This window comes from Struthio camelus, chromosome 11, assembly GCF_040807025.1.
Source record: "Struthio camelus isolate bStrCam1 chromosome 11, bStrCam1.hap1, whole genome shotgun sequence".
NCBI lineage: Eukaryota > Metazoa > Chordata > Aves > Struthioniformes > Struthionidae > Struthio > Struthio camelus.
The window spans coordinates 4,851,845-4,986,208 of record NC_090952.1 but is presented as its reverse complement, the minus strand read 5'-3'; the positions used below and the strand labels follow the sequence as shown (position 1 = coordinate 4,986,208).

At 55.3% G+C, this 134,364-nt stretch overlaps 7 protein-coding genes across 7 annotated transcripts; all 7 read left to right on the top strand.

Moving 5' to 3' along the window:
- Positions 1 to 27,835: 27,835 nt before the first annotated feature.
- LOC138068795 (ATPase family AAA domain-containing protein 2-like) lies at positions 27,836 to 40,470 on the top strand (the record flags this gene model as incomplete). Its single annotated transcript, XM_068957507.1, has 14 exons — positions 27,836 to 27,861; positions 32,886 to 33,000; positions 33,233 to 33,348; positions 34,017 to 34,191; positions 34,489 to 34,577; positions 34,935 to 35,094; positions 36,175 to 36,265; positions 36,489 to 36,766; positions 37,194 to 37,228; positions 38,214 to 38,409; positions 38,904 to 39,089; positions 39,563 to 39,698; positions 39,847 to 40,040; positions 40,450 to 40,470. Coding segments are annotated over 14 exons (1,818 nt in total), but the record flags the coding sequence as incomplete, so codon positions are not given.
- A 4,519-nt stretch (positions 40,471 to 44,989) lies between these two features.
- Positions 44,990 to 53,459, top strand: LOC138068794 (ATPase family AAA domain-containing protein 2-like). Its single transcript, XM_068957506.1, has 14 exons — positions 44,990 to 45,241; positions 45,880 to 45,988; positions 46,221 to 46,336; positions 47,005 to 47,179; positions 47,477 to 47,565; positions 47,923 to 48,082; positions 49,164 to 49,254; positions 49,478 to 49,755; positions 50,183 to 50,217; positions 51,203 to 51,398; positions 51,893 to 52,078; positions 52,552 to 52,687; positions 52,836 to 53,029; positions 53,439 to 53,459. Exons 1-14 carry the CDS (start codon positions 45,045 to 45,047, stop codon positions 53,457 to 53,459), a joined length of 1,983 nt encoding a protein of 660 aa, XP_068813607.1. The 5' UTR covers positions 44,990 to 45,044.
- Positions 53,460 to 57,979: 4,520 nt separating this feature from the next.
- On the top strand, positions 57,980 to 66,454 carry LOC138068793 (ATPase family AAA domain-containing protein 2-like). The gene is made up of 14 exons (XM_068957504.1): positions 57,980 to 58,231; positions 58,877 to 58,985; positions 59,218 to 59,333; positions 60,002 to 60,176; positions 60,474 to 60,562; positions 60,920 to 61,079; positions 62,159 to 62,249; positions 62,473 to 62,750; positions 63,178 to 63,212; positions 64,198 to 64,393; positions 64,888 to 65,073; positions 65,547 to 65,682; positions 65,831 to 66,024; positions 66,434 to 66,454. The coding sequence occupies exons 1-14, from the start codon at positions 58,035 to 58,037 to the stop codon at positions 66,452 to 66,454; spliced, it is 1,983 nt and encodes a 660-aa protein (XP_068813605.1). The 5' UTR covers positions 57,980 to 58,034.
- Positions 66,455 to 70,973: 4,519 nt separating this feature from the next.
- Positions 70,974 to 79,447, top strand: LOC138068792 (ATPase family AAA domain-containing protein 2-like). The gene is made up of 14 exons (XM_068957503.1): positions 70,974 to 71,225; positions 71,869 to 71,977; positions 72,210 to 72,325; positions 72,994 to 73,168; positions 73,466 to 73,554; positions 73,912 to 74,071; positions 75,152 to 75,242; positions 75,466 to 75,743; positions 76,171 to 76,205; positions 77,191 to 77,386; positions 77,881 to 78,066; positions 78,540 to 78,675; positions 78,824 to 79,017; positions 79,427 to 79,447. Exons 1-14 carry the CDS (start codon positions 71,029 to 71,031, stop codon positions 79,445 to 79,447), a joined length of 1,983 nt encoding a protein of 660 aa, XP_068813604.1. The 5' UTR covers positions 70,974 to 71,028.
- A 4,519-nt stretch (positions 79,448 to 83,966) lies between these two features.
- Positions 83,967 to 92,425, top strand: LOC138068791 (ATPase family AAA domain-containing protein 2-like). Its single transcript, XM_068957502.1, has 14 exons — positions 83,967 to 84,218; positions 84,860 to 84,968; positions 85,187 to 85,302; positions 85,971 to 86,145; positions 86,443 to 86,531; positions 86,889 to 87,048; positions 88,130 to 88,220; positions 88,444 to 88,721; positions 89,149 to 89,183; positions 90,169 to 90,364; positions 90,859 to 91,044; positions 91,518 to 91,653; positions 91,802 to 91,995; positions 92,405 to 92,425. Exons 1-14 carry the CDS (start codon positions 84,022 to 84,024, stop codon positions 92,423 to 92,425), a joined length of 1,983 nt encoding a protein of 660 aa, XP_068813603.1. The 5' UTR covers positions 83,967 to 84,021.
- A 4,519-nt stretch (positions 92,426 to 96,944) lies between these two features.
- Positions 96,945 to 105,420, top strand: LOC138068790 (ATPase family AAA domain-containing protein 2-like). Its single transcript, XM_068957501.1, has 14 exons — positions 96,945 to 97,196; positions 97,842 to 97,950; positions 98,183 to 98,298; positions 98,967 to 99,141; positions 99,439 to 99,527; positions 99,885 to 100,044; positions 101,125 to 101,215; positions 101,439 to 101,716; positions 102,144 to 102,178; positions 103,164 to 103,359; positions 103,854 to 104,039; positions 104,513 to 104,648; positions 104,797 to 104,990; positions 105,400 to 105,420. The coding sequence occupies exons 1-14, from the start codon at positions 97,000 to 97,002 to the stop codon at positions 105,418 to 105,420; spliced, it is 1,983 nt and encodes a 660-aa protein (XP_068813602.1). The 5' UTR covers positions 96,945 to 96,999.
- Positions 105,421 to 109,939: 4,519 nt separating this feature from the next.
- LOC138068789 (ATPase family AAA domain-containing protein 2-like) lies at positions 109,940 to 118,416 on the top strand. The gene is made up of 14 exons (XM_068957500.1): positions 109,940 to 110,191; positions 110,838 to 110,946; positions 111,179 to 111,294; positions 111,963 to 112,137; positions 112,435 to 112,523; positions 112,881 to 113,040; positions 114,121 to 114,211; positions 114,435 to 114,712; positions 115,140 to 115,174; positions 116,160 to 116,355; positions 116,850 to 117,035; positions 117,509 to 117,644; positions 117,793 to 117,986; positions 118,396 to 118,416. Exons 1-14 carry the CDS (start codon positions 109,995 to 109,997, stop codon positions 118,414 to 118,416), a joined length of 1,983 nt encoding a protein of 660 aa, XP_068813601.1. The 5' UTR covers positions 109,940 to 109,994.
- Positions 118,417 to 134,364: the final 15,948 nt, after the last annotated feature.

Below are 134,364 nucleotides of genomic sequence, written 5' to 3'. Positions count from 1 at the left end.
ACGCAGTGGTTTCCGCCCCGACAGAGTGGTTTTCAGCTCAGCGGAGTTGTTTCAGCCCCGACGCAGCAGTTTTGGGCTTTACAGAGTAGTTTCGGCCCCGACGGAGTGGTTTCAGCACTGGTGGAGCGGTTTTGGCCCCGATGGAGTTGTTTTAGGTGCGGCAGAATGGTTTTAGGCCTGACGGAGTGGTTTTAGGCTTGGCACAGTGGTTTTGGCCCTTGATGGAGTGGTTTTCAGCCTGACGGAGTGGTTTTGGGCTTGGCGGAGTGGTTTCAGACTTGGCGGAGCGGTTTCAGCCCCAGCGCAGTGGTTTTAGGGCTGACGGAGTGGTTTTGGGCTCGAAAGAGAGGTTTTGGCCCCAACGCGCTGGTTTTGGGCTTAGGCGGAGTGGTTTCGGCCCCAACGCAGTGGTTTTGTCCCTGGTGGAGTGGTTTTAGGCTTGGCAGAATGGTTTTAGGCCCCGATGGTGTGGTTTCGGGCTCGAAAGAGTGCTTTCCGCTCCGACGGAGTGGTTTTGGGCCTCACGTAGTGGTTTTAGTCTTGGCAGAGTGGTTTTGGCCCTGGCAGAGTGGTTTCAGCCCCAACGCAGTGGTTTGGGGCTTGGCGGAGTGGTTTCAGCCCCAAAGCAGTGGTTTTGACCCTGACGGATTGGTTTCAGCCCTGATGCAGTGTTTTCAGGCTCGGCGGAGTGGTTTTAGGCCCGACAGACTGGTTTCAGCCCCAACGCAGAGGTTTCAGCCCCAGCGGAGTGGTTTCATCCCCGACGGAGTGGTTTTATGCTTGGCAGAGTGGTTTCGGCCCCGACAGAGTGGTTTTCGGCCTCTTGTAGTGGTTTTGGACTTGGCGGAGTGGTTTCAGCCCCGACGGAGTGGTTTCAGCCCCAACGCAGTGGTTGTGCCCTAACGGAGCGGTTTCCGCCCCGGCGCAGTGGTTTTGGGCTTGGTGGACTGGTTTCAGCTCCGACGGACTGGTTTCAGCCCCAGCGGCGTGGTTTCGGCCCCAACGGAGTGGTTTTAGGCTTGGCGGAGTGGTTTCAGCCCCAGCGGAGTGGTTTCAGCCCCGACGGAGTGGTTTCAGGCTCGGCGAAGTGGTTTCAGGCTCGGCGGAGTGGTTTCAGGCTCGGCGGAGTGTTTTCGGCCCCGGCGGAGTTGTTTTAAGGCCGGCAGAGTGGTTTCGGCCCCGACGGAGTGGTTTCAGCCCCAACGCAGTGGTTGTGCCCTAACGGAGCGGTTTCCGCCCCGGCGCATTGGTTTTGGGCTTGGTGGACTGGTTTCAGCTCCGACGGACTGGTTTCAGCCCCAGCGGCGTGGTTTCGGCCCCAACGGAGTGGTTTTAGGCTTGGCGGAGTGGTTTCAGCCCCAGCGGAGTGGTTTCAGCCCCGACGGAGTGGTTTCAGGCTCGGCGAAGTGGTTTCAGGTTTGGCGGAGTGGTTTCAGGCTCGGCGGAGTGGTTTCAGGCTCGGCGGAGTGTTTTCGGCCCCGGCGGATTGGTTTCGGCCCCGACGGAGTTGTTTTAAGGCCGGCGGAGTGGTTTCGGCCCCGACGCAGTGGTTTCAGCCCTGACAGAGTTTTTTTTGGACTGGCGCAGTGGTTTTCGGCTTGGCGGAGTGGTTTCAGGCCCAATGGAGTAGTTTTGGCCCTGACGGAATGGTTTTAGACCCAGCGGAGTGGTTTCAGCCCCGACGGAGTGGTTTCAGCCCCGGCGGAGTGGTTTCAGGCTCGGCAGAGTGGTTTTCAGGCTTGGCAGAGTGGTTTCAGGCCCGGCGGAGTGGTTTCAGCCCCGGTGGAGTGGTTTGAAGGTCGGCGGAGTGGTTTTAAGGTCGGCGGAGTGGTTTTAAGGTCGGCAGAGTGGTTTTAAGGTCGGCGGAGTGGTTTCGGCCCCAACGGAGTGTTTTTAACGTCGGCGGAGTAGTTTCAGTGCTGGTGGAGTGGTTTCCGCCCAGACAGAGTGGTTTCAGGCTTGGCGGAGTGGTTTTAGGCTCGGCGGAGTGGTTTTAGGCCCGACGGAGTGGTTTTAACGTCGGCGGATTGGTTTCCGCCCCAACGGAGTGGTTTTAAGGTCAGCGGAGTGGTTTCAGCGCTGGTGGAGTGGTTTCCGCCCCGACGGAGTGGTTTCAGCCCTGACAGAGTTTTTTTTGGACTGGCGCAGTGGTTTTCGGCTTGGCGGAGTGGTTTCAGGCCCAATGGAGTGGTTTTGGCCCTGACGGAGTGGTTTCAGCCCCTGCGGAGTGGTTTCCGCCCCAGCGGAGTGGTTTCAGCCCCGGCGGAGTGGTTTCAGCCCGGGCAGAGTGGTTTCAGGCTCGGCAGAGTGGTTTTCAGGCTTGGCAGAGTGGTTTCAGGCCCAGCGGAGTGGTTTCAGCCCCAACAGAGTGGTTTTCAGCTCAGCGGAGTGGTTTTAAGGTCGGCGGAGTGGTTTCGGCCCCGACGCAGCAGTTTTGGGCTTTACAGAGTAGTTTCGGCCCCGATGGAGTGGTTTCAGCACTGGTGGAGCGGTTTTGGCCCCGATGGAGTTGTTTTAGGCTCGGCGGAGTGGTTTCAGGTTTGACGGAGTGGTTTCAGGTTTGGCGGAGTGGTTTCAGGTTCGGCGGAGTGGTTTCAGCGCTGGTGGAGTGGTTTCCGCCCCGACGGAGCGGTTTCCGCCCTGACAGAGTTTTTTTGGACTGACGCAGTGGTTTTGGGCTTGGCGGAGTGGTTTCAGCCCCGGCGGAGTGGTTTTGTCCCTGACGGAGTGGTTTTAGGCTCAGCGGAGTGGTTTCGGCCCCAACGGAGTGGTTTCGACCCCGATGGAGTGGTTTCAGGATCGACGGAGTGGTTTTAAGGACGGTGGAGTGGTTTCCGCCCCGACGGAGTGGTTTTAAGGTCGGCGGAGTGGTTTTAAGGTCGGCGGAGTGGTTTTGGCCCTGACGGAGTGTTTTTAAGGTCGGCGGAGTGGTTTCAGGCTCGGCGGAGTGGTTTCACCCTTGGTGGAGTGGTTTCGGTCCCGACAGAGTGGTTTCAGCCCCGGCGGAGTGGTTTCAGTCTCGGTGGAGTGGTTTCAGCCCCGACAGAGTGGTTTCAGCCCCGACAGAGTGGTTTCAGCCCCGACGCAGTGGTTTTAGGCTTGCCAGAGTGGTTTCAGCCCCGACGCAGTGGTTTTAGGCTCGGCGGAGTGGTTTCAGCCCCAGCACAGTGGTTTTAGGCTCGGCGGAGTGGTTTCAGCCCCGACGGAGTGGTTTTAGGCTTGCCGCAGTGGTCTTAATGTCGGTGGAGTGGTTTCAGCCCCGACGCAGTGGTTTTAGGCTCGGCGGAGTGGTTTCAGCCCCGACGGAGTGGTTTTCGGCCTGACACAGTGCTTTTAAGCCTGACGGAGCAATTTCTGCCCCAGACAGAGTGGTTTCAGCCCCGACGCAGTGGTTTTAGGCTCGGCGGAGTGATTTTGGCCCTGACGGAGTTGTTTTAGGCTCGGCGGAGTGGTTTCAGCCCCGATGGAGTGGTTTCAGGCTCGGCGGAGTGGTTTCAGGCTCGGCGGAGTGATTTCAGCCCCAACGCAGTGGTTTTCGGCTCGGCGGAGTGGTTTCAGCCCCGACGGGGTGGTTTTAGGCTTGGTGCAGTGGTTTTAATGTCAGCGGAGTGGTTTTGGCCCTGGCGGAGTGGTTTCCGCCCCGACGCAGTGGTTTCCGCCCCGACAGAGTGGTTTTCAGCTCAGCGGAGTTGTTTCAGCCCCGACGCAGCAGTTTTGGGCTTTACAGAGTAGTTTCGGCCCCGACGGAGTGGTTTCAGCACTGGTGGAGCAGTTTTGGCCCCGATGGAGTTGTTTTAGGCGCGGCAGAATGGTTTTAGGCCTGACGGAGTGGTTTTAGGCTTGGCACAGTGGTTTTGGCCCTTGATGGAGTGGTTTTCAGCCTGACGGAGTGGTTTTGGGCTTGGCGGAGTGGTTTCAGACTTGGCGGAGCGGTTTCAGCCCCAGCGCAGTGGTTTTAGGGCTGACGGAGTGGTTTTGGGCTCGAAAGAGAGGTTTCGGCCCCAACGCGCTGGTTTTGGGCTTAGGCGGAGTGGTTTCGGCCCCAACGCAGTGGTTTTGTCCCTGGTGGAGTGGTTTTAGGCTTGGCAGAATGGTTTTAGGCCCCGATGGTGTGGTTTCGGGCTCGAAAGAGTGCTTTCCGCTCCGACGGAGTGGTTTTGGGCCTCACGTAGTGGTTTTAGTCTTGGCAGAGTGGTTTTGGCCCTGGCGGGGTGGTTTCAGCCCCAACGCAGTGGTTTGGGGCTTGGCGGAGTGGTTTCAGCCCCAAAGCAGTGGTTTTGACCCTGACGGATTGGTTTCAGCCCTGATGCAGTGTTTTCAGGCTCGGCGGAGTGGTTTTAGGCCCAACAGACTGGTTTCAGCCCCAACGCAGAGGTTTCAGCCCCAGCGGAGTGGTTTCATCCCCGACGGAGTGGTTTTATGCTTGGCAGAGTGGTTTCGGCCCCGACAGAGTGGTTTTCGGCCTCTTGTAGTGGTTTTGGACTTGGCGGAGTGGTTTCAGCCCCAACGGAGTGGTTTCAGCCCCAACGCAGTGGTTGTGCCCTAACGGAGCGGTTTCCGCCCCGGCGCAGTGGTTTTGGGCTTGGTGGACTGGTTTCAGCTCCGACGGACTGGTTTCAGCCCCAGCGGCGTGGTTTCGGCCCGAACGGAGTGGTTTCAGGCTCGGCGAAGTGGTTTCAGGTTTGGCGGAGTGGTTTCAGGCTCGGCGGAGTGGTTTCAGGCTCGGCGGAGTGTTTTCGGCCCCGGCGGATTGGTTTCGGCCCCGACGGAGTTGTTTTAAGGCCGGCGGAGTGGTTTCGGCCCCGACAGAGTGGTTTTGGCGCTGGCGGAGTGGTTTCAGACCCAGCGGAGTGGTTTCAGCCCCGGTGGAGTGGTTTCGGCCCCAGCGGAGTGGTTTCAGTCCCAGCGGAGTGGTTTCAGCCCCGGTGGAGTGGTTTCGGCCCCAGCGGAGTGGTTTCAGTCCCGATGCAGTGGTTTTAGGGCTGACGGAGTGGTTTCAGCCCCAACGCAGTGGTTTTATGCTTGGCGGAGTGGTTTCGTCCCTGACGGAGTGGTTTTATGCTTGGCAGAGTGGTTTTGGCCCCGACGGAGTGGTTTTCGGCCTCATGTAGTGGTTTTGGCCCTGGCGGAGTGGTTTCCGCCCCGACGGAGTGGTTTTCAGCTCAGCGGAGTTGTTTCAGCCCCAACGCAGCAGTTTTGGGCTTTACAGAGTAGTTTCGGCCCCGACGGAGTGGTTTCAGCACTGGTGGAGCGGTTTTGGCCCCGATGGAGTTGTTTTAGGCGCGGCAGAATGGTTTTAGGCCTGACGGAGTGGTTTTAGGCTTGGCACAGTGGTTTTGGCCCTTGATGGAGTGGTTTTCAGCCTGACGGAGTGGTTTTGGGCTTGGCGGAGTGGTTTCAGACTTGGCGGAGCGGTTTCAGCCCCAGCGCAGTGGTTTTAGGGCTGACGGAGTGGTTTTGGGCTCGAAAGAGAGGTTTCGGCCCCAACGCGCTGGTTTTGGGCTTAGGCGGAGTGGTTTCAGCCCCAGCGGAGTGGTTTCCGCCCCGACGGAGTGGTTTCAGGCTCGGCAGAGTGATTTCGGCCCCGACGCAGTGGTTTTAGGCTCGGCAGAGTGATTTTGGCCCCGACGGGGTGGTTTCAGGCTCGGCAGAGTGGTTTGGGCCCCGACGCAGTGGTTTTAGGCTTGCCAGAGTGGTTTCAGCCCCGACGCAGTGGTTTCAGCCCCGACGCAGTGGTTTCAGCCCCGACGCAGTGGTTTTCGGCTCGGCGGAGTGGTTTCAGCCCCGACGCAGTGGTTTTAGGCTTGCCGCAGTGGTCTTAATGTCGGCGGAGTGGTTTCAGCCCCGATGCAGTGGTTTTAGGCTCGGCGGAGTGGTTTCAGCCCCGACGCAGTGGTTTTCGGCCTGACACAGTGCTTTTAAGCCTGACGGAGCAATTTCTGCCCCAGACAGAGTGGTTTCAGCCCCGACGCAGTGGTTTTAGGCTCGGCGGAGTGATTTTGGCCCTGACGGAGTTGTTTTAGGCTCGGCGGAGTGGTTTCAGCCCCGATGGAGTGGTTTCAGGCTCGGCGGAGTGGTTTCAGTCCCAACGCAGTGGTTTTCGGCTCGGCGGAGTGGTTTCAGCCCCGACGGGGTGGTTTTAGGCTTGGTGCAGTGGTTTTAATGTCAGCGGAGTGGTTTTGGCCCTGGCGGAGTGGTTTCCGCCCCGACGCAGTGGTTTCCGCCCCGACAGAGTGGTTTTCAGCTCAGCGGAGTTGTTTCGGCCCCGACGCAGCAGTTTTGGGCTTTACAGAGTAGTTTCGGCCCCGACGGAGTGGTTTCAGCACTGGTGGAGCGGTTTTGGCCCCGATGGAGTTGTTTTAGGCGCGGCAGAATGGTTTTAGGCCTGACGGAGTGGTTTTAGGCTTGGCACAGTGGTTTTGGCCCTTGATGGAGTGGTTTTCAGCCTGACGGAGTGGTTTTGGGCTTGGCGGAGTGGTTTCAGACTTGGCGGAGCGGTTTCAGCCCCAGCGCAGTGGTTTTAGGGCTGACGGAGTGGTTTTGGGCTCGAAAGAGAGGTTTCGGCCCCAACGCGCTGGTTTTGGGCTTAGGCGGAGTGGTTTCGGCCCCAACGCAGTGGTTTTGTCCCTGGTGGAGTGGTTTTAGGCTTGGCAGAATGGTTTTAGGCCCCGATGGTGTGGTTTCGGGCTCGAAAGAGTGCTTTCCGCTCCGACGGAGTGGTTTTGGGCCTCACGTAGTGGTTTTAGTCTTGGCAGAGTGGTTTTGGCCCTGGCGGAGTGGTTTCAGCCCCAACGCAGTGGTTTGGGGCTTGGCGGAGTGGTTTCAGCCCCAAAGCGGTGGTTTTGACCCTGACGGATTGGTTTCAGCCCTGATGCAGTGTTTTCAGGCTCGGCGGAGTGGTTTTAGGCCCGACAGACTGGTTTCAGCCCCAACGCAGAGGTTTCAGCCCCAGCGGAGTGGTTTCATCCCCGACGGAGTGGTTTTATGCTTGGCAGAGTGGTTTCGGCCCCGACAGAGTGGTTTTCGGCCTCTTGTAGTGGTTTTGGACTTGGCGGAGTGGTTTCAGCCCCGACGGAGTGGTTTTGTCCCTGACGGAGTGGTTTTAGGCTCAGCGGAGTGGTTTCGGCCCCAACGGAGTGGTTTCGACCCCGATGGAGTGGTTTCAGGATCGACGGAGTGGTTTTAAGGACGGTGGAGTGGTTTCCGCCCCGACGGAGTGGTTTTAAGGTCGGCGGAGTGGTTTTAAGGTCGGCGGAGTGGTTTTGGCCCTGACGGAGTGTTTTTAAGGTCGGCGGAGTGGTTTCAGGCTCGGCGGAGTGGTTTCACCCTTGGTGGAGTGGTTTCGGTCCCGACAGAGTGGTTTCAGCCCCGGCGGAGTGGTTTCAGTCTCGGTGGAGTGGTTTCAGCCCCGACAGAGTGGTTTCAGCCCCGACAGAGTGGTTTCAGCCCCGACGCAGTGGTTTTAGGCTTGCCAGAGTGGTTTCAGCCCCGACGCAGTGGTTTTAGGCTCGGCGGAGTGGTTTCAGCCCCAGCACAGTGGTTTTAGGCTCGGCGGAGTGGTTTCAGCCCCGACGGAGTGGTTTTAGGCTTGCCGCAGTGGTCTTAATGTCGGTGGAGTGGTTTCAGCCCCGACGCAGTGGTTTTAGGCTCGGCGGAGTGGTTTCAGCCCCGACGGAGTGGTTTTCGGCCTGACACAGTGCTTTTAAGCCTGACGGAGCAATTTCTGCCCCAGACAGAGTGGTTTCAGCCCCGACGCAGTGGTTTTAGGCTCGGCGGAGTGATTTTGGCCCTGACGGAGTTGTTTTCGGCTCGGCGGAGTGGTTTCAGCCCCGATGGAGTGGTTTCAGGCTCGGCGGAGTGGTTTCAGGCTCGGCGGAGTGATTTCAGCCCCAACGCAGTGGTTTTCGGCTCGGCGGAGTGGTTTCAGCCCCGACGGGGTGGTTTTAGGCTTGGTGCAGTGGTTTTAATGTCAGCGGAGTGGTTTTGGCCCTGGCGGAGTGGTTTCCGCCCCGACGCAGTGGTTTCCGCCCCGACAGAGTGGTTTTCAGCTCAGCGGAGTTGTTTCAGCCCCGACGCAGCAGTTTTGGGCTTTACAGAGTAGTTTCGGCCCCGACGGAGTGGTTTCAGCACTGGTGGAGCAGTTTTGGCCCCGATGGAGTTGTTTTAGGCGCGGCAGAATGGTTTTAGGCCTGACGGAGTGGTTTTAGGCTTGGCACAGTGGTTTTGGCCCTTGATGGAGTGGTTTTCAGCCTGACGGAGTGGTTTTGGGCTTGGCGGAGTGGTTTCAGACTTGGCGGAGCGGTTTCAGCCCCAGCGCAGTGGTTTTAGGGCTGACGGAGTGGTTTTGGGCTCGAAAGAGAGGTTTCGGCCCCAACGCGCTGGTTTTGGGCTTAGGCGGAGTGGTTTCGGCCCCAACGCAGTGGTTTTGTCCCTGGTGGAGTGGTTTTAGGCTTGGCAGAATGGTTTTAGGCCCCGATGGTGTGGTTTCGGGCTCGAAAGAGTGCTTTCCGCTCCGACGGAGTGGTTTTGGGCCTCACGTAGTGGTTTTAGTCTTGGCAGAGTGGTTTTGGCCCTGGCGGGGTGGTTTCAGCCCCAACGCAGTGGTTTGGGGCTTGGCGGAGTGGTTTCAGCCCCAAAGCAGTGGTTTTGACCCTGACGGATTGGTTTCAGCCCTGATGCAGTGTTTTCAGGCTCGGCGGAGTGGTTTTAGGCCCAACAGACTGGTTTCAGCCCCAACGCAGAGGTTTCAGCCCCAGCGGAGTGGTTTCATCCCCGACGGAGTGGTTTTATGCTTGGCAGAGTGGTTTCGGCCCCGACAGAGTGGTTTTCGGCCTCTTGTAGTGGTTTTGGACTTGGCGGAGTGGTTTCAGCCCCAACGGAGTGGTTTCAGCCCCAACGCAGTGGTTGTGCCCTAACGGAGCGGTTTCCGCCCCGGCGCAGTGGTTTTGGGCTTGGTGGACTGGTTTCAGCTCCGACGGACTGGTTTCAGCCCCAGCGGCGTGGTTTCGGCCCGAACGGAGTGGTTTCAGGCTCGGCGAAGTGGTTTCAGGTTTGGCGGAGTGGTTTCAGGCTCGGCGGAGTGGTTTCAGGCTCGGCGGAGTGTTTTCGGCCCCGGCGGATTGGTTTCGGCCCCGACGGAGTTGTTTTAAGGCCGGCGGAGTGGTTTCGGCCCCGACAGAGTGGTTTTGGCGCTGGCGGAGTGGTTTCAGACCCAGCGGAGTGGTTTCAGCCCCGGTGGAGTGGTTTCGGCCCCAGCGGAGTGGTTTCAGTCCCAGCGGAGTGGTTTCAGCCCCGGTGGAGTGGTTTCGGCCCCAGCGGAGTGGTTTCAGTCCCGATGCAGTGGTTTTAGGGCTGACGGAGTGGTTTCAGCCCCAACGCAGTGGTTTTATGCTTGGCGGAGTGGTTTCGTCCCTGACGGAGTGGTTTTATGCTTGGCAGAGTGGTTTTGGCCCCGACGGAGTGGTTTTCGGCCTCATGTAGTGGTTTTGGCCCTGGCGGAGTGGTTTCCGCCCCGACGGAGTGGTTTTCAGCTCAGCGGAGTTGTTTCAGCCCCAACGCAGCAGTTTTGGGCTTTACAGAGTAGTTTCGGCCCCGACGGAGTGGTTTCAGCACTGGTGGAGCGGTTTTGGCCCCGATGGAGTTGTTTTAGGCGCGGCAGAATGGTTTTAGGCCTGACGGAGTGGTTTTAGGCTTGGCACAGTGGTTTTGGCCCTTGATGGAGTGGTTTTCAGCCTGACGGAGTGGTTTTGGGCTTGGCGGAGTGGTTTCAGACTTGGCGGAGCGGTTTCAGCCCCAGCGCAGTGGTTTTAGGGCTGACGGAGTGGTTTTGGGCTCGAAAGAGAGGTTTCGGCCCCAACGCGCTGGTTTTGGGCTTAGGCGGAGTGGTTTCAGCCCCAGCGGAGTGGTTTCCGCCCCGACGGAGTGGTTTCAGGCTCGGCAGAGTGATTTCGGCCCCGACGCAGTGGTTTTAGGCTCGGCAGAGTGATTTTGGCCCCGACGGGGTGGTTTCAGGCTCGGCAGAGTGGTTTGGGCCCCGACGCAGTGGTTTTAGGCTTGCCAGAGTGGTTTCAGCCCCGACGCAGTGGTTTCAGCCCCGACGCAGTGGTTTCAGCCCCGACGCAGTGGTTTTCGGCTCGGCGGAGTGGTTTCAGCCCCGACGCAGTGGTTTTAGGCTTGCCGCAGTGGTCTTAATGTCGGCGGAGTGGTTTCAGCCCCGACGCAGTGGTTTTAGGCTCGGCGGAGTGGTTTCAGCCCCGACGCAGTGGTTTTCGGCCTGACACAGTGCTTTTAAGCCTGACGGAGCAATTTCTGCCCCAGACAGAGTGGTTTCAGCCCCGACGCAGTGGTTTTAGGCTCGGCGGAGTGATTTTGGCCCTGACGGAGTTGTTTTAGGCTCGGCGGAGTGGTTTCAGCCCCGATGGAGTGGTTTCAGGCTCGGCGGAGTGGTTTCAGTCCCAACGCAGTGGTTTTCGGCTCGGCGGAGTGGTTTCAGCCCCGACGGGGTGGTTTTAGGCTTGGTGCAGTGGTTTTAATGTCAGCGGAGTGGTTTTGGCCCTGGCGGAGTGGTTTCCGCCCCGACGCAGTGGTTTCCGCCCCGACAGAGTGGTTTTCAGCTCAGCGGAGTTGTTTCGGCCCCGACGCAGCAGTTTTGGGCTTTACAGAGTAGTTTCGGCCCCGACGGAGTGGTTTCAGCACTGGTGGAGCGGTTTTGGCCCCGATGGAGTTGTTTTAGGCGCGGCAGAATGGTTTTAGGCCTGACGGAGTGGTTTTAGGCTTGGCACAGTGGTTTTGGCCCTTGATGGAGTGGTTTTCAGCCTGACGGAGTGGTTTTGGGCTTGGCGGAGTGGTTTCAGACTTGGCGGAGCGGTTTCAGCCCCAGCGCAGTGGTTTTAGGGCTGACGGAGTGGTTTTGGGCTCGAAAGAGAGGTTTCGGCCCCAACGCGCTGGTTTTGGGCTTAGGCGGAGTGGTTTCGGCCCCAACGCAGTGGTTTTGTCCCTGGTGGAGTGGTTTTAGGCTTGGCAGAATGGTTTTAGGCCCCGATGGTGTGGTTTCGGGCTCGAAAGAGTGCTTTCCGCTCCGACGGAGTGGTTTTGGGCCTCACGTCGTGGTTTTAGTCTTGGCAGAGTGGTTTTGGCCCTGGCGGAGTGGTTTCAGCCCCAACGCAGTGGTTTGGGGCTTGGCGGAGTGGTTTCAGCCCCAAAGCAGTGGTTTTGACCCTGACGGATTGGTTTCAGCCCTGATGCAGTGTTTTCAGGCTCGGCGGAGTGGTTTTAGGCCCGACAGACTGGTTTCAGCCCCAACGCAGAGGTTTCAGCCCCAGCGGAGTGGTTTCATCCCCGACGGAGTGGTTTTATGCTTGGCAGAGTGGTTTCGGCCCCGACAGAGTGGTTTTCGGCCTCTTGTAGTGGTTTTGGACTTGGCGGAGTGGTTTCAGCCCCGACGGAGTGGTTTCAGCCCCAACGCAGTGGTTGTGCCCTAACGGAGCGGTTTCCGCCCCGGCGCAGTGGTTTTGGGCTTGGTGGACTGGTTTCAGCTCCGACGGACTGGTTTCAGCCCCAGCGGCGTGGTTTCGGCCCCAACGGAGTGGTTTTAGGCTTGGCGGAGTGGTTTCAGCCCCAGCGGAGTGGTTTCAGCCCCGACGGAGTGGTTTCAGGCTCGGCGAAGTGGTTTCAGGTTTGGCGGAGTGGTTTCAGGCTCGGCGGAGTGGTTTCAGGCTTGGCGGAGTGGTTTCGGCCCCGGCGGATTGGTTTCGGCCCCGACGGAGTTGTTTTAAGGCCGGCGGAGTGGTTTCGGCCCCGACAGAGTGGTTTTAAGGTCAGCGGAGTGGTTTCAGTGCTGGCGGAGTGGTTTCCGCCCCGACGGAGTGGTTTCAGCCCTGACAGAGTTTTTTTTGGACTGGCGCAGTGGTTTTCGGCTTGGCGGAGTGGTTTCAGGCCCAATGGAGTGGTTTTGGCCCTGACGGAGTGGTTTCCGCCCCTGCGGAGTGGTTTCAGCCCCGGCGGAGTGGTTTCAGCCCCGGTGGAGTGGTTTCAGCCCGGGCAGAGTGGTTTCAGGCTCGGCAGAGTGGTTTTCAGGCTCGGCAGAGTGGTTTCAGGCCCGGCGGAGTGGTTTCAGCCCCAACAGAGTGGTTTTCAGCTCAGCGGAGTGGTTTTAAGGTCGGCGGAGTGGTTTCGGCCCCGACGCAGCAGTTTTGGGCTTTACAGAGTAGTTTCGGCCCCGATGGAGTGGTTTCAGCACTGGTGGAGCGGTTTTGGCCCCGATGGAGTTGTTTTAGGCTCGGCGGAGTGGTTTCAGGTTTGACGGAGTTGTTTCAGGTTTGGCGGAGTGGTTTCAGGTTCGGCGGAGTGGTTTCAGCGCTGGTGGAGTGGTTTCCGCCCCGACGGAGCGGTTTCCGCCCTGACAGAGTTTTTTTGGACTGACGCAGTGGTTTTGGGCTTGGCGGAGTGGTTTCAGCCCCGGCGGAGTGGTTTCGGCCCCAACGGAGTGGTTTCGACCCCGATGGAGTGGTTTCAGGATCGACGGAGTGGTTTTAAGGACGGTGGAGTGGTTTCCGCCCCGACGGAGTGGTTTTAAGGTCGGCGGAGTGGTTTTGGCCCTGACGGAGTGTTTTTAAGGTCGGCGGAGTGGTTTCAGGCTCGGCGGAGTGGTTTCACCCTTGGTGGAGTGGTTTCGGTCCCGACAGAGTGGTTTCAGCCCCGGCGGAGTGGTTTCAGTCTCGGTGGAGTGGTTTCAGCCCCGACAGAGTGGTTTCAGCCCCGACGCAGTGTTTTTAGGCTCGGCAGAGTGGTTTCGGCCCCGACGGAGTGGTTTTAGGCTTGGCGGAGTGGTTTCAGCCCCAGCGGAGTGGTTTCCGCCCCGACGGAGTGGTTTCAGGCTCGGCAGAGTGATTTCGGCCCCGACGCAGTGGTTTTAGGCTCGGCAGAGTGATTTTGGCCCCGACGGGGTGGTTTCAGGCTCGGCAGAGTGGTTTGGGCCCCGACGCAGTGGTTTTAGGCTTGCCAGAGTGGTTTCAGCCCCGACGCAGTGGTTTTAGGCTCGGCGGAGTGGTTTCAGCCCCGACGCAGTGGTTTTAGGCTCGGCGGAGTGGTTTCAGCCCCAGCACAGTGGTTTTAGGCTCGGCGGAGTGGTTTCAGCCCCAACGCAGTGGTTTTAGGCTTGCCGCAGTGGTCTTAATGTCGGCGGAGTGGTTTCAGCCCCGACGCAGTGGTTTTAGGCTCGGCGGAGTGGTTTCAGCCCCGACGCAGTGGTTTTCGGCCTGACACAGTGCTTTTAAGCCTGACGGAGCAATTTCTGCCCCAGCACAGTGGTTTCAGCCCCGACGCAGTGGTTTTAGGCTCGGCGGAGTGATTTCAGCCCCGACGGAGTTGTTTTAGGCTCGGCGGAGTGGTTTCAGCCCCGATGGAGTGGTTTCAGGCTCGGCGGAGTGGTTTCAGTCCCAACGCAGTGGTTTTCGGCTCGGCGGAGTGGTTTCAGCCCCGACGGGGTGGTTTTAGGCTTGGTGCAGTGGTTTTAATGTCAGCGGAGTGGTTTTGGCCCTGGCGGAGTGGTTTCCGCCCCGACGCAGTGGTTTCCGCCCCGACAGAGTGGTTTTCAGCTCAGCGGAGTAGTTTCGGCCCCAACGGAGTGGTTTCAGCACTGGTGGAGCGGTTTTGGCCCCGATGGAGTTGTTTTAGGCGCGGCAGAATGGTTTTAGGCCTGACGGAGTGGTTTTAGGCTTGGCACAGTGGTTTTGGCCCTTGATGGAGTGGTTTTCAGCCTGACGGAGTGGTTTTGGGCTTGGCGGAGTGGTTTCAGACTTGGCGGAGCGGTTTCAGCCCCAGCGCAGTGGTTTTAGGGCTGACGGAGTGGTTTTGGGCTCGAAAGAGAGGTTTCGGCCCCAACGCGCTGGTTTTGGGCTTAGGCGGAGTGGTTTCGGCCCCAACGCAGTGGTTTTGTCCCCGGTGGAGTGGTTTTAGGCTTGGCAGAATGGTTTTAGGCCCCGATGGTGTGGTTTCGGGCTCGAAAGAGTGCTTTCCGCTCCGACGGAGTGGTTTTGGGCCTCACGTAGTGGTTTTAGTCTTGGCAGAGTGGTTTTGGCCCTGGCGGGGTGGTTTCAGCCCCAACGCAGTGGTTTGGGGCTTGGCGGAGTGGTTTCAGCCCCAAAGCAGTGGTTTTGACCCTGACGGATTGGTTTCAGCCCTGATGCAGTGTTTTCAGGCTCGGCGGAGTGGTTTTAGGCCCGACAGACTGGTTTCAGCCCCAACGCAGAGGTTTCAGCCCCAGCGGAGTGGTTTCATCCCCGACGGAGTGGTTTTATGCTTGGCAGAGTGGTTTCGGCCCCGACAGAGTGGTTTTCGGCCTCTTGTAGTGGTTTTGGACTTGGCGGAGTGGTTTCAGCCCCGACGGAGTGGTTTCAGCCCCAACGCAGTGGTTGTGCCCTAACGGAGCGGTTTCCGCCCCGGCGCAGTGGTTTTGGGCTTGGTGGACTGGTTTCAGCTCCGACGGACTGGTTTCAGCCCCAGCGGCGTGGTTTCGGCCCCAACGGAGTGGTTTTAGGCTTGGCGGAGTGGTTTCAGCCCCAGCGGAGTGGTTTCAGCCCCGACGGAGTGGTTTCAGGCTCGGCGAAGTGGTTTCAGGTTTGGCGGAGTGGTTTCAGGCTCGGCGGAGTGGTTTCAGGCTCCGCGGAGTGTTTTCGGCCCCGGCGGATTGGTTTCGGCCCCGACGGAGTTGTTTTAAGGCCGGCGGAGTGGTTTCGGCCCCGACAGAGTGGTTTTGGCGCTGGCGGAGTGGTTTCAGACCCAGCGGAGTGGTTTCAGCCCCGACAGAGTGGTTTCGGCCCCAGCGGAGTGGTTTCAGTCCCAGCGGAGTGGTTTCAGTCCCGATGCAGTGGTTTTAGGGCTGACGGAGTGGTTTCAGCCCCAACGCAGTGGTTTTATGCTTGGCGGAGTGGTTTCGTCCCTGACGGAGTGGTTTTATGCTTGGCAGAGTGGTTTTGGCCCCGACGGAGTGGTTTTCGGCCTCATGTAGTGGTTTTGGCCCTGGCGGAGTGTTTTCCGCCCCGACGGAGTGGTTTCAGCCCCGACAGAGTGGTTTTCCGCTCAGCGGAGTTGTTTCAGCCCCAACGCAGCAGTTTTGGGCTTTACAGAGTAGTTTCGGCCCCGACGGAGTGGTTTCAGCACTGGTGGAGCGGTTTTGGCCCCGATGGAGTTGTTTTAGGCGCGGCAGAATGGTTTTAGGCCTGACGGAGTGGTTTTAGGCTTGGCACAGTGGTTTTGGCCCTTGATGGAGTGGTTTTCAGCCTGACGGAGTGGTTTTGGGCTTGGCGGAGTGGTTTCAGACTTGGCAGAGCGGTTTCAGCCCCAGCGCAGTGGTTTTAGGGCTGACGGAGTGGTTTTGGGCTCAAAAGAGAGGTTTCGGCCCCAACGCGCTGGTTTTGGGCTTAGGCGGAGTGGTTTCGGCCCCAACGCAGTGGTTTTGTCCCTGGTGGAGTGGTTTTAGGCTTGGCAGAATGGTTTTAGGCCCCGATGGTGTGGTTTCGGGCTCGAAAGAGTGCTTTCCGCTCCGACGGAGTGGTTTTGGGCCTCACGTAGTGGTTTTAGTCTTGGCAGAGTGGTTTTGGCCCTGGCGGAGTGGTTTCAGCCCCAACGCAGTGGTTTGGGGCTTGGCGGAGTGGTTTCAGCCCCAAAGCAGTGGTTTTGACCCTGACGGATTGGTTTCAGCCCTGATGCAGTGTTTTCAGGCTCGGCGGAGTGGTTTTAGGCCCGACAGACTGGTTTCAGCCCCAAAGCAGTGGTTTTGACCCTGACGGATTGGTTTCAGCCCTGATGCAGTGTTTTCAGGCTCGGCGGAGTGGTTTCAGCCCCGACGCAGTGGTTTTAGGCTTGCCAGAGTGGTTTCAGCCCCGACGGAGTGGTTTCAGCCCCGACGGAGTGGTTTCGGCCCCGACGCAGTGGTTTTGGGCTTGGCGGAGTGGTTTCAGCACCGGCGGAGTTGTTTAGGGCTTGGCGGAGTGGTTTCCGGCCCGACGGAGTGGTTTTGGCCCTGACGGAGTGGTTTTAGGCTCAGCGGAGTGGTTTCAGCCCCGACGGACTGGTTTCAGCCCCGGTGGAGTGGTTTCAGCCCCGGGCGGAGTGGTTTCAGGGTCGGCAGAGTGGTTTTCAGGCTCGGCGGAGTGGTTTCAGCCCCAGCGGAGTGGTTTTAGGCCCGACGGAGTGGTTTTAAGTTCGGCGCAGTGGTTTCAAGGTCGGCAGGGTGGTTTTAAGGTCAGCGGAGCGGTTTCAGCCCCGATGGAGTGGTTTCCGCCCCGACGGAGTGGTTTTAGCTCTGACAGAGTTTTTTTTGGACTGACACAGTGGTTTTGGGCTTGCCGGAGCTGTTCCAGCCCTAGCGGAGTGGTTTTGGGCTTGGCAGAGTGGTTTCAGGAAATCCGGTGCCATGCTTAAGTCTGTTCCCTGACGTTTCACTCCTCCTTTATTTAGCGATACGAGAAAGTAGGATGAGAGTTGTGTTGGACTGCCTTCTTGTGTGTGTGTGAACACATTGAGAGCCTGCTCAGAAGATCTCGTGCTACTGTAAATGTCTACTGTCTGGCTTTTTTCTTCAGCAGCTGCTGAATGCTGTGGGCGAGGCAACCAAGGACTGCAGCATACGCCACCTCGAGAAACTCCATCTGCTGCTCAGCCAGTGTATTTACCACCACCGGCAGGACAATGACAAAACTCAGTTAATCGAGGTAATTTGCTAAGTAGAGCCAAGCAGCAATTGTATGCATCTACAGATCCTTTTATTTTCTCTAAAGAACTCAGCTACCGAGGGTTTGCGTTTGTCTTCCAGCTTATAGCAAGCTTGTCTTTGTTTGGTTGGTGACTATTATTATTTTTTATCTTCTTTTTTTTTGTTTTAGGAAATGAAGGAAGCAATTGAAAACTTCTCCCGTGCTCAGTAACGTGAAACTCAGAAAAGGGGCGTCTAGAATATATGAATAAAGCTCATGTCAATCCTTTGAAGGTGTCTTCCTGGCTGTTTTGCTATTGTTGCTCCTTCAGAAGCCTCGCAGTGCTGTTCAGAGGCCCCTCTTGCACCCCTCCATCCCATTCCCCCTCTTTCTTCCTCCTTGATCCCCTGCCCCACACATTGCTTACTCCGTTCTGCACGGGTCCACGACCCCCCGTGAACAACCCCAAATCCTCAGGACTCCTCATCACTTACAAAGCCCAGGTTATCCCTCTCCCAGACTATGCCTGTAGTGGCCTCAGGGCCAGGTAAGTAGAGACTGGAGGCTTTTGGCCTTTGCCCTTGTCTGTTCTCCCTCGCCTGTCAGGTTCAGGTCTCTGTGGAGTTTTCTTCTCACTTGCCCCTTGGTCCTCGATCAGGTAACCTTAATGAAGCAGAGGCTCTCGCCAGCCACAAACCCTCCCAACGTCTCCCCAGCACTCTCCTGCTCGCCCCCTCCCCATGTTCCCCCAGCAACAAGGCTCAGCACCTTCTCCACAAAGGCACCTCAACGCACACGCGCGCACTGCACACACGCCCCAGTGCTCTCCTGAGAAAAAAAAAAAAAAAAGCCCCTCGAGTGGTTATGTGTGGAAAAGACGAGGCATTGGCCAGGTGATGCTTCCAGGTAGCACCAGCGTGCGGAGGGCACAAGTAGGAAGGGGGTGCTGCCGAGCGTGCCCTTTGCAAGTGAACAAGCTCTTTCCTGAGCAGCTCTTGCTCCTTTCATTGAAGAGGCCAATTTCTGCTCTGCCAAGCAGAGAGAGGTTGACATCTCGGACACTTTGCCATGGCCTTCCCCCAGGCTTCGGACACCTCTGTACCACATACACGCAAGCGAGCGCTTCTTTGTCCCACTCCCGTTGCACTTGGGTGAGCAGAGGCACACGGACAGGAAGGTGACAGAAGGCTTGCCTACACATGGACCTGTCTTTGGTGGATGTTCTCCTCCCGAGCTGCGTGAATATGCTCTCCTGCAGAGACACGGGCATGCTTACACAACTCTCCGGCTCCGGAAGAGGCACCGGCGCCCTGAGCGGGCTGCCTTCCTGGGCTGTTGAAGCCAGGGGCTCTCGGCAGCCTTTCTGTCCCTGTTGGCTTTCTTGGGCTGCGCAGTCGTGTGCCTTGCAACCGCCTCGGTTGCCCCCTTGGCATCCTCCAGGCTCCTTTGGGCACCCTCAGATCCCTTCTCCAGGCACGCTCACGTGCTCTCTGCCCCTCTGCCTGTGCTCAGATCCCCTCTCTTCCCCTCATGCATGCTCAAGTCTCCTCTGGTCCTCTCCCTGCAGCCTCCCAGTCCTTCCATTTCCCTCTGCGAAGCACCTCCTCCACGGGGAACCCAAGCAGTGTGAGGGCGCTGCGAGTATTGTAGGCTGTGTGCGAGCATCACATTTTTCTTCTGCAAAATGAGTGACTTTGGACTGAAAATGGGGATTTCGGCTCATGAGGATCACATTTTTCAACCCTCCCCCCTCCCCCAAATTAGCACCCACCCCAAGCCCACTATTCCCAGTGGATGTCCCTAATGCAGAGGCTTTTTAGTGCCGAGGGAAAGAAATGACCATTGCCAAAAAGGGTTTGGGTTCTGCTTTGTTTTTCTTTTATTTTTCCCAGGCTTTGACACTGTTGGGACACATTCCTGGTGCATTTGTCTGAACGCAGTTCTCAGGGTGAGAGAGCAAACCCCTCTGCTGCTTCACTAGGCTCGGCCAGCTCCATGCTCGTGGCCTAGGGAAGCAACAGCTAGGGCTCGGCCCTTCCTGCCCACAAGATCACTGAGGGCAGTCACAGTCTTCCTCTGTGTTCATTCGGTTGCTCCCTTAGGCCTGCCTTCCTCAGCAGAGCCTCTCCTTGCCAGCAGGTGTAGCCCAGCATCCCCGAGGTGGGGACATGGCAGGGCTGGAAGGCCTGAGGGGAGCCCCAGCCTGGGGAAGCCCTCCTGTGGCTGCGCCTGCCCCCTGGCGGCCTCGGGGAGTGGGCAGGGAGGTGGGGGCATCTCCCTAAAGTGCCCCAGGCAGCCCTCCTTCTGCCTTTGGGTGCAGCTGGGCAGCCTCCACGTGTCGTTCTGGGAGGCTGGGCAGCCTCCGTGTGTCTTTCTGAGAGACCAGGCAGCTGCGTGTTGGTCTAGCAGGCCGGGGAGCCTCCGAGCGTTGTTCGAGGAGACTGGGGAGTCTCCGTGTGCCTTCAGGTGCAGCCGGGTTACCTCCAAGTGTTGTTCTAGGAGGCTGAGGAGCCTCCGGGTGCCTTTGGGTGAGGCTGAGGAGCCTCCACCTACCTTTCAGTATGGCCGGTAGGCTCCGAGTGTCGTTGTAGGAGAGTGAGGAGCCTCCGTGTACCTTTCGGTACAGCCAGGGAGCCGCGGCATGCCGTTGGGTGCGGCCAGGCAGCCTCCGAGTGTCGTTCTAGGAAGCCGGGGAGCCTCTGCGTTCCTTTTGGTACGGCCGGCAGCCTCCGCGTGCCATTCCAGGGAGAGCGGGCAGCCTCCGCCTGCGTTTGGCTATGGGTGGGGAGCCTTGGTGTGCTTTTCGGTACAGCTGGGGAGCCTGGGAGTGTCGTTCTGGGAGAGTGAGCAGCCTCCAAGTGGGGTGGTAGGAGAGTGGGCAGCCTCCAAGTGTCATTCTAATCAACTGGGCAGCCTCCACGTGCCTTTGTGAGGGTCCGGGCAGCCTCCGCGTGCCTTTGGGTGCGGCCGGGCAGCCTCCGAGTGTCGTTGTAGGAGAGCGGGCCGCCTCGGAGTGTCTTTCTAGGCGAGTGAGCAGCCGCCGAGCATCATTCTAATTATCCGGGCAGCCACCGAGCGTCATTCTAGGAAGCTGGGCAGCCTCCGTGTACCTTTCGGTATGGCCTGGGAGCCTCAGCATGCCTTTGGGTGCTGCCGGGCAGCCTTGGAGTGTCATTCTAGGAGGCCTGGGAGCCTCGGAGTATCGTCACGGAGGCTGTCTGGCCTCCTGCATGCGTTTGGGTACGGTGAGCAGCCTTAGCATGCTTTTCGGTGCAGCTGGGGAGCCTTGGAGTGTTGTTGTAGGAGAGTGGTCAGCCTCCGCATGCCTTAGGGTGCAGTTGGGCAGCCTCCGCACACCTTTCGGTACTGCTGGACAGGCTCCGCGTGCCTTTGTGAGGGTCCGGGCAGGCTCTGCATGCATTTGGGTGCAGCCAGGCAGCCTCGGCGTGTCATTGTAGGAAGCTGGGGAGCCTCCGTGTGTCGTTGTAGGACAGCGGGCAGCGTCTGTGTTGCTTTGGGTATGGGTGGGGAGCCTCGGCGTGCTTTTCGGTGCAGCCGGGGAGCCTTCGAGCGTGGTTGTAGGAGAGCGGGCAGTCTCCAAGTCCCATTGTAAGAGGCTGGGCAGCCCAGCCTTAGGAGATTGTGTAGTGTCCAAGTGTTGTTCTAGGAGGCCGGAGAGCCTCTGAGTGTTATTCTAGGAGCCTGGGCAGCGTTCGAGTTTCATTCCAGGAGGCTGGGGAGCCTTCACGTGCCTTTCAGTGTGGCCGGGGAACTTCAAAGTGTCATTTTAGGATAGCGGGGAGTCTCCAAATGTCATTGTAGGAGACTGGGCTGCCTCCAAGTGTCATTCTACGAAGTGGGAGAGCCTCTGCGTGCCTTTTGATGCGGCCAGGGAGCCACCGAGTGTCGTTCTACAAGATTGGCGAGCGTCACAATGTCGTTCTGGTAAGTTGAGTATCCTCCACATGCCTTCGAGTGCGGCCGTGGAGCCTCCGCGTGCCTTTGGGTGCGTCCTGGACCCCTTCGTATCAGGCTCTGCATGCTCGGACGGCCTTGTGGCAGGCTCTGCAGGTTTGGACGGGTTTGGATGGGCTCTGCGGTCTCATTCGGACTCTTTTGGAGGTGGCCGAGGCCCTCCGTGTGCCCTCTGGGGCGTCGCACACTCCTGGAGGTGGTTTTTGGCCCCATCCCAGCCCCCTTGGTCTGTCTGTTGTGGTGCCTCTGAGTCATTTGGTGTGCCTTTTGGGGCACCTGCGACCCCTCGGGGTGCCTTTGGGGGTGCCCAGACCCCATGTTGTGCTTTTGTGTCATCCGTGACCCTTCGGTGTGCGTTTGTGCCCGCCGCGGGGCTCTTCAGGTGCCCCGTGGTGCTGCCCAGACCCGTCGCTGCCCCTCTGGGGACTCCCCAGAGCCCTCGTGGTGCCCACTGGTGCTCCCCAGGGCATTCAGTGTGCCTCTGGGTGCTGCGCTGGCCTCTTGGGGGCCTTTGGGGGTGCCCTGGACTTATCCGTGTGCTCTTCCAGGCCAGCCAGAGCCCTCGGTGTGCTTTTTGGTGGCTGCTGGGTGCCTTGGTGTGAGTTGGTGGCTCCCTGGAGGCTTTTGCGATGCCTTTAGTGTTGCCTGTGGCCCTTGGGTCAGGGTTGGGGTGCTCGGTGGAGGCCTCGTGGCCCCTTGGGGGGTGTCCTGGGCCCTCGGGGGTGTCTTTTGGTGATGGCCAGGGCTTGTGAGGTGCGTGTGGTTGCTCGCAGAGGCCTGGTTGTGCCTTGTGGTGCCTCTGCAGCCCCTGGTTGTGGCTCTCCTGGTGGCCCAGGGAGCTCGATGGGCGTGTTGGTGCGTCGCGGGTGCCTGCCCGTGCCTTTTGGTGTGCCCAGGGCCCTCGGGGTGCGTGGGGGGGGGCCCGAAGCGCCCTCGGGGTGCGTGTGGGGGTGCCATGGAGCCGTCTGGTGGGCCTTTTGGGGTGCTTAGAGGTGCTGAGGGTGCCTTTTGGTGTGCGCTGGGCCCCTTGGTGTGGCTTTTGGGGCAGCCCAGGGCTGCGGATGTGGCTTTTGGGGCACCACAGAGCCATGTAGTGTGGTTTTTGGTAGGTCCCAGGCGGGTCGTTGTGGCTTTCGGGGTGCCGTAGAGGCCTTGTTGTGCTTCTGGGGGTGCCCTGGACGCCTTTTGTCTGCCTTGCGGTGTGTCCATGGCTGCTCGGGGTGCGTTTCAGGGTGCCTCAAAGCCTGGGTGTGCCTTTTGGGGTGCCAGCCCCTGCTGAGGGTGCCTTTGGGTGCTGCCCTGTGCCCTTGGTGTGCATTGTTGTGCTCCGCAGAGCTCCGGTTGTGGCTTTTGGGGTGCCCCTGGCCCCGCGTTGGGCCTTTCGGAGAGGTCTGGCGCCCTCAGCAGTTTTCTCCTGCTGCCCCGGGCTCCTCGGTGGGCGTTTCGGTGCAGCCTGAGCCCCGAGTGGGGCTGTGGGTGCTCCGCGGCGCCCCCATTGCGCGTTTGGGGCTGCCCTGGAGCCCGCGGTGTCACTTTTGGCAGTGTTTGCCATGTCTTTCAGGGCTTTCCTGGCCTCTCGCTGTGCTGCTCAGGCCGCGCGGACCCCCCGGTGTTTCTTTCAGAGTGCCTCAGCCCCTCGGTGTGCCGTCCAGGGTGCCCAAGGCCCCTTGGTGTGCTTTTTGGGGTCACCCAGACCCCTTGGTGTGCCTTTCAGTGCCTGTCGGTCCCCTTGCTGTGCCATTTGGTGCACCCCAGAGCTCAAGATGCGGCTTTCAGGGCACCACAGACCAATTTCATGTCCTTTTAGGTATGTCCTGGGCCTGTTGGTATGTATTTTGGGGTCCCCTGGGCCCCCTCAGAGTGCCTTTCCTTGCACCCCAGAGTGATTGGGGTGCCTTTCAGGGTGCCCCTGGACCCTCAGTGTAGCTTTTGGGGCACCCTGCACCCCTGGGGGTGCCTCTGGGACACCCCAGAGCCCTTAGTGTGCTTTTCAGGGTGCTCTAGCCACCTCAGGGTGCTTTTCCTAGAGCCCTCTGTAGCTCTTTGAGAGAGAGCTTGCCTTTTGAAGCATCTGAGATGTTTCTGCTCGCCTGTGGGGATGTGCTGGAGCCCTCGGCTTTGCTTTTTGGATCCCCAGAGCCTTGGGGCTTGTTTGTTTGGGTTTTTTTTCCCCTTCCAGAGCACCTCGGAGCCCTCCCTCCATTTGGTACCTCAGCCTGCCGCTCACTTCTCCATGCGCCCCAGGCTCCTCAGTTTGCCTTTTGGAGCTCCCTTGAGGCTTGGATTGTCTTGTGGGGCACCCCAGAGCCCCCCTCCCCCCGCACTGCACCCTGCTGGCTTCACCCCAGCCAGGCGGGGAGGGGCTCGTGCAGCACCTGCAGGCAGGCAGGACGCAGAGGAGTTAGTTTGGCAGCGATCCCCTTGCCCTGCCCAGCACCAGGAGGAGGAAGAGGAGGGAGCCGCAGTCCTGTGCCCGCGGAGCCCTCTCCGGCCGGACAGCACCCGGCAGCTCAGCTGTCAGCAGCCGGGCAGAGGACGGGGCCACCAAGGGCTCTTGTCTTTTCCTTGCAGCCCGTCCGGCCCTGTGGAAGCGCCAGCGGAGTCAGCGAGACGGCCGGGCCCTGCCCCTGGCCCCCAGGGACCCGATCCCGGAGCCCAAGGGGGAGAGCAGCCTCCTCTCCAGGGAGAGCAGCGTTGCCAGCCCTGCCAGGCCCCCAGGCGATGGAGAAAGCAGCCACGGCCGCTGTGGGTCCATCTAGGTCCCCGGGGCCCCGACCTTTCCGCGGCTGGACGTGGGCGTTCCTCATGACAGCAAAGGTTTGGTCGTCAACTCGGCTGGGGGCACGTGGCCGAGCAGCGAGGGCGCCCAGGCACAGCGAGGCCGCGGCGCTTTTTTGCCCCGAGCAGCTCCCTCGAGTGGGAGCGGCTCCGGTGGGGCCAGGCCTGCCCCTGCCCCCCGGAGGAAGCCGGTCGGGTCGAGGCCCCCGACACCCACCCTTGCCCTTAAAGGCAGGCTTGGGAGACTTTCAGAGTCTTCAAGTCTCAGGGTGCCCTTCAAGTAGCTTGGAGTTCCTTAATTTCTTCCCAAGTCCCTCAGTGTAACTGGAAGACCAACCTCAGGGACTCAGGTGGTTCTCCAAGTTACACTGAGGGACTTGGGAAGAAATTAAGGGACTCCAAGTTCCCTGAAGAGCCCCCAGAGACTTGAAGAGCCTTAAAGCCTCTCAACCTTGCCTTTAAGGGCAGCAGGGGCAGGCCTCAGCCCAGACCCCCACACTCCCCAGCCCCAGGGCTTTGGTGGGGGCACAAAAAAGCCCTGCCCAGTGGCTGCCCCCACACAAAGCCCTGAGGCCAAGGGGCCAGCAACCAGCACCTAGGAAAACAAAACAGAGCTCTTCAGAAAGAGCAGGACCAGGCACTTTCCCCTCTCTCAACACTCGGGCCCGACCCCGCGTCCCCCCCGGGGAGCGGGCGCTGCGGCTCTGCCTTCTGGACTTCAGTGCATCCACAGAGCACGGCTCCTGCTGAAAACAGAGCAGAAACGCACAAAACTAGTGGCCCCAAATATGAAAAAAACAATAATAATAATGAAATAAATAAACCAAAGCCGTAGCTTGTCTGGCACCTACCAGGCCTCAAAGGTCTCGGAAGGAGCCCGAGCGCTGCTGCTCTCTGCGCGCTGCCAGTGATGGGCAAAAAGCCTCTTCCTCCCATACGCAGCTCAGGCCCGTTTCTCCTCCTCCTTCGTGTGCAAGGCGACAACGCTGAACACCAAGAGGCCTACCTTCAGGGAGAAGGCGCCGGCACAGTACAGAAATGCCAAGGGGCTACAACGTTCCTACTGCGTGGGCTGCAGGGGACGCCCAGACACCTAGAAAAGGAGAGACCCTCTCTCGAGTCTGGCACTGCACCACAACACAGCAACAGCATCTCTTGCACACAACTCACGCTCCCTCTCCTCTTTAGTACCCGTGGCTTCCCTAAAAAGGCAAATCACTGCTTTCCTCCTTAGCTAAAAGCTCGCAGACATGTCCCACCTCGTTTTCCAGCGCCACGTTCTCTACTCTGCAAGAAACAGTTGCACAATTCAACTCTCCGCAACACCAAGACTCTCCGGGCTGCCTTTCACAGCAACTGCCCAACAGCTCCCCAAAAAGGGGCAGCCACAAGCACAGGTTGTCGGGAAGCCCAGGTCGGGAGCTTGCTAAACAACTCCAAAAAGCAAAGCCAAAGAGAAGCAAGTCCAAAGTCCTCCAGTCCCTCGTACGCTCCAGTACATTGCAACCCAGCCAGAGCTGTCCCAGAGAGCCCCTTCCCCTGGCACGAGACATTCCCACTGGCCTTACCTGCGGAGAGGAGCACCGGAGAGCGAAACCCAGTCGGTCATGACCTACTGGGAACTGAAACACCCCCAGCCCTCTGGCAGCGGGAGCTGCACGCCCCAGTTGCCCCCTCAGACAGACAAAGCGGCCACGTTGAACTGACCCAGACAACAGAAAACACAACCGAGAAAAACAATCGCAGAAACACAACTGAGCTCTCAGTGAGCACATCAGCTCTCAGCGGCCACAAAAGAAGCAGACAGAGATCTTGCAGAGACAGGACACAGCTCCCACTACACTTCTCAGCTCCCTAGGCAGCTGAAACCCCAAAGTATCCTCTCCAGTAAAACACATCTTCTAGTAGTGAGCTTCAAAGATGGTTTTCCCCCTGGCCAAATGATATGCTTTGATTTTAATTGCTGTACGAACCCCTAGAGCGCTTTGCAAGCCCGTACTAGCCCATAAGAAGACAAACAGGAAAACCATGACCCAAGATCCATCTCCGAAACGCACAGCTAACTGCAAGGCACTTCTCCCTACCAAAACCAGAAGGTGCTTCCCAAAATCCACTCCCTCCCTTCAAACACGGCCTGCACCCACAACACTCACACACAGACTTTGCCCTGCCTCGGCTCCCATATAGCCCAGGGCTGGTGCTCTGTGACAGCTACCCTTTCCTCAGCATGGTATGAGGACACTGCCACCACCCTCAGGGACAGCACGGACGGTCTCCGCAGCGATCCTGCCACCCACATCTCCACGCGCAGACCAGAAAGTCACCCCTTGCTCCCCTGCTGCAGCCTGCAGCTCAGAAACAAGCCCGAGCACCCACTGCCACCACCGCAGCCACACACCTAATCCCTTCGCTCACGGCTACAAGAACCAGCCTCGCAGCAAAGGCCTGCGAGCAAGTGCAGGTCAGCTTCACTGTACCCACTGCATCACTGCATCGTGCACAGGAGCCACCAGCCCCACGCACACAGATCCACAACCCGGGACGGCAGCAACAAAACCCTCGGAAAGCCCTTTCCAAACAGACCACCCAGCTCCAACCCTGCTCCTACTTCCCCCACCCCTTTCCCTGCCGCCCTTCAGCTCCCTTCCCCAGGCGGCGGGCGAGCAGGCGGCGGACGCAAACACTCCCCCGTCCAGCGGCGACGCAGCTGGGCGCCGGGCGACACCGAAGCCCTGCTCGGCCCCGGCCCCGGCCCCAGCCGACCGGCCGCCGCAAACCCTCCCCGGCCCGCCCGGCACCGACCCCCGCCGCCTCCCAGCACCAGCACCAGCCCTGCCCCGAGCTGGCCGCGCCTCGCAGCCACCAGCACCTTCGCGCAGCCTCCCGCCGGCGGCCCCGGCGCAGGCGCCGCCGCCCTTCGGCCCCCGAAAAGCCCCTTCGCCGCCCCCCGCCCCCTTCCCCTGCCGCTACCGCCCTCAGGCCCGGCCCGGCCCCCCCGCCGCCCCCGAGCCCTGCCCGCCCGGCTGCGCCACGACCCACTGCGTGTCCCGCAGCCTGCCGCTCTCCAACTGCGCCGCGCCACGGGGCAGGACGGGGCAGGGAGCCCTCCCCTTCCGCTCCGCCATCTTTGCCGCCGCCGCCAGGCGCCACCACACAGCCAGCCACCCCGCCACCGACCACACCCTCCCCCCCGGCCAGAGGCGGGAGCGGGGCGCCAATCAGCGGCGGGCGGCGCGCAGGCGCCCTCCAATGGCCGAGAGGCAGCTGGCCCGGCCGGCCAATCCCCGCGGCGGCCCGGGCGGAGGGCGGGAGGGAGCGGAGAGAGGCCGGAGATGGCGTCCGGCGGCCGTGGGCGCCGCCGAGCGAGCGAGCGGGCGGGCGGGCGGCGGGGCTGGGGCTGCCGGCGCCAGGGACGCGGTCCCCACTGTCCCCCCTCAGTGTCCCCCTCGCTGTCCTCCCGTCCTCCCGCCTGTCGCCGCCCGGTCGGCTGTCGCTGGCGGCAGAGGGCAGCGGGGAGGACAGGCGCCGTGCGCGGGCAGGGCAGGGGCTGCGGGCAGGGCAGGCAGGAAGCGGCGGTGGCTCGCGCGGGCCTGGAGCGGCTGGTGCCGGAGGCCAAGTGCTGGGAGCAGGTTGGGCTCTGCGCAGGATCCCGCCAACTGAGGCGGGAGGGTGCGTTGCGGAGGAGCGCTGCCCCCGAGGCGCTGCGGTGTCCCGCGAGGCCCGAGGGGGTGGGCTGCGCGAGGCAGGGTGTTGGCGAGGGCGGCGAGGCTGGAGGAGGCGCGGGTCGGGGGGCTGCTGTCCACGGAAAGGCCCGGCCGTGTGAGAGGGTCCCTAGGAAAGCTGCGCGTGGCCTTGTGCTTGGTTTTGGCAGGCGGTGTGGTGAAGCGGAGCGCTTGGAGGGGGAAAGGTGGCCTGTGGAGCCTGTGGAGAGCGGGTGCCGGAGAGGCGGAGGCGGCGCTGGAGGTGCTGGTGCTGGCAGGGCCGTTGAGGGCAGAGGTGGCTTGAGGTGAGGTGGGACGAAGAGGAAGAGGCTGTGGCTGGGTGTGGGACGTGTTGGGCTGTAGAGCTGCATTGCCATGTTGCCTGCTGAATGGAGAGTGGAGAATGGCCATCCTGGTGCAGGACTTGGGGGGCTGGTGCAGCCTGGTGCCAGGCCTGGTGGGCTAGGGTGGCCTGGTGTGGGGGCTGGGGGGCTGGTGCAGCCTGGTACGGCCTACTGCTAGGCCTGGTGGGCTTGGGAGAAAACGCGGCAGGGGCCGAAACGCACTCCACAGGGGCCGAAACCCACTCCGCTGGGGCTGAAGAGCACTCCACCAAGCCTAAAACCACTACGTGAGGCCCAAAAGCACTGTGTTGGGGCCAAAACCACTCTGCCAAGCCGAAAACAAGTCCGCCGGGGCCGAAACCGCTCCGTCGGGGTGGAAACCGCTCCGCCGAGGCCGAAACCACTGCGTCGGGGCCGAAAGCACTCTGCCGAGCCTAAAACCACTCCATCGGGGCTGAAACCACTCCACCAGTGCTGAAACCACTCTGTCAGGGCCAAACCCACTCCGTCGGCGCTGAAACCACTATGCCAAGACCAAAACCACTCGGCTGAGCTGAAAACCACTCCATCAAGACTAAAATGACTACGTCGGGGCTGAAAGCATTCCACCAGGGCAGAAACCACTCCATAAGGGGTTGAAACCACACCACCGAGCCTGAAACCACTGTGTCAGGCCTAAAACCACTCCGCTGAGACTAAAACAACTCTGCCAGTGCTCAAACCACTCCGCCGGGGCTGAAACTGCTCTGCCAGGGCCTAAAACCACTGCGTCGGGGCTGAAACCATTCCGCCAGGGCCAAAACCACTGTGTCGGGGCTGAAACCACTCCGCCAGCGCCAAAACCACTCGGCTGACATTAAAACCACTCCGCCAGCGCCAAAACCACTCGGCTGACCTTAAAACCACTCTGCCAAGCCTGAAAAACCACTCCGTCGGGGCCGAAAGTACTGTGCCGAGCCTAAAAACACTCCGCCGAGCGTAAAAACACTTTGTCGGGGCTGAAACCACTCTGCCGAGCCTAAAACAACTCCCTCAGGGCCAAAACCACTCCACCAAGCCGAAAAGCACTCCGTCAGGGCTAAAACTGACCGGCCAGGGCGAAAACCACTGCGTCAGGCCTAAAACCACTCCGCCGAGCCTAAAGCCACTGCGTCGGGGCGGAAACCACTGTGCCAGGACCAAAACCACTCCGTCGGGGCAGAAACCACTCCGTCAGGCTGAAAAGCACTGTGTCAGGCCGAAAACCACTCCACCAGGGCCAAAACCAATCAGTCGGGGCTGAAAGCGTTCCACCAGGGCCAAAACCACTCCGCCGACATTAAAACCACTGCGCCAAGCCTAAAACCACTGCGTCGGGGCTGAAACCACTCCGCCGAGCCGAAAACCACTGCGTCAGGCCTAAAACCACTCCGCCGAGCCTAAAACCACTGCGTCGGGGCCGAAACCACTCCACCACTGCTGAAACAACTCCGTCAGGGCAGAAACTGCTCCGCCAGGGCCAAAACCGCTGCGTCGGGGCTGAAACCACTCTGCTGGGGACAAAACGACTCCGTCAGGGCCAAAACCACTCCATCAAGCCTAAAACCACTGCGTCAGGGCTGAAACCACTGCGTCGGGGCTGAAACCACTCCGCCAAGCCTGAAACCACTGCGTCGGGGCTGAAACCACTCCGCCGAGCCTAAAACTACTCCGTCGGGGCCAAAACCACTCCGCTAACCCTGAAACCACCCCGTCGGGGCCGAAACCACTCCGCCGAGCGTAAAACCACTGCGTCGGGGCTGAAAGCACTCCATCAAGCCTAAAACCACTGCGTCGGTGCTGAAACCACTGTGTCAGGGCTGAAACCACTGCATCAGGACTAAAACCACTCCGTCAGGGCCAAAACCACTCCACCAGTGCTGAAACCACTCCGCCGAGCCTGAAACCACTGCGTCGGGGCTGCAACCACTCCGCCGAGCCTCAAACCACTCCGTCAGGGCCAAAACCACTCCGGCAAGCCTAAAACCACTCCATCGGGACTGAAACCACTCCGCCAGGGCCAAAACCACTCACCTGACGTTGAAACCACTCCATCAAGCCTGAAACCACTGTGTCGGGGCTGAAAGCACTCCGCCGAGCCTAAAACCACTCCGTCGGGGCTGAAACCACTGTGCCAGGACCAAAACCGCTGCGTCGGGGCTGAAACCACTCCGCCAGGGCCAAAACCCCTCGGCTGACGTTGAAACCACTCCATCAAGCCTAAAACCACTGTGTCGGGGCTGAAACCACTCCACCAGCGCCAAAACCACTCGGCTGACATTAAAACCACTCCGCCAGCGCCAAAACCACTCGGCTGACCTTAAAACCACTCTGCCAAGCCTGAAAACCGCTCCGTCGGGGCCGAAACCACACCGTCGGGGCCGAAAGTACTGTGCCGAGCCTAAAAACACTCCGCCGAGCGTAAAAACACTTTGTCGGGGCTGAAACCACTCTGCCGAGCCTAAAACAACTCCCTCAGGGCCAAAACCACTCCACCAAGCCGAAAAGCACTCCGTCAGGGCTAAAACTGACCGGCCAGGGCGAAAACCACTGCGTCAGGCCTAAAACCACTCCGCCGAGCCTAAAGCCACTGCGTCGGTGCTGAAACCACTGTGCCAGGACCAAAACCACTCCGTCGGGGCAGAAACCACTCCGTCAGGCTGAAAAGCACTGTGTCAGGCCGAAAACCACTCCACCAGGGCCAAAACCAATCAGTCGGGGCTGAAAGCGTTCCACCAGGGCCAAAACCACTCCGCCGACATTAAAAACACTGCGCCAAGCCTAAAACCACTCCATCGGGGCTGAAAAGCACTCCGCCGAGCCTAAAACCACTGCGTCGGGGCTGAAACCACTCCGCCGAGCCTGAATCCACCCTGTCGGGGCTGAAATCACTCCGCCGAGCCTAAAACCACTGCGTCGGGGCTGAAACCACTCCGCCGAGCCTGAATCCACCCCGTCGGGGCTGAAATCACTCCGCCGAGCCTAAAACCACTGCTTCGGGGCCAAAACCACTCCACCACTGCTGAAATAACTCCGTCAGGGCAGAAACTGCTCCGCCAGGGCCAAAACCGCTGCGTCGGGGCAGAAACCACTCCGTCAGGCTGAAAAGCACTGTCAGGCCGAAAACCACTCCACCAGGGCCAAAACCAATCAGTCGGGGCTGAAAGCGTTCCACCAGGGCCAAAACCACTCCGCCGACATTAAAACCACTGCGCCAAGCCTAAAACCACTGCGTCGGGGCTGAAACCACTCCGCCGAGCATAAAACCACTGCGTCGGAGCCAAAACCACTCCACCAGTGCTGAAACCACTCCGTCAGGGCAGAAACTGCTCCGCCAGGGCCAAAACCGCTGCGTCGGGGCTGAAACCACTCTGCTGGGGACAAAACAACTCCGTCAGGGCCAAAACCACTCCATCAAGCCTAAAACCACTGCGTCAGGGCTGAAACCACTGCGTCGGGGCTGAAACCACTCCGCCAAGCCTGAAACCACTGCGTCGGGGCTGAAACCACTCTGCCAAAGCTAAAACCACTCCGTCAGGACCAAAACCACTCCGCTGAGGCTAAAACCACTCCGTCAGGGCTGAAACCACTGCGCCGAGCCTAAAACCACTCCGCTGAGCCTAAAGCCAATGCGTCGGGGCGGAAAGCACTGTGCCAAGACCAAAACCACTCCGTCGGGGCTGAAACCACTCCGTCAGGCTGAAAAGCACTGCGTCACGCTGAAAACCACTGCACCAGGGCCAAAACCACTCCGCCGACATTAAAACCACTGCGCCAAGCCTAAAACCACTCCATCGGGGTTGAAATCACTCTGCCAAGCCTAAAACCACTCCGTCGGGGCCGAAACCACTCCGTCGGGGCTGAAACCACTCCGTCGGGGGAAATCCACTCCATCAAGCCTAAAACCAGTGCGTCAGGGCTGAAACGACTCCGCGAGGGCCAAAACCACTCGGCTGAACTTAAAACCACTCCGTCGGGGCTGAAACCACTCCACCGAGCCTAAAACAACTCCGTCGGGGCTGAAACAACTCCGGCAAGCCTAAAACCACTCCGCTGGGGCTAAAACCACTCCGTCAGGGCCAAAACTACTCCGCAGAGCCTAAAACCACTGTGCTGGGGCTGAAACCACTCCGCCGAGCCTAAAACCACTGCGTCGGGGCTGAAACTACTCCGCCGAGCCTAAAACCACTGCATCGGGGCTGAAACCGCTCCGCCAAGCCTAAAACCACTGTGTCGGGGCTAAAACCACTGCATCAGGCCTAAAACCACTCCGTCAGGGCCAAAACCACTCCACCAGTGCTGAAACCACTCCGGCAAGCCAAAAACCACTCCATCGGGTTTGAAACCACTCCGCCAGGGCTAAAACCACTCGGCTGACGTTGAAACCACTCCATCAAGCCTAAAACCACTCCGTCGGAGCTGAAACCACTCCGCCGAGCCTGAAACCATTCCGTCGGGGCTGAAACCACTCCGCCGACATTAAGACCACTGCGCCGAGCCTAAAACCACTCCATCGGGGCTGAAACCACTCCGCCGAGCCTAAAACCACTGCGTCGGGGTTGAAACCACTCCGCCGAGCCTAAAACCACTGCGTCGGGGCCGAAAAAACTCCGCCGAGCCTGAAATCACTGCGTCGGGACTGAAACCACTGCGCCGAGCCTGAAACCACCCTGTCGGGGCCGAAATCACTCTGCCGAGCCTAAAACAACTCCGTCAGGGCGAAAATCACTCTGCCAAGCCTGAAACCGCTGCATCGGGGCTGAAACCACTCTGCCGGGGACAAAAAAACTCCGTCAGGGCCAAAACCACTCCATCAATCCTAAAAACAGTGCGTCAGGGCTGAAACCAGTGCGTCTGGGCTGCAACCACTGCGCCGAGCCTGAAACCTCTCCGTCAGGCCTAAAACCACTCTGCCGAGCCTAAAAAAACTCCGACGGGGCCAAAATCACTCGGCTGACCTTAAAACCACCCCGTCAGGGCTGAAACCACTCCGCCGACATTAAGACCACTGCGCCAAGCCTAAAACCACTGCGTCGGGGCTGAAACCACTCCTCCGAGCCTGAAACAACTCCACCAGTGCTGAAACCACTCCACCGAGCCTAAAACCACTGCGTCGGGGCCAAAACCACTCCACCAAGCCTAAAACCACTGTGTCGGGGCTGAAACCACTCCGCTGAGCCTGAAACCACTCCGTCGGGGCTGAAACCACTCCGAACCAAATTCTTCTTGCCTCTGAGAAATGAATATAGCTTCACAACATCCACGTTTATGCCAGTGTATAAGTGCTTCCACACTCTCTTGCAACAGGAAAAGCGCAGCTATCCCTCTACCTGCAGGTTCATTTAGAAAGCCCCTTGCCCTTTCTCCTTCTTGCACAACAGGGGTCTTCCCCTACACTCTGGGAAGGATGAACGCGAGGGAAAGCACGCGGAGGGAAGGAAAACGGGAACCAGCCTGCCGCAAGTGGACCCAGTGCAAACCGAGAGTTCGGTGAGGAGTGGGAACTCACTGAGGCGGTGGGGACCTTTCCAGTGTTCATGAGAACCTTCCTGACTGTGGCTGTCAACAGCTCCCGTGCTTCACGGTTTACTCTCGGGGAACTGCCAGGTCATCCTGAACCTTCCCTTTGGGCTGGCATAGGATACATTGGGAGGAAGGCTTTTTTGGCTAGGCTGCAGCTTTCTCTGACCTCTGACACGTCTCCTCTTGAATGTTTCCCTAGGTATGCTTTGATGGTGTCGGTGGTCTCGCTGACCACATTGCCGCTTTAAAGGAGATGGTGCTGTTTCCCTTGCTTTACCCCGAGTTCTTTGAGCGGTTCCAAATCCGACCCCCCAGGTAACACACGCTGCCTTAGAACTACAACATGCTAATTGCGCTCTTCTCCGGAGAACATGAAGCGCAGGTGCCAGCACACCTGTGTGCTTCCACATTTCTGCCCGGGCACAGTTTGCCCAGTGGCAGTAAACAGGAATTCCTTACAAATGGCTTACGCCCAGGCTAGACCTACTTTCACACCACAAGCAATGCTTTGTTGCAGTCAAAGGCTTGCTGTCCAGGGCTGTCAAAGCTGAAGACGCTGCAGAAGGCTCCTGGTTTAAGAAGGTGGCTTTGGGAGTGCTTCTGCTGGTTGGCTTCTGAGTGTTTTGGAAAAGTCCCCTTGACTAGTTTATAAGCGGGAAGGCACGAGGTCCGGCAAGTCACCTCTAAGCTGTTGTTTGACAGACCTGCTGACTTCCCGCCTCCCTCTCTTTGTAAGGCTCAGTCAAAGAGCTTCCGACTTTTTCCACCAGAAAGACAGGCTTTGTTTGCTCTCAAATCTTGCCTCTTGGGAACACTGGCACCTGTCTGGACTTTCCTCCCACTGGAGCTCTTCCTGCGCTCTAATACTGCAAGTGTTCTGGTCAGGCGGGAAGGCTGCTTTGCTTTCAGGACGGCGGTTGCCACAGGCACTTTCCCATGTCTTTTTATTGTAGCTACGGACATCTCTTTTTGTCATGTTGCAGAGGCTGTCTGTTCTGTGGGCCACCAGGCACTGGAAAGACACTGGTGGCTCGAGCGCTCGCAAATGAATGTAGGCAGGGAGACAAGAGAATAGCCTTCTTTGTGAGAAAAGGTGCCGACTGCCTCAGTCAATGGGTCGGAGAATCCGAGCGGCAGCTCCGCTCCTTATTTGAGCAGGTAAGGAGGAAATAGGTTGGGCCAGAGTTGTACCTGTACTTGTCCGCGGTGGACGTCTGTCAGCAGAACTCGGCCTCCTGCCTAGTTTGGCCGTGTCTCCTGTTGACATGGGAACATCAGTGTTCCCTTCTCCCGTGCCGTCCGGCTTGGCCTGAAGGGCTGGAAACCTTGCAGATGGGTTGGGGCCAGCACAGGCTCCGTGCCTTTGCAGCCACAAGGATCATCCTGCGTGTTCTTGCTGAGTAGGGCTGTGTTTTACATACACTCAGTAGCCCTGCATCTGTGCTTCCCTTCCAGGCCTATGAGAAGCGGCCTTCGATTATTTTCTTCGATGAGATCGACGGTCTGGCTCCTGTGCGCTCCAGTCACCAAGATCAGATTCACAGGTACCACCTTTTCCTTGCATTGCCACGTAATCGGCTTCGTTTCCTTTCCCGAGGGAAAAAGACCCAGCTGGTCCCCTGGAGATGACACACGCACTTCTTCTGAACTCCTCTAGTACCATGACACAGAGGTTCACAGGATTTTAAAGACAAGAGTTGAAATCGAGTCCCTAAGCTTGGTTTCTGGACAAGGCCTCTCTTGCCTTACCTCGGTGTTTGGGGCCTACCATGAGTCCTTTCCCTAATCAACAGCTCTTCCAGAAAAGCTTATCCTTTTTGAGTGACGTGACTTTGGAGAAAGTCGGGCGGCATGTAACAGCAGCTACTAAACCAGGCAATCCAACAACATTTCCTTGCCAGTTCAATTGTCACCACGCTGCTGGCACTCATGGATGGCTTAGACAGCAGAGGCGAGGTCGTGGTCATCGGCGCCACCAACAGGCCAGACTCCCTGGATCCTGCTTTGCGAAGGCCTGGCCGCTTTGACAGGGAGTTCCTTTTCACCTTGCCAAACAGACAGGTAAGGCTCTTCCAGCAACCTTCCTGCTACGGTGCCAAGGCCTCTCTTTACAAGAACACCCTGTTGCCACACACTGTCTCCGAGAGGGAGGAAGCAAAGAGGTGCCCTACGTGCTGGAGACCTCCCTGTTCCCCGAGCAGAACTGGGAGGGAGGCTGCAAACAGGAGTTTCACGGAGCCTGGAGCACACGGGCTTTCTTCCTCGCCCAAGCGGTTGCGCTTGGCTTCGTTCCTTAGTCCACCCAGGCCCTTGCCTCCTGAAGTTGCCTCCTCGCTCTCACTCCTCCACTTGGGAGAAGCTTAGGTGAAAGCTTGTGCTTGAGTGTGGCCGCGCTGGGAATCCTGGGAGCCGCCCAGGAGCATTTAGGGAGCTGCCATTGTAACTGGTCTGAGCAGGCAGCTGGATGGAGACGGGAAGGACACTGCCCAGATGCAACACTGGGGAAGCTTTCTAGTGGCAAGGCTTGGGACGCTTGCAGTTCTTTGGCAACATCCAAGCAGGGACCACAGAGCTACAGAGCAACCAGAAGTAACTGTTTCCTTTAGAAAATAGAAACTCCAGGAGAAAGTGGAGCCCCGGCTTTGGTGCTTTCTTTCCTTTTCTTTTTTTTTTTTTTTTCCCCCCCCTCTTGGCTATCCCAGATTCTTTTTTCTTGAGTTAGCGTGTGGGGAGCGGAGAGGAAGGAGAAACACATTATTGGATCGAAGGCTCGTAACAATGCACAACACAGTAAGAAAACAGGAAAGAAACAGGAAAACAGGAAAGAAACAGGAAACACTTCCCTGAATCTCTGGCAAAGGTCGGAGATGAGCATAGGCACAGCTTGACGTTTGCTCGTTCAGGGGTAGAGGTTTGAGTCAGAATTATTGTTTCTCCTACTGTAGTTACTCCTCCTACCTACTGGGGAAGTACTGAGCTTCGAGAAGCAGGCAGTGTGTTACTAGAATGCACACATTTCTTAACTTTAGCAGAGGAAGACAAGCAAGTACGGGAATGTGACAGTGGGGCTTTTGCGGATGTTTCTTTTGTTTCTGAGAAAAAGGTTGCAGACAAGCCCAAATGTAACCATCTGGCTTGTAGGCTCGCAAAGAGATTTTCAGGATCCACACGAGAGGCTGGAGCCCAAAGCCATCGGACACGCTGCTTGAAGAGCTGGCTGAAACATGTGTCGGTAAGATGAAAAAGCGCTCCGAGTTCCTGCCTCTGACTGGGTCCTGACAGCGTCTGAGCTTGTGCCAGGCAGTAGCCAAGCTCCCGAGCCTTCCCTTCCCTTGTCTCTCACCACACGGGAGGCTGTGCCTCCCAGAACGGAGCGTCCCTTGGCAAAGCCTGTCCTTGGCTCCTCTGAGCTGCCTGAGACTGACGGACCTTTTGCTTCTGCTCTGCTGAATTAGGATACTGTGGGGCCGACATTCAAGCCCTCTGCGCTGAAGCTGCCCTCTGCGCTCTCCATCGCCACTATCCCCACATCTACACCAGCAGTCAGAAGCTGCAGATCAACGTGGCTTCCATTGAGATCACTGCAACCGATTTTGTGCTGGCTATGCAGAAGACTGCACCAGCTTCACAGAGGGCCGTGGCTTCCCCCGGGCAACCACTCCCACCCGCCTCCAAGCCACTGCTTCAGAACACGCTAGAGAGGCTCCTAAAAGGCGTGCAGAGGGTATTTCCCCACGCAGCCCTTGCACTCCAGAAGCACCAACAGCCAGGTAGGGCCGTTACGTTCACTGCCGTCAGCCTCTCCCAAAGCAAACCCTGCTAGTTTGCGCCAACAACAGAAAGAAACCCTTGCGGCAGGCGGAGGGTAAATGGAATGAACGGTAGAGAGGGCAGAGCTGGGAACTCCTCCCGGTTCACAGCAAGGGAACTATGCGTTCTCCACTGAAGCAGCCAGCTTCTGGAGGTTGTCAGCATCATCTTTCCTGGGGTTTGGCACTGATTTAAGGCTTGAAAGAGGAGGCAATATGAGGGAGTGTTAGGCCGTGCTCTTCCCTTCCTTTCCACACTGGGAGTGTGGGCTCCCGCTGCAGAAAGAAGTGGCCTTGCTGGCTGCTTTAGGTGTCCAGGAACTGCGGAAGGGCTTCCTGCTTGTCCTCTAGCTGTACTGTAAGGAGAAGAGGAGTTTTTGCCACCAGTAAAACATAGCTTAGGCAAAGGCAGACAGTTTGGGGGAAATGGCATTATTCCGTGTATGCCCAGGCAGTGAAGACATACAAGGCAGTGGGTTTCAGCCCTCAGTTAGAAGCTGGCTTAGTGCAAGGGAGGGCTGCAGACCTTCAGGAGAGTTAACAAGCCTCTCTTACCTTCTCACGGTACCAATCCTTCTGTAGAAAACGCCTGCATGGAGAGTGAGGAGGCATCACCTTCTGGACAGCAAAAGGAAACCTTCCTCCACTTTAACAGGTTGTTAAACTGCCCGCGACCTTTTGAGTGAAATGCTTCTGATTGATTGCTGGGGCTTTCCCAAGTGTCTTGGCGGTTGCAGGTGGGAGGGGTGGTAGATGAGGGAGGAAAGAAGACCTTGCCCAGGGTGTCTGGTATCCAAAACTGCAAGAAGCAAGCACAGAGATAGAACTAGGTGCTACAGTTGTAAGAAAGCAAGGAGCTGCAGCCGATCAAGCTGAAGGGGGCAGCCTCCTTTTCCTCCCCCAAAGACATCCACAGACATTAGGGCATGCTGCCCTAATTTCATGCACGCTATTCCTCAAGGAGAGTTGCACTTGCAACCTAGGAGACAGCACCCAAGGACAGATGAAACAATTGGAACGCAAGAATCAAGCAAGTAGCCCCCATTTCTATGGGCTTACAGGAATGTTGTTATTGAGCCTAGCCACTTTTGCCCTTCCTCACATACAGCTAAGGGCTCTCAAAGCCCGCGTCATTTGCTTTCCCAGAAGGCTTGTTCTGCCCCTTCGTGACCACCACCTCCGTTACCAGCTGACCACTTTCACCTAAGCTTGACCAGTGCGGAGAACTCAAGGCTCCTCAACTCAGGACATCCTGAGCGTGAGAGCTTCAGCGGGGAAGACAGGCAGACTGGTGTGTGCTGGACAAAGACAGACACCTTCACCAGCTGTGTCTTGACTCATCGCTTTCTTTCCAAACTGCTTGTCTTGCAGCTCTTCTCCTAGCAATGCTTGTGGCCAGCCAGCATGTCACCGGCCCAGGTTCCTAATAGCTGGAGAGCCCGGCTACGGGCAAACTTCTCACTTGGCGCCTGCACTCTTACACGCGCTGGAGAGGTTTGCCGTTCACGTGCTGGACCTGCCGGCTCTCTTTGCTAGCAGCACGCCACCTGAAGAAAGATGCACACAGGTACCGCTTCTCTCTGCAGTCTCACAGCATTAATAGACTTCACGGGCTTAGCGGAGGTGGCCTGGCTTTCCTGTGCTTTCTGTGGTGTTTATGTTGTGCTGAAGGAACCCTTTTCTTGTACACTGAACAGCAGAGAAGCAGCATGTTGTGCAGGAGCATCTTTTCCATTGCAAGTGCCGCACAGTAAGGCTGTTGCTAGCAGCTCAGGGAGCTCCAAGATGCTCTTGAGAAACCTCTCTTCCTGGCAAGAGCTGCTGCTGCTGGCAGCGGGCTCCGCAGAGCTGTTTCCCTTGCCTCTTCAGGCTCTCTAGCTCCCAGGAGGCGCCTCTGCATCTGCCTGACTGCTGGTCATGCCCTTTCGCCAGCCTCCTTCTTTAGCAGACTGAACGGCAACCCCGGTTTGGGGCCAAAGAAAAGGGTTTCTTTTCTCTCAGCATACCACAGGTATGCTGCTACTCGCTTCAGTGGTCTTCCCCAAACTTCCTTCTTACTAGTTGGTCCGAGAAGCCCAGAGGACAGCACCCAGCATCATTTATATGCCACACATCCATGCCTGGTGGGAGGCTGCTGGAGTCACCTTGAGAGCTACGCTCACCACACTGCTAGAGCGCATTCCACCTTACGCTCCAGTGCTGTTGCTCGCTACTTCGGATGTTTGCCATGCAGATCTCCCGGAAGAGGTATTTCTGCCACCGCTTTGCCCGCTTTTCTCAGTCTCATGATAATTTATCACTCCCTGAAGTACCTCAATCCTGTGCCCTCCTAAGCACTTGGACATTGCTATTTCTAGGGCACCCTGCTGGCATCTCCTCCCTCGGGAGTTGCCACAAGGCTTCCAAGTGAAGGGCGGCAAGGCAAGGCAATCCACTGCAGGCCACCTAGGAGCTGGTGCGTGCCCTCCCTGGCCTCACTGGAACCTCGGCTCGCTGCCCTGAGCTTTCATCCTGGAGGTCTTCCTTACAGAAGACGCCCTCCAGTGCCGGGCTGACCCACTACAATCTTGCCGTGAAGGCCAAGAAGCAAACTTGTTCTAGTCTCCCCCTTATTCAAAGCATTCCTCGGCTTCCCTGAAAACAGTTTTCACCTGCTTGGAGTAGAGCACGAATCTGCGGGGGGCCTTAGGGCTGCACTGTCTTTTCTCCTCCCGCCTCAGGTGCAAGCTTTGTTTTCGGAGCTTTATGGAGAAGTCTTCAATGTCCAGCCACCCAGCAAGGAGGAAGGGAGAAAGCTTTTTGAGGACTTGCTTCTCCACCAAGCTGCTCCACCTGCTGCACCACAAAGGAGAGCAGGTGGGAACTGTCCTACACATAGAGCTTTGCCATCGGTAGCTTAGCAGCTCTTTGGCATGTGTTTGGGTATTTGATTTCCTGGCATGACTTTGTACTCTGCTTGTGTCGGACTGCCATCGCTTGGCTAACCTGTTCTGGTTGACTGAAGGTTGCCACGCACTGGAAGTCCTGCCTGTGGCATCCCCACCTGAGCCTCGACTGCTGGCGGAGGAGGAAGAGCGGCAGCTGGAGGAGCAAGAGGAGCACACATTGCCAGCGGTGCCTGCAGATGCCAGTACGCCCCTGCCTGGTGGCAAGTTCCCTCCTGTTTTCCTTTTTGTCTTGTTTTGCCTTGTGCACCAAGTAAGAGGACGATGCTCGATTTGGAAGACAGAACTGCTTAGGTAACGCTTTGGCTTGCTGCTTCTGCTATCTCTGTGCAGCTGTATGCAGACGAAAGCGAAGGCGGCCCACATCGCCCTCGGAGAGCCAGGCAGAGAAGAGGAGGAGATGGTCACCCGCTGCTGAGAAGGAAACTCACATCTGGCTCAGGGTAGGTTGCAGCTCGCTCATCTACCTTTCCTTCCCGCTCTGCTGCCGAGCCTGGAGCTCTCCAATATGCCAGCGGAGCTGCAGGCAGGGCCAACATGCAGCTAACACAACTGGAGCCTTGCTCTTTCTCTCAAGTAGGTCCAAGGAGCTCATTTCCTCCATGGAAATCCGGTGCCATGCTTAAGTCTGTTCCCTGACGTTTCACTCCTCCTTTATTTAGCGATACGAGAAAGTAGGATGAGAGTTGTGTTGGACTGCCTTCTTGTGTGTGTGTGAACACATCGAGAGCCTGCTCAGAAGATCTCGTGCTACTGTAAATGTCTACTGTCTGGCTTTTTTCTTCAGCAGCTGCTGAATGCTGTGGGCGAGGCAACCAAGGACTGCAGCATACGCCACCTCGAGAAACTCCATCTGCTGCTCAGCCAGTGTATTTACCACCACCGGCAGGACAATGACAAAACTCAGTTAATCGAGGTAATTTGCTAAGTAGAGCCAAGCAGCAATTGTATGCATCTACAGATCCTTTTATTTTCTCTAAAGAACTCAGCTACCGAGGGTTTGCGTTTGTCTTCCAGCTTATAGCTAGCTTGTCTTTGTTTGGTTGGTGACTATTATTATTTTTTATCTTCTTTTTTTTTGTTTTAGGAAATGAAGGAAGCAATTGAAAACTTCTCCCGTGCTCAGTAACGTGAAACTCAGAAAAGGGGCGTCTAGAATATATGAATAAAGCTCATGTCAATCCTTTGAAGGTGTCTTCCTGGCTGTTTTGCTATTGTTGCTCCTTCAGAAGCCTCGCAGTGCTGTTCAGAGGCCCCTCTTGCACCCCTCCATCCCATTCCCCCTCTTTCTTCCTCCTTGATCCCCTGCCCCACACATTGCTTACTCCGTTCTGCACGGGTCCCCCCGTGAACAACTCCAAATCCTCAGGACTCCTCATCACTTGCAAAGCCCAGGTTATCCCTCTCCCAGACTATGCCTGTAGTGGCCTCAGGGCCAGGTAAGTAGAGACTGGAGGCTTTTGGCCTTTGCCCTTGTCTGTTCTCCCTCGCCTGTCAGGTTCAGGTCTCTGTGGAGTTTTCTTCTCACTTGCCCCTTGGTCCTCGATCAGGTAACCTTAATGAAGCAGAGGCTCTCGCCAGCCACAAACCCTCCCAACGTCTCCCCAGCACTCTCCTGCTCGCCCCCTCCCCATGTTCCCCCAGCAACAAGGCTCAGCACCTTCTCCACAAAGGCACCTCAACGCACACGCGCGCACTGCACACACGCCCCAGTGCTCTCCTGAGGAAAAAAAAAAAAAAAGCCCCTCGAGTGGTTATGTGTGGAAAAGACGAGGCATTGGCCAGGTGATGCTTCCAGGTAGCACCAGCGTGCGGAGGGCACAAGTAGGAAGGGGGTGCTGCCGAGCGTGCCCTTTGCAAGTGAACAAGCTCTTTCCTGAGCAGCTCTTGCTCCTTTCATTGAAGAGGCCAATTTCTGCTCTGCCAAGCAGAGAGAGGTTGACATCTCGGACACTTTGCCATGGCCTTCCCCCAGGCTTCGGACACCTCTGTACCACATACACGCAAGCGAGCGCTTCTTTGTCCCACTCCCGTTGCACTTGGGTGAGCAGAGGCACACGGACAGGAAGGTGACAGAAGGCTTGCCTACACATGGACCTGTCTTTGGTGGATGTTCTCCTCCCGAGCTGCGTGAATATGCTCTCCTGCAGAGACACGGGCATGCTTACACAACTCTCCGGCTCCGGAAGAGGCACCGGCGCCCTGAGCGGGCTGCCTTCCTGGGCTGTTGAAGCCAGGGGCTCTCGGCAGCCTTTCTGTCCCTGTTGGCTTTCTTGGGCTGCGCAGTCGTGTGCCTTGCAACCGCCTCGGTTGCCCCCTTGGCATCCTCCAGGCTCCTTTGGGCACCCTCAGATCCCTTCTCCAGGCACGCTCACGTGCTCTCTGCCCCTCTGCCTGTGCTCAGATCCCCTCTCTTCCCCTCATGCATGCTCAAGTCTCCTCTGGTCCTCTCCCTGCAGCCTCCCAGTCCTTCCATTTCCCTCTGCGAAGCACCTCCTCCACGGGGAACCCAAGCAGTGTGAGGGCGCTGCGAGTATTGTAGGCTGTGTGCGAGCATCACATTTTTCTTCTGCAAAATGAGTGACTTTGGACTGAAAATGGGGATTTCGGCTCATGAGGATCACATTTTTCAACCCTCCCCCCTCCCCCAAATTAGCACCCACCCCAAGCCCACTATTCCCAGTGGATGTCCCTAATGCAGAGGCTTTTTAGTGCCGAGGGAAAGAAATGACCATTGCCAAAAAGGGTTTGGGTTCTGCTTTGTTTTTCTTTTATTTTTCCCAGGCTTTGACACTGTTGGGACACATTCCTGGTGCATTTGTCTGAACGCAGTTCTCAGGGTGAGAGAGCAAACCCCTCTGCTGCTTCACTAGGCTCGGCCAGCTCCATGCTCGTGGCCTAGGGAAGCAACAGCTAGGGCTCGGCCCTTCCTGCCCACAAGATCACTGAGGGCAGTCACAGTCTTCCTCTGTGTTCATTCGGTTGCTCCCTTAGGCCTGCCTTCCTCAGCAGAGCCTCTCCTTGCCAGCAGGTGTAGCCCAGCATCCCCGAGGTGGGGACATGGCAGGGCTGGAAGGCCTGAGGGGAGCCCCAGCCTGGGGAAGCCCTCCTGTGGCTGCGCCTGCCCCCTGGCGGCCTCGGGGAGTGGGCAGGGAGGTGGGGGCATCTCCCCTAAAGTGCCCCAGGCAGCTCCCCTTCCCCTTGCAGGGCCCATCTTGGCAGGGCCTGGCCGGTCAATGCGTCCCTGCAGCCCCTCTGTGACATGGGCTGGGGCAGGACGCAGTGAGCGCATCACAGCAACAGCTTCCCCCTGCCCACATCGCCCCGGGAGCCTGAGCTGAGCCCACGCGCTTGGCGGTGCTCTCGCTACTGCTCTGCTCTGCTCTGCTCTGCTCTGGAGGAGCTGCTGGGCCGGGAGCAGGAGGAGGCGAGAGGAGGTGGTGGGACAGCGCGAGACGCTGTTTGGTGAGGTTCCCAGCAGGACGTTGGAGAGCAGCGGCTTCTCCTGGCCGCAAGACCTATTTGGACTAACTCGGGAGGCTGCGAATTCCCTCTGGGCCCCTAGGGAAGTCCTCTGGCCTGCTGGAAATTGCCCGCTGTGGGAGCCCCTCCATTATAGGGCGCTGTCGGGGCTGCACAACTTCCACGCTTAGAATCTTGGCTCCCCAGCAACACGTCCACCCCCGTGTCACTCGTGCCTCCTCAGCTGTGGTGAGAGGACCTTTGGCCCTTGCTCCAATAACTGCCTCCTCCTTTGCTGCTGCCAACACAGGTTTCTCCTGTGACGAGTGTTCATGTAGCTGTGGGTTTCGGAGTTACGCTTGTGCTCCTTGGTATGGTGGAGCCAACCTGGTTGGCAGGAGTGTTTTGTGCAGTCATGGCTACTCCAGTCTTTGAGGACTGAGAGGGTGCGTGAGAGGAGGAATCATAAAGGTGCTTCATGTCTGCAGAAGCTGCAGGCAGCTCCTGCGTAACTCCCTGCTGCTGGCTGAGGTTTTGCATTATCATTCCAACTAGACCTTCCGACTACTGGCTCTCGTGTCTACGGGCTCAGCAATTTCTCTAGTGTCTTGTGAACCAAACACTTGCTTCACTTTCAGCAGATTTCCCTTGTCCTCTTCAGCAGTTTTCATTGCCTGAGAAACTGCCTCAGGAGTAAAGAGCTTCTCTTGCATGCTTCCAAAAGTTGACATGTGCTTCATATGCTGCTTGAGCTCAGGTTCGGAGGAAGCATGGACCTCAGGCAGACTGAAGGAGTCCTTGCAGAAGAAGTCAAAACGTCTTTACCTTCCTCTTTCTCAGTAAGTTCTGTCTTCCACCCAGCACTCTGATGCCCTTGCACTTTTCACGCAGCTGAACAAACGCCTTCCAAAGTGCACTGCGCTCCACAAGAGCCTCTGTCTTTGCTCCCTGTAGGCGTGCTATAGCCTGAGAGAAAGGAAATCATCTGTCATATGCTATCAAGCTCCACTGGAAAGTACGTTAGAGGCAGCCTTTCTCGGAAGGGCTAATTCCCCACGCCTAAGCGGGGACATGAAAATGTCCGTGCGCACAGCGCAGTCCCAAAGTAGAGCTAGCTTCTGTCATTGTAGGGCCATCAAAGGCAGGTGAACGCCACACAGGGGAAGATGGCCGCGACTCTCCCAAGGACTATTACCTTCGACCCCGGAACGCCGTCGTCCAGTACCAAGAGCCATCGGAATGTGGGTTACAGGCACCGTTGGCCTGAAGGGCTGGTTGCTTCTGATTAAGGGTGGGGGAGTAGAACTTCTGGAATGAGAAGGTACATAGGCAGAGACAAACCAGAAACGATGCCTGGGCACTGTAATTACAGGGTCCTCAGAAGACGAGCAGACAGAGGATGATGGCGAAGGTACTCCCCGGGCACCTCACCTCAGGCAAACTGCTGAGGACACTCCCGCTCCCCGGGAAGGTAGGCTAGATGCAGAGCCTCTCTGAAGGGCTCGTTGCTTGTGTGTAAGTGGGATACAGGGTGGGCAATGCAAATGCATACACACACAGACCAATCAGAAGCTCTGTCTAGGCTCTGTGATTACAGGGGCAACGCGGGAAGGTGAAGGCCGGCAAGGGGAAGATGGCAAAGGTCCCTGGAAGCAGTATAACCTTCGAGCCAGGAAGACTGTTGCCTACTACCAGGAGGCATTGGAAGGTAGGTTCCACGCACAGTTTCTCGGGAGAGCTGATTTCTTGTGCAGAGTGGGCTCCACGTGGCTAAAGGAAAACAACTGTCATTGACATGCCCTGCCTTCATTCTGCAGGTCAGGCTCTCCCTTTGTCATTGAGATGCCTGTATCCTGTGCATGTTGCGTTTCTTGGCCGGCGTGCAGGCTCATTGCTGCTTTTTGTTTCTTCAGGCCCATCTTCTGAAGTCAGACAAAGAGCTGCGTCTCGCCGTGCCCGGTCACGAAGCCCGTGCTGCAGAAGAACGAGCAGGTCGGTGTATGGCTAGTGATAGTTCTCAGGGAGCCGTAGCGGTGCCTCTCCCATCACTGAGTAACACTTGTAAAGCTTTCCCGAGGGACGGTCACGAGGGGAAAATCACAGCATTGTAGCTGTGACAGTCGGAGGGTCTAGAGGAAGCAAGGCTTTTCCTCTGGGAGAGAAGATAGCTTTCATTAGCCAAGAGCTTGTAAAAAGGCAGGATTTGGGGGGGGGGGGAAAGGAGCCAGTGATGAAGGATGAGGGTGGAGGTCCTGGCTGAGACTGGGTAACTGAAGCCAGAAGCCCCTGCCACAAATCGTCAGTAGACAATTTCATGGTGAAGTAGAACAATGATTTTCTTAACCCAGGTAGGCAATTTAGTGAGACCTAGAGGGAGAGTGTCTTGCTACGCTTGAGTAAAATGTCAGTCTCTTCTGTCCCATGATTGAAAATAGGTCAGTTTAAATTGGACAGGTGGCTCGAACCAAATTCTTCTTGCCTCTGAGAAATGAATATAGCTTCACAACATCCACGTTTATGCCAGTGTATAAGTGCTTCCACACTCTCTTGCAACAGGAAAAGCGCAGCTATCCCTCTACCTGCAGGTTCATTTAGAAAGCCCCTTGCCCTTTCTCCTTCTTGCACAACAGGGGTCTTCCCCTACACTCTGGGAAGGATGAACGCGAGGGAAAGCACGCGGAGGGAAGGAAAACGGGAACCAGCCTGCCGCAAGTGGACCCAGTGCAAACCGAGAGTTCGGTGAGGAGTGGGAACTCACTGAGGCGGTGGGGACCTTTCCAGTGTTCATGAGAACCTTCCTGACTGTGGCTGTCAACAGCTCCCGTGCTTCACGGTTTACTCTCGGGGAACTGCCAGGTCATCCTGAACCTTCCCTTTGGGCTGGCATAGGATACATTGGGAGGAAGGCTTTTTTGGCTAGGCTGCAGCTTTCTCTGACCTCTGACACGTCTCCTCTTGAATGTTTCCCTAGGTATGCTTTGATGGTGTCGGTGGTCTCGCTGACCACATTGCCGCTTTAAAGGAGATGGTGCTGTTTCCCTTGCTTTACCCCGAGTTCTTTGAGCGGTTCCAAATCCGACCCCCCAGGTAACACACGCTGCCTTAGAACTACAACATGCTAATTGCGCTCTTCTCCGGAGAACATGAAGCGCAGGTGCCAGCACACCTGTGTGCTTCCACATTTCTGCCCGGGCACAGTTTGCCCAGTGGCAGTAAACAGGAATTCCTTACAAATGGCTTACGCCCAGGCTAGACCTACTTTCACACCACAAGCAATGCTTTGTTGCAGTCAAAGGCTTGCTGTCCAGGGCTGTCAAAGCTGAAGACGCTGCAGAAGGCTCCTGGTTTAAGAAGGTGGCTTTGGGAGTGCTTCTGCTGGTTGGCTTCTGAGTGTTTTGGAAAAGTCCCCTTGACTAGTTTATAAGCGGGAAGGCACGAGGTCCGGCAAGTCACCTCTAAGCTGTTGTTTGACAGACCTGCTGACTTCCCGCCTCCCTCTCTTTGTAAGGCTCAGTCAAAGAGCTTCCGACTTTTTCCACCAGAAAGACAGGCTTTGTTTGCTCTCAAATCTTGCCTCTTGGGAACACTGGCACCTGTCTGGACTTTCCTCCCACTGGAGCTCTTCCTGCGCTCTAATACTGCAAGTGTTCTGGTCAGGCGGGAAGGCTGCTTTGCTTTCAGGACGGCGGTTGCCACAGGCACTTTCCCATGTCTTTTTATTGTAGCTACGGACATCTCTTTTTGTCATGTTGCAGAGGCTGTCTGTTCTGTGGGCCACCAGGCACTGGAAAGACACTGGTGGCTCGAGCGCTCGCAAATGAATGTAGGCAGGGAGACAAGAGAATAGCCTTCTTTGTGAGAAAAGGTGCCGACTGCCTCAGTCAATGGGTCGGAGAATCCGAGCGGCAGCTCCGCTCCTTATTTGAGCAGGTAAGGAGGAAATAGGTTGGGCCAGAGTTGTACCTGTACTTGTCCGCGGTGGACGTCTGTCAGCAGAACTCGGCCTCCTGCCTAGTTTGGCCGTGTCTCCTGTTGACATGGGAACATCAGTGTTCCCTTCTCCCGTGCCGTCCGGCTTGGCCTGAAGGGCTGGAAACCTTGCAGATGGGTTGGGGCCAGCACAGGCTCCGTGCCTTTGCAGCCACAAGGATCATCCTGCGTGTTCTTGCTGAGTAGGGCTGTGTTTTACATACACTCAGTAGCCCTGCATCTGTGCTTCCCTTCCAGGCCTATGAGAAGCGGCCTTCGATTATTTTCTTCGATGAGATCGACGGTCTGGCTCCTGTGCGCTCCAGTCACCAAGATCAGATTCACAGGTACCACCTTTTCCTTGCATTGCCACGTAATCGGCTTCGTTTCCTTTCCCGAGGGAAAAAGACCCAGCTGGTCCCCTGGAGATGACACACGCACTTCTTCTGAACTCCTCTAGTACCATGACACAGAGGTTCACAGGATTTTAAAGACAAGAGTTGAAATCGAGTCCCTAAGCTTGGTTTCTGGACAAGGCCTCTCTTGCCTTACCTCGGTGTTTGGGGCCTACCATGAGTCCTTTCCCTAATCAACAGCTCTTCCAGAAAAGCTTATCCTTTTTGAGTGACGTGACTTTGGAGAAAGTCGGGCGGCATGTAACAGCAGCTACTAAACCAGGCAATCCAACAACATTTCCTTGCCAGTTCAATTGTCACCACGCTGCTGGCACTCATGGATGGCTTAGACAGCAGAGGCGAGGTCGTGGTCATCGGCGCCACCAACAGGCCAGACTCCCTGGATCCTGCTTTGCGAAGGCCTGGCCGCTTTGACAGGGAGTTCCTTTTCACCTTGCCAAACAGACAGGTAAGGCTCTTCCAGCAACCTTCCTGCTACGGTGCCAAGGCCTCTCTTTACAAGAACACCCTGTTGCCACACACTGTCTCCGAGAGGGAGGAAGCAAAGAGGTGCCCTACGTGCTGGAGACCTCCCTGTTCCCCGAGCAGAACTGGGAGGGAGGCTGCAAACAGGAGTTTCACGGAGCCTGGAGCACACGGGCTTTCTTCCTCGCCCAAGCGGTTGCGCTTGGCTTCGTTCCTTAGTCCACCCAGGCCCTTGCCTCCTGAAGTTGCCTCCTCGCTCTCACTCCTCCACTTGGGAGAAGCTTAGGTGAAAGCTTGTGCTTGAGTGTGGCCGCGCTGGGAATCCTGGGAGCCGCCCAGGAGCATTTAGGGAGCTGCCATTGTAACTGGTCTGAGCAGGCAGCTGGATGGAGACGGGAAGGACACTGCCCAGATGCAACACTGGGGAAGCTTTCTAGTGGCAAGGCTTGGGACGCTTGCAGTTCTTTGGCAACATCCAAGCAGGGACCACAGAGCTACAGAGCAACCAGAAGTAACTGTTTCCTTTAGAAAATAGAAACTCCAGGAGAAAGTGGAGCCCCGGCTTTGGTGCTTTCTTTCCTTTTCTTTTTTTTTTTTTTTTCCCCCCCCCTCTTGGCTATCCCAGATTCTTTTTTCTTGAGTTAGCGTGTGGGGAGCGGAGAGGAAGGAGAAACACATTATTGGATCGAAGGCTCGTAACAATGCACAACACAGTAAGAAAACAGGAAAGAAACAGGAAAACAGGAAAGAAACAGGAAACACTTCCCTGAATCTCTGGCAAAGGTCGGAGATGAGCATAGGCACAGCTTGACGTTTGCTCGTTCAGGGGTAGAGGTTTGAGTCAGAATTATTGTTTCTCCTACTGTAGTTACTCCTCCTACCTACTGGGGAAGTACTGAGCTTCGAGAAGCAGGCAGTGTGTTACTAGAATGCACACATTTCTTAACTTTAGCAGAGGAAGACAAGCAAGTACGGGAATGTGACAGTGGGGCTTTTGCGGATGTTTCTTTTGTTTCTGAGAAAAAGGTTGCAGACAAGCCCAAATGTAACCATCTGGCTTGTAGGCTCGCAAAGAGATTTTCAGGATCCACACGAGAGGCTGGAGCCCAAAGCCATCGGACACGCTGCTTGAAGAGCTGGCTGAAACATGTGTCGGTAAGATGAAAAAGCGCTCCGAGTTCCTGCCTCTGACTGGGTCCTGACAGCGTCTGAGCTTGTGCCAGGCAGTAGCCAAGCTCCCGAGCCTTCCCTTCCCTTGTCTCTCACCACACGGGAGGCTGTGCCTCCCAGAACGGAGCGTCCCTTGGCAAAGCCTGTCCTTGGCTCCTCTGAGCTGCCTGAGACTGACGGACCTTTTGCTTCTGCTCTGCTGAATTAGGATACTGTGGGGCCGACATTCAAGCCCTCTGCGCTGAAGCTGCCCTCTGCGCTCTCCATCGCCACTATCCCCACATCTACACCAGCAGTCAGAAGCTGCAGATCAACGTGGCTTCCATTGAGATCACTGCAACCGATTTTGTGCTGGCTATGCAGAAGACTGCACCAGCTTCACAGAGGGCCGTGGCTTCCCCCGGGCAACCACTCCCACCCGCCTCCAAGCCACTGCTTCAGAACACGCTAGAGAGGCTCCTAAAAGGCGTGCAGAGGGTATTTCCCCACGCAGCCCTTGCACTCCAGAAGCACCAACAGCCAGGTAGGGCCGTTACGTTCACTGCCGTCAGCCTCTCCCAAAGCAAACCCTGCTAGTTTGCGCCAACAACAGAAAGAAACCCTTGCGGCAGGCGGAGGGTAAATGGAATGAACGGTAGAGAGGGCAGAGCTGGGAACTCCTCCCGGTTCACAGCAAGGGAACTATGCGTTCTCCACTGAAGCAGCCAGCTTCTGGAGGTTGTCAGCATCATCTTTCCTGGGGTTTGGCACTGATTTAAGGCTTGAAAGAGGAGGCAATATGAGGGAGTGTTAGGCCGTGCCCTTCCCTTCCTTTCCACACTGGGAGTGTGGGCTCCCGCTGCAGAAAGAAGTGGCCTTGCTGGCTGCTTTAGGTGTCCAGGAACTGCGGAAGGGCTTCCTGCTTGTCCTCTAGCTGTACTGTAAGGAGAAGAGGAGTTTTTGCCACCAGTAAAACATAGCTTAGGCAAAGGCAGACAGTTTGGGGGAAATGGCATTATTCCGTGTATGCCCAGGCAGTGAAGACATACAAGGCAGTGGGTTTCAGCCCTCAGTTAGAAGCTGGCTTAGTGCAAGGGAGGGCTGCAGACCTTCAGGAGAGTTAACAAGCCTCTCTTACCTTCTCACGGTACCAATCCTTCTGTAGAAAACGCCTGCATGGAGAGTGAGGAGGCATCACCTTCTGGACAGCAAAAGGAAACCTTCCTCCACTTTAACAGGTTGTTAAACTGCCCACGACCTTTTGAGTGAAATGCTTCTGATTGATTGCTGGGGCTTTCCCAAGTGTCTTGGCGGTTGCAGGTGGGAGGGGTGGTAGATGAGGGAGGAAAGAAGACCTTGCCCAGGGTGTCTGGTATCCAAAACTGCAAGAAGCAAGCACAGAGATAGAACTAGGTGCTACAGTTGTAAGAAAGCAAGGAGCTGCAGCCGATCAAGCTGAAGGGGGCAGCCTCCTTTTCCTCCCCCAAAGACATCCACAGACATTAGGGCATGCTGCCCTAATTTCATGCACGCTATTCCTCAAGGAGAGTTGCACTTGCAACCTAGGAGACAGCACCCAAGGACAGATGAAACAATTGGAACGCAAGAATCAAGCAAGTAGCCCCCATTTCTATGGGCTTACAGGAATGTTGTTATTGAGCCTAGCCACTTTTGCCCTTCCTCACATACAGCTAAGGGCTCTCAAAGCCCGCGTCATTTGCTTTCCCAGAAGGCTTGTTCTGCCCCTTCGTGACCACCACCTCCGTTACCAGCTGACCACTTTCACCTAAGCTTGACCAGTGCGGAGAACTCAAGGCTCCTCAACTCAGGACATCCTGAGCGTGAGAGCTTCAGCGGGGAAGACAGGCAGACTGGTGTGTGCTGGACAAAGACAGACACCTTCACCAGCTGTGTCTTGACTCATCGCTTTCTTTCCAAACTGCTTGTCTTGCAGCTCTTCTCCTAGCAATGCTTGTGGCCAGCCAGCATGTCACCGGCCCAGGTTCCTAATAGCTGGAGAGCCCGGCTACGGGCAAACTTCTCACTTGGCGCCTGCACTCTTACACGCGCTGGAGAGGTTTGCCGTTCACGTGCTGGACCTGCCGGCTCTCTTTGCTAGCAGCACGCCACCTGAAGAAAGATGCACACAGGTACCGCTTCTCTCTGCAGTCTCACAGCATTAATAGACTTCACGGGCTTAGCGGAGGCGGCCTGGCTTTCCTGTGCTTTCTGTGGTGTTTATGTTGTGCTGAAGGAACCCTTTTCTTGTACACTGAACAGCAGAGAAGCAGCATGTTGTGCAGGAGCATCTTTTCCATTGCAAGTGCCGCACAGTAAGGCTGTTGCTAGCAGCTCAGGGAGCTCCAAGATGCTCTTGAGAAACCTCTCTTCCTGGCAAGAGCTGCTGCTGCTGGCAGCGGGCTCCGCAGAGCTGTTTCCCTTGCCTCTTCAGGCTCTCTAGCTCCCAGGAGGCGCCTCTGCATCTGCCTGACTGCTGGTCATGCCCTTTCGCCAGCCTCCTTCTTTAGCAGACTGAACGGCAACCCCGGTTTGGGGCCAAAGAAAAGGGTTTCTTTTCTCTCAGCATACCACAGGTATGCTGCTACTCGCTTCAGTGGTCTTCCCCAAACTTCCTTCTTACTAGTTGGTCCGAGAAGCCCAGAGGACAGCACCCAGCATCATTTATATGCCACACATCCATGCCTGGTGGGAGGCTGCTGGAGTCACCTTGAGAGCTACGCTCACCACACTGCTAGAGCGCATTCCACCTTACGCTCCAGTGCTGTTGCTCGCTACTTCGGATGTTTGCCATGCAGATCTCCCGGAAGAGGTATTTCTGCCACCGCTTTGCCCGCTTTTCTCAGTCTCATGATAATTTATCACTCCCTGAAGTACCTCAATCCTGTGCCCTCCTAAGCACTTGGACATTGCTATTTCTAGGGCACCCTGCTGGCATCTCCTCCCTCGGGAGTTGCCACAAGGCTTCCAAGTGAAGGGCGGCAAGGCAAGGCAATCCACTGCAGGCCACCTAGGAGCTGGTGCGTGCCCTCCCTGGCCTCACTGGAACCTCGGCTCGCTGCCCTGAGCTTTCATCCTGGAGGTCTTCCTTACAGAAGACGCCCTCCAGTGCCGGGCTGACCCACTACAATCTTGCCGTGAAGGCCAAGAAGCAAACTTGTTCTAGTCTCCCCCTTATTCAAAGCATTCCTCGGCTTCCCTGAAAACAGTTTTCACCTGCTTGGAGTAGAGCACGAATCTGCGGGGGGCCTTAGGGCTGCACTGTCTTTTCTCCTCCCGCCTCAGGTGCAAGCTTTGTTTTCGGAGCTTTATGGAGAAGTCTTCAATGTCCAGCCACCCAGCAAGGAGGAAGGGAGAAAGCTTTTTGAGGACTTGCTTCTCCACCAAGCTGCTCCACCTGCTGCACCACAAAGGAGAGCAGGTGGGAACTGTCCTACACATAGAGCTTTGCCATCGGTAGCTTAGCAGCTCTTTGGCATGTGTTTGGGTATTTGATTTCCTGGCATGACTTTGTACTCTGCTTGTGTCGGACTGCCATCGCTTGGCTAACCTGTTCTGGTTGACTGAAGGTTGCCACGCACTGGAAGTCCTGCCTGTGGCATCCCCACCTGAGCCTCGACTGCTGGCGGAGGAGGAAGAGCGGCAGCTGGAGGAGCAAGAGGAGCACACATTGCCAGCGGTGCCTGCAGATGCCAGTACGCCCCTGCCTGGTGGCAAGTTCCCTCCTGTTTTCCTTTTTGTCTTGTTTTGCCTTGTGCACCAAGTAAGAGGACGATGCTCGATTTGGAAGACAGAACTGCTTAGGTAACGCTTTGGCTTGCTGCTTCTGCTATCTCTGTGCAGCTGTATGCAGACGAAAGCGAAGGCGGCCCACATCGCCCTCGGAGAGCCAGGCAGAGAAGAGGAGGAGATGGTCACCCGCTGCTGAGAAGGAAACTCACATCTGGCTCAGGGTAGGTTGCAGCTCGCTCATCTACCTTTCCTTCCCGCTCTGCTGCCGAGCCTGGAGCTCTCCAATATGCCAGCGGAGCTGCAGGCAGGGCCAACATGCAGCTAACACAACTGGAGCCTTGCTCTTTCTCTCAAGTAGGTCCAAGGAGCTCATTTCCTCCATGGAAATCCGGTGCCATGCTTAAGTCTGTTCCCTGACGTTTCACTCCTCCTTTATTTAGCGATACGAGAAAGTAGGATGAGAGTTGTGTTGGACTGCCTTCTTGTGTGTGTGTGAACACATCGAGAGCCTGCTCAGAAGATCTCGTGCTACTGTAAATGTCTACTGTCTGGCTTTTTTCTTCAGCAGCTGCTGAATGCTGTGGGCGAGGCAACCAAGGACTGCAGCATACGCCACCTCGAGAAACTCCATCTGCTGCTCAGCCAGTGTATTTACCACCACCGGCAGGACAATGACAAAACTCAGTTAATCGAGGTAATTTGCTAAGTAGAGCCAAGCAGCAATTGTATGCATCTACAGATCCTTTTATTTTCTCTAAAGAACTCAGCTACCGAGGGTTTGCGTTTGTCTTCCAGCTTATAGCTAGCTTGTCTTTGTTTGGTTGGTGACTATTATTATTTTTTATCTTCTTTTTTTTTGTTTTAGGAAATGAAGGAAGCAATTGAAAACTTCTCCCGTGCTCAGTAACGTGAAACTCAGAAAAGGGGCGTCTAGAATATATGAATAAAGCTCATGTCAATCCTTTGAAGGTGTCTTCCTGGCTGTTTTGCTATTGTTGCTCCTTCAGAAGCCTCGCAGTGCTGTTCAGAGGCCCCTCTTGCACCCCTCCATCCCATTCCCCCTCTTTCTTCCTCCTTGATCCCCTGCCCCACACATTGCTTACTCCGTTCTGCACGGGTCCCCCCGTGAACAACCCCAAATCCTCAGGACTCCTCATCACTTGCAAAGCCCAGGTTATCCCTCTCCCAGACTATGCCTGTAGTGGCCTCAGGGCCAGGTAAGTAGAGACTGGAGGCTTTTGGCCTTTGCCCTTGTCTGTTCTCCCTCGCCTGTCAGGTTCAGGTCTCTGTGGAGTTTTCTTCTCACTTGCCCCTTGGTCCTCGATCAGGTAACCTTAATGAAGCAGAGGCTCTCGCCAGCCACAAACCCTCCCAACGTCTCCCCAGCACTCTCCTGCTCGCCCCCTCCCCATGTTCCCCCAGCAACAAGGCTCAGCACCTTCTCCACAAAGGCACCTCAACGCACACGCGCGCACTGCACACACGCCCCAGTGCTCTCCTGAGGAAAAAAAAAAAAAAAAGCCCCTCGAGTGGTTATGTGTGGAAAAGACGAGGCATTGGCCAGGTGATGCTTCCAGGTAGCACCAGCGTGCGGAGGGCACAAGTAGGAAGGGGGTGCTGCCGAGCGTGCCCTTTGCAAGTGAACAAGCTCTTTCCTGAGCAGCTCTTGCTCCTTTCATTGAAGAGGCCAATTTCTGCTCTGCCAAGCAGAGAGAGGTTGACATCTCGGACACTTTGCCATGGCCTTCCCCCAGGCTTCGGACACCTCTGTACCACATACACGCAAGCGAGCGCTTCTTTGTCCCACTCCCGTTGCACTTGGGTGAGCAGAGGCACACGGACAGGAAGGTGACAGAAGGCTTGCCTACACATGGACCTGTCTTTGGTGGATGTTCTCCTCCCGAGCTGCGTGAATATGCTCTCCTGCAGAGACACGGGCATGCTTACACAACTCTCCGGCTCCGGAAGAGGCACCGGCGCCCTGAGCGGGCTGCCTTCCTGGGCTGTTGAAGCCAGGGGCTCTCGGCAGCCTTTCTGTCCCTGTTGGCTTTCTTGGGCTGCGCAGTCGTGTGCCTTGCAACCGCCTCGGTTGCCCCCTTGGCATCCTCCAGGCTCCTTTGGGCACCCTCAGATCCCTTCTCCGGGCACGCTCACGTGCTCTCTGCCCCTCTGCCTGTGCTCAGATCCCCTCTCTTCCCCTCATGCATGCTCAAGTCTCCTCTGGTCCTCTCCCTGCAGCCTCCCAGTCCTTCCATTTCCCTCTGCGAAGCACCTCCTCCACGGGGAACCCAAGCAGTGTGAGGGCGCTGCGAGTATTGTAGGCTGTGTGCGAGCATCACATTTTTCTTCTGCAAAATGAGTGACTTTGGACTGAAAATGGGGATTTCGGCTCATGAGGATCACATTTTTCAACCCTCCCCCCTCCCCCAAATTAGCACCCACCCCAAGCCCACTATTCCCAGTGGATGTCCCTAATGCAGAGGCTTTTTAGTGCCGAGGGAAAGAAATGACCATTGCCAAAAAGGGTTTGGGTTCTGCTTTGTTTTTCTTTTATTTTTCCCAGGCTTTGACACTGTTGGGACACATTCCTGGTGCATTTGTCTGAACGCAGTTCTCAGGGTGAGAGAGCAAACCCCTCTGCTGCTTCACTAGGCTCGGCCAGCTCCATGCTCGTGGCCTAGGGAAGCAACAGCTAGGGCTCGGCCCTTCCTGCCCACAAGATCACTGAGGGCAGTCACAGTCTTCCTCTGTGTTCATTCGGTTGCTCCCTTAGGCCTGCCTTCCTCAGCAGAGCCTCTCCTTGCCAGCAGGTGTAGCCCAGCATCCCCGAGGTGGGGACATGGCAGGGCTGGAAGGCCTGAGGGGAGCCCCAGCCTGGGGAAGCCCTCCTGTGGCTGCGCCTGCCCCCTGGCGGCCTCGGGGAGTGGGCAGGGAGGTGGGGGCATCTCCCCTAAAGTGCCCCAGGCAGCTCCCCTTCCCCTTGCAGGGCCCATCTTGGCAGGGCCTGGCCGGTCAATGCGTCCCTGCAGCCCCTCTGTGACATGGGCTGGGGCAGGACGCAGTGAGCGCATCACAGCAACAGCTTCCCCCTGCCCACATCGCCCCGGGAGCCTGAGCTGAGCCCACGCGCTTGGCGGTGCTCTCGCTACTGCTCTGCTCTGCTCTGCTCTGCTCTGGAGGAGCTGCTGGGCCGGGAGCAGGAGGAGGCGAGAGGAGGTGGTGGGACAGCGCGAGACGCTGTTTGGTGAGGTTCCCAGCAGGACGTTGGAGAGCAGCGGCTTCTCCTGGCCGCAAGACCTATTTGGACTAACTCGGGAGGCTGCGAATTCCCTCTGGGCCCCTAGGGAAGTCCTCTGGCCTGCTGGAAATTGCCCGCTGTGGGAGCCCCTCCATTATAGGGCGCTGTCGGGGCTGCACAACTTCCACGCTTAGAATCTTGGCTCCCCAGCAACACGTCCACCCCCGTGTCACTCGTGCCTCCTCAGCTGTGGTGAGAGGACCTTTGGCCCTTGCTCCAATAACTGCCTCCTCCTTTGCTGCTGCCAACACAGGTTTCTCCTGTGACGAGTGTTCATGTAGCTGTGGGTTTCGGAGTTACGCTTGTGCTCCTTGGTATGGTGGAGCCAACCTGGTTGGCAGGAGTGTTTTGTGCAGTCATGGCTACTCCAGTCTTTGAGGACTGAGAGGGTGCGTGAGAGGAGGAATCATAAAGGTGCTTCATGTCTGCAGAAGCTGCAGGCAGCTCCTGCGTAACTCCCTGCTGCTGGCTGAGGTTTTGCATTATCATTCCAACTAGACCTTCCGACTACTGGCTCTCGTGTCTACGGGCTCAGCAATTTCTCTAGTGTCTTGTGAACCAAACACTTGCTTCACTTTCAGCAGATTTCCCTTGTCCTCTTCAGCAGTTTTCATTGCCTGAGAAACTGCCTCAGGAGTAAAGAGCTTCTCTTGCATGCTTCCAAAAGTTGACATGTGCTTCATATGCTGCTTGAGCTCAGGTTCGGAGGAAGCATGGACCTCAGGCAGACTGAAGGAGTCCTTGCAGAAGAAGTCAAAACGTCTTTACCTTCCTCTTTCTCAGTAAGTTCTGTCTTCCACCCAGCACTCTGATGCCCTTGCACTTTTCACGCAGCTGAACAAACGCCTTCCAAAGTGCACTGCGCTCCACAAGAGCCTCTGTCTTTGCTCCCTGTAGGCGTGCTATAGCCTGAGAGAAAGGAAATCATCTGTCATATGCTATCAAGCTCCACTGGAAAGTACGTTAGAGGCAGCCTTTCTCGGAAGGGCTAATTCCCCACGCCTAAGCGGGGACATGAAAATGTCCGTGCGCACAGCGCAGTCCCAAAGTAGAGCTAGCTTCTGTCATTGTAGGGCCATCAAAGGCAGGTGAACGCCACACAGGGGAAGATGGCCGCGACTCTCCCAAGGACTATTACCTTCGACCCCGGAACGCCGTCGTCCAGTACCAAGAGCCATCGGAATGTGGGTTACAGGCACCGTTGGCCTGAAGGGCTGGTTGCTTCTGATTAAGGGTGGGGGAGTAGAACTTCTGGAATGAGAAGGTACATAGGCAGAGACAAACCAGAAATGATGCCTGGGCACTGTAATTACAGGGTCCTCAGAAGACGAGCAGACAGAGGATGATGGCGAAGGTACTCCCCGGGCACCTCACCTCAGGCAAACTGCTGAGGACACTCCCGCTCCCCGGGAAGGTAGGCTAGATGCAGAGCCTCTCTGAAGGGCTCGTTGCTTGTGTGTAAGTGGGATACAGGGTGGGCAATGCAAATGCATACACACACAGACCAATCAGAAGCTCTGTCTAGGCTCTGTGATTACAGGGGCAACGCGGGAAGGTGAAGGCCGGCAAGGGGAAGATGGCAAAGGTCCCTGGAAGCAGTATAACCTTCGAGCCAGGAAGACTGTTGCCTACTACCAGGAGGCATTGGAAGGTAGGTTCCACGCACAGTTTCTCGGGAGAGCTGATTTCTTGTGCAGAGTGGGCTCCACGTGGCTAAAGGAAAACAACTGTCATTGACATGCCCTGCCTTCATTCTGCAGGTCAGGCTCTCCCTTTGTCATTGAGATGCCTGTATCCTGTGCATGTTGCGTTTCTTGGCCGGCGTGCAGGCTCATTGCTGCTTTTTGTTTCTTCAGGCCCATCTTCTGAAGTCAGACAAAGAGCTGCGTCTCGCCGTGCCCGGTCACGAAGCCCGTGCTGCAGAAGAACGAGCAGGTCGGTGTATGGCTAGTGATAGTTCTCAGGGAGCCGTAGCGGTGCCTCTCCCATCACTGAGTAACACTTGTAAAGCTTTCCCGAGGGACGGTCACGAGGGGAAAATCACAGCATTGTAGCTGTGACAGTCGGAGGGTCTAGAGGAAGCAAGGCTTTTCCTCTGGGAGAGAAGATAGCTTTCATTAGCCAAGAGCTTGTAAAAAGGCAGGATTTGGGGGGGGGGGGGGGGGGGGAAGGAGCCAGTGATGAAGGATGAGGGTGGAGGTCCTGGCTGAGACTGGGTAACTGAAGCCAGAAGCCCCTGCCACAAATCGTCAGTAGACAATTTCATGGTGAAGTAGAACAATGATTTTCTTAACCCAGGTAGGCAATTTAGTGAGACCTAGAGGGAGAGTGTCTTGCTACGCTTGAGTAAAATGTCAGTCTCTTCTGTCCCATGATTGAAAATAGGTCAGTTTAAATTGGACAGGTGGCTCGAACCAAATTCTTCTTGCCTCTGAGAAATGAATATAGCTTCACAACATCCACGTTTATGCCAGTGTATAAGTGCTTCCACACTCTCTTGCAACAGGAAAAGCGCAGCTATCCCTCTACCTGCAGGTTCATTTAGAAAGCCCCTTGCCCTTTCTCCTTCTTGCACAACAGGGGTCTTCCCCTACACTCTGGGAAGGATGAACGCGAGGGAAAGCACGCGGAGGGAAGGAAAACGGGAACCAGCCTGCCGCAAGTGGACCCAGTGCAAACCGAGAGTTCGGTGAGGAGTGGGAACTCACTGAGGCGGTGGGGACCTTTCCAGTGTTCATGAGAACCTTCCTGACTGTGGCTGTCAACAGCTCCCGTGCTTCACGGTTTACTCTCGGGGAACTGCCAGGTCATCCTGAACCTTCCCTTTGGGCTGGCATAGGATACATTGGGAGGAAGGCTTTTTTGGCTAGGCTGCAGCTTTCTCTGACCTCTGACACGTCTCCTCTTGAATGTTTCCCTAGGTATGCTTTGATGGTGTCGGTGGTCTCGCTGACCACATTGCCGCTTTAAAGGAGATGGTGCTGTTTCCCTTGCTTTACCCCGAGTTCTTTGAGCGATTCCAAATCCGACCCCCCAGGTAACACACGCTGCCTTAGAACTACAACATGCTAATTGCGCTCTTCTCCGGAGAACATGAAGCGCAGGTGCCAGCACACCTGTGTGCTTCCACATTTCTGCCCGGGCACAGTTTGCCCAGTGGCAGTAAACAGGAATTCCTTACAAATGGCTTACGCCCAGGCTAGACCTACTTTCACACCACAAGCAATGCTTTGTTGCAGTCAAAGGCTTGCTGTCCAGGGCTGTCAAAGCTGAAGACGCTGCAGAAGGCTCCTGGTTTAAGAAGGTGGCTTTGGGAGTGCTTCTGCTGGTTGGCTTCTGAGTGTTTTGGAAAAGTCCCCTTGACTAGTTTATAAGCGGGAAGGCACGAGGTCCGGCAAGTCACCTCTAAGCTGTTGTTTGACAGACCTGCTGACTTCCCGCCTCCCTCTCTTTGTAAGGCTCAGTCAAAGAGCTTCCGACTTTTTCCACCAGAAAGACAGGCTTTGTTTGCTCTCAAATCTTGCCTCTTGGGAACACTGGCACCTGTCTGGACTTTCCTCCCACTGGAGCTCTTCCTGCGCTCTAATACTGCAAGTGTTCTGGTCAGGCGGGAAGGCTGCTTTGCTTTCAGGACGGCGGTTGCCACAGGCACTTTCCCATGTCTTTTTATTGTAGCTACGGACATCTCTTTTTGTCATGTTGCAGAGGCTGTCTGTTCTGTGGGCCACCAGGCACTGGAAAGACACTGGTGGCTCGAGCGCTCGCAAATGAATGTAGGCAGGGAGACAAGAGAATAGCCTTCTTTGTGAGAAAAGGTGCCGACTGCCTCAGTCAATGGGTCGGAGAATCCGAGCGGCAGCTCCGCTCCTTATTTGAGCAGGTAAGGAGGAAATAGGTTGGGCCAGAGTTGTACCTGTACTTGTCCGCGGTGGACGTCTGTCAGCAGAACTCGGCCTCCTGCCTAGTTTGGCCGTGTCTCCTGTTGACATGGGAACATCAGTGTTCCCTTCTCCCGTGCCGTCCGGCTTGGCCTGAAGGGCTGGAAACCTTGCAGATGGGTTGGGGCCAGCACAGGCTCCGTGCCTTTGCAGCCACAAGGATCATCCTGCGTGTTCTTGCTGAGTAGGGCTGTGTTTTACATACACTCAGTAGCCCTGCATCTGTGCTTCCCTTCCAGGCCTATGAGAAGCGGCCTTCGATTATTTTCTTCGATGAGATCGACGGTCTGGCTCCTGTGCGCTCCAGTCACCAAGATCAGATTCACAGGTACCACCTTTTCCTTGCATTGCCACGTAATCGGCTTCGTTTCCTTTCCCGAGGGAAAAAGACCCAGCTGGTCCCCTGGAGATGACACACGCACTTCTTCTGAACTCCTCTAGTACCATGACACAGAGGTTCACAGGATTTTAAAGACAAGAGTTGAAATCGAGTCCCTAAGCTTGGTTTCTGGACAAGGCCTCTCTTGCCTTACCTCGGTGTTTGGGGCCTACCATGAGTCCTTTCCCTAATCAACAGCTCTTCCAGAAAAGCTTATCCTTTTTGAGTGACGTGACTTTGGAGAAAGTCGGGCGGCATGTAACAGCAGCTACTAAACCAGGCAATCCAACAACATTTCCTTGCCAGTTCAATTGTCACCACGCTGCTGGCACTCATGGATGGCTTAGACAGCAGAGGCGAGGTCGTGGTCATCGGCGCCACCAACAGGCCAGACTCCCTGGATCCTGCTTTGCGAAGGCCTGGCCGCTTTGACAGGGAGTTCCTTTTCACCTTGCCAAACAGACAGGTAAGGCTCTTCCAGCAACCTTCCTGCTACGGTGCCAAGGCCTCTCTTTACAAGAACACCCTGTTGCCACACACTGTCTCCGAGAGGGAGGAAGCAAAGAGGTGCCCTACGTGCTGGAGACCTCCCTGTTCCCCGAGCAGAACTGGGAGGGAGGCTGCAAACAGGAGTTTCACGGAGCCTGGAGCACACGGGCTTTCTTCCTCGCCCAAGCGGTTGCGCTTGGCTTCGTTCCTTAGTCCACCCAGGCCCTTGCCTCCTGAAGTTGCCTCCTCGCTCTCACTCCTCCACTTGGGAGAAGCTTAGGTGAAAGCTTGTGCTTGAGTGTGGCCGCGCTGGGAATCCTGGGAGCCGCCCAGGAGCATTTAGGGAGCTGCCATTGTAACTGGTCTGAGCAGGCAGCTGGATGGAGACGGGAAGGACACTGCCCAGATGCAACACTGGGGAAGCTTTCTAGTGGCAAGGCTTGGGACGCTTGCAGTTCTTTGGCAACATCCAAGCAGGGACCACAGAGCTACAGAGCAACCAGAAGTAACTGTTTCCTTTAGAAAATAGAAACTCCAGGAGAAAGTGGAGCCCCGGCTTTGGTGCTTTCTTTCCTTTTCTTTTTTTTTTTTTTTCCCCCCCCTCTTGGCTATCCCAGATTCTTTTTTCTTGAGTTAGCGTGTGGGGAGCGGAGAGGAAGGAGAAACACATTATTGGATCGAAGGCTCGTAACAATGCACAACACAGTAAGAAAACAGGAAAGAAACAGGAAAACAGGAAAGAAACAGGAAACACTTCCCTGAATCTCTGGCAAAGGTCGGAGATGAGCATAGGCACAGCTTGACGTTTGCTCGTTCAGGGGTAGAGGTTTGAGTCAGAATTATTGTTTCTCCTACTGTAGTTACTCCTCCTACCTACTGGGGAAGTACTGAGCTTCGAGAAGCAGGCAGTGTGTTACTAGAATGCACACATTTCTTAACTTTAGCAGAGGAAGACAAGCAAGTACGGGAATGTGACAGTGGGGCTTTTGCGGATGTTTCTTTTGTTTCTGAGAAAAAGGTTGCAGACAAGCCCAAATGTAACCATCTGGCTTGTAGGCTCGCAAAGAGATTTTCAGGATCCACACGAGAGGCTGGAGCCCAAAGCCATCGGACACGCTGCTTGAAGAGCTGGCTGAAACATGTGTCGGTAAGATGAAAAAGCGCTCCGAGTTCCTGCCTCTGACTGGGTCCTGACAGCGTCTGAGCTTGTGCCAGGCAGTAGCCAAGCTCCCGAGCCTTCCCTTCCCTTGTCTCTCACCACACGGGAGGCTGTGCCTCCCAGAACGGAGCGTCCCTTGGCAAAGCCTGTCCTTGGCTCCTCTGAGCTGCCTGAGACTGACGGACCTTTTGCTTCTGCTCTGCTGAATTAGGATACTGTGGGGCCGACATTCAAGCCCTCTGCGCTGAAGCTGCCCTCTGCGCTCTCCATCGCCACTATCCCCACATCTACACCAGCAGTCAGAAGCTGCAGATCAACGTGGCTTCCATTGAGATCACTGCAACCGATTTTGTGCTGGCTATGCAGAAGACTGCACCAGCTTCACAGAGGGCCGTGGCTTCCCCCGGGCAACCACTCCCACCCGCCTCCAAGCCACTGCTTCAGAACACGCTAGAGAGGCTCCTAAAAGGCGTGCAGAGGGTATTTCCCCACGCAGCCCTTGCACTCCAGAAGCACCAACAGCCAGGTAGGGCCGTTACGTTCACTGCCGTCAGCCTCTCCCAAAGCAAACCCTGCTAGTTTGCGCCAACAACAGAAAGAAACCCTTGCGGCAGGCGGAGGGTAAATGGAATGAACGGTAGAGAGGGCAGAGCTGGGAACTCCTCCCGGTTCACAGCAAGGGAACTATGCGTTCTCCACTGAAGCAGCCAGCTTCTGGAGGTTGTCAGCATCATCTTTCCTGGGGTTTGGCACTGATTTAAGGCTTGAAAGAGGAGGCAATATGAGGGAGTGTTAGGCCGTGCCCTTCCCTTCCTTTCCACACTGGGAGTGTGGGCTCCCGCTGCAGAAAGAAGTGGCCTTGCTGGCTGCTTTAGGTGTCCAGGAACTGCGGAAGGGCTTCCTGCTTGTCCTCTAGCTGTACTGTAAGGAGAAGAGGAGTTTTTGCCACCAGTAAAACATAGCTTAGGCAAAGGCAGACAGTTTGGGGGAAATGGCATTATTCCGTGTATGCCCAGGCAGTGAAGACATACAAGGCAGTGGGTTTCAGCCCTCAGTTAGAAGCTGGCTTAGTGCAAGGGAGGGCTGCAGACCTTCAGGAGAGTTAACAAGCCTCTCTTACCTTCTCACGGTACCAATCCTTCTGTAGAAAACGCCTGCATGGAGAGTGAGGAGGCATCACCTTCTGGACAGCAAAAGGAAACCTTCCTCCACTTTAACAGGTTGTTAAACTGCCCGCGACCTTTTGAGTGAAATGCTTCTGATTGATTGCTGGGGCTTTCCCAAGTGTCTTGGCGGTTGCAGGTGGGAGGGGTGGTAGATGAGGGAGGAAAGAAGACCTTGCCCAGGGTGTCTGGTATCCAAAACTGCAAGAAGCAAGCACAGAGATAGAACTAGGTGCTACAGTTGTAAGAAAGCAAGGAGCTGCAGCCGATCAAGCTGAAGGGGGCAGCCTCCTTTTCCTCCCCCAAAGACATCCACAGACATTAGGGCATGCTGCCCTAATTTCATGCACGCTATTCCTCAAGGAGAGTTGCACTTGCAACCTAGGAGACAGCACCCAAGGACAGATGAAACAATTGGAACGCAAGAATCAAGCAAGTAGCCCCCATTTCTATGGGCTTACAGGAATGTTGTTATTGAGCCTAGCCACTTTTGCCCTTCCTCACATACAGCTAAGGGCTCTCAAAGCCCGTGTCATTTGCTTTCCCAGAAGGCTTGTTCTGCCCCTTCGTGACCACCACCTCCGTTACCAGCTGACCACTTTCACCTAAGCTTGACCAGTGCGGAGAACTCAAGGCTCCTCAACTCAGGACATCCTGAGCGTGAGAGCTTCAGCGGGGAAGACAGGCAGACTGGTGTGTGCTGGACAAAGACAGACACCTTCACCAGCTGTGTCTTGACTCATCGCTTTCTTTCCAAACTGCTTGTCTTGCAGCTCTTCTCCTAGCAATGCTTGTGGCCAGCCAGCATGTCACCGGCCCAGGTTCCTAATAGCTGGAGAGCCCGGCTACGGGCAAACTTCTCACTTGGCGCCTGCACTCTTACACGCGCTGGAGAGGTTTGCCGTTCACGTGCTGGACCTGCCGGCTCTCTTTGCTAGCAGCACGCCACCTGAAGAAAGATGCACACAGGTACCGCTTCTCTCTGCAGTCTCACAGCATTAATAGACTTCACGGGCTTAGCGGAGGCGGCCTGGCTTTCCTGTGCTTTCTGTGGTGTTTATGTTGTGCTGAAGGAACCCTTTTCTTGTACACTGAACAGCAGAGAAGCAGCATGTTGTGCAGGAGCATCTTTTCCATTGCAAGTGCCGCACAGTAAGGCTGTTGCTAGCAGCTCAGGGAGCTCCAAGATGCTCTTGAGAAACCTCTCTTCCTGGCAAGAGCTGCTGCTGCTGGCAGCGGGCTCCGCAGAGCTGTTTCCCTTGCCTCTTCAGGCTCTCTAGCTCCCAGGAGGCGCCTCTGCATCTGCCTGACTGCTGGTCATGCCCTTTCGCCAGCCTCCTTCTTTAGCAGACTGAACGGCAACCCCGGTTTGGGGCCAAAGAAAAGGGTTTCTTTTCTCTCAGCATACCACAGGTATGCTGCTACTCGCTTCAGTGGTCTTCCCCAAACTTCCTTCTTACTAGTTGGTCCGAGAAGCCCAGAGGACAGCACCCAGCATCATTTATATGCCACACATCCATGCCTGGTGGGAGGCTGCTGGAGTCACCTTGAGAGCTACGCTCACCACACTGCTAGAGCGCATTCCACCTTACGCTCCAGTGCTGTTGCTCGCTACTTCGGATGTTTGCCATGCAGATCTCCCGGAAGAGGTATTTCTGCCACCGCTTTGCCCGCTTTTCTCAGTCTCATGATAATTTATCACTCCCTGAAGTACCTCAATCCTGTGCCCTCCTAAGCACTTGGACATTGCTATTTCTAGGGCACCCTGCTGGCATCTCCTCCCTCGGGAGTTGCCACAAGGCTTCCAAGTGAAGGGCGGCAAGGCAAGGCAATCCACTGCAGGCCACCTAGGAGCTGGTGCGTGCCCTCCCTGGCCTCACTGGAACCTCGGCTCGCTGCCCTGAGCTTTCATCCTGGAGGTCTTCCTTACAGAAGACGCCCTCCAGTGCCGGGCTGACCCACTACAATCTTGCCGTGAAGGCCAAGAAGCAAACTTGTTCTAGTCTCCCCCTTATTCAAAGCATTCCTCGGCTTCCCTGAAAACAGTTTTCACCTGCTTGGAGTAGAGCACGAATCTGCGGGGGGCCTTAGGGCTGCACTGTCTTTTCTCCTCCCGCCTCAGGTGCAAGCTTTGTTTTCGGAGCTTTATGGAGAAGTCTTCAATGTCCAGCCACCCAGCAAGGAGGAAGGGAGAAAGCTTTTTGAGGACTTGCTTCTCCACCAAGCTGCTCCACCTGCTGCACCACAAAGGAGAGCAGGTGGGAACTGTCCTACACATAGAGCTTTGCCATCGGTAGCTTAGCAGCTCTTTGGCATGTGTTTGGGTATTTGATTTCCTGGCATGACTTTGTACTCTGCTTGTGTCGGACTGCCATCGCTTGGCTAACCTGTTCTGGTTGACTGAAGGTTGCCACGCACTGGAAGTCCTGCCTGTGGCATCCCCACCTGAGCCTCGACTGCTGGCGGAGGAGGAAGAGCGGCAGCTGGAGGAGCAAGAGGAGCACACATTGCCAGCGGTGCCTGCAGATGCCAGTACGCCCCTGCCTGGTGGCAAGTTCCCTCCTGTTTTCCTTTTTGTCTTGTTTTGCCTTGTGCACCAAGTAAGAGGACGATGCTCGATTTGGAAGACAGAACTGCTTAGGTAACGCTTTGGCTTGCTGCTTCTGCTATCTCTGTGCAGCTGTATGCAGACGAAAGCGAAGGCGGCCCACATCGCCCTCGGAGAGCCAGGCAGAGAAGAGGAGGAGATGGTCACCCGCTGCTGAGAAGGAAACTCACATCTGGCTCAGGGTAGGTTGCAGCTCGCTCATCTACCTTTCCTTCCCGCTCTGCTGCCGAGCCTGGAGCTCTCCAATATGCCAGCGGAGCTGCAGGCAGGGCCAACATGCAGCTAACACAACTGGAGCCTTGCTCTTTCTCTCAAGTAGGTCCAAGGAGCTCATTTCCTCCATGGAAATCCGGTGCCATGCTTAAGTCTGTTCCCTGACGTTTCACTCCTCCTTTATTTAGCGATACGAGAAAGTAGGATGAGAGTTGTGTTGGACTGCCTTCTTGTGTGTGTGTGAACACATCGAGAGCCTGCTCAGAAGATCTCGTGCTACTGTAAATGTCTACTGTCTGGCTTTTTTCTTCAGCAGCTGCTGAATGCTGTGGGCGAGGCAACCAAGGACTGCAGCATACGCCACCTCGAGAAACTCCATCTGCTGCTCAGCCAGTGTATTTACCACCACCGGCAGGACAATGACAAAACTCAGTTAATCGAGGTAATTTGCTAAGTAGAGCCAAGCAGCAATTGTATGCATCTACAGATCCTTTTATTTTCTCTAAAGAACTCAGCTACCGAGGGTTTGCGTTTGTCTTCCAGCTTATAGCTAGCTTGTCTTTGTTTGGTTGGTGACTATTATTATTTTTTATCTTCTTTTTTTTTGTTTTAGGAAATGAAGGAAGCAATTGAAAACTTCTCCCGTGCTCAGTAACGTGAAACTCAGAAAAGGGGCGTCTAGAATATATGAATAAAGCTCATGTCAATCCTTTGAAGGTGTCTTCCTGGCTGTTTTGCTATTGTTGCTCCTTCAGAAGCCTCGCAGTGCTGTTCAGAGGCCCCTCTTGCACCCCTCCATCCCATTCCCCCTCTTTCTTCCTCCTTGATCCCCTGCCCCACACATTGCTTACTCCGTTCTGCACGGGTCCCCCCGTGAACAACTCCAAATCCTCAGGACTCCTCATCACTTGCAAAGCCCAGGTTATCCCTCTCCCAGACTATGCCTGTAGTGGCCTCAGGGCCAGGTAAGTAGAGACTGGAGGCTTTTGGCCTTTGCCCTTGTCTGTTCTCCCTCGCCTGTCAGGTTCAGGTCTCTGTGGAGTTTTCTTCTCACTTGCCCCTTGGTCCTCGATCAGGTAACCTTAATGAAGCAGAGGCTCTCGCCAGCCACAAACCCTCCCAACGTCTCCCCAGCACTCTCCTGCTCGCCCCCTCCCCATGTTCCCCCAGCAACAAGGCTCAGCACCTTCTCCACAAAGGCACCTCAACGCACACGCGCGCACTGCACACACGCCCCAGTGCTCTCCTGAGGAAAAAAAAAAAAAAAGCCCCTCGAGTGGTTATGTGTGGAAAAGACGAGGCATTGGCCAGGTGATGCTTCCAGGTAGCACCAGCGTGCGGAGGGCACAAGTAGGAAGGGGGTGCTGCCGAGCGTGCCCTTTGCAAGTGAACAAGCTCTTTCCTGAGCAGCTCTTGCTCCTTTCATTGAAGAGGCCAATTTCTGCTCTGCCAAGCAGAGAGAGGTTGACATCTCGGACACTTTGCCATGGCCTTCCCCCAGGCTTCGGACACCTCTGTACCACATACACGCAAGCGAGCGCTTCTTTGTCCCACTCCCGTTGCACTTGGGTGAGCAGAGGCACACGGACAGGAAGGTGACAGAAGGCTTGCCTACACATGGACCTGTCTTTGGTGGATGTTCTCCTCCCGAGCTGCGTGAATATGCTCTCCTGCAGAGACACGGGCATGCTTACACAACTCTCCGGCTCCGGAAGAGGCACCGGCGCCCTGAGCGGGCTGCCTTCCTGGGCTGTTGAAGCCAGGGGCTCTCGGCAGCCTTTCTGTCCCTGTTGGCTTTCTTGGGCTGCGCAGTCGTGTGCCTTGCAACCGCCTCGGTTGCCCCCTTGGCATCCTCCAGGCTCCTTTGGGCACCCTCATATCCCTTCTCCGGGCACGCTCACGTGCTCTCTGCCCCTCTGCCTGTGCTCAGATCCCCTCTCTTCCCCTCATGCATGCTCAAGTCTCCTCTGGTCCTCTCCCTGCAGCCTCCCAGTCCTTCCATTTCCCTCTGCGAAGCACCTCCTCCACGGGGAACCCAAGCAGTGTGAGGGCGCTGCGAGTATTGTAGGCTGTGTGCGAGCATCACATTTTTCTTCTGCAAAATGAGTGACTTTGGACTGAAAATGGGGATTTCAGCTCATGAGGATCACATTTTTCAACCCTCCCCCCTCCCCCAAATTAGCACCCACCCCAAGCCCACTATTCCCAGTGGATGTCCCTAATGCAGAGGCTTTTTAGTGCCGAGGGAAAGAAATGACCATTGCCAAAAAGGGTTTGGGTTCTGCTTTGTTTTTCTTTTATTTTTCCCAGGCTTTGACACTGTTGGGACACATTCCTGGTGCATTTGTCTGAACGCAGTTCTCAGGGTGAGAGAGCAAACCCCTCTGCTGCTTCACTAGGCTCGGCCAGCTCCATGCTCGTGGCCTAGGGAAGCAACAGCTAGGGCTCGGCCCTTCCTGCCCACAAGATCACTGAGGGCAGTCACAGTCTTCCTCTGTGTTCATTCGGTTGCTCCCTTAGGCCTGCCTTCCTCAGCAGAGCCTCTCCTTGCCAGCAGGTGTAGCCCAGCATCCCCGAGGTGGGGACATGGCAGGGCTGGAAGGCCTGAGGGGAGCCCCAGCCTGGGGAAGCCCTCCTGTGGCTGCGCCTGCCCCCTGGCGGCCTCGGGGAGTGGGCAGGGAGGTGGGGGCATCTCCCCTAAAGTGCCCCAGGCAGCTCCCCTTCCCCTTGCAGGGCCCATCTTGGCAGGGCCTGGCCGGTCAATGCGTCCCTGCAGCCCCTCTGTGACATGGGCTGGGGCAGGACGCAGTGAGCGCATCACAGCAACAGCTTCCCCCTGCCCACATCGCCCCGGGAGCCTGAGCTGAGCCCACGCGCTTGGCGGTGCTCTCGCTACTGCTCTGCTCTGCTCTGCTCTGCTCTGGAGGAGCTGCTGGGCCGGGAGCAGGAGGAGGCGAGAGGAGGTGGTGGGACAGCGCGAGACGCTGTTTGGTGAGGTTCCCAGCAGGACGTTGGAGAGCAGCGGCTTCTCCTGGCCGCAAGACCTATTTGGACTAACTCGGGAGGCTGCGAATTCCCTCTGGGCCCCTAGGGAAGTCCTCTGGCCTGCTGGAAATTGCCCGCTGTGGGAGCCCCTCCATTATAGGGCGCTGTCGGGGCTGCACAACTTCCACGCTTAGAATCTTGGCTCCCCAGCAACACGTCCACCCCCGTGTCACTCGTGCCTCCTCAGCTGTGGTGAGAGGACCTTTGGCCCTTGCTCCAATAACTGCCTCCTCCTTTGCTGCTGCCAACACAGGTTTCTCCTGTGACGAGTGTTCATGTAGCTGTGGGTTTCGGAGTTACGCTTGTGCTCCTTGGTATGGTGGAGCCAACCTGGTTGGCAGGAGTGTTTTGTGCAGTCATGGCTACTCCAGTCTTTGAGGACTGAGAGGGTGCGTGAGAGGAGGAATCATAAAGGTGCTTCATGTCTGCAGAAGCTGCAGGCAGCTCCTGCGTAACTCCCTGCTGCTGGCTGAGGTTTTGCATTATCATTCCAACTAGACCTTCCGACTACTGGCTCTCGTGTCTACGGGCTCAGCAATTTCTCTAGTGTCTTGTGAACCAAACACTTGCTTCACTTTCAGCAGATTTCCCTTGTCCTCTTCAGCAGTTTTCATTGCCTGAGAAACTGCCTCAGGAGTAAAGAGCTTCTCTTGCATGCTTCCAAAAGTTGACATGTGCTTCATATGCTGCTTGAGCTCAGGTTCGGAGGAAGCATGGACCTCAGGCAGACTGAAGGAGTCCTTGCAGAAGAAGTCAAAACGTCTTTACCTTCCTCTTTCTCAGTAAGTTCTGTCTTCCACCCAGCACTCTGATGCCCTTGCACTTTTCACGCAGCTGAACAAACGCCTTCCAAAGTGCACTGCGCTCCACAAGAGCCTCTGTCTTTGCTCCCTGTAGGCGTGCTATAGCCTGAGAGAAAGGAAATCATCTGTCATATGCTATCAAGCTCCACTGGAAAGTACGTTAGAGGCAGCCTTTCTCGGAAGGGCTAATTCCCCACGCCTAAGCGGGGACATGAAAATGTCCGTGCGCACAGCGCAGTCCCAAAGTAGAGCTAGCTTCTGTCATTGTAGGGCCATCAAAGGCAGGTGAACGCCACACAGGGGAAGATGGCCGCGACTCTCCCAAGGACTATTACCTTCGACCCCGGAACGCCGTCGTCCAGTACCAAGAGCCATCGGAATGTGGGTTACAGGCACCGTTGGCCTGAAGGGCTGGTTGCTTCTGATTAAGGGTGGGGGAGTAGAACTTCTGGAATGAGAAGGTACATAGGCAGAGACAAACCAGAAACGATGCCTGGGCACTGTAATTACAGGGTCCTCAGAAGACGAGCAGACAGAGGATGATGGCGAAGGTACTCCCCGGGCACCTCACCTCAGGCAAACTGCTGAGGACACTCCCGCTCCCCGGGAAGGTAGGCTAGATGCAGAGCCTCTCTGAAGGGCTCGTTGCTTGTGTGTAAGTGGGATACAGGGTGGGCAATGCAAATGCATACACACACAGACCAATCAGAAGCTCTGTCTAGGCTCTGTGATTACAGGGGCAACGCGGGAAGGTGAAGGCCGGCAAGGGGAAGATGGCAAAGGTCCCTGGAAGCAGTATAACCTTCGAGCCAGGAAGACTGTTGCCTACTACCAGGAGGCATTGGAAGGTAGGTTCCACGCACAGTTTCTCGGGAGAGCTGATTTCTTGTGCAGAGTGGGCTCCACGTGGCTAAAGGAAAACAACTGTCATTGACATGCCCTGCCTTCATTCTGCAGGTCAGGCTCTCCCTTTGTCATTGAGATGCCTGTATCCTGTGCATGTTGCGTTTCTTGGCCGGCGTGCAGGCTCATTGCTGCTTTTTGTTTCTTCAGGCCCATCTTCTGAAGTCAGACAAAGAGCTGCGTCTCGCCGTGCCCGGTCACGAAGCCCGTGCTGCAGAAGAACGAGCAGGTCGGTGTATGGCTAGTGATAGTTCTCAGGGAGCCGTAGCGGTGCCTCTCCCATCACTGAGTAACACTTGTAAAGCTTTCCCGAGGGACGGTCACGAGGGGAAAATCACAGCATTGTAGCTGTGACAGTCGGAGGGTCTAGAGGAAGCAAGGCTTTTCCTCTGGGAGAGAAGATAGCTTTCATTAGCCAAGAGCTTGTAAAAAGGCAGGATTTGGGGGGGGGGGGGGGGGGAAGGAGCCAGTGATGAAGGATGAGGGTGGAGGTCCTGGCTGAGACTGGGTAACTGAAGCCAGAAGCCCCTGCCACAAATCGTCAGTAGACAATTTCATGGTGAAGTAGAACAATGATTTTCTTAACCCAGGTAGGCAATTTAGTGAGACCTAGAGGGAGAGTGTCTTGCTACGCTTGAGTAAAATGTCAGTCTCTTCTGTCCCATGATTGAAAATAGGTCAGTTTAAATTGGACAGGTGGCTCGAACCAAATTCTTCTTGCCTCTGAGAAATGAATATAGCTTCACAACATCCACGTTTATGCCAGTGTATAAGTGCTTCCACACTCTCTTGCAACAGGAAAAGCGCAGCTATCCCTCTACCTGCAGGTTCATTTAGAAAGCCCCTTGCCCTTTCTCCTTCTTGCACAACAGGGGTCTTCCCCTACACTCTGGGAAGGATGAACGCGAGGGAAAGCACGCGGAGGGAAGGAAAACGGGAACCAGCCTGCCGCAAGTGGACCCAGTGCAAACCGAGAGTTCGGTGAGGAGTGGGAACTCACTGAGGCGGTGGGGACCTTTCCAGTGTTCATGAGAACCTTCCTGACTGTGGCTGTCAACAGCTCCCGTGCTTCACGGTTTACTCTCGGGGAACTGCCAGGTCATCCTGAACCTTCCCTTTGGGCTGGCATAGGATACATTGGGAGGAAGGCTTTTTTGGCTAGGCTGCAGCTTTCTCTGACCTCTGACACGTCTCCTCTTGAATGTTTCCCTAGGTATGCTTTGATGGTGTCGGTGGTCTCGCTGACCACATTGCCGCTTTAAAGGAGATGGTGCTGTTTCCCTTGCTTTACCCCGAGTTCTTTGAGCGGTTCCAAATCCGACCCCCCAGGTAACACACGCTGCCTTAGAACTACAACATGCTAATTGCGCTCTTCTCCGGAGAACATGAAGCGCAGGTGCCAGCACACCTGTGTGCTTCCACATTTCTGCCCGGGCACAGTTTGCCCAGTGGCAGTAAACAGGAATTCCTTACAAATGGCTTACGCCCAGGCTAGACCTACTTTCACACCACAAGCAATGCTTTGTTGCAGTCAAAGGCTTGCTGTCCAGGGCTGTCAAAGCTGAAGACGCTGCAGAAGGCTCCTGGTTTAAGAAGGTGGCTTTGGGAGTGCTTCTGCTGGTTGGCTTCTGAGTGTTTTGGAAAAGTCCCCTTGACTAGTTTATAAGCGGGAAGGCACGAGGTCCGGCAAGTCACCTCTAAGCTGTTGTTTGACAGACCTGCTGACTTCCCGCCTCCCTCTCTTTGTAAGGCTCAGTCAAAGAGCTTCCGACTTTTTCCACCAGAAAGACAGGCTTTGTTTGCTCTCAAATCTTGCCTCTTGGGAACACTGGCACCTGTCTGGACTTTCCTCCCACTGGAGCTCTTCCTGCGCTCTAATACTGCAAGTGTTCTGGTCAGGCGGGAAGGCTGCTTTGCTTTCAGGACGGCGGTTGCCACAGGCACTTTCCCATGTCTTTTTATTGTAGCTACGGACATCTCTTTTTGTCATGTTGCAGAGGCTGTCTGTTCTGTGGGCCACCAGGCACTGGAAAGACACTGGTGGCTCGAGCGCTCGCAAATGAATGTAGGCAGGGAGACAAGAGAATAGCCTTCTTTGTGAGAAAAGGTGCCGACTGCCTCAGTCAATGGGTCGGAGAATCCGAGCGGCAGCTCCGCTCCTTATTTGAGCAGGTAAGGAGGAAATAGGTTGGGCCAGAGTTGTACCTGTACTTGTCCGCGGTGGACGTCTGTCAGCAGAACTCGGCCTCCTGCCTAGTTTGGCCGTGTCTCCTGTTGACATGGGAACATCAGTGTTCCCTTCTCCCGTGCCGTCCGGCTTGGCCTGAAGGGCTGGAAACCTTGCAGATGGGTTGGGGCCAGCACAGGCTCCGTGCCTTTGCAGCCACAAGGATCATCCTGCGTGTTCTTGCTGAGTAGGGCTGTGTTTTACATACACTCAGTAGCCCTGCATCTGTGCTTCCCTTCCAGGCCTATGAGAAGCGGCCTTCGATTATTTTCTTCGATGAGATCGACGGTCTGGCTCCTGTGCGCTCCAGTCACCAAGATCAGATTCACAGGTACCACCTTTTCCTTGCATTGCCACGTAATCGGCTTCGTTTCCTTTCCCGAGGGAAAAAGACCCAGCTGGTCCCCTGGAGATGACACACGCACTTCTTCTGAACTCCTCTAGTACCATGACACAGAGGTTCACAGGATTTTAAAGACAAGAGTTGAAATCGAGTCCCTAAGCTTGGTTTCTGGACAAGGCCTCTCTTGCCTTACCTCGGTGTTTGGGGCCTACCATGAGTCCTTTCCCTAATCAACAGCTCTTCCAGAAAAGCTTATCCTTTTTGAGTGACGTGACTTTGGAGAAAGTCGGGCGGCATGTAACAGCAGCTACTAAACCAGGCAATCCAACAACATTTCCTTGCCAGTTCAATTGTCACCACGCTGCTGGCACTCATGGATGGCTTAGACAGCAGAGGCGAGGTCGTGGTCATCGGCGCCACCAACAGGCCAGACTCCCTGGATCCTGCTTTGCGAAGGCCTGGCCGCTTTGACAGGGAGTTCCTTTTCACCTTGCCAAACAGACAGGTAAGGCTCTTCCAGCAACCTTCCTGCTACGGTGCCAAGGCCTCTCTTTACAAGAACACCCTGTTGCCACACACTGTCTCCGAGAGGGAGGAAGCAAAGAGGTGCCCTACGTGCTGGAGACCTCCCTGTTCCCCGAGCAGAACTGGGAGGGAGGCTGCAAACAGGAGTTTCACGGAGCCTGGAGCACACGGGCTTTCTTCCTCGCCCAAGCGGTTGCGCTTGGCTTCGTTCCTTAGTCCACCCAGGCCCTTGCCTCCTGAAGTTGCCTCCTCGCTCTCACTCCTCCACTTGGGAGAAGCTTAGGTGAAAGCTTGTGCTTGAGTGTGGCCGCGCTGGGAATCCTGGGAGCCGCCCAGGAGCATTTAGGGAGCTGCCATTGTAACTGGTCTGAGCAGGCAGCTGGATGGAGACGGGAAGGACACTGCCCAGATGCAACACTGGGGAAGCTTTCTAGTGGCAAGGCTTGGGACGCTTGCAGTTCTTTGGCAACATCCAAGCAGGGACCACAGAGCTACAGAGCAACCAGAAGTAACTGTTTCCTTTAGAAAATAGAAACTCCAGGAGAAAGTGGAGCCCCGGCTTTGGTGCTTTCTTTCCTTTTCTTTTTTTTTTTTTTTCCCCCCCCCTCTTGGCTATCCCAGATTCTTTTTTCTTGAGTTAGCGTGTGGGGAGCGGAGAGGAAGGAGAAACACATTATTGGATCGAAGGCTCGTAACAATGCACAACACAGTAAGAAAACAGGAAAGAAACAGGAAAACAGGAAAGAAACAGGAAACACTTCCCTGAATCTCTGGCAAAGGTCGGAGATGAGCATAGGCACAGCTTGACGTTTGCTCGTTCAGGGGTAGAGGTTTGAGTCAGAATTATTGTTTCTCCTACTGTAGTTACTCCTCCTACCTACTGGGGAAGTACTGAGCTTCGAGAAGCAGGCAGTGTGTTACTAGAATGCACACATTTCTTAACTTTAGCAGAGGAAGACAAGCAAGTACGGGAATGTGACAGTGGGGCTTTTGCGGATGTTTCTTTTGTTTCTGAGAAAAAGGTTGCAGACAAGCCCAAATGTAACCATCTGGCTTGTAGGCTCGCAAAGAGATTTTCAGGATCCACACGAGAGGCTGGAGCCCAAAGCCATCGGACACGCTGCTTGAAGAGCTGGCTGAAACATGTGTCGGTAAGATGAAAAAGCGCTCCGAGTTCCTGCCTCTGACTGGGTCCTGACAGCGTCTGAGCTTGTGCCAGGCAGTAGCCAAGCTCCCGAGCCTTCCCTTCCCTTGTCTCTCACCACACGGGAGGCTGTGCCTCCCAGAACGGAGCGTCCCTTGGCAAAGCCTGTCCTTGGCTCCTCTGAGCTGCCTGAGACTGACGGACCTTTTGCTTCTGCTCTGCTGAATTAGGATACTGTGGGGCCGACATTCAAGCCCTCTGCGCTGAAGCTGCCCTCTGCGCTCTCCATCGCCACTATCCCCACATCTACACCAGCAGTCAGAAGCTGCAGATCAACGTGGCTTCCATTGAGATCACTGCAACCGATTTTGTGCTGGCTATGCAGAAGACTGCACCAGCTTCACAGAGGGCCGTGGCTTCCCCCGGGCAACCACTCCCACCCGCCTCCAAGCCACTGCTTCAGAACACGCTAGAGAGGCTCCTAAAAGGCGTGCAGAGGGTATTTCCCCACGCAGCCCTTGCACTCCAGAAGCACCAACAGCCAGGTAGGGCCGTTACGTTCACTGCCGTCAGCCTCTCCCAAAGCAAACCCTGCTAGTTTGCGCCAACAACAGAAAGAAACCCTTGCGGCAGGCGGAGGGTAAATGGAATGAACGGTAGAGAGGGCAGAGCTGGGAACTCCTCCCGGTTCACAGCAAGGGAACTATGCGTTCTCCACTGAAGCAGCCAGCTTCTGGAGGTTGTCAGCATCATCTTTCCTGGGGTTTGGCACTGATTTAAGGCTTGAAAGAGGAGGCAATATGAGGGAGTGTTAGGCCGTGCCCTTCCCTTCCTTTCCACACTGGGAGTGTGGGCTCCCGCTGCAGAAAGAAGTGGCCTTGCTGGCTGCTTTAGGTGTCCAGGAACTGCGGAAGGGCTTCCTGCTTGTCCTCTAGCTGTACTGTAAGGAGAAGAGGAGTTTTTGCCACCAGTAAAACATAGCTTAGGCAAAGGCAGACAGTTTGGGGGAAATGGCATTATTCCGTGTATGCCCAGGCAGTGAAGACATACAAGGCAGTGGGTTTCAGCCCTCAGTTAGAAGCTGGCTTAGTGCAAGGGAGGGCTGCAGACCTTCAGGAGAGTTAACAAGCCTCTCTTACCTTCTCACGGTACCAATCCTTCTGTAGAAAACGCCTGCATGGAGAGTGAGGAGGCATCACCTTCTGGACAGCAAAAGGAAACCTTCCTCCACTTTAACAGGTTGTTAAACTGCCCGCGACCTTTTGAGTGAAATGCTTCTGATTGATTGCTGGGGCTTTCCCAAGTGTCTTGGCGGTTGCAGGTGGGAGGGGTGGTAGATGAGGGAGGAAAGAAGACCTTGCCCAGGGTGTCTGGTATCCAAAACTGCAAGAAGCAAGCACAGAGATAGAACTAGGTGCTACAGTTGTAAGAAAGCAAGGAGCTGCAGCCGATCAAGCTGAAGGGGGCAGCCTCCTTTTCCTCCCCCAAAGACATCCACAGACATTAGGGCATGCTGCCCTAATTTCATGCACGCTATTCCTCAAGGAGAGTTGCACTTGCAACCTAGGAGACAGCACCCAAGGACAGATGAAACAATTGGAACGCAAGAATCAAGCAAGTAGCCCCCATTTCTATGGGCTTACAGGAATGTTGTTATTGAGCCTAGCCACTTTTGCCCTTCCTCACATACAGCTAAGGGCTCTCAAAGCCCGCGTCATTTGCTTTCCCAGAAGGCTTGTTCTGCCCCTTCGTGACCACCACCTCCGTTACCAGCTGACCACTTTCACCTAAGCTTGACCAGTGCGGAGAACTCAAGGCTCCTCAACTCAGGACATCCTGAGCGTGAGAGCTTCAGCGGGGAAGACAGGCAGACTGGTGTGTGCTGGACAAAGACAGACACCTTCACCAGCTGTGTCTTGACTCATCGCTTTCTTTCCAAACTGCTTGTCTTGCAGCTCTTCTCCTAGCAATGCTTGTGGCCAGCCAGCATGTCACCGGCCCAGGTTCCTAATAGCTGGAGAGCCCGGCTACGGGCAAACTTCTCACTTGGCGCCTGCACTCTTACACGCGCTGGAGAGGTTTGCCGTTCACGTGCTGGACCTGCCGGCTCTCTTTGCTAGCAGCACGCCACCTGAAGAAAGATGCACACAGGTACCGCTTCTCTCTGCAGTCTCACAGCATTAATAGACTTCACGGGCTTAGCGGAGGCGGCCTGGCTTTCCTGTGCTTTCTGTGGTGTTTATGTTGTGCTGAAGGAACCCTTTTCTTGTACACTGAACAGCAGAGAAGCAGCATGTTGTGCAGGAGCATCTTTTCCATTGCAAGTGCCGCACAGTAAGGCTGTTGCTAGCAGCTCAGGGAGCTCCAAGATGCTCTTGAGAAACCTCTCTTCCTGGCAAGAGCTGCTGCTGCTGGCAGCGGGCTCCGCAGAGCTGTTTCCCTTGCCTCTTCAGGCTCTCTAGCTCCCAGGAGGCGCCTCTGCATCTGCCTGACTGCTGGTCATGCCCTTTCGCCAGCCTCCTTCTTTAGCAGACTGAACGGCAACCCCGGTTTGGGGCCAAAGAAAAGGGTTTCTTTTCTCTCAGCATACCACAGGTATGCTGCTACTCGCTTCAGTGGTCTTCCCCAAACTTCCTTCTTACTAGTTGGTCCGAGAAGCCCAGAGGACAGCACCCAGCATCATTTATATGCCACACATCCATGCCTGGTGGGAGGCTGCTGGAGTCACCTTGAGAGCTACGCTCACCACACTGCTAGAGCGCATTCCACCTTACGCTCCAGTGCTGTTGCTCGCTACTTCGGATGTTTGCCATGCAGATCTCCCGGAAGAGGTATTTCTGCCACCGCTTTGCCCGCTTTTCTCAGTCTCATGATAATTTATCACTCCCTGAAGTACCTCAATCCTGTGCCCTCCTAAGCACTTGGACATTGCTATTTCTAGGGCACCCTGCTGGCATCTCCTCCCTCGGGAGTTGCCACAAGGCTTCCAAGTGAAGGGCGGCAAGGCAAGGCAATCCACTGCAGGCCACCTAGGAGCTGGTGCGTGCCCTCCCTGGCCTCACTGGAACCTCGGCTCGCTGCCCTGAGCTTTCATCCTGGAGGTCTTCCTTACAGAAGACGCCCTCCAGTGCCGGGCTGACCCACTACAATCTTGCCGTGAAGGCCAAGAAGCAAACTTGTTCTAGTCTCCCCCTTATTCAAAGCATTCCTCGGCTTCCCTGAAAACAGTTTTCACCTGCTTGGAGTAGAGCACGAATCTGCGGGGGGCCTTAGGGCTGCACTGTCTTTTCTCCTCCCGCCTCAGGTGCAAGCTTTGTTTTCGGAGCTTTATGGAGAAGTCTTCAATGTCCAGCCACCCAGCAAGGAGGAAGGGAGAAAGCTTTTTGAGGACTTGCTTCTCCACCAAGCTGCTCCACCTGCTGCACCACAAAGGAGAGCAGGTGGGAACTGTCCTACACATAGAGCTTTGCCATCGGTAGCTTAGCAGCTCTTTGGCATGTGTTTGGGTATTTGATTTCCTGGCATGACTTTGTACTCTGCTTGTGTCGGACTGCCATCGCTTGGCTAACCTGTTCTGGTTGACTGAAGGTTGCCACGCACTGGAAGTCCTGCCTGTGGCATCCCCACCTGAGCCTCGACTGCTGGCGGAGGAGGAAGAGCGGCAGCTGGAGGAGCAAGAGGAGCACACATTGCCAGCGGTGCCTGCAGATGCCAGTACGCCCCTGCCTGGTGGCAAGTTCCCTCCTGTTTTCCTTTTTGTCTTGTTTTGCCTTGTGCACCAAGTAAGAGGACGATGCTCGATTTGGAAGACAGAACTGCTTAGGTAACGCTTTGGCTTGCTGCTTCTGCTATCTCTGTGCAGCTGTATGCAGACGAAAGCGAAGGCGGCCCACATCGCCCTCGGAGAGCCAGGCAGAGAAGAGGAGGAGATGGTCACCCGCTGCTGAGAAGGAAACTCACATCTGGCTCAGGGTAGGTTACAGCTCGCTCATCTACCTTTCCTTCCCGCTCTGCTGCCGAGCCTGGAGCTCTCCAATATGCCAGCGGAGCTGCAGGCAGGGCCAACATGCAGCTAACACAACTGGAGCCTTGCTCTTTCTCTCAAGTAGGTCCAAGGAGCTCATTTCCTCCATGGAAATCCGGTGCCATGCTTAAGTCTGTTCCCTGACGTTTCACTCCTCCTTTATTTAGCGATACGAGAAAGTAGGATGAGAGTTGTGTTGGACTGCCTTCTTGTGTGTGTGTGAACACATCGAGAGCCTGCTCAGAAGATCTCGTGCTACTGTAAATGTCTACTGTCTGGCTTTTTTCTTCAGCAGCTGCTGAATGCTGTGGGCGAGGCAACCAAGGACTGCAGCATACGCCACCTCGAGAAACTCCATCTGCTGCTCAGCCAGTGTATTTACCACCACCGGCAGGACAATGACAAAACTCAGTTAATCGAGGTAATTTGCTAAGTAGAGCCAAGCAGCAATTGTATGCATCTACAGATCCTTTTATTTTCTCTAAAGAACTCAGCTACCGAGGGTTTGCGTTTGTCTTCCAGCTTATAGCTAGCTTGTCTTTGTTTGGTTGGTGACTATTATTATTTTTTATCTTCTTTTTTTTTGTTTTAGGAAATGAAGGAAGCAATTGAAAACTTCTCCCGTGCTCAGTAACGTGAAACTCAGAAAAGGGGCGTCTAGAATATATGAATAAAGCTCATGTCAATCCTTTGAAGGTGTCTTCCTGGCTGTTTTGCTATTGTTGCTCCTTCAGAAGCCTCGCAGTGCTGTTCAGAGGCCCCTCTTGCACCCCTCCATCCCATTCCCCCTCTTTCTTCCTCCTTGATCCCCTGCCCCACACATTGCTTACTCCGTTCTGCACGGGTCCCCCCGTGAACAACTCCAAATCCTCAGGACTCCTCATCACTTGCAAAGCCCAGGTTATCCCTCTCCCAGACTATGCCTGTAGTGGCCTCAGGGCCAGGTAAGTAGAGACTGGAGGCTTTTGGCCTTTGCCCTTGTCTGTTCTCCCTCGCCTGTCAGGTTCAGGTCTCTGTGGAGTTTTCTTCTCACTTGCCCCTTGGTCCTCGATCAGGTAACCTTAATGAAGCAGAGGCTCTCGCCAGCCACAAACCCTCCCAACGTCTCCCCAGCACTCTCCTGCTCGCCCCCTCCCCATGTTCCCCCAGCAACAAGGCTCAGCACCTTCTCCACAAAGGCACCTCAACGCACACGCGCGCACTGCACACACGCCCCAGTGCTCTCCTGAGAAAAAAAAAAAAAAAAGCCCCTCGAGTGGTTATGTGTGGAAAAGACGAGGCATTGGCCAGGTGATGCTTCCAGGTAGCACCAGCGTGCGGAGGGCACAAGTAGGAAGGGGGTGCTGCCGAGCGTGCCCTTTGCAAGTGAACAAGCTCTTTCCTGAGCAGCTCTTGCTCCTTTCATTGAAGAGGCCAATTTCTGCTCTGCCAAGCAGAGAGAGGTTGACATCTCGGACACTTTGCCATGGCCTTCCCCCAGGCTTCGGACACCTCTGTACCACATACACGCAAGCGAGCGCTTCTTTGTCCCACTCCCGTTGCACTTGGGTGAGCAGAGGCACACGGACAGGAAGGTGACAGAAGGCTTGCCTACACATGGACCTGTCTTTGGTGGATGTTCTCCTCCCGAGCTGCGTGAATATGCTCTCCTGCAGAGACACGGGCATGCTTACACAACTCTCCGGCTCCGGAAGAGGCACCGGCGCCCTGAGCGGGCTGCCTTCCTGGGCTGTTGAAGCCAGGGGCTCTCGGCAGCCTTTCTGTCCCTGTTGGCTTTCTTGGGCTGCGCAGTCGTGTGCCTTGCAACCGCCTCGGTTGCCCCCTTGGCATCCTCCAGGCTCCTTTGGGCACCCTCATATCCCTTCTCCGGGCACGCTCACGTGCTCTCTGCCCCTCTGCCTGTGCTCAGATCCCCTCTCTTCCCCTCATGCATGCTCAAGTCTCCTCTGGTCCTCTCCCTGCAGCCTCCCAGTCCTTCCATTTCCCTCTGCGAAGCACCTCCTCCACGGGGAACCCAAGCAGTGTGAGGGCGCTGCGAGTATTGTAGGCTGTGTGCGAGCATCACATTTTTCTTCTGCAAAATGAGTGACTTTGGACTGAAAATGGGGATTTCGGCTCATGAGGATCACATTTTTCAACCCTCCCCCCTCCCCCAAATTAGCACCCACCCCAAGCCCACTATTCCCAGTGGATGTCCCTAATGCAGAGGCTTTTTAGTGCCGAGGGAAAGAAATGACCATTGCCAAAAAGGGTTTGGGTTCTGCTTTGTTTTTCTTTTATTTTTCCCAGGCTTTGACACTGTTGGGACACATTCCTGGTGCATTTGTCTGAACGCAGTTCTCAGGGTGAGAGAGCAAACCCCTCTGCTGCTTCACTAGGCTCGGCCAGCTCCATGCTCGTGGCCTAGGGAAGCAACAGCTAGGGCTCGGCCCTTCCTGCCCACAAGATCACTGAGGGCAGTCACAGTCTTCCTCTGTGTTCATTCGGTTGCTCCCTTAGGCCTGCCTTCCTCAGCAGAGCCTCTCCTTGCCAGCAGGTGTAGCCCAGCATCCCCGAGGTGGGGACATGGCAGGGCTGGAAGGCCTGAGGGGAGCCCCAGCCTGGGGAAGCCCTCCTGTGGCTGCGCCTGCCCCCTGGCGGCCTCGGGGAGTGGGCAGGGAGGTGGGGGCATCTCCCCTAAAGTGCCCCAGGCAGCTCCCCTTCCCCTTGCAGGGCCCATCTTGGCAGGGCCTGGCCGGTCAATGCGTCCCTGCAGCCCCTCTGTGACATGGGCTGGGGCAGGACGCAGTGAGCGCATCACAGCAACAGCTTCCCCCTGCCCACATCGCCCCGGGAGCCTGAGCTGAGCCCACGCGCTTGGCGGTGCTCTCGCTACTGCTCTGCTCTGCTCTGCTCTGCTCTGGAGGAGCTGCTGGGCCGGGAGCAGGAGGAGGCGAGAGGAGGTGGTGGGACAGCGCGAGACGCTGTTTGGTGAGGTTCCCAGCAGGACGTTGGAGAGCAGCGGCTTCTCCTGGCCGCAAGACCTATTTGGACTAACTCGGGAGGCTGCGAATTCCCTCTGGGCCCCTAGGGAAGTCCTCTGGCCTGCTGGAAATTGCCCGCTGTGGGAGCCCCTCCATTATAGGGCGCTGTCGGGGCTGCACAACTTCCACGCTTAGAATCTTGGCTCCCCAGCAACACGTCCACCCCCGTGTCACTCGTGCCTCCTCAGCTGTGGTGAGAGGACCTTTGGCCCTTGCTCCAATAACTGCCTCCTCCTTTGCTGCTGCCAACACAGGTTTCTCCTGTGACGAGTGTTCATGTAGCTGTGGGTTTCGGAGTTACGCTTGTGCTCCTTGGTATGGTGGAGCCAACCTGGTTGGCAGGAGTGTTTTGTGCAGTCATGGCTACTCCAGTCTTTGAGGACTGAGAGGGTGCGTGAGAGGAGGAATCATAAAGGTGCTTCATGTCTGCAGAAGCTGCAGGCAGCTCCTGCGTAACTCCCTGCTGCTGGCTGAGGTTTTGCATTATCATTCCAACTAGACCTTCCGACTACTGGCTCTCGTGTCTACGGGCTCAGCAATTTCTCTAGTGTCTTGTGAACCAAACACTTGCTTCACTTTCAGCAGATTTCCCTTGTCCTCTTCAGCAGTTTTCATTGCCTGAGAAACTGCCTCAGGAGTAAAGAGCTTCTCTTGCATGCTTCCAAAAGTTGACATGTGCTTCATATGCTGCTTGAGCTCAGGTTCGGAGGAAGCATGGACCTCAGGCAGACTGAAGGAGTCCTTGCAGAAGAAGTCAAAACGTCTTTACCTTCCTCTTTCTCAGTAAGTTCTGTCTTCCACCCAGCACTCTGATGCCCTTGCACTTTTCACGCAGCTGAACAAACGCCTTCCAAAGTGCACTGCGCTCCACAAGAGCCTCTGTCTTTGCTCCCTGTAGGCGTGCTATAGCCTGAGAGAAAGGAAATCATCTGTCATATGCTATCAAGCTCCACTGGAAAGTACGTTAGAGGCAGCCTTTCTCGGAAGGGCTAATTCCCCACGCCTAAGCGGGGACATGAAAATGTCCGTGCGCACAGCGCAGTCCCAAAGTAGAGCTAGCTTCTGTCATTGTAGGGCCATCAAAGGCAGGTGAACGCCACACAGGGGAAGATGGCCGCGACTCTCCCAAGGACTATTACCTTCGACCCCGGAACGCCGTCGTCCAGTACCAAGAGCCATCGGAATGTGGGTTACAGGCACCGTTGGCCTGAAGGGCTGGTTGCTTCTGATTAAGGGTGGGGGAGTAGAACTTCTGGAATGAGAAGGTACATAGGCAGAGACAAACCAGAAACGATGCCTGGGCACTGTAATTACAGGGTCCTCAGAAGACGAGCAGACAGAGGATGATGGCGAAGGTACTCCCCGGGCACCTCACCTCAGGCAAACTGCTGAGGACACTCCCGCTCCCCGGGAAGGTAGGCTAGATGCAGAGCCTCTCTGAAGGGCTCGTTGCTTGTGTGTAAGTGGGATACAGGGTGGGCAATGCAAATGCATACACACACAGACCAATCAGAAGCTCTGTCTAGGCTCTGTGATTACAGGGGCAACGCGGGAAGGTGAAGGCCGGCAAGGGGAAGATGGCAAAGGTCCCTGGAAGCAGTATAACCTTCGAGCCAGGAAGACTGTTGCCTACTACCAGGAGGCATTGGAAGGTAGGTTCCACGCACAGTTTCTCGGGAGAGCTGATTTCTTGTGCAGAGTGGGCTCCACGTGGCTAAAGGAAAACAACTGTCATTGACATGCCCTGCCTTCATTCTGCAGGTCAGGCTCTCCCTTTGTCATTGAGATGCCTGTATCCTGTGCATGTTGCGTTTCTTGGCCGGCGTGCAGGCTCATTGCTGCTTTTTGTTTCTTCAGGCCCATCTTCTGAAGTCAGACAAAGAGCTGCGTCTCGCCGTGCCCGGTCACGAAGCCCGTGCTGCAGAAGAACGAGCAGGTCGGTGTATGGCTAGTGATAGTTCTCAGGGAGCCGTAGCGGTGCCTCTCCCATCACTGAGTAACACTTGTAAAGCTTTCCCGAGGGACGGTCACGAGGGGAAAATCACAGCATTGTAGCTGTGACAGTCGGAGGGTCTAGAGGAAGCAAGGCTTTTCCTCTGGGAGAGAAGATAGCTTTCATTAGCCAAGAGCTTGTAAAAAGGCAGGATTTGGGGGGGGGGAGGGGGAAGGAGCCAGTGATGAAGGATGAGGGTGGAGGTCCTGGCTGAGACTGGGTAACTGAAGCCAGAAGCCCCTGCCACAAATCGTCAGTAGACAATTTCATGGTGAAGTAGAACAATGATTTTCTTAACCCAGGTAGGCAATTTAGTGAGACCTAGAGGGAGAGTGTCTTGCTACGCTTGAGTAAAATGTCAGTCTCTTCTGTCCCATGATTGAAAATAGGTCAGTTTAAATTGGACAGGTGGCTCGAACCAAATTCTTCTTGCCTCTGAGAAATGAATATAGCTTCACAACATCCACGTTTATGCCAGTGTATAAGTGCTTCCACACTCTCTTGCAACAGGAAAAGCGCAGCTATCCCTCTACCTGCAGGTTCATTTAGAAAGCCCCTTGCCCTTTCTCCTTCTTGCACAACAGGGGTCTTCCCCTACACTCTGGGAAGGATGAACGCGAGGGAAAGCACGCGGAGGGAAGGAAAACGGGAACCAGCCTGCCGCAAGTGGACCCAGTGCAAACCGAGAGTTCGGTGAGGAGTGGGAACTCACTGAGGCGGTGGGGACCTTTCCAGTGTTCATGAGAACCTTCCTGACTGTGGCTGTCAACAGCTCCCGTGCTTCACGGTTTACTCTCGGGGAACTGCCAGGTCATCCTGAACCTTCCCTTTGGGCTGGCATAGGATACATTGGGAGGAAGGCTGCAGCTTTCTCTGACCTCTGACACGTCTCCTCTTGAATGTTTCCCTAGGTATGCTTTGATGGTGTCGGTGGTCTCGCTGACCACATTGCCGCTTTAAAGGAGATGGTGCTGTTTCCCTTGCTTTACCCCGAGTTCTTTGAGCGGTTCCAAATCCGACCCCCCAGGTAACACACGCTGCCTTAGAACTACAACATGCTAATTGCGCTCTTCTCCGGAGAACATGAAGCGCAGGTGCCAGCACACCTGTGTGCTTCCACATTTCTGCCCGGGCACAGTTTGCCCAGTGGCAGTAAACAGGAATTCCTTACAAATGGCTTACGCCCAGGCTAGACCTACTTTCACACCACAAGCAATGCTTTGTTGCAGTCAAAGGCTTGCTGTCCAGGGCTGTCAAAGCTGAAGACGCTGCAGAAGGCTCCTGGTTTAAGAAGGTGGCTTTGGGAGTGCTTCTGCTGGTTGGCTTCTGAGTGTTTTGGAAAAGTCCCCTTGACTAGTTTATAAGCGGGAAGGCACGAGGTCCGGCAAGTCACCTCTAAGCTGTTGTTTGACAGACCTGCTGACTTCCCGCCTCCCTCTCTTTGTAAGGCTCAGTCAAAGAGCTTCCGACTTTTTCCACCAGAAAGACAGGCTTTGTTTGCTCTCAAATCTTGCCTCTTGGGAACACTGGCACCTGTCTGGACTTTCCTCCCACTGGAGCTCTTCCTGCGCTCTAATACTGCAAGTGTTCTGGTCAGGCGGGAAGGCTGCTTTGCTTTCAGGACGGCGGTTGCCACAGGCACTTTCCCATGTCTTTTTATTGTAGCTACGGACATCTCTTTTTGTCATGTTGCAGAGGCTGTCTGTTCTGTGGGCCACCAGGCACTGGAAAGACACTGGTGGCTCGAGCGCTCGCAAATGAATGTAGGCAGGGAGACAAGAGAATAGCCTTCTTTGTGAGAAAAGGTGCCGACTGCCTCAGTCAATGGGTCGGAGAATCCGAGCGGCAGCTCCGCTCCTTATTTGAGCAGGTAAGGAGGAAATAGGTTGGGCCAGAGTTGTACCTGTACTTGTCCGCGGTGGACGTCTGTCAGCAGAACTCGGCCTCCTGCCTAGTTTGGCCGTGTCTCCTGTTGACATGGGAACATCAGTGTTCCCTTCTCCCGTGCCGTCCGGCTTGGCCTGAAGGGCTGGAAACCTTGCAGATGGGTTGGGGCCAGCACAGGCTCCGTGCCTTTGCAGCCACAAGGATCATCCTGCGTGTTCTTGCTGAGTAGGGCTGTGTTTTACATACACTCAGTAGCCCTGCATCTGTGCTTCCCTTCCAGGCCTATGAGAAGCGGCCTTCGATTATTTTCTTCGATGAGATCGACGGTCTGGCTCCTGTGCGCTCCAGTCACCAAGATCAGATTCACAGGTACCACCTTTTCCTTGCATTGCCACGTAATCGGCTTCGTTTCCTTTCCCGAGGGAAAAAGACCCAGCTGGTCCCCTGGAGATGACACACGCACTTCTTCTGAACTCCTCTAGTACCATGACACAGAGGTTCACAGGATTTTAAAGACAAGAGTTGAAATCGAGTCCCTAAGCTTGGTTTCTGGACAAGGCCTCTCTTGCCTTACCTCGGTGTTTGGGGCCTACCATGAGTCCTTTCCCTAATCAACAGCTCTTCCAGAAAAGCTTATCCTTTTTGAGTGACGTGACTTTGGAGAAAGTCGGGCGGCATGTAACAGCAGCTACTAAACCAGGCAATCCAACAACATTTCCTTGCCAGTTCAATTGTCACCACGCTGCTGGCACTCATGGATGGCTTAGACAGCAGAGGCGAGGTCGTGGTCATCGGCGCCACCAACAGGCCAGACTCCCTGGATCCTGCTTTGCGAAGGCCTGGCCGCTTTGACAGGGAGTTCCTTTTCACCTTGCCAAACAGACAGGTAAGGCTCTTCCAGCAACCTTCCTGCTACGGTGCCAAGGCCTCTCTTTACAAGAACACCCTGTTGCCACACACTGTCTCCGAGAGGGAGGAAGCAAAGAGGTGCCCTACGTGCTGGAGACCTCCCTGTTCCCCGAGCAGAACTGGGAGGGAGGCTGCAAACAGGAGTTTCACGGAGCCTGGAGCACACGGGCTTTCTTCCTCGCCCAAGCGGTTGCGCTTGGCTTCGTTCCTTAGTCCACCCAGGCCCTTGCCTCCTGAAGTTGCCTCCTCGCTCTCACTCCTCCACTTGGGAGAAGCTTAGGTGAAAGCTTGTGCTTGAGTGTGGCCGCGCTGGGAATCCTGGGAGCCGCCCAGGAGCATTTAGGGAGCTGCCATTGTAACTGGTCTGAGCAGGCAGCTGGATGGAGACGGGAAGGACACTGCCCAGATGCAACACTGGGGAAGCTTTCTAGTGGCAAGGCTTGGGACGCTTGCAGTTCTTTGGCAACATCCAAGCAGGGACCACAGAGCTACAGAGCAACCAGAAGTAACTGTTTCCTTTAGAAAATAGAAACTCCAGGAGAAAGTGGAGCCCCGGCTTTGGTGCTTTCTTTCCTTTTCTTTTTTTTTTTTTTTTCCCCCCCCCTCTTGGCTATCCCAGATTCTTTTTTCTTGAGTTAGCGTGTGGGGAGCGGAGAGGAAGGAGAAACACATTATTGGATCGAAGGCTCGTAACAATGCACAACACAGTAAGAAAACAGGAAAGAAACAGGAAAACAGGAAAGAAACAGGAAACACTTCCCTGAATCTCTGGCAAAGGTCGGAGATGAGCATAGGCACAGCTTGACGTTTGCTCGTTCAGGGGTAGAGGTTTGAGTCAGAATTATTGTTTCTCCTACTGTAGTTACTCCTCCTACCTACTGGGGAAGTACTGAGCTTCGAGAAGCAGGCAGTGTGTTACTAGAATGCACACATTTCTTAACTTTAGCAGAGGAAGACAAGCAAGTACGGGAATGTGACAGTGGGGCTTTTGCGGATGTTTCTTTTGTTTCTGAGAAAAAGGTTGCAGACAAGCCCAAATGTAACCATCTGGCTTGTAGGCTCGCAAAGAGATTTTCAGGATCCACACGAGAGGCTGGAGCCCAAAGCCATCGGACACGCTGCTTGAAGAGCTGGCTGAAACATGTGTCGGTAAGATGAAAAAGCGCTCCGAGTTCCTGCCTCTGACTGGGTCCTGACAGCGTCTGAGCTTGTGCCAGGCAGTAGCCAAGCTCCCGAGCCTTCCCTTCCCTTGTCTCTCACCACACGGGAGGCTGTGCCTCCCAGAACGGAGCGTCCCTTGGCAAAGCCTGTCCTTGGCTCCTCTGAGCTGCCTGAGACTGACGGACCTTTTGCTTCTGCTCTGCTGAATTAGGATACTGTGGGGCCGACATTCAAGCCCTCTGCGCTGAAGCTGCCCTCTGCGCTCTCCATCGCCACTATCCCCACATCTACACCAGCAGTCAGAAGCTGCAGATCAACGTGGCTTCCATTGAGATCACTGCAACCGATTTTGTGCTGGCTATGCAGAAGACTGCACCAGCTTCACAGAGGGCCGTGGCTTCCCCCGGGCAACCACTCCCACCCGCCTCCAAGCCACTGCTTCAGAACACGCTAGAGAGGCTCCTAAAAGGCGTGCAGAGGGTATTTCCCCACGCAGCCCTTGCACTCCAGAAGCACCAACAGCCAGGTAGGGCCGTTACGTTCACTGCCGTCAGCCTCTCCCAAAGCAAACCCTGCTAGTTTGCGCCAACAACAGAAAGAAACCCTTGCGGCAGGCGGAGGGTAAATGGAATGAACGGTAGAGAGGGCAGAGCTGGGAACTCCTCCCGGTTCACAGCAAGGGAACTATGCGTTCTCCACTGAAGCAGCCAGCTTCTGGAGGTTGTCAGCATCATCTTTCCTGGGGTTTGGCACTGATTTAAGGCTTGAAAGAGGAGGCAATATGAGGGAGTGTTAGGCCGTGCCCTTCCCTTCCTTTCCACACTGGGAGTGTGGGCTCCCGCTGCAGAAAGAAGTGGCCTTGCTGGCTGCTTTAGGTGTCCAGGAACTGCGGAAGGGCTTCCTGCTTGTCCTCTAGCTGTACTGTAAGGAGAAGAGGAGTTTTTGCCACCAGTAAAACATAGCTTAGGCAAAGGCAGACAGTTTGGGGGAAATGGCATTATTCCGTGTATGCCCAGGCAGTGAAGACATACAAGGCAGTGGGTTTCAGCCCTCAGTTAGAAGCTGGCTTAGTGCAAGGGAGGGCTGCAGACCTTCAGGAGAGTTAACAAGCCTCTCTTACCTTCTCACGGTACCAATCCTTCTGTAGAAAACGCCTGCATGGAGAGTGAGGAGGCATCACCTTCTGGACAGCAAAAGGAAACCTTCCTCCACTTTAACAGGTTGTTAAACTGCCCGCGACCTTTTGAGTGAAATGCTTCTGATTGATTGCTGGGGCTTTCCCAAGTGTCTTGGCGGTTGCAGGTGGGAGGGGTGGTAGATGAGGGAGGAAAGAAGACCTTGCCCAGGGTGTCTGGTATCCAAAACTGCAAGAAGCAAGCACAGAGATAGAACTAGGTGCTACAGTTGTAAGAAAGCAAGGAGCTGCAGCCGATCAAGCTGAAGGGGGCAGCCTCCTTTTCCTCCCCCAAAGACATCCACAGACATTAGGGCATGCTGCCCTAATTTCATGCACGCTATTCCTCAAGGAGAGTTGCACTTGCAACCTAAGAGACAGCACCCAAGGACAGATGAAACAATTGGAACGCAAGAATCAAGCAAGTAGCCCCCATTTCTATGGGCTTACAGGAATGTTGTTATTGAGCCTAGCCACTTTTGCCCTTCCTCACATACAGCTAAGGGCTCTCAAAGCCCGCGTCATTTGCTTTCCCAGAAGGCTTGTTCTGCCCCTTCGTGACCACCACCTCCGTTACCAGCTGACCACTTTCACCTAAGCTTGACCAGTGCGGAGAACTCAAGGCTCCTCAACTCAGGACATCCTGAGCGTGAGAGCTTCAGCGGGGAAGACAGGCAGACTGGTGTGTGCTGGACAAAGACAGACACCTTCACCAGCTGTGTCTTGACTCATCGCTTTCTTTCCAAACTGCTTGTCTTGCAGCTCTTCTCCTAGCAATGCTTGTGGCCAGCCAGCATGTCACCGGCCCAGGTTCCTAATAGCTGGAGAGCCCGGCTACGGGCAAACTTCTCACTTGGCGCCTGCACTCTTACACGCGCTGGAGAGGTTTGCCGTTCACGTGCTGGACCTGCCGGCTCTCTTTGCTAGCAGCACGCCACCTGAAGAAAGATGCACACAGGTACCGCTTCTCTCTGCAGTCTCACAGCATTAATAGACTTCACGGGCTTAGCGGAGGCGGCCTGGCTTTCCTGTGCTTTCTGTGGTGTTTATGTTGTGCTGAAGGAACCCTTTTCTTGTACACTGAACAGCAGAGAAGCAGCATGTTGTGCAGGAGCATCTTTTCCATTGCAAGTGCCGCACAGTAAGGCTGTTGCTAGCAGCTCAGGGAGCTCCAAGATGCTCTTGAGAAACCTCTCTTCCTGGCAAGAGCTGCTGCTGCTGGCAGCGGGCTCCGCAGAGCTGTTTCCCTTGCCTCTTCAGGCTCTCTAGCTCCCAGGAGGCGCCTCTGCATCTGCCTGACTGCTGGTCATGCCCTTTCGCCAGCCTCCTTCTTTAGCAGACTGAACGGCAACCCCGGTTTGGGGCCAAAGAAAAGGGTTTCTTTTCTCTCAGCATACCACAGGTATGCTGCTACTCGCTTCAGTGGTCTTCCCCAAACTTCCTTCTTACTAGTTGGTCCGAGAAGCCCAGAGGACAGCACCCAGCATCATTTATATGCCACACATCCATGCCTGGTGGGAGGCTGCTGGAGTCACCTTGAGAGCTACGCTCACCACACTGCTAGAGCGCATTCCACCTTACGCTCCAGTGCTGTTGCTCGCTACTTCGGATGTTTGCCATGCAGATCTCCCGGAAGAGGTATTTCTGCCACCGCTTTGCCCGCTTTTCTCAGTCTCATGATAATTTATCACTCCCTGAAGTACCTCAATCCTGTGCCCTCCTAAGCACTTGGACATTGCTATTTCTAGGGCACCCTGCTGGCATCTCCTCCCTCGGGAGTTGCCACAAGGCTTCCAAGTGAAGGGCGGCAAGGCAAGGCAATCCACTGCAGGCCACCTAGGAGCTGGTGCGTGCCCTCCCTGGCCTCACTGGAACCTCGGCTCGCTGCCCTGAGCTTTCATCCTGGAGGTCTTCCTTACAGAAGACGCCCTCCAGTGCCGGGCTGACCCACTACAATCTTGCCGTGAAGGCCAAGAAGCAAACTTGTTCTAGTCTCCCCCTTATTCAAAGCATTCCTCGGCTTCCCTGAAAACAGTTTTCACCTGCTTGGAGTAGAGCACGAATCTGCGGGGGGCCTTAGGGCTGCACTGTCTTTTCTCCTCCCACCTCAGGTGCAAGCTTTGTTTTCGGAGCTTTATGGAGAAGTCTTCAATGTCCAGCCACCCAGCAAGGAGGAAGGGAGAAAGCTTTTTGAGGACTTGCTTCTCCACCAAGCTGCTCCACCTGCTGCACCACAAAGGAGAGCAGGTGGGAACTGTCCTACACATAGAGCTTTGCCATCGGTAGCTTAGCAGCTCTTTGGCATGTGTTTGGGTATTTGATTTCCTGGCATGACTTTGTACTCTGCTTGTGTCGGACTGCCATCGCTTGGCTAACCTGTTCTGGTTGACTGAAGGTTGCCACGCACTGGAAGTCCTGCCTGTGGCATCCCCACCTGAGCCTCGACTGCTGGCGGAGGAGGAAGAGCGGCAGCTGGAGGAGCAAGAGGAGCACACATTGCCAGCGGTGCCTGCAGATGCCAGTACGCCCCTGCCTGGTGGCAAGTTCCCTCCTGTTTTCCTTTTTGTCTTGTTTTGCCTTGTGCACCAAGTAAGAGGACGATGCTCGATTTGGAAGACAGAACTGCTTAGGTAACGCTTTGGCTTGCTGCTTCTGCTATCTCTGTGCAGCTGTATGCAGACGAAAGCGAAGGCGGCCCACATCGCCCTCGGAGAGCCAGGCAGAGAAGAGGAGGAGATGGTCACCCGCTGCTGAGAAGGAAACTCACATCTGGCTCAGGGTAGGTTACAGCTCGCTCATCTACCTTTCCTTCCCGCTCTGCTGCCGAGCCTGGAGCTCTCCAATATGCCAGCGGAGCTGCAGGCAGGGCCAACATGCAGCTAACACAACTGGAGCCTTGCTCTTTCTCTCAAGTAGGTCCAAGGAGCTCATTTCCTCCATGGAAATCCGGTGCCATGCTTAAGTCTGTTCCCTGACGTTTCACTCCTCCTTTATTTAGCGATACGAGAAAGTAGGATGAGAGTTGTGTTGGACTGCCTTCTTGTGTGTGTGTGAACACATTGAGAGCCTGCTCAGAAGATCTCGTGCTACTGTAAATGTCTACTGTCTGGCTTTTTTCTTCAGCAGCTGCTGAATGCTGTGGGCGAGGCAACCAAGGACTGCAGCATACGCCACCTCGAGAAACTCCATCTGCTGCTCAGCCAGTGTATTTACCACCACCGGCAGGACAATGACAAAACTCAGTTAATCGAGGTAATTTGCTAAGTAGAGCCAAGCAGCAATTGTATGCATCTACAGATCCTTTTATTTTCTCTAAAGAACTCAGCTACCGAGGGTTTGCGTTTGTCTTCCAGCTTATAGCTAGCTTGTCTTTGTTTGGTTGGTGACTATTATTATTTTTTATCTTCTTTTTTTTTGTTTTAGGAAATGAAGGAAGCAATTGAAAACTTCTCCCGTGCTCAGTAACGTGAAACTCAGAAAAGGGGCGTCTAGAATATATGAATAAAGCTCATGTCAATCCTTTGAAGGTGTCTTCCTGGCTGTTTTGCTATTGTTGCTCCTTCAGAAGCCTCGCAGTGCTGTTCAGAGGCCCCTCTTGCACCCCTCCATCCCATTCCCCCTCTTTCTTCCTCCTTGATCCCCTGCCCCACACATTGCTTACTCCGTTCTGCACGGGTCCCCCCGTGAACAACTCCAAATCCTCAGGACTCCTCATCACTTGCAAAGCCCAGGTTATCCCTCTCCCAGACTATGCCTGTAGTGGCCTCAGGGCCAGGTAAGTAGAGACTGGAGGCTTTTGGCCTTTGCCCTTGTCTGTTCTCCCTCGCCTGTCAGGTTCAGGTCTCTGTGGAGTTTTCTTCTCACTTGCCCCTTGGTCCTCGATCAGGTAACCTTAATGAAGCAGAGGCTCTCGCCAGCCACAAACCCTCCCAACGTCTCCCCAGCACTCTCCTGCTCGCCCCCTCCCCATGTTCCCCCAGCAACAAGGCTCAGCACCTTCTCCACAAAGGCACCTCAACGCACACGCGCGCACTGCACACACGCCCCAGTGCTCTCCTGAGAAAAAAAAAAAAAAAAGCCCCTCGAGTGGTTATGTGTGGAAAAGACGAGGCATTGGCCAGGTGATGCTTCCAGGTAGCACCAGCGTGCGGAGGGCACAAGTAGGAAGGGGGTGCTGCCGAGCGTGCCCTTTGCAAGTGAACAAGCTCTTTCCTGAGCAGCTCTTGCTCCTTTCATTGAAGAGGCCAATTTCTGCTCTGCCAAGCAGAGAGAGGTTGACATCTCGGACACTTTGCCATGGCCTTCCCCCAGGCTTCGGACACCTCTGTACCACATACACGCAAGCGAGCGCTTCTTTGTCCCACTCCCGTTGCACTTGGGTGAGCAGAGGCACACGGACAGGAAGGTGACAGAAGGCTTGCCTACACATGGACCTGTCTTTGGTGGATGTTCTCCTCCCGAGCTGCGTGAATATGCTCTCCTGCAGAGACACGGGCATGCTTACACAACTCTCCGGCTCCGGAAGAGGCACCGGCGCCCTGAGCGGGCTGCCTTCCTGGGCTGTTGAAGCCAGGGGCTCTCGGCAGCCTTTCTGTCCCTGTTGGCTTTCTTGGGCTGCGCAGTCGTGTGCCTTGCAACCGCCTCGGTTGCCCCCTTGGCATCCTCCAGGCTCCTTTGGGCACCCTCAGATCCCTTCTCCAGGCACGCTCACGTGCTCTCTGCCCCTCTGCCTGTGCTCAGATCCCCTCTCTTCCCCTCATGCATGCTCAAGTCTCCTCTGGTCCTCTCCCTGCAGCCTCCCAGTCCTTCCATTTCCCTCTGCGAAGCACCTCCTCCACGGGGAACCCAAGCAGTGTGAGGGCGCTGCGAGTATTGTAGGCTGTGTGCGAGCATCACATTTTTCTTCTGCAAAATGAGTGACTTTGGACTGAAAATGGGGATTTCGGCTCATGAGGATCACATTTTTCAACCCTCCCCCCTCCCCCAAATTAGCACCCACCCCAAGCCCACTATTCCCAGTGGATGTCCCTAATGCAGAGGCTTTTTAGTGCCGAGGGAAAGAAATGACCATTGCCAAAAAGGGTTTGGGTTCTGCTTTGTTTTTCTTTTATTTTTCCCAGGCTTTGACACTGTTGGGACACATTCCTGGTGCATTTGTCTGAACGCAGTTCTCAGGGTGAGAGAGCAAACCCCTCTGCTGCTTCACTAGGCTCGGCCAGCTCCATGCTCGTGGCCTAGGGAAGCAACAGCTAGGGCTCGGCCCTTCCTGCCCACAAGATCACTGAGGGCAGTCACAGTCTTCCTCTGTGTTCATTCGGTTGCTCCCTTAGGCCTGCCTTCCTCAGCAGAGCCTCTCCTTGCCAGCAGGTGTAGCCCAGCATCCCCGAGGTGGGGACATGGCAGGGCTGGAAGGCCTGAGGGGAGCCCCAGCCTGGGGAAGCCCTCCTGTGGCTGCGCCTGCCCCCTGGCGGCCTCGGGGAGTGGGCAGGGAGGTGGGGGCATCTCCCCTAAAGTGCCCCAGGCAGCTCCCCTTCCCCTTGCAGGGCCCATCTTGGCAGGGCCTGGCCGGTCAATGCGTCCCTGCAGCCCCTCTGTGACATGGGCTGGGGCAGGACGCAGTGAGCGCATCACAGCAACAGCTTCCCCCTGCCCACATCGCCCCGGGAGCCTGAGCTGAGCCCACGCGCTTGGCGGTGCTCTCGCTACTGCTCTGCTCTGCTCTGCTCTGCTCTGGAGGAGCTGCTGGGCCGGGAGCAGGAGGAGGCGAGAGGAGGTGGTGGGACAGCGCGAGACGCTGTTTGGTGAGGTTCCCAGCAGGACGTTGGAGAGCAGCGGCTTCTCCTGGCCGCAAGACCTATTTGGACTAACTCGGGAGGCTGCGAATTCCCTCTGGGCCCCTAGGGAAGTCCTCTGGCCTGCTGGAAATTGCCCGCTGTGGGAGCCCCTCCATTATAGGGCGCTGTCGGGGCTGCACAACTTCCACGCTTAGAATCTTGGCTCCCCAGCAACACGTCCACCCCCGTGTCACTCGTGCCTCCTCAGCTGTGGTGAGAGGACCTTTGGCCCTTGCTCCAATAACTGCCTCCTCCTTTGCTGCTGCCAACACAGGTTTCTCCTGTGACGAGTGTTCATGTAGCTGTGGGTTTCGGAGTTACGCTTGTGCTCCTTGGTATGGTGGAGCCAACCTGGTTGGCAGGAGTGTTTTGTGCAGTCATGGCTACTCCAGTCTTTGAGGACTGAGAGGGTGCGTGAGAGGAGGAATCATAAAGGTGCTTCATGTCTGCAGAAGCTGCAGGCAGCTCCTGCGTAACTCCCTGCTGCTGGCTGAGGTTTTGCATTATCATTCCAACTAGACCTTCCGACTACTGGCTCTCGTGTCTACGGGCTCAGCAATTTCTCTAGTGTCTTGTGAACCAAACACTTGCTTCACTTTCAGCAGATTTCCCTTGTCCTCTTCAGCAGTTTTCATTGCCTGAGAAACTGCCTCAGGAGTAAAGAGCTTCTCTTGCATGCTTCCAAAAGTTGACATGTGCTTCATATGCTGCTTGAGCTCAGGTTCGGAGGAAGCATGGACCTCAGGCAGACTGAAGGAGTCCTTGCAGAAGAAGTCAAAACGTCTTTACCTTCCTCTTTCTCAGTAAGTTCTGTCTTCCACCCAGCACTCTGATGCCCTTGCACTTTTCACGCAGCTGAACAAACGCCTTCCAAAGTGCACTGCGCTCCACAAGAGCCTCTGTCTTTGCTCCCTGTAGGCGTGCTATAGCCTGAGAGAAAGGAAATCATCTGTCATATGCTATCAAGCTCCACTGGAAAGTACGTTAGAGGCAGCCTTTCTCGGAAGGGCTAATTCCCCACGCCTAAGCGGGGACATGAAAATGTCCGTGCGCACAGCGCAGTCCCAAAGTAGAGCTAGCTTCTGTCATTGTAGGGCCATCAAAGGCAGGTGAACGCCACACAGGGGAAGATGGCCGCGACTCTCCCAAGGACTATTACCTTCGACCCCGGAACGCCGTCGTCCAGTACCAAGAGCCATCGGAATGTGGGTTACAGGCACCGTTGGCCTGAAGGGCTGGTTGCTTCTGATTAAGGGTGGGGGAGTAGAACTTCTGGAATGAGAAGGTACATAGGCAGAGACAAACCAGAAATGATGCCTGGGCACTGTAATTACAGGGTCCTCAGAAGACGAGCAGACAGAGGATGATGGCGAAGGTACTCCCCGGGCACCTCACCTCAGGCAAACTGCTGAGGACACTCCCGCTCCCCGGGAAGGTAGGCTAGATGCAGAGCCTCTCTGAAGGGCTCGTTGCTTGTGTGTAAGTGGGATACAGGGTGGGCAATGCAAATGCATACACACACAGACCAATCAGAAGCTCTGTCTAGGCTCTGTGATTACAGGGGCAACGCGGGAAGGTGAAGGCCGGCAAGGGGAAGATGGCAAAGGTCCCTGGAAGCAGTATAACCTTCGAGCCAGGAAGACTGTTGCCTACTACCAGGAGGCATTGGAAGGTAGGTTCCACGCACAGTTTCTCGGGAGAGCTGATTTCTTGTGCAGAGTGGGCTCCACGTGGCTAAAGGAAAACAACTGTCATTGACATGCCCTGCCTTCATTCTGCAGGTCAGGCTCTCCCTTTGTCATTGAGATGCCTGTATCCTGTGCATGTTGCGTTTCTTGGCCGGCGTGCAGGCTCATTGCTGCTTTTTGTTTCTTCAGGCCCATCTTCTGAAGTCAGACAAAGAGCTGCGTCTCGCCGTGCCCGGTCACGAAGCCCGTGCTGCAGAAGAACGAGCAGGTCGGTGTATGGCTAGTGATAGTTCTCAGGGAGCCGTAGCGGTGCCTCTCCCATCACTGAGTAACACTTGTAAAGCTTTCCCGAGGGACGGTCACGAGGGGAAAATCACAGCATTGTAGCTGTGACAGTCGGAGGGTCTAGAGGAAGCAAGGCTTTTCCTCTGGGAGAGAAGATAGCTTTCATTAGCCAAGAGCTTGTAAAAAGGCAGGATTTGGGGGGGGGGGGGGGGGGGGAAGGAGCCAGTGATGAAGGATGAGGGTGGAGGTCCTGGCTGAGACTGGGTAACTGAAGCCAGAAGCCCCTGCCACAAATCGTCAGTAGACAATTTCATGGTGAAGTAGAACAATGATTTTCTTAACCCAGGTAGGCAATTTAGTGAGACCTAGAGGGAGAGTGTCTTGCTACGCTTGAGTAAAATGTCAGTCTCTTCTGTCCCATGATTGAAAATAGGTCAGTTTAAATTGGACAGGTGGCTCGAACCAAATTCTTCTTGCCTCTGAGAAATGAATATAGCTTCACAACATCCACGTTTATGCCAGTGTATAAGTGCTTCCACACTCTCTTGCAACAGGAAAAGCGCAGCTATCCCTCTACCTGCAGGTTCATTTAGAAAGCCCCTTGCCCTTTCTCCTTCTTGCACAACAGGGGTCTTCCCCTACACTCTGGGAAGGATGAACGCGAGGGAAAGCACGCGGAGGGAAGGAAAACGGGAACCAGCCTGCCGCAAGTGGACCCAGTGCAAACCGAGAGTTCGGTGAGGAGTGGGAACTCACTGAGGCGGTGGGGACCTTTCCAGTGTTCATGAGAACCTTCCTGACTGTGGCTGTCAACAGCTCCCGTGCTTCACGGTTTACTCTCGGGGAACTGCCAGGTCATCCTGAACCTTCCCTTTGGGCTGGCATAGGATACATTGGGAGGAAGGCTTTTTTGGCTAGGCTGCAGCTTTCTCTGACCTCTGACACGTCTCCTCTTGAATGTTTCCCTAGGTATGCTTTGATGGTGTCGGTGGTCTCGCTGACCACATTGCCGCTTTAAAGGAGATGGTGCTGTTTCCCTTGCTTTACCCCGAGTTCTTTGAGCGGTTCCAAATCCGACCCCCCAGGTAACACACGCTGCCTTAGAACTACAACATGCTAATTGCGCTCTTCTCCGGAGAACATGAAGCGCAGGTGCCAGCACACCTGTGTGCTTCCACATTTCTGCCCGGGCACAGTTTGCCCAGTGGCAGTAAACAGGAATTCCTTACAAATGGCTTACGCCCAGGCTAGACCTACTTTCACACCACAAGCAATGCTTTGTTGCAGTCAAAGGCTTGCTGTCCAGGGCTGTCAAAGCTGAAGACGCTGCAGAAGGCTCCTGGTTTAAGAAGGTGGCTTTGGGAGTGCTTCTGCTGGTTGGCTTCTGAGTGTTTTGGAAAAGTCCCCTTGACTAGTTTATAAGCGGGAAGGCACGAGGTCCGGCAAGTCACCTCTAAGCTGTTGTTTGACAGACCTGCTGACTTCCCGCCTCCCTCTCTTTGTAAGGCTCAGTCAAAGAGCTTCCGACTTTTTCCACCAGAAAGACAGGCTTTGTTTGCTCTCAAATCTTGCCTCTTGGGAACACTGGCACCTGTCTGGACTTTCCTCCCACTGGAGCTCTTCCTGCGCTCTAATACTGCAAGTGTTCTGGTCAGGCGGGAAGGCTGCTTTGCTTTCAGGACGGCGGTTGCCACAGGCACTTTCCCATGTCTTTTTATTGTAGCTACGGACATCTCTTTTTGTCATGTTGCAGAGGCTGTCTGTTCTGTGGGCCACCAGGCACTGGAAAGACACTGGTGGCTCGAGCGCTCGCAAATGAATGTAGGCAGGGAGACAAGAGAATAGCCTTCTTTGTGAGAAAAGGTGCCGACTGCCTCAGTCAATGGGTCGGAGAATCCGAGCGGCAGCTCCGCTCCTTATTTGAGCAGGTAAGGAGGAAATAGGTTGGGCCAGAGTTGTACCTGTACTTGTCCGCGGTGGACGTCTGTCAGCAGAACTCGGCCTCCTGCCTAGTTTGGCCGTGTCTCCTGTTGACATGGGAACATCAGTGTTCCCTTCTCCCGTGCCGTCCGGCTTGGCCTGAAGGGCTGGAAACCTTGCAGATGGGTTGGGGCCAGCACAGGCTCCGTGCCTTTGCAGCCACAAGGATCATCCTGCGTGTTCTTGCTGAGTAGGGCTGTGTTTTACATACACTCAGTAGCCCTGCATCTGTGCTTCCCTTCCAGGCCTATGAGAAGCGGCCTTCGATTATTTTCTTCGATGAGATCGACGGTCTGGCTCCTGTGCGCTCCAGTCACCAAGATCAGATTCACAGGTACCACCTTTTCCTTGCATTGCCACGTAATCGGCTTCGTTTCCTTTCCCGAGGGAAAAAGACCCAGCTGGTCCCCTGGAGATGACACACGCACTTCTTCTGAACTCCTCTAGTACCATGACACAGAGGTTCACAGGATTTTAAAGACAAGAGTTGAAATCGAGTCCCTAAGCTTGGTTTCTGGACAAGGCCTCTCTTGCCTTACCTCGGTGTTTGGGGCCTACCATGAGTCCTTTCCCTAATCAACAGCTCTTCCAGAAAAGCTTATCCTTTTTGAGTGACGTGACTTTGGAGAAAGTCGGGCGGCATGTAACAGCAGCTACTAAACCAGGCAATCCAACAACATTTCCTTGCCAGTTCAATTGTCACCACGCTGCTGGCACTCATGGATGGCTTAGACAGCAGAGGCGAGGTCGTGGTCATCGGCGCCACCAACAGGCCAGACTCCCTGGATCCTGCTTTGCGAAGGCCTGGCCGCTTTGACAGGGAGTTCCTTTTCACCTTGCCAAACAGACAGGTAAGGCTCTTCCAGCAACCTTCCTGCTACAGTGCCAAGGCCTCTCTTTACAAGAACACCCTGTTGCCACACACTGTCTCCGAGAGGGAGGAAGCAAAGAGGTGCCCTACGTGCTGGAGACCTCCCTGTTCCCCGAGCAGAACTGGGAGGGAGGCTGCAAACAGGAGTTTCACGGAGCCTGGAGCACACGGGCTTTCTTCCTCGCCCAAGCGGTTGCGCTTGGCTTCGTTCCTTAGTCCACCCAGGCCCTTGCCTCCTGAAGTTGCCTCCTCGCTCTCACTCCTCCACTTGGGAGAAGCTTAGGTGAAAGCTTGTGCTTGAGTGTGGCCGCGCTGGGAATCCTGGGAGCCGCCCAGGAGCATTTAGGGAGCTGCCATTGTAACTGGTCTGAGCAGGCAGCTGGATGGAGACGGGAAGGACACTGCCCAGATGCAACACTGGGGAAGCTTTCTAGTGGCAAGGCTTGGGACGCTTGCAGTTCTTTGGCAACATCCAAGCAGGGACCACAGAGCTACAGAGCAACCAGAAGTAACTGTTTCCTTTAGAAAATAGAAACTCCAGGAGAAAGTGGAGCCCCGGCTTTGGTGCTTTCTTTCCTTTTCTTTTTTTTTTTTTTTTCCCCCCCCTCTTGGCTATCCCAGATTCTTTTTTCTTGAGTTAGCGTGTGGGGAGCGGAGAGGAAGGAGAAACACATTATTGGATCGAAGGCTCGTAACAATGCACAACACAGTAAGAAAACAGGAAAGAAACAGGAAAACAGGAAAGAAACAGGAAACACTTCCCTGAATCTCTGGCAAAGGTCGGAGATGAGCATAGGCACAGCTTGACGTTTGCTCGTTCAGGGGTAGAGGTTTGAGTCAGAATTATTGTTTCTCCTACTGTAGTTACTCCTCCTACCTACTGGGGAAGTACTGAGCTTCGAGAAGCAGGCAGTGTGTTACTAGAATGCACACATTTCTTAACTTTAGCAGAGGAAGACAAGCAAGTACGGGAATGTGACAGTGGGGCTTTTGCGGATGTTTCTTTTGTTTCTGAGAAAAAGGTTGCAGACAAGCCCAAATGTAACCATCTGGCTTGTAGGCTCGCAAAGAGATTTTCAGGATCCACACGAGAGGCTGGAGCCCAAAGCCATCGGACACGCTGCTTGAAGAGCTGGCTGAAACATGTGTCGGTAAGATGAAAAAGCGCTCCGAGTTCCTGCCTCTGACTGGGTCCTGACAGCGTCTGAGCTTGTGCCAGGCAGTAGCCAAGCTCCCGAGCCTTCCCTTCCCTTGTCTCTCACCACACGGGAGGCTGTGCCTCCCAGAACGGAGCGTCCCTTGGCAAAGCCTGTCCTTGGCTCCTCTGTGCTGCCTGAGACTGACGGACCTTTTGCTTCTGCTCTGCTGAATTAGGATACTGTGGGGCCGACATTCAAGCCCTCTGCGCTGAAGCTGCCCTCTGCGCTCTCCATCGCCACTATCCCCACATCTACACCAGCAGTCAGAAGCTGCAGATCAATGTGGCTTCCATTGAGATCACTGCAACCGATTTTGTGCTGGCTATGCAGAAGACTGCACCAGCTTCACAGAGGGCCGTGGCTTCCCCCGGGCAACCACTCCCACCCGCCTCCAAGCCACTGCTTCAGAACACGCTAGAGAGGCTCCTAAAAGGCGTGCAGAGGGTATTTCCCCACGCAGCCCTTGCACTCCAGAAGCACCAACAGCCAGGTAGGGCCGTTACGTTCACTGCCGTCAGCCTCTCCCAAAGCAAACCCTGCTAGTTTGCGCCAACAACAGAAAGAAACCCTTGCGGCAGGCGGAGGGTAAATGGAATGAACGGTAGAGAGGGCAGAGCTGGGAACTCCTCCCGGTTCACAGCAAGGGAACTATGCGTTCTCCACTGAAGCAGCCAGCTTCTGGAGGTTGTCAGCATCATCTTTCCTGGGGTTTGGCACTGATTTAAGGCTTGAAAGAGGAGGCAATATGAGGGAGTGTTAGGCCGTGCCCTTCCCTTCCTTTCCACACTGGGAGTGTGGGCTCCCGCTGCAGAAAGAAGTGGCCTTGCTGGCTGCTTTAGGTGTCCAGGAACTGCGGAAGGGCTTCCTGCTTGTCCTCTAGCTGTACTGTAAGGAGAAGAGGAGTTTTTGCCACCAGTAAAACATAGCTTAGGCAAAGGCAGACAGTTTGGGGGAAATGGCATTATTCCGTGTATGCCCAGGCAGTGAAGACATACAAGGCAGTGGGTTTCAGCCCTCAGTTAGAAGCTGGCTTAGTGCAAGGGAGGGCTGCAGACCTTCAGGAGAGTTAACAAGCCTCTCTTACCTTCTCACGGTACCAATCCTTCTGTAGAAAACGCCTGCATGGAGAGTGAGGAGGCATCACCTTCTGGACAGCAAAAGGAAACCTTCCTCCACTTTAACAGGTTGTTAAACTGCCCGCGACCTTTTGAGTGAAATGCTTCTGATTGATTGCTGGGGCTTTCCCAAGTGTCTTGGCGGTTGCAGGTGGGAGGGGTGGTAGATGAGGGAGGAAAGAAGACCTTGCCCAGGGTGTCTGGTATCCAAAACTGCAAGAAGCAAGCACAGAGATAGAACTAGGTGCTACAGTTGTAAGAAAGCAAGGAGCTGCAGCCGATCAAGCTGAAGGGGGCAGCCTCCTTTTCCTCCCCCAAAGACATCCACAGACATTAGGGCATGCTGCCCTAATTTCATGCACGCTATTCCTCAAGGAGAGTTGCACTTGCAACCTAAGAGACAGCACCCAAGGACAGATGAAACAATTGGAACGCAAGAATCAAGCAAGTAGCCCCCATTTCTATGGGCTTACAGGAATGTTGTTATTGAGCCTAGCCACTTTTGCCCTTCCTCACATACAGCTAAGGGCTCTCAAAGCCCGCGTCATTTGCTTTCCCAGAAGGCTTGTTCTGCCCCTTCGTGACCACCACCTCCGTTACCAGCTGACCACTTTCACCTAAGCTTGACCAGTGCGGAGAACTCAAGGCTCCTCAACTCAGGACATCCTGAGCGTGAGAGCTTCAGCGGGGAAGACAGGCAGACTGGTGTGTGCTGGACAAAGACAGACACCTTCACCAGCTGTGTCTTGACTCATCGCTTTCTTTCCAAACTGCTTGTCTTGCAGCTCTTCTCCTAGCAATGCTTGTGGCCAGCCAGCATGTCACCGGCCCAGGTTCCTAATAGCTGGAGAGCCCGGCTACGGGCAAACTTCTCACTTGGCGCCTGCACTCTTACACGCGCTGGAGAGGTTTGCCGTTCACGTGCTGGACCTGCCGGCTCTCTTTGCTAGCAGCACGCCACCTGAAGAAAGATGCACACAGGTACCGCTTCTCTCTGCAGTCTCACAGCATTAATAGACTTCACGGGCTTAGCGGAGGCGGCCTGGCTTTCCTGTGCTTTCTGTGGTGTTTATGTTGTGCTGAAGGAACCCTTTTCTTGTACACTGAACAGCAGAGAAGCAGCATGTTGTGCAGGAGCATCTTTTCCATTGCAAGTGCCGCACAGTAAGGCTGTTGCTAGCAGCTCAGGGAGCTCCAAGATGCTCTTGAGAAACCTCTCTTCCTGGCAAGAGCTGCTGCTGCTGGCAGCGGGCTCCGCAGAGCTGTTTCCCTTGCCTCTTCAGGCTCTCTAGCTCCCAGGAGGCGCCTCTGCATCTGCCTGACTGCTGGTCATGCCCTTTCGCCAGCCTCCTTCTTTAGCAGACTGAACGGCAACCCCGGTTTGGGGCCAAAGAAAAGGGTTTCTTTTCTCTCAGCATACCACAGGTATGCTGCTACTCGCTTCAGTGGTCTTCCCCAAACTTCCTTCTTACTAGTTGGTCCGAGAAGCCCAGAGGACAGCACCCAGCATCATTTATATGCCACACATCCATGCCTGGTGGGAGGCTGCTGGAGTCACCTTGAGAGCTACGCTCACCACACTGCTAGAGCGCATTCCACCTTACGCTCCAGTGCTGTTGCTCGCTACTTCGGATGTTTGCCATGCAGATCTCCCGGAAGAGGTATTTCTGCCACCGCTTTGCCCGCTTTTCTCAGTCTCATGATAATTTATCACTCCCTGAAGTACCTCAATCCTGTGCCCTCCTAAGCACTTGGACATTGCTATTTCTAGGGCACCCTGCTGGCATCTCCTCCCTCGGGAGTTGCCACAAGGCTTCCAAGTGAAGGGCGGCAAGGCAAGGCAATCCACTGCAGGCCACCTAGGAGCTGGTGCGTGCCCTCCCTGGCCTCACTGGAACCTCGGCTCGCTGCCCTGAGCTTTCATCCTGGAGGTCTTCCTTACAGAAGACGCCCTCCAGTGCCGGGCTGACCCACTACAATCTTGCCGTGAAGGCCAAGAAGCAAACTTGTTCTAGTCTCCCCCTTATTCAAAGCATTCCTCGGCTTCCCTGAAAACAGTTTTCACCTGCTTGGAGTAGAGCACGAATCTGCGGGGGGCCTTAGGGCTGCACTGTCTTTTCTCCTCCCGCCTCAGGTGCAAGCTTTGTTTTCGGAGCTTTATGGAGAAGTCTTCAATGTCCAGCCACCCAGCAAGGAGGAAGGGAGAAAGCTTTTTGAGGACTTGCTTCTCCACCAAGCTGCTCCACCTGCTGCACCACAAAGGAGAGCAGGTGGGAACTGTCCTACACATAGAGCTTTGCCATCGGTAGCTTAGCAGCTCTTTGGCATGTGTTTGGGTATTTGATTTCCTGGCATGACTTTGTACTCTGCTTGTGTCGGACTGCCATCGCTTGGCTAACCTGTTCTGGTTGACTGAAGGTTGCCACGCACTGGAAGTCCTGCCTGTGGCATCCCCACCTGAGCCTCGACTGCTGGCGGAGGAGGAAGAGCGGCAGCTGGAGGAGCAAGAGGAGCACACATTGCCAGCGGTGCCTGCAGATGCCAGTACGCCCCTGCCTGGTGGCAAGTTCCCTCCTGTTTTCCTTTTTGTCTTGTTTTGCCTTGTGCACCAAGTAAGAGGACGATGCTCGATTTGGAAGACAGAACTGCTTAGGTAACGCTTTGGCTTGCTGCTTCTGCTATCTCTGTGCAGCTGTATGCAGACGAAAGCGAAGGCGGCCCACATCGCCCTCGGAGAGCCAGGCAGAGAAGAGGAGGAGATGGTCACCCGCTGCTGAGAAGGAAACTCACATCTGGCTCAGGGTAGGTTGCAGCTCGCTCATCTACCTTTCCTTCCCGCTCTGCTGCCGAGCCTGGAGCTCTCCAATATGCCAGCGGAGCTGCAGGCAGGGCCAACATGCAGCTAACACAACTGGAGCCTTGCTCTTTCTCTCAAGTAGGTCCAAGGAGCTCATTTCCTCCATGGAAATCCGGTGCCATGCTTAAGTCTGTTCCCTGACGTTTCACTCCTCCTTTATTTAGCGATACGAGAAAGTAGGATGAGAGTTGTGTTGGACTGCCTTCTTGTGTGTGTGTGAACACATTGAGAGCCTGCTCAGAAGATCTCGTGCTACTGTAAATGTCTACTGTCTGGCTTTTTTCTTCAGCAGCTGCTGAATGCTGTGGGCGAGGCAACCAAGGACTGCAGCATACGCCACCTCGAGAAACTCCATCTGCTGCTCAGCCAGTGTATTTACCACCACCGGCAGGACAATGACAAAACTCAGTTAATCGAGGTAATTTGCTAAGTAGAGCCAAGCAGCAATTGTATGCATCTACAGATCCTTTTATTTTCTCTAAAGAACTCAGCTACCGAGGGTTTGCGTTTGTCTTCCAGCTTATAGCAAGCTTGTCTTTGTTTGGTTGGTGACTATTATTATTTTTTATCTTCTTTTTTTTTGTTTTAGGAAATGAAGGAAGCAATTGAAAACTTCTCCCGTGCTCAGTAACGTGAAACTCAGAAAAGGGGCGTCTAGAATATATGAATAAAGCTCATGTCAATCCTTTGAAGGTGTCTTCCTGGCTGTTTTGCTATTGTTGCTCCTTCAGAAGCCTCGCAGTGCTGTTCAGAGGCCCCTCTTGCACCCCTCCATCCCATTCCCCCTCTTTCTTCCTCCTTGATCCCCTGCCCCACACATTGCTTACTCCGTTCTGCACGGGTCCCCCCGTGAACAACTCCAAATCCTCAGGACTCCTCATCACTTGCAAAGCCCAGGTTATCCCTCTCCCAGACTATGCCTGTAGTGGCCTCAGGGCCAGGTAAGTAGAGACTGGAGGCTTTTGGCCTTTGCCCTTGTCTGTTCTCCCTCGCCTGTCAGGTTCAGGTCTCTGTGGAGTTTTCTTCTCACTTGCCCCTTGGTCCTCGATCAGGTAACCTTAATGAAGCAGAGGCTCTCGCCAGCCACAAACCCTCCCAACGTCTCCCCAGCACTCTCCTGCTCGCCCCCTCCCCATGTTCCCCCAGCAACAAGGCTCAGCACCTTCTCCACAAAGGCACCTCAACGCACACGCGCGCACTGCACACACGCCCCAGTGCTCTCCTGAGAAAAAAAAAAAAAAAAGCCCCTCGAGTGGTTATGTGTGGAAAAGACGAGGCATTGGCCAGGTGATGCTTCCAGGTAGCACCAGCGTGCGGAGGGCACAAGTAGGAAGGGGGTGCTGCCGAGCGTGCCCTTTGCAAGTGAACAAGCTCTTTCCTGAGCAGCTCTTGCTCCTTTCATTGAAGAGGCCAATTTCTGCTCTGCCAAGCAGAGAGAGGTTGACATCTCGGACACTTTGCCATGGCCTTCCCCCAGGCTTCGGACACCTCTGTACCACATACACGCAAGCGAGCGCTTCTTTGTCCCACTCCCGTTGCACTTGGGTGAGCAGAGGCACACGGACAGGAAGGTGACAGAAGGCTTGCCTACACATGGACCTGTCTTTGGTGGATGTTCTCCTCCCGAGCTGCGTGAATATGCTCTCCTGCAGAGACACGGGCATGCTTACACAACTCTCCGGCTCCGGAAGAGGCACCGGCGCCCTGAGCGGGCTGCCTTCCTGGGCTGTTGAAGCCAGGGGCTCTCGGCAGCCTTTCTGTCCCTGTTGGCTTTCTTGGGCTGCGCAGTCGTGTGCCTTGCAACCGCCTCGGTTGCCCCCTTGGCATCCTCCAGGCTCCTTTGGGCACCCTCAGATCCCTTCTCCAGGCACGCTCACGTGCTCTCTGCCCCTCTGCCTGTGCTCAGATCCCCTCTCTTCCCCTCATGCATGCTCAAGTCTCCTCTGGTCCTCTCCCTGCAGCCTCCCAGTCCTTCCATTTCCCTCTGCGAAGCACCTCCTCCACGGGGAACCCAAGCAGTGTGAGGGCGCTGCGAGTATTGTAGGCTGTGTGCGAGCATCACATTTTTCTTCTGCAAAATGAGTGACTTTGGACTGAAAATGGGGATTTCGGCTCATGAGGATCACATTTTTCAACCCTCCCCCCTCCCCCAAATTAGCACCCACCCCAAGCCCACTATTCCCAGTGGATGTCCCTAATGCAGAGGCTTTTTAGTGCCGAGGGAAAGAAATGACCATTGCCAAAAAGGGTTTGGGTTCTGCTTTGTTTTTCTTTTATTTTTCCCAGGCTTTGACACTGTTGGGACACATTCCTGGTGCATTTGTCTGAACGCAGTTCTCAGGGTGAGAGAGCAAACCCCTCTGCTGCTTCACTAGGCTCGGCCAGCTCCATGCTCGTGGCCTAGGGAAGCAACAGCTAGGGCTCGGCCCTTCCTGCCCACAAGATCACTGAGGGCAGTCACAGTCTTCCTCTGTGTTCATTCGGTTGCTCCCTTAGGCCTGCCTTCCTCAGCAGAGCCTCTCCTTGCCAGCAGGTGTAGCCCAGCATCCCCGAGGTGGGGACATGGCAGGGCTGGAAGGCCTGAGGGGAGCCCCAGCCTGGGGAAGCCCTCCTGTGGCTGCGCCTGCCCCCTGGCGGCCTCGGGGAGTGGGCAGGGAGGTGGGGGCATCTCCCCTAAAGTGCCCCAGGCAGCTCCCCTTCCCCTTGCAGGGCCCATCTTGGCAGGGCCTGGCCGGTCAATGCGTCCCTGCAGCCCCTCTGTGACATGGGCTGGGGCAGGACGCAGTGAGCGCATCACAGCAACAGCTTCCCCCTGCCCACATCGCCCCGGGAGCCTGAGCTGAGCCCACGCGCTTGGCGGTGCTCTCGCTACTGCTCTGCTCTGCTCTGCTCTGCTCTGGAGGAGCTGCTGGGCCGGGAGCAGGAGGAGGCGAGAGGAGGTGGTGGGACAGCGCGAGACGCTGTTTGGTGAGGTTCCCAGCAGGACGTTGGAGAGCAGCGGCTTCTCCTGGCCGCAAGACCTATTTGGACTAACTCGGGAGGCTGCGAATTCCCTCTGGGCCCCTAGGGAAGTCCTCTGGCCTGCTGGAAATTGCCCGCTGTGGGAGCCCCTCCATTATAGGGCGCTGTCGGGGCTGCACAACTTCCACGCTTAGAATCTTGGCTCCCCAGCAACACGTCCACCCCCGTGTCACTCGTGCCTCCTCAGCTGTGGTGAGAGGACCTTTGGCCCTTGCTCCAATAACTGCCTCCTCCTTTGCTGCTGCCAACACAGGTTTCTCCTGTGACGAGTGTTCATGTAGCTGTGGGTTTCGGAGTTACGCTTGTGCTCCTTGGTATGGTGGAGCCAACCTGGTTGGCAGGAGTGTTTTGTGCAGTCATGGCTACTCCAGTCTTTGAGGACTGAGAGGGTGCGTGAGAGGAGGAATCATAAAGGTGCTTCATGTCTGCAGAAGCTGCAGGCAGCTCCTGCGTAACTCCCTGCTGCTGGCTGAGGTTTTGCATTATCATTCCAACTAGACCTTCCGACTACTGGCTCTCGTGTCTACGGGCTCAGCAATTTCTCTAGTGTCTTGTGAACCAAACACTTGCTTCACTTTCAGCAGATTTCCCTTGTCCTCTTCAGCAGTTTTCATTGCCTGAGAAACTGCCTCAGGAGTAAAGAGCTTCTCTTGCATGCTTCCAAAAGTTGACATGTGCTTCATATGCTGCTTGAGCTCAGGTTCGGAGGAAGCATGGACCTCAGGCAGACTGAAGGAGTCCTTGCAGAAGAAGTCAAAACGTCTTTACCTTCCTCTTTCTCAGTAAGTTCTGTCTTCCACCCAGCACTCTGATGCCCTTGCACTTTTCACGCAGCTGAACAAACGCCTTCCAAAGTGCACTGCGCTCCACAAGAGCCTCTGTCTTTGCTCCCTGTAGGCGTGCTATAGCCTGAGAGAAAGGAAATCATCTGTCATATGCTATCAAGCTCCACTGGAAAGTACGTTAGAGGCAGCCTTTCTCGGAAGGGCTAATTCCCCACGCCTAAGCGGGGACATGAAAATGTCCGTGCGCACAGCGCAGTCCCAAAGTAGAGCTAGCTTCTGTCATTGTAGGGCCATCAAAGGCAGGTGAACGCCACACAGGGGAAGATGGCCGCGACTCTCCCAAGGACTATTACCTTCGACCCCGGAACGCCGTCGTCCAGTACCAAGAGCCATCGGAATGTGGGTTACAGGCACCGTTGGCCTGAAGGGCTGGTTGCTTCTGATTAAGGGTGGGGGAGTAGAACTTCTGGAATGAGAAGGTACATAGGCAGAGACAAACCAGAAATGATGCCTGGGCACTGTAATTACAGGGTCCTCAGAAGACGAGCAGACAGAGGATGATGGCGAAGGTACTCCCCGGGCACCTCACCTCAGGCAAACTGCTGAGGACACTCCCGCTCCCCGGGAAGGTAGGCTAGATGCAGAGCCTCTCTGAAGGGCTCGTTGCTTGTGTGTAAGTGGGATACAGGGTGGGCAATGCAAATGCATACACACACAGACCAATCAGAAGCTCTGTCTAGGCTCTGTGATTACAGGGGCAACGCGGGAAGGTGAAGGCCGGCAAGGGGAAGATGGCAAAGGTCCCTGGAAGCAGTATAACCTTCGAGCCAGGAAGACTGTTGCCTACTACCAGGAGGCATTGGAAGGTAGGTTCCACGCACAGTTTCTCGGGAGAGCTGATTTCTTGTGCAGAGTGGGCTCCACGTGGCTAAAGGAAAACAACTGTCATTGACATGCCCTGCCTTCATTCTGCAGGTCAGGCTCTCCCTTTGTCATTGAGATGCCTGTATCCTGTGCATGTTGCGTTTCTTGGCCGGCGTGCAGGCTCATTGCTGCTTTTTGTTTCTTCAGGCCCATCTTCTGAAGTCAGACAAAGAGCTGCGTCTCGCCGTGCCCGGTCACGAAGCCCGTGCTGCAGAAGAACGAGCAGGTCGGTGTATGGCTAGTGATAGTTCTCAGGGAGCCGTAGCGGTGCCTCTCCCATCACTGAGTAACACTTGTAAAGCTTTCCCGAGGGACGGTCACGAGGGGAAAATCACAGCATTGTAGCTGTGACAGTCGGAGGGTCTAGAGGAAGCAAGGCTTTTCCTCTGGGAGAGAAGATAGCTTTCATTAGCCAAGAGCTTGTAAAAAGGCAGGATTTGGGGGGGGGGGGGGGGGGGGGAAGGAGCCAGTGATGAAGGATGAGGGTGGAGGTCCTGGCTGAGACTGGGTAACTGAAGCCAGAAGCCCCTGCCACAAATCGTCAGTAGACAATTTCATGGTGAAGTAGAACAATGATTTTCTTAACCCAGGTAGGCAATTTAGTGAGACCTAGAGGGAGAGTGTCTTGCTACGCTTGAGTAAAATGTCAGTCTCTTCTGTCCCATGATTGAAAATAGGTCAGTTTAAATTGGACAGGTGGCTCGAACCAAATTCTTCTTGCCTCTGAGAAATGAATATAGCTTCACAACATCCACGTTTATGCCAGTGTATAAGTGCTTCCACACTCTCTTGCAACAGGAAAAGCGCAGCTATCCCTCTACCTGCAGGTTCATTTAGAAAGCCCCTTGCCCTTTCTCCTTCTTGCACAACAGGGGTCTTCCCCTACACTCTGGGAAGGATGAACGCGAGGGAAAGCACGCGGAGGGAAGGAAAACGGGAACCAGCCTGCCGCAAGTGGACCCAGTGCAAACCGAGAGTTCGGTGAGGAGTGGGAACTCACTGAGGCGGTGGGGACCTTTCCAGTGTTCATGAGAACCTTCCTGACTGTGGCTGTCAACAGCTCCCGTGCTTCACGGTTTACTCTCGGGGAACTGCCAGGTCATCCTGAACCTTCCCTTTGGGCTGGCATAGGATACATTGGGAGGAAGGCTTTTTTGGCTAGGCTGCAGCTTTCTCTGACCTCTGACACGTCTCCTCTTGAATGTTTCCCTAGGTATGCTTTGATGGTGTCGGTGGTCTCGCTGACCACATTGCCGCTTTAAAGGAGATGGTGCTGTTTCCCTTGCTTTACCCCGAGTTCTTTGAGCGGTTCCAAATCCGACCCCCCAGGTAACACACGCTGCCTTAGAACTACAACATGCTAATTGCGCTCTTCTCCGGAGAACATGAAGTGCAGGTGCCAGCACACCTGTGTGCTTCCACATTTCTGCCCGGGCACAGTTTGCCCAGTGGCAGTAAACAGGAATTCCTTACAAATGGCTTACGCCCAGGCTAGACCTACTTTCACACCACAAGCAATGCTTTGTTGCAGTCAAAGGCTTGCTGTCCAGGGCTGTCAAAGCTGAAGACGCTGCAGAAGGCTCCTGGTTTAAGAAGGTGGCTTTGGGAGTGCTTCTGCTGGTTGGCTTCTGAGTGTTTTGGAAAAGTCCCCTTGACTAGTTTATAAGCGGGAAGGCACGAGGTCCGGCAAGTCACCTCTAAGCTGTTGTTTGACAGACCTGCTGACTTCCCGCCTCCCTCTCTTTGTAAGGCTCAGTCAAAGAGCTTCCGACTTTTTCCACCAGAAAGACAGGCTTTGTTTGCTCTCAAATCTTGCCTCTTGGGAACACTGGCACCTGTCTGGACTTTCCTCCCACTGGAGCTCTTCCTGCGCTCTAATACTGCAAGTGTTCTGGTCAGGCGGGAAGGCTGCTTTGCTTTCAGGACGGCGGTTGCCACAGGCACTTTCCCATGTCTTTTTATTGTAGCTACGGACATCTCTTTTTGTCATGTTGCAGAGGCTGTCTGTTCTGTGGGCCACCAGGCACTGGAAAGACACTGGTGGCTCGAGCGCTCGCAAATGAATGTAGGCAGGGAGACAAGAGAATAGCCTTCTTTGTGAGAAAAGGTGCCGACTGCCTCAGTCAATGGGTCGGAGAATCCGAGCGGCAGCTCCGCTCCTTATTTGAGCAGGTAAGGAGGAAATAGGTTGGGCCAGAGTTGTACCTGTACTTGTCCGCGGTGGACGTCTGTCAGCAGAACTCGGCCTCCTGCCTAGTTTGGCCGTGTCTCCTGTTGACATGGGAACATCAGTGTTCCCTTCTCCCGTGCCGTCCGGCTTGGCCTGAAGGGCTGGAAACCTTGCAGATGGGTTGGGGCCAGCACAGGCTCCGTGCCTTTGCAGCCACAAGGATCATCCTGCGTGTTCTTGCTGAGTAGGGCTGTGTTTTACATACACTCAGTAGCCCTGCATCTGTGCTTCCCTTCCAGGCCTATGAGAAGCGGCCTTCGATTATTTTCTTCGATGAGATCGACGGTCTGGCTCCTGTGCGCTCCAGTCACCAAGATCAGATTCACAGGTACCACCTTTTCCTTGCATTGCCACGTAATCGGCTTCGTTTCCTTTCCCGAGGGAAAAAGACCCAGCTGGTCCCCTGGAGATGACACACGCACTTCTTCTGAACTCCTCTAGTACCATGACACAGAGGTTCACAGGATTTTAAAGACAAGAGTTGAAATCGAGTCCCTAAGCTTGGTTTCTGGACAAGGCCTCTCTTGCCTTACCTCGGTGTTTGGGGCCTACCATGAGTCCTTTCCCTAATCAACAGCTCTTCCAGAAAAGCTTATCCTTTTTGAGTGACGTGACTTTGGAGAAAGTCGGGCGGCATGTAACAGCAGCTACTAAACCAGGCAATCCAACAACATTTCCTTGCCAGTTCAATTGTCACCACGCTGCTGGCACTCATGGATGGCTTAGACAGCAGAGGCGAGGTCGTGGTCATCGGCGCCACCAACAGGCCAGACTCCCTGGATCCTGCTTTGCGAAGGCCTGGCCGCTTTGACAGGGAGTTCCTTTTCACCTTGCCAAACAGACAGGTAAGGCTCTTCCAGCAACCTTCCTGCTACGGTGCCAAGGCCTCTCTTTACAAGAACACCCTGTTGCCACACACTGTCTCCGAGAGGGAGGAAGCAAAGAGGTGCCCTACGTGCTGGAGACCTCCCTGTTCCCCGAGCAGAACTGGGAGGGAGGCTGCAAACAGGAGTTTCACGGAGCCTGGAGCACACGGGCTTTCTTCCTCGCCCAAGCGGTTGCGCTTGGCTTCGTTCCTTAGTCCACCCAGGCCCTTGCCTCCTGAAGTTGCCTCCTCGCTCTCACTCCTCCACTTGGGAGAAGCTTAGGTGAAAGCTTGTGCTTGAGTGTGGCCGCGCTGGGAATCCTGGGAGCCGCCCAGGAGCATTTAGGGAGCTGCCATTGTAACTGGTCTGAGCAGGCAGCTGGATGGAGACGGGAAGGACACTGCCCAGATGCAACACTGGGGAAGCTTTCTAGTGGCAAGGCTTGGGACGCTTGCAGTTCTTTGGCAACATCCAAGCAGGGACCACAGAGCTACAGAGCAACCAGAAGTAACTGTTTCCTTTAGAAAATAGAAACTCCAGGAGAAAGTGGAGCCCCGGCTTTGGTGCTTTCTTTCCTTTTCTTTTTTTTTTTTTTTTCCCCCCCCTCTTGGCTATCCCAGATTCTTTTTTCTTGAGTTAGCGTGTGGGGAGCGGAGAGGAAGGAGAAACACATTATTGGATCGAAGGCTCGTAACAATGCACAACACAGTAAGAAAACAGGAAAGAAACAGGAAAACAGGAAAGAAACAGGAAACACTTCCCTGAATCTCTGGCAAAGGTCGGAGATGAGCATAGGCACAGCTTGACGTTTGCTCGTTCAGGGGTAGAGGTTTGAGTCAGAATTATTGTTTCTCCTACTGTAGTTACTCCTCCTACCTACTGGGGAAGTACTGAGCTTCGAGAAGCAGGCAGTGTGTTACTAGAATGCACACATTTCTTAACTTTAGCAGAGGAAGACAAGCAAGTACGGGAATGTGACAGTGGGGCTTTTGCGGATGTTTCTTTTGTTTCTGAGAAAAAGGTTGCAGACAAGCCCAAATGTAACCATCTGGCTTGTAGGCTCGCAAAGAGATTTTCAGGATCCACACGAGAGGCTGGAGCCCAAAGCCATCGGACACGCTGCTTGAAGAGCTGGCTGAAACATGTGTCGGTAAGATGAAAAAGCGCTCCGAGTTCCTGCCTCTGACTGGGTCCTGACAGCGTCTGAGCTTGTGCCAGGCAGTAGCCAAGCTCCCGAGCCTTCCCTTCCCTTGTCTCTCACCACACGGGAGGCTGTGCCTCCCAGAACGGAGCGTCCCTTGGCAAAGCCTGTCCTTGGCTCCTCTGAGCTGCCTGAGACTGACGGACCTTTTGCTTCTGCTCTGCTGAATTAGGATACTGTGGGGCCGACATTCAAGCCCTCTGCGCTGAAGCTGCCCTCTGCGCTCTCCATCGCCACTATCCCCACATCTACACCAGCAGTCAGAAGCTGCAGATCAACGTGGCTTCCATTGAGATCACTGCAACCGATTTTGTGCTGGCTATGCAGAAGACTGCACCAGCTTCACAGAGGGCCGTGGCTTCCCCCGGGCAACCACTCCCACCCGCCTCCAAGCCACTGCTTCAGAACACGCTAGAGAGGCTCCTAAAAGGCGTGCAGAGGGTATTTCCCCACGCAGCCCTTGCACTCCAGAAGCACCAACAGCCAGGTAGGGCCGTTACGTTCACTGCCGTCAGCCTCTCCCAAAGCAAACCCTGCTAGTTTGCGCCAACAACAGAAAGAAACCCTTGCGGCAGGCGGAGGGTAAATGGAATGAACGGTAGAGAGGGCAGAGCTGGGAACTCCTCCCGGTTCACAGCAAGGGAACTATGCGTTCTCCACTGAAGCAGCCAGCTTCTGGAGGTTGTCAGCATCATCTTTCCTGGGGTTTGGCACTGATTTAAGGCTTGAAAGAGGAGGCAATATGAGGGAGTGTTAGGCCGTGCCCTTCCCTTCCTTTCCACACTGGGAGTGTGGGCTCCCGCTGCAGAAAGAAGTGGCCTTGCTGGCTGCTTTAGGTGTCCAGGAACTGCGGAAGGGCTTCCTGCTTGTCCTCTAGCTGTACTGTAAGGAGAAGAGGAGTTTTTGCCACCAGTAAAACATAGCTTAGGCAAAGGCAGACAGTTTGGGGGAAATGGCATTATTCCGTGTATGCCCAGGCAGTGAAGACATACAAGGCAGTGGGTTTCAGCCCTCAGTTAGAAGCTGGCTTAGTGCAAGGGAGGGCTGCAGACCTTCAGGAGAGTTAACAAGCCTCTCTTACCTTCTCACGGTACCAATCCTTCTGTAGAAAACGCCTGCATGGAGAGTGAGGAGGCATCACCTTCTGGACAGCAAAAGGAAACCTTCCTCCACTTTAACAGGTTGTTAAACTGCCCGCGACCTTTTGAGTGAAATGCTTCTGATTGATTGCTGGGGCTTTCCCAAGTGTCTTGGCGGTTGCAGGTGGGAGGGGTGGTAGATGAGGGAGGAAAGAAGACCTTGCCCAGGGTGTCTGGTATCCAAAACTGCAAGAAGCAAGCACAGAGATAGAACTAGGTGCTACAGTTGTAAGAAAGCAAGGAGCTGCAGCCGATCAAGCTGAAGGGGGCAGCCTCCTTTTCCTCCCCCAAAGACATCCACAGACATTAGGGCATGCTGCCCTAATTTCATGCACGCTATTCCTCAAGGAGAGTTGCACTTGCAACCTAGGAGACAGCACCCAAGGACAGATGAAACAATTGGAACGCAAGAATCAAGCAAGTAGCCCCCATTTCTATGGGCTTACAGGAATGTTGTTATTGAGCCTAGCCACTTTTGCCCTTCCTCACATACAGCTAAGGGCTCTCAAAGCCCGCGTCATTTGCTTTCCCAGAAGGCTTGTTCTGCCCCTTCGTGACCACCACCTCCGTTACCAGCTGACCACTTTCACCTAAGCTTGACCAGTGCGGAGAACTCAAGGCTCCTCAACTCAGGACATCCTGAGCGTGAGAGCTTCAGCGGGGAAGACAGGCAGACTGGTGTGTGCTGGACAAAGACAGACACCTTCACCAGCTGTGTCTTGACTCATCGCTTTCTTTCCAAACTGCTTGTCTTGCAGCTCTTCTCCTAGCAATGCTTGTGGCCAGCCAGCATGTCACCGGCCCAGGTTCCTAATAGCTGGAGAGCCCGGCTACGGGCAAACTTCTCACTTGGCGCCTGCACTCTTACACGCGCTGGAGAGGTTTGCCGTTCACGTGCTGGACCTGCCGGCTCTCTTTGCTAGCAGCACGCCACCTGAAGAAAGATGCACACAGGTACCGCTTCTCTCTGCAGTCTCACAGCATTAATAGACTTCACGGGCTTAGCGGAGGCGGCCTGGCTTTCCTGTGCTTTCTGTGGTGTTTATGTTGTGCTGAAGGAACCCTTTTCTTGTACACTGAACAGCAGAGAAGCAGCATGTTGTGCAGGAGCATCTTTTCCATTGCAAGTGCCGCACAGTAAGGCTGTTGCTAGCAGCTCAGGGAGCTCCAAGATGCTCTTGAGAAACCTCTCTTCCTGGCAAGAGCTGCTGCTGCTGGCAGCGGGCTCCGCAGAGCTGTTTCCCTTGCCTCTTCAGGCTCTCTAGCTCCCAGGAGGCGCCTCTGCATCTGCCTGACTGCTGGTCATGCCCTTTCGCCAGCCTCCTTCTTTAGCAGACTGAACGGCAACCCCGGTTTGGGGCCAAAGAAAAGGGTTTCTTTTCTCTCAGCATACCACAGGTATGCTGCTACTCGCTTCAGTGGTCTTCCCCAAACTTCCTTCTTACTAGTTGGTCCGAGAAGCCCAGAGGACAGCACCCAGCATCATTTATATGCCACACATCCATGCCTGGTGGGAGGCTGCTGGAGTCACCTTGAGAGCTACGCTCACCACACTGCTAGAGCGCATTCCACCTTACGCTCCAGTGCTGTTGCTCGCTACTTCGGATGTTTGCCATGCAGATCTCCCGGAAGAGGTATTTCTGCCACCGCTTTGCCCGCTTTTCTCAGTCTCATGATAATTTATCACTCCCTGAAGTACCTCAATCCTGTGCCCTCCTAAGCACTTGGACATTGCTATTTCTAGGGCACCCTGCTGGCATCTCCTCCCTCGGGAGTTGCCACAAGGCTTCCAAGTGAAGGGCGGCAAGGCAAGGCAATCCACTGCAGGCCACCTAGGAGCTGGTGCGTGCCCTCCCTGGCCTCACTGGAACCTCGGCTCGCTGCCCTGAGCTTTCATCCTGGAGGTCTTCCTTACAGAAGACGCCCTCCAGTGCCGGGCTGACCCACTACAATCTTGCCGTGAAGGCCAAGAAGCAAACTTGTTCTAGTCTCCCCCTTATTCAAAGCATTCCTCGGCTTCCCTGAAAACAGTTTTCACCTGCTTGGAGTAGAGCACGAATCTGCGGGGGGCCTTAGGGCTGCACTGTCTTTTCTCCTCCCGCCTCAGGTGCAAGCTTTGTTTTCGGAGCTTTATGGAGAAGTCTTCAATGTCCAGCCACCCAGCAAGGAGGAAGGGAGAAAGCTTTTTGAGGACTTGCTTCTCCACCAAGCTGCTCCACCTGCTGCACCACAAAGGAGAGCAGGTGGGAACTGTCCTACACATAGAGCTTTGCCATCGGTAGCTTAGCAGCTCTTTGGCATGTGTTTGGGTATTTGATTTCCTGGCATGACTTTGTACTCTGCTTGTGTCGGACTGCCATCGCTTGGCTAACCTGTTCTGGTTGACTGAAGGTTGCCACGCACTGGAAGTCCTGCCTGTGGCATCCCCACCTGAGCCTCGACTGCTGGCGGAGGAGGAAGAGCGGCAGCTGGAGGAGCAAGAGGAGCACACATTGCCAGCGGTGCCTGCAGATGCCAGTACGCCCCTGCCTGGTGGCAAGTTCCCTCCTGTTTTCCTTTTTGTCTTGTTTTGCCTTGTGCACCAAGTAAGAGGACGATGCTCGATTTGGAAGACAGAACTGCTTAGGTAACGCTTTGGCTTGCTGCTTCTGCTATCTCTGTGCAGCTGTATGCAGACGAAAGCGAAGGCGGCCCACATCGCCCTCGGAGAGCCAGGCAGAGAAGAGGAGGAGATGGTCACCCGCTGCTGAGAAGGAAACTCACATCTGGCTCAGGGTAGGTTACAGCTCGCTCATCTACCTTTCCTTCCCGCTCTGCTGCCGAGCCTGGAGCTCTCCAATATGCCAGCGGAGCTGCAGGCAGGGCCAACATGCAGCTAACACAACTGGAGCCTTGCTCTTTCTCTCAAGTAGGTCCAAGGAGCTCATTTCCTCCATGGAAATCCGGTGCCATGCTTAAGTCTGTTCCCTGACGTTTCACTCCTCCTTTATTTAGCGATACGAGAAAGTAGGATGAGAGTTGTGTTGGACTGCCTTCTTGTGTGTGTGTGAACACATTGAGAGCCTGCTCAGAAGATCTCGTGCTACTGTAAATGTCTACTGTCTGGCTTTTTTCTTCAGCAGCTGCTGAATGCTGTGGGCGAGGCAACCAAGGACTGCAGCATACGCCACCTCGAGAAACTCCATCTGCTGCTCAGCCAGTGTATTTACCACCACCGGCAGGACAATGACAAAACTCAGTTAATCGAGGTAATTTGCTAAGTAGAGCCAAGCAGCAATTGTATGCATCTACAGATCCTTTTATTTTCTCTAAAGAACTCAGCTACCGAGGGTTTGCGTTTGTCTTCCAGCTTATAGCTAGCTTGTCTTTGTTTGGTTGGTGACTATTATTATTTTTTATCTTCTTTTTTTTTGTTTTAGGAAATGAAGGAAGCAATTGAAAACTTCTCCCGTGCTCAGTAACGTGAAACTCAGAAAAGGGGCGTCTAGAATATATGAATAAAGCTCATGTCAATCCTTTGAAGGTGTCTTCCTGGCTGTTTTGCTATTGTTGCTCCTTCAGAAGCCTCGCAGTGCTGTTCAGAGGCCCCTCTTGCACCCCTCCATCCCATTCCCCCTCTTTCTTCCTCCTTGATCCCCTGCCCCACACATTGCTTACTCCGTTCTGCACGGGTCCCCCCGTGAACAACTCCAAATCCTCAGGACTCCTCATCACTTGCAAAGCCCAGGTTATCCCTCTCCCAGACTATGCCTGTAGTGGCCTCAGGGCCAGGTAAGTAGAGACTGGAGGCTTTTGGCCTTTGCCCTTGTCTGTTCTCCCTCGCCTGTCAGGTTCAGGTCTCTGTGGAGTTTTCTTCTCACTTGCCCCTTGGTCCTCGATCAGGTAACCTTAATGAAGCAGAGGCTCTCGCCAGCCACAAACCCTCCCAACGTCTCCCCAGCACTCTCCTGCTCGCCCCCTCCCCATGTTCCCCCAGCAACAAGGCTCAGCACCTTCTCCACAAAGGCACCTCAACGCACACGCGCGCACTGCACACACGCCCCAGTGCTCTCCTGAGAAAAAAAAAAAAAAAAGCCCCTCGAGTGGTTATGTGTGGAAAAGACGAGGCATTGGCCAGGTGATGCTTCCAGGTAGCACCAGCGTGCGGAGGGCACAAGTAGGAAGGGGGTGCTGCCGAGCGTGCCCTTTGCAAGTGAACAAGCTCTTTCCTGAGCAGCTCTTGCTCCTTTCATTGAAGAGGCCAATTTCTGCTCTGCCAAGCAGAGAGAGGTTGACATCTCGGACACTTTGCCATGGCCTTCCCCCAGGCTTCGGACACCTCTGTACCACATACACGCAAGCGAGCGCTTCTTTGTCCCACTCCCGTTGCACTTGGGTGAGCAGAGGCACACGGACAGGAAGGTGACAGAAGGCTTGCCTACACATGGACCTGTCTTTGGTGGATGTTCTCCTCCCGAGCTGCGTGAATATGCTCTCCTGCAGAGACACGGGCATGCTTACACAACTCTCCGGCTCCGGAAGAGGCACCGGCGCCCTGAGCGGGCTGCCTTCCTGGGCTGTTGAAGCCAGGGGCTCTCGGCAGCCTTTCTGTCCCTGTTGGCTTTCTTGGGCTGCGCAGTCGTGTGCCTTGCAACCGCCTCGGTTGCCCCCTTGGCATCCTCCAGGCTCCTTTGGGCACCCTCAGATCCCTTCTCCAGGCACGCTCACGTGCTCTCTGCCCCTCTGCCTGTGCTCAGATCCCCTCTCTTCCCCTCATGCATGCTCAAGTCTCCTCTGGTCCTCTCCCTGCAGCCTCCCAGTCCTTCCATTTCCCTCTGCGAAGCACCTCCTCCACGGGGAACCCAAGCAGTGTGAGGGCGCTGCGAGTATTGTAGGCTGTGTGCGAGCATCACATTTTTCTTCTGCAAAATGAGTGACTTTGGACTGAAAATGGGGATTTCGGCTCATGAGGATCACATTTTTCAACCCTCCCCCCTCCCCCAAATTAGCACCCACCCCAAGCCCACTATTCCCAGTGGATGTCCCTAATGCAGAGGCTTTTTAGTGCCGAGGGAAAGAAATGACCATTGCCAAAAAGGGTTTGGGTTCTGCTTTGTTTTTCTTTTATTTTTCCCAGGCTTTGACACTGTTGGGACACATTCCTGGTGCATTTGTCTGAACGCAGTTCTCAGGGTGAGAGAGCAAACCCCTCTGCTGCTTCACTAGGCTCGGCCAGCTCCATGCTCGTGGCCTAGGGAAGCAACAGCTAGGGCTCGGCCCTTCCTGCCCACAAGATCACTGAGGGCAGTCACAGTCTTCCTCTGTGTTCATTCGGTTGCTCCCTTAGGCCTGCCTTCCTCAGCAGAGCCTCTCCTTGCCAGCAGGTGTAGCCCAGCATCCCCGAGGTGGGGACATGGCAGGGCTGGAAGGCCTGAGGGGAGCCCCAGCCTGGGGAAGCCCTCCTGTGGCTGCGCCTGCCCCCTGGCGGCCTCGGGGAGTGGGCAGGGAGGTGGGGGCATCTCCCCTAAAGTGCCCCAGGCAGCTCCCCTTCCCCTTGCAGGGCCCATCTTGGCAGGGCCTGGCCGGTCAATGCGTCCCTGCAGCCCCTCTGTGACATGGGCTGGGGCAGGACGCAGTGAGCGCATCACAGCAACAGCTTCCCCCTGCCCACATCGCCCCGGGAGCCTGAGCTGAGCCCACGCGCTTGGCGGTGCTCTCGCTACTGCTCTGCTCTGCTCTGCTCTGCTCTGGAGGAGCTGCTGGGCCGGGAGCAGGAGGAGGCGAGAGGAGGTGGTGGGACAGCGCGAGACGCTGTTTGGTGAGGTTCCCAGCAGGACGTTGGAGAGCAGCGGCTTCTCCTGGCCGCAAGACCTATTTGGACTAACTCGGGAGGCTGCGAATTCCCTCTGGGCCCCTAGGGAAGTCCTCTGGCCTGCTGGAAATTGCCCGCTGTGGGAGCCCCTCCATTATAGGGCGCTGTCGGGGCTGCACAACTTCCACGCTTAGAATCTTGGCTCCCCAGCAACACGTCCACCCCCGTGTCACTCGTGCCTCCTCAGCTGTGGTGAGAGGACCTTTGGCCCTTGCTCCAATAACTGCCTCCTCCTTTGCTGCTGCCAACACAGGTTTCTCCTGTGACGAGTGTTCATGTAGCTGTGGGTTTCGGAGTTACGCTTGTGCTCCTTGGTATGGTGGAGCCAACCTGGTTGGCAGGAGTGTTTTGTGCAGTCATGGCTACTCCAGTCTTTGAGGACTGAGAGGGTGCGTGAGAGGAGGAATCATAAAGGTGCTTCATGTCTGCAGAAGCTGCAGGCAGCTCCTGCGTAACTCCCTGCTGCTGGCTGAGGTTTTGCATTATCATTCCAACTAGACCTTCCGACTACTGGCTCTCGTGTCTACGGGCTCAGCAATTTCTCTAGTGTCTTGTGAACCAAACACTTGCTTCACTTTCAGCAGATTTCCCTTGTCCTCTTCAGCAGTTTTCATTGCCTGAGAAACTGCCTCAGGAGTAAAGAGCTTCTCTTGCATGCTTCCAAAAGTTGACATGTGCTTCATATGCTGCTTGAGCTCAGGTTCGGAGGAAGCATGGACCTCAGGCAGACTGAAGGAGTCCTTGCAGAAGAAGTCAAAACGTCTTTACCTTCCTCTTTCTCAGTAAGTTCTGTCTTCCACCCAGCACTCTGATGCCCTTGCACTTTTCACGCAGCTGAACAAACGCCTTCCAAAGTGCACTGCGCTCCACAAGAGCCTCTGTCTTTGCTCCCTGTAGGCGTGCTATAGCCTGAGAGAAAGGAAATCATCTGTCATATGCTATCAAGCTCCACTGGAAAGTACGTTAGAGGCAGCCTTTCTCGGAAGGGCTAATTCCCCACGCCTAAGCGGGGACATGAAAATGTCCGTGCGCACAGCGCAGTCCCAAAGTAGAGCTAGCTTCTGTCATTGTAGGGCCATCAAAGGCAGGTGAACGCCACACAGGGGAAGATGGCCGCGACTCTCCCAAGGACTATTACCTTCGACCCCGGAACGCCGTCGTCCAGTACCAAGAGCCATCGGAATGTGGGTTACAGGCACCGTTGGCCTGAAGGGCTGGTTGCTTCTGATTAAGGGTGGGGGAGTAGAACTTCTGGAATGAGAAGGTACATAGGCAGAGACAAACCAGAAACGATGCCTGGGCACTGTAATTACAGGGTCCTCAGAAGACGAGCAGACAGAGGATGATGGCGAAGGTACTCCCCGGGCACCTCACCTCAGGCAAACTGCTGAGGACACTCCCGCTCCCCGGGAAGGTAGGCTAGATGCAGAGCCTCTCTGAAGGGCTCGTTGCTTGTGTGTAAGTGGGATACAGGGTGGGCAATGCAAATGCATACACACACAGACCAATCAGAAGCTCTGTCTAGGCTCTGTGATTACAGGGGCAACGCGGGAAGGTGAAGGCCGGCAAGGGGAAGATGGCAAAGGTCCCTGGAAGCAGTATAACCTTCGAGCCAGGAAGACTGTTGCCTACTACCAGGAGGCATTGGAAGGTAGGTTCCACGCACAGTTTCTCGGGAGAGCTGATTTCTTGTGCAGAGTGGGCTCCACGTGGCTAAAGGAAAACAACTGTCATTGACATGCCCTGCCTTCATTCTGCAGGTCAGGCTCTCCCTTTGTCATTGAGATGCCTGTATCCTGTGCATGTTGCGTTTCTTGGCCGGCGTGCAGGCTCATTGCTGCTTTTTGTTTCTTCAGGCCCATCTTCTGAAGTCAGACAAAGAGCTGCGTCTCGCCGTGCCCGGTCACGAAGCCCGTGCTGCAGAAGAACGAGCAGGTCGGTGTATGGCTAGTGATAGTTCTCAGGGAGCCGTAGCGGTGCCTCTCCCATCACTGAGTAACACTTGTAAAGCTTTCCCGAGGGACGGTCACGAGGGGAAAATCACAGCATTGTAGCTGTGACAGTCGGAGGGTCTAGAGGAAGCAAGGCTTTTCCTCTGGGAGAGAAGATAGCTTTCATTAGCCAAGAGCTTGTAAAAAGGCAGGATTTGGGGGGGGGGGGGGGGGGGGGGGAAGGAGCCAGTGATGAAGGATGAGGGTGGAGGTCCTGGCTGAGACTGGGTAACTGAAGCCAGAAGCCCCTGCCACAAATCGTCAGTAGACAATTTCATGGTGAAGTAGAACAATGATTTTCTTAACCCAGGTAGGCAATTTAGTGAGACCTAGAGGGAGAGTGTCTTGCTACGCTTGAGTAAAATGTCAGTCTCTTCTGTCCCATGATTGAAAATAGGTCAGTTTAAATTGGACAGGTGGCTCGAACCAAATTCTTCTTGCCTCTGAGAAATGAATATAGCTTCACAACATCCACGTTTATGCCAGTGTATAAGTGCTTCCACACTCTCTTGCAACAGGAAAAGCGCAGCTATCCCTCTACCTGCAGGTTCATTTAGAAAGCCCCTTGCCCTTTCTCCTTCTTGCACAACAGGGGTCTTCCCCTACACTCTGGGAAGGATGAACGCGAGGGAAAGCACGCGGAGGGAAGGAAAACGGGAACCAGCCTGCCGCAAGTGGACCCAGTGCAAACCGAGAGTTCGGTGAGGAGTGGGAACTCACTGAGGCGGTGGGGACCTTTCCAGTGTTCATGAGAACCTTCCTGACTGTGGCTGTCAACAGCTCCCGTGCTTCACGGTTTACTCTCGGGGAACTGCCAGGTCATCCTGAACCTTCCCTTTGGGCTGGCATAGGATACATTGGGAGGAAGGCTTTTTTGGCTAGGCTGCAGCTTTCTCTGACCTCTGACACGTCTCCTCTTGAATGTTTCCCTAGGTATGCTTTGATGGTGTCGGTGGTCTCGCTGACCACATTGCCGCTTTAAAGGAGATGGTGCTGTTTCCCTTGCTTTACCCCGAGTTCTTTGAGCGGTTCCAAATCCGACCCCCCAGGTAACACACGCTGCCTTAGAACTACAACATGCTAATTGCGCTCTTCTCCGGAGAACATGAAGCGCAGGTGCCAGCACACCTGTGTGCTTCCACATTTCTGCCCGGGCACAGTTTGCCCAGTGGCAGTAAACAGGAATTCCTTACAAATGGCTTACGCCCAGGCTAGACCTACTTTCACACCACAAGCAATGCTTTGTTGCAGTCAAAGGCTTGCTGTCCAGGGCTGTCAAAGCTGAAGACGCTGCAGAAGGCTCCTGGTTTAAGAAGGTGGCTTTGGGAGTGCTTCTGCTGGTTGGCTTCTGAGTGTTTTGGAAAAGTCCCCTTGACTAGTTTATAAGCGGGAAGGCACGAGGTCCGGCAAGTCACCTCTAAGCTGTTGTTTGACAGACCTGCTGACTTCCCGCCTCCCTCTCTTTGTAAGGCTCAGTCAAAGAGCTTCCGACTTTTTCCACCAGAAAGACAGGCTTTGTTTGCTCTCAAATCTTGCCTCTTGGGAACACTGGCACCTGTCTGGACTTTCCTCCCACTGGAGCTCTTCCTGCGCTCTAATACTGCAAGTGTTCTGGTCAGGCGGGAAGGCTGCTTTGCTTTCAGGACGGCGGTTGCCACAGGCACTTTCCCATGTCTTTTTATTGTAGCTACGGACATCTCTTTTTGTCATGTTGCAGAGGCTGTCTGTTCTGTGGGCCACCAGGCACTGGAAAGACACTGGTGGCTCGAGCGCTCGCAAATGAATGTAGGCAGGGAGACAAGAGAATAGCCTTCTTTGTGAGAAAAGGTGCCGACTGCCTCAGTCAATGGGTCGGAGAATCCGAGCGGCAGCTCCGCTCCTTATTTGAGCAGGTAAGGAGGAAATAGGTTGGGCCAGAGTTGTACCTGTACTTGTCCGCGGTGGACGTCTGTCAGCAGAACTCGGCCTCCTGCCTAGTTTGGCCGTGTCTCCTGTTGACATGGGAACATCAGTGTTCCCTTCTCCCGTGCCGTCCGGCTTGGCCTGAAGGGCTGGAAACCTTGCAGATGGGTTGGGGCCAGCACAGGCTCCGTGCCTTTGCAGCCACAAGGATCATCCTGCGTGTTCTTGCTGAGTAGGGCTGTGTTTTACATACACTCAGTAGCCCTGCATCTGTGCTTCCCTTCCAGGCCTATGAGAAGCGGCCTTCGATTATTTTCTTCGATGAGATCGACGGTCTGGCTCCTGTGCGCTCCAGTCACCAAGATCAGATTCACAGGTACCACCTTTTCCTTGCATTGCCACGTAATCGGCTTCGTTTCCTTTCCCGAGGGAAAAAGACCCAGCTGGTCCCCTGGAGATGACACACGCACTTCTTCTGAACTCCTCTAGTACCATGACACAGAGGTTCACAGGATTTTAAAGACAAGAGTTGAAATCGAGTCCCTAAGCTTGGTTTCTGGACAAGGCCTCTCTTGCCTTACCTCGGTGTTTGGGGCCTACCATGAGTCCTTTCCCTAATCAACAGCTCTTCCAGAAAAGCTTATCCTTTTTGAGTGACGTGACTTTGGAGAAAGTCGGGCGGCATGTAACAGCAGCTACTAAACCAGGCAATCCAACAACATTTCCTTGCCAGTTCAATTGTCACCACGCTGCTGGCACTCATGGATGGCTTAGACAGCAGAGGCGAGGTCGTGGTCATCGGCGCCACCAACAGGCCAGACTCCCTGGATCCTGCTTTGCGAAGGCCTGGCCGCTTTGACAGGGAGTTCCTTTTCACCTTGCCAAACAGACAGGTAAGGCTCTTCCAGCAACCTTCCTGCTACGGTGCCAAGGCCTCTCTTTACAAGAACACCCTGTTGCCACACACTGTCTCCGAGAGGGAGGAAGCAAAGAGGTGCCCTACGTGCTGGAGACCTCCCTGTTCCCCGAGCAGAACTGGGAGGGAGGCTGCAAACAGGAGTTTCACGGAGCCTGGAGCACACGGGCTTTCTTCCTCGCCCAAGCGGTTGCGCTTGGCTTCGTTCCTTAGTCCACCCAGGCCCTTGCCTCCTGAAGTTGCCTCCTCGCTCTCACTCCTCCACTTGGGAGAAGCTTAGGTGAAAGCTTGTGCTTGAGTGTGGCCGCGCTGGGAATCCTGGGAGCCGCCCAGGAGCATTTAGGGAGCTGCCATTGTAACTGGTCTGAGCAGGCAGCTGGATGGAGACGGGAAGGACACTGCCCAGATGCAACACTGGGGAAGCTTTCTAGTGGCAAGGCTTGGGACGCTTGCAGTTCTTTGGCAACATCCAAGCAGGGACCACAGAGCTACAGAGCAACCAGAAGTAACTGTTTCCTTTAGAAAATAGAAACTCCAGGAGAAAGTGGAGCCCCGGCTTTGGTGCTTTCTTTCCTTTTCTTTTTTTTTTTTTTTTCCCCCCCCTCTTGGCTATCCCAGATTCTTTTTTCTTGAGTTAGCGTGTGGGGAGCGGAGAGGAAGGAGAAACACATTATTGGATCGAAGGCTCGTAACAATGCACAACACAGTAAGAAAACAGGAAAGAAACAGGAAAACAGGAAAGAAACAGGAAACACTTCCCTGAATCTCTGGCAAAGGTCGGAGATGAGCATAGGCACAGCTTGACGTTTGCTCGTTCAGGGGTAGAGGTTTGAGTCAGAATTATTGTTTCTCCTACTGTAGTTACTCCTCCTACCTACTGGGGAAGTACTGAGCTTCGAGAAGCAGGCAGTGTGTTACTAGAATGCACACATTTCTTAACTTTAGCAGAGGAAGACAAGCAAGTACGGGAATGTGACAGTGGGGCTTTTGCGGATGTTTCTTTTGTTTCTGAGAAAAAGGTTGCAGACAAGCCCAAATGTAACCATCTGGCTTGTAGGCTCGCAAAGAGATTTTCAGGATCCACACGAGAGGCTGGAGCCCAAAGCCATCGGACACGCTGCTTGAAGAGCTGGCTGAAACATGTGTCGGTAAGATGAAAAAGCGCTCCGAGTTCCTGCCTCTGACTGGGTCCTGACAGCGTCTGAGCTTGTGCCAGGCAGTAGCCAAGCTCCCGAGCCTTCCCTTCCCTTGTCTCTCACCACACGGGAGGCTGTGCCTCCCAGAACGGAGCGTCCCTTGGCAAAGCCTGTCCTTGGCTCCTCTGAGCTGCCTGAGACTGACGGACCTTTTGCTTCTGCTCTGCTGAATTAGGATACTGTGGGGCCGACATTCAAGCCCTCTGCGCTGAAGCTGCCCTCTGCGCTCTCCATCGCCACTATCCCCACATCTACACCAGCAGTCAGAAGCTGCAGATCAACGTGGCTTCCATTGAGATCACTGCAACCGATTTTGTGCTGGCTATGCAGAAGACTGCACCAGCTTCACAGAGGGCCGTGGCTTCCCCCGGGCAACCACTCCCACCCGCCTCCAAGCCACTGCTTCAGAACACGCTAGAGAGGCTCCTAAAAGGCGTGCAGAGGGTATTTCCCCACGCAGCCCTTGCACTCCAGAAGCACCAACAGCCAGGTAGGGCCGTTACGTTCACTGCCGTCAGCCTCTCCCAAAGCAAACCCTGCTAGTTTGCGCCAACAACAGAAAGAAACCCTTGCGGCAGGCGGAGGGTAAATGGAATGAACGGTAGAGAGGGCAGAGCTGGGAACTCCTCCCGGTTCACAGCAAGGGAACTATGCGTTCTCCACTGAAGCAGCCAGCTTCTGGAGGTTGTCAGCATCATCTTTCCTGGGGTTTGGCACTGATTTAAGGCTTGAAAGAGGAGGCAATATGAGGGAGTGTTAGGCCGTGCCCTTCCCTTCCTTTCCACACTGGGAGTGTGGGCTCCCGCTGCAGAAAGAAGTGGCCTTGCTGGCTGCTTTAGGTGTCCAGGAACTGCGGAAGGGCTTCCTGCTTGTCCTCTAGCTGTACTGTAAGGAGAAGAGGAGTTTTTGCCACCAGTAAAACATAGCTTAGGCAAAGGCAGACAGTTTGGGGGAAATGGCATTATTCCGTGTATGCCCAGGCAGTGAAGACATACAAGGCAGTGGGTTTCAGCCCTCAGTTAGAAGCTGGCTTAGTGCAAGGGAGGGCTGCAGACCTTCAGGAGAGTTAACAAGCCTCTCTTACCTTCTCACGGTACCAATCCTTCTGTAGAAAACGCCTGCATGGAGAGTGAGGAGGCATCACCTTCTGGACAGCAAAAGGAAACCTTCCTCCACTTTAACAGGTTGTTAAACTGCCCGCGACCTTTTGAGTGAAATGCTTCTGATTGATTGCTGGGGCTTTCCCAAGTGTCTTGGCGGTTGCAGGTGGGAGGGGTGGTAGATGAGGGAGGAAAGAAGACCTTGCCCAGGGTGTCTGGTATCCAAAACTGCAAGAAGCAAGCACAGAGATAGAACTAGGTGCTACAGTTGTAAGAAAGCAAGGAGCTGCAGCCGATCAAGCTGAAGGGGGCAGCCTCCTTTTCCTCCCCCAAAGACATCCACAGACATTAGGGCATGCTGCCCTAATTTCATGCACGCTATTCCTCAAGGAGAGTTGCACTTGCAACCTAGGAGACAGCACCCAAGGACAGATGAAACAATTGGAACGCAAGAATCAAGCAAGTAGCCCCCATTTCTATGGGCTTACAGGAATGTTGTTATTGAGCCTAGCCACTTTTGCCCTTCCTCACATACAGCTAAGGGCTCTCAAAGCCCGCGTCATTTGCTTTCCCAGAAGGCTTGTTCTGCCCCTTCGTGACCACCACCTCCGTTACCAGCTGACCACTTTCACCTAAGCTTGACCAGTGCGGAGAACTCAAGGCTCCTCAACTCAGGACATCCTGAGCGTGAGAGCTTCAGCGGGGAAGACAGGCAGACTGGTGTGTGCTGGACAAAGACAGACACCTTCACCAGCTGTGTCTTGACTCATCGCTTTCTTTCCAAACTGCTTGTCTTGCAGCTCTTCTCCTAGCAATGCTTGTGGCCAGCCAGCATGTCACCGGCCCAGGTTCCTAATAGCTGGAGAGCCCGGCTACGGGCAAACTTCTCACTTGGCGCCTGCACTCTTACACGCGCTGGAGAGGTTTGCCGTTCACGTGCTGGACCTGCCGGCTCTCTTTGCTAGCAGCACGCCACCTGAAGAAAGATGCACACAGGTACCGCTTCTCTCTGCAGTCTCACAGCATTAATAGACTTCACGGGCTTAGCGGAGGCGGCCTGGCTTTCCTGTGCTTTCTGTGGTGTTTATGTTGTGCTGAAGGAACCCTTTTCTTGTACACTGAACAGCAGAGAAGCAGCATGTTGTGCAGGAGCATCTTTTCCATTGCAAGTGCCGCACAGTAAGGCTGTTGCTAGCAGCTCAGGGAGCTCCAAGATGCTCTTGAGAAACCTCTCTTCCTGGCAAGAGCTGCTGCTGCTGGCAGCGGGCTCCGCAGAGCTGTTTCCCTTGCCTCTTCAGGCTCTCTAGCTCCCAGGAGGCGCCTCTGCATCTGCCTGACTGCTGGTCATGCCCTTTCGCCAGCCTCCTTCTTTAGCAGACTGAACGGCAACCCCGGTTTGGGGCCAAAGAAAAGGGTTTCTTTTCTCTCAGCATACCACAGGTATGCTGCTACTCGCTTCAGTGGTCTTCCCCAAACTTCCTTCTTACTAGTTGGTCCGAGAAGCCCAGAGGACAGCACCCAGCATCATTTATATGCCACACATCCATGCCTGGTGGGAGGCTGCTGGAGTCACCTTGAGAGCTACGCTCACCACACTGCTAGAGCGCATTCCACCTTACGCTCCAGTGCTGTTGCTCGCTACTTCGGATGTTTGCCATGCAGATCTCCCGGAAGAGGTATTTCTGCCACCGCTTTGCCCGCTTTTCTCAGTCTCATGATAATTTATCACTCCCTGAAGTACCTCAATCCTGTGCCCTCCTAAGCACTTGGACATTGCTATTTCTAGGGCACCCTGCTGGCATCTCCTCCCTCGGGAGTTGCCACAAGGCTTCCAAGTGAAGGGCGGCAAGGCAAGGCAATCCACTGCAGGCCACCTAGGAGCTGGTGCGTGCCCTCCCTGGCCTCACTGGAACCTCGGCTCGCTGCCCTGAGCTTTCATCCTGGAGGTCTTCCTTACAGAAGACGCCCTCCAGTGCCGGGCTGACCCACTACAATCTTGCCGTGAAGGCCAAGAAGCAAACTTGTTCTAGTCTCCCCCTTATTCAAAGCATTCCTCGGCTTCCCTGAAAACAGTTTTCACCTGCTTGGAGTAGAGCACGAATCTGCGGGGGGCCTTAGGGCTGCACTGTCTTTTCTCCTCCCGCCTCAGGTGCAAGCTTTGTTTTCGGAGCTTTATGGAGAAGTCTTCAATGTCCAGCCACCCAGCAAGGAGGAAGGGAGAAAGCTTTTTGAGGACTTGCTTCTCCACCAAGCTGCTCCACCTGCTGCACCACAAAGGAGAGCAGGTGGGAACTGTCCTACACATAGAGCTTTGCCATCGGTAGCTTAGCAGCTCTTTGGCATGTGTTTGGGTATTTGATTTCCTGGCATGACTTTGTACTCTGCTTGTGTCGGACTGCCATCGCTTGGCTAACCTGTTCTGGTTGACTGAAGGTTGCCACGCACTGGAAGTCCTGCCTGTGGCATCCCCACCTGAGCCTCGACTGCTGGCGGAGGAGGAAGAGCGGCAGCTGGAGGAGCAAGAGGAGCACACATTGCCAGCGGTGCCTGCAGATGCCAGTACGCCCCTGCCTGGTGGCAAGTTCCCTCCTGTTTTCCTTTTTGTCTTGTTTTGCCTTGTGCACCAAGTAAGAGGACGATGCTCGATTTGGAAGACAGAACTGCTTAGGTAACGCTTTGGCTTGCTGCTTCTGCTATCTCTGTGCAGCTGTATGCAGACGAAAGCGAAGGCGGCCCACATCGCCCTCGGAGAGCCAGGCAGAGAAGAGGAGGAGATGGTCACCCGCTGCTGAGAAGGAAACTCACATCTGGCTCAGGGTAGGTTGCAGCTCGCTCATCTACCTTTCCTTCCCGCTCTGCTGCCGAGCCTGGAGCTCTCCAATATGCCAGCGGAGCTGCAGGCAGGGCCAACATGCAGCTAACACAACTGGAGCCTTGCTCTTTCTCTCAAGTAGGTCCAAGGAGCTCATTTCCTCCATGGAAATCCGGTGCCATGCTTAAGTCTGTTCCCTGACGTTTCACTCCTCCTTTATTTAGCGATACGAGAAAGTAGGATGAGAGTTGTGTTGGACTGCCTTCTTGTGTGTGTGTGAACACATTGAGAGCCTGCTCAGAAGATCTCGTGCTACTGTAAATGTCTACTGTCTGGCTTTTTTCTTCAGCAGCTGCTGAATGCTGTGGGCGAGGCAACCAAGGACTGCAGCATACGCCACCTCGAGAAACTCCATCTGCTGCTCAGCCAGTGTATTTACCACCACCGGCAGGACAATGACAAAACTCAGTTAATCGAGGTAATTTGCTAAGTAGAGCCAAGCAGCAATTGTATGCATCTACAGATCCTTTTATTTTCTCTAAAGAACTCAGCTACCGAGGGTTTGCGTTTGTCTTCCAGCTTATAGCAAGCTTGTCTTTGTTTGGTTGGTGACTATTATTATTTTTTATCTTCTTTTTTTTTTTTAGGAAATGAAGGAAGCAATTGAAAACTTCTCCCGTGCTCAGTAACGTGAAACTCAGAAAAGGGGCGTCTAGAATATATGAATAAAGCTCATGTCAATCCTTTGAAGGTGTCTTCCTGGCTGTTTTGCTATTGTTGCTCCTTCAGAAGCCTTGCAGTGCTGTTCAGAGGCCCCTCTTACACCCCTCCATCCCATTCCCCCTCTTTCTTCCTCCTTGATCCCCTGCCCCACACATTGCTTACTCCGTTCTGCACGGGTCCACGACCCCCCGTGAACAACTCCAAATCCTCAGGACTCCTCATCACTTGCAAAGCCCAGGTTATCCCTCTCCCAGACTATGCCTGTAGTGGCCTCAGGGCCAGGTAAGTAGAGACTGGAGGCTTTTGGCCTTTGCCCTTGTCTGTTCTCCCTCGCCTGTCAGGTTCAGGTCTCTGTGGAGTTTTCTTCTCACTTGCCCCTTGGTCCTCGATCAGGTAACCTTAATGAAGCAGAGGCTCTCGCCAGCCACAAACCCTCCCAACGTCTCCCCAGCACTCTCCTGCTCGCCCCCTCCCCATGTTCCCCCAGCAACAAGGCTCAGCACCTTCTCCACAAAGGCACCTCAACGCACACGCGCGCACTGCACACACGCCCCAGTGCTCTCCTGAGGAAAAAAAAAAAAAAAGCCCCTCGAGTGGTTATGTGTGGAAAAGACGAGGCATTGGCCAGGTGATGCTTCCAGGTAGCACCAGCGTGCGGAGGGCACAAGTAGGAAGGGGGTGCTGCCGAGCGTGCCCTTTGCAAGTGAACAAGCTCTTTCCTGAGCAGCTCTTGCTCCTTTCATTGAAGAGGCCAATTTCTGCTCTGCCAAGCAGAGAGAGGTTGACATCTCGGACACTTTGCCATGGCCTTCCCCCAGGCTTCGGACACCTCTGTACCACATACACGCAAGCGAGCGCTTCTTTGTCCCACTCCCGTTGCACTTGGGTGAGCAGAGGCACACGGACAGGAAGGTGACAGAAGGCTTGCCTACACATGGACCTGTCTTTGGTGGATGTTCTCCTCCCGAGCTGCGTGAATATGCTCTCCTGCAGAGACACGGGCATGCTTACACAACTCTCCGGCTCCGGAAGAGGCACCGGCGCCCTGAGCGGGCTGCCTTCCTGGGCTGTTGAAGCCAGGGGCTCTCGGCAGCCTTTCTGTCCCTGTTGGCTTTCTTGGGCTGCGCAGTCGTGTGCCTTGCAACCGCCTCGGTTGCCCCCTTGGCATCCTCCAGGCTCCTTTGGGCACCCTCAGATCCCTTCTCCAGGCACGCTCACGTGCTCTCTGCCCCTCTGCCTGTGCTCAGATCCCCTCTCTTCCCCTCATGCATGCTCAAGTCTCCTCTGGTCCTCTCCCTGCAGCCTCCCAGTCCTTCCATTTCCCTCTGCGAAGCACCTCCTCCACGGGGAACCCAAGCAGTGTGAGGGCGCTGCGAGTATTGTAGGCTGTGTGCGAGCATCACATTTTTCTTCTGCAAAATGAGTGACTTTGGACTGAAAATGGGGATTTCGGCTCATGAGGATCACATTTTTCAACCCTCCCCCCTCCCCCAAATTAGCACCCACCCCAAGCCCACTATTCCCAGTGGATGTCCCTAATGCAGAGGCTTTTTAGTGCCGAGGGAAAGAAATGACCATTGCCAAAAAGGGTTTGGGTTCTGCTTTGTTTTTCTTTTATTTTTCCCAGGCTTTGACACTGTTGGGACACATTCCTGGTGCATTTGTCTGAACGCAGTTCTCAGGGTGAGAGAGCAAACCCCTCTGCTGCTTCACTAGGCTCGGCCAGCTCCATGCTCGTGGCCTAGGGAAGCAACAGCTAGGGCTCGGCCCTTCCTGCCCACAAGATCACTGAGGGCAGTCACAGTCTTCCTCTGTGTTCATTCGGTTGCTCCCTTAGGCCTGCCTTCCTCAGCAGAGCCTCTCCTTGCCAGCAGGTGTAGCCCAGCATCCCCGAGGTGGGGACATGGCAGGGCTGGAAGGCCTGAGGGGAGCCCCAGCCTGGGGAAGCCCTCCTGTGGCTGCGCCTGCCCCCTGGCGGCCTCGGGGAGTGGGCAGGGAGGTGGGGGCATCTCCCCTAAAGTGCCCCAGGCAGCTCCCCTTCCCCTTGCAGGGCCCATCTTGGCAGGGCCTGGCCGGTCAATGCGTCCCTGCAGCCCCTCTGTGACATGGGCTGGGGCAGGACGCAGTGAGCGCATCACAGCAACAGCTTCCCCCTGCCCACATCGCCCCGGGAGCCTGAGCTGAGCCCACGCGCTTGGCGGTGCTCTCGCTACTGCTCTGCTCTGCTCTGCTCTGCTCTGGAGGAGCTGCTGGGCCGGGAGCAGGAGGAGGCGAGAGGAGGTGGTGGGACAGCGCGAGACGCTGTTTGGTGAGGTTCCCAGCAGGACGTTGGAGAGCAGCGGCTTCTCCTGGCCGCAAGACCTATTTGGACTAACTCGGGAGGCTGCGAATTCCCTCTGGGCCCCTAGGGAAGTCCTCTGGCCTGCTGGAAATTGCCCGCTGTGGGAGCCCCTCCATTATAGGGCGCTGTCG

Coding starts and splice junctions, on each gene's coding strand:
- LOC138068794 (XM_068957506.1), top strand. CDS start 45,045: ATGCCCTGCCTTCATTCTGCAGGTCAGGCTCTCCCTTTGTCATTGAGA. Junction 45,242..45,879: donor TGCTGCAGAAGAACGAGCAG/GTCGGTGTATGG, acceptor CTTGCACAACAG/GGGTCTTCCCCTACACTCTG. Junction 45,989..46,220: donor CAGTGCAAACCGAGAGTTCG/GTGAGGAGTGGG, acceptor ATGTTTCCCTAG/GTATGCTTTGATGGTGTCGG.
- LOC138068793 (XM_068957504.1), top strand. CDS start 58,035: ATGCCCTGCCTTCATTCTGCAGGTCAGGCTCTCCCTTTGTCATTGAGA. Junction 59,334..60,001: donor TTCCAAATCCGACCCCCCAG/GTAACACACGCT, acceptor GTCATGTTGCAG/AGGCTGTCTGTTCTGTGGGC. Junction 65,074..65,546: donor ATGCAGATCTCCCGGAAGAG/GTATTTCTGCCA, acceptor CTCCCGCCTCAG/GTGCAAGCTTTGTTTTCGGA.
- LOC138068789 (XM_068957500.1), top strand. CDS start 109,995: ATGCCCTGCCTTCATTCTGCAGGTCAGGCTCTCCCTTTGTCATTGAGA. Junction 116,356..116,849: donor CTGAAGAAAGATGCACACAG/GTACCGCTTCTC, acceptor CCTTCTTACTAG/TTGGTCCGAGAAGCCCAGAG. Junction 117,036..117,508: donor ATGCAGATCTCCCGGAAGAG/GTATTTCTGCCA, acceptor CTCCCGCCTCAG/GTGCAAGCTTTGTTTTCGGA.
- LOC138068792 (XM_068957503.1), top strand. CDS start 71,029: ATGCCCTGCCTTCATTCTGCAGGTCAGGCTCTCCCTTTGTCATTGAGA. Junction 75,243..75,465: donor GCTGGCTGAAACATGTGTCG/GTAAGATGAAAA, acceptor CTGCTGAATTAG/GATACTGTGGGGCCGACATT. Junction 79,018..79,426: donor TGTTTTGCCTTGTGCACCAA/GTAAGAGGACGA, acceptor TCCTTTATTTAG/CGATACGAGAAAGTAGGATG.
- LOC138068790 (XM_068957501.1), top strand. CDS start 97,000: ATGCCCTGCCTTCATTCTGCAGGTCAGGCTCTCCCTTTGTCATTGAGA. Junction 103,360..103,853: donor CTGAAGAAAGATGCACACAG/GTACCGCTTCTC, acceptor CCTTCTTACTAG/TTGGTCCGAGAAGCCCAGAG. Junction 104,649..104,796: donor TGCACCACAAAGGAGAGCAG/GTGGGAACTGTC, acceptor GGTTGACTGAAG/GTTGCCACGCACTGGAAGTC.
- LOC138068791 (XM_068957502.1), top strand. CDS start 84,022: ATGCCCTGCCTTCATTCTGCAGGTCAGGCTCTCCCTTTGTCATTGAGA. Junction 84,969..85,186: donor CAGTGCAAACCGAGAGTTCG/GTGAGGAGTGGG, acceptor ATGTTTCCCTAG/GTATGCTTTGATGGTGTCGG. Junction 88,221..88,443: donor GCTGGCTGAAACATGTGTCG/GTAAGATGAAAA, acceptor CTGCTGAATTAG/GATACTGTGGGGCCGACATT.